Source organism: Nicotiana tomentosiformis, chromosome 1 (genome assembly GCF_000390325.3).
Source record: "Nicotiana tomentosiformis chromosome 1, ASM39032v3, whole genome shotgun sequence".
NCBI classification, from domain to species: Eukaryota; Viridiplantae; Streptophyta; class Magnoliopsida; order Solanales; family Solanaceae; genus Nicotiana; species Nicotiana tomentosiformis.
This window is the reverse complement of record NC_090812.1, coordinates 36776569-36920747: the sequence shown is the minus strand read 5'-3', so window position 1 is coordinate 36920747 and position 144179 is coordinate 36776569. Positions and strand designations below refer to the sequence as shown.

The window sequence follows — 144179 nt, the reverse complement described above, 5'->3', positions numbered from 1 at the left end:
ATAACTTACGAAATCGGAATCCGACCCTGATATCAAAAAGTCCACTCCCGGTCAAATTTCTCAAAAACCTTCAAATTTCTAACTTTCGCCAAATGACCCGAAAATGACCTACGGACCTCCAAATCCACATCCGGACGCGCTCCCAATACCATAATCACCTTACAGATCTATTCCCAGACTCGAGTCTCCAAATTGACACCGATAACATTGAAATACACTTCAACCCAAATTTAGAAAATTTTTCCAAAAAATATCAGCTTTCCACAATAGGCGACGAAACGCTCCTGAGTCATCCAAAACCCGATCCGGACATACGCCCAAGTCCAAAATCATCATACAAACCTGTTGGAACCTTCAAATCCCAATTTCGAGGTCGTTTACTCAAAATTAACCCGTAGTTAATTCTTCCAACTTAAAGCTTCCGAAATGAGAGTTTCTTTTTCAAATCAACTCTGAATTTTTCGAAATTCAATTCCGACCATGCGCGCAAGTCATAATACCTGAAGTGAAACTACTCAAGGCTTCAAACCGCCAAATGACGCGCTAAAGCTCAAAACAATCGGTCGGGTCGTTACAATAATTATGAGCAATGTTGAGCAGAACTCAATAAAAGGCACAAAATTAACGAGATAATTTATAAAATTCTTTAGTTTTTTATCCATGATACATTAAGCTAAATATGAGTGGGTTTATTAGTAAGCTTTCAATTGTAGATTTTCTTACTAGCTTGCTTTATTTCTTCTTCTTTTTTAATTTCTTTTTTTTATTTCTTATTCCTCTTTGATTTTATATTTATTTAAAGTTCGTAGATTATTAGTTGCATGATTATATGTTGTAAGATGTATCCTTTAAGATTATTTAGATTTCCAAGGTTGTTGCCTGTAAAACTGAAATTTTGAAATTACAAACTTGGAACAAATTTTAAGTTGAATTATTGATGATTGAGGACTTTTGAGATAGTTTCTTTAATTATAGAGTTAGTTATACACAACCAATATTCATGATCATCTTTAAGAACTTACACTTTTATTTTATAATTCAATATTATTTTTTAAATTAATTTATACTCATTGAGACATGATTCACATGCATCACGTGTACCCTAAGACTAGAGTTTATACTAGACAAAGTAGTCATTTAATTTTTTGCTTAATATTTAGTTCTTTGAAGTCAACTAAAACATTAGTTATTAAAGTTTTTCTTATTTGAATAACTACACATGAAATCCTAATAATTAGGATATCAAAATCAATTAAGTACTTTATACAATTCAAACAGTTTGTTTGTAAATTTTTTTCCTTATCTGCATAACAGAAATTAGCAATGTATATTTAATAAAGCATTTTAAAGCTCCATTCAATGTGGTATACATTTCTACAAATAAAGCATTTAAACTATTATATATACATCAATGTATATAATTATTTACTAAAAAATATACTTATGTAAAGTGTAGTTCATGTTTTTGACTACCTACAATATTAACCCATTCTAATCATTTTAAAATCATGATTACTATGAAAAATATAAAAACCAAGTTTTAAATAATAAGGGACAACTATATAGAAAAATAATAAAAAAATATCAATATACAGCTCACTCAAGATAAAATTGTCACCACCCAAAATCCTTTAAAGGTCGTGATGGCGCCTAACACTGCTGTCAGGCAAGCCAACGATAATTAATTAACTTAATTACTCATTTTAGTATTTTTAAATCGTAATTTCTTTCAATTAAATATAGTAAAATATAGGACTTACGGAGTAAATGATAATATTTCCGCAACTAAAATACTGGACAACCCATAACCACTCCCAAAACCTGGTGTCACAAGTGCACGAGCATTAACTAGGGAGTAAAATAAAATACAACATCTGTCCGGAATACAAATTAGACATGAAAGATATAAATAACTCTGAAGGAGACTCTGCTAGCTGCGGATCGTAGTATAGAATGCAGCTCACATAAGTTCCTGCAATAACCGTGCCTCTGCGCCCACAAGGCCACTAGACATATATGTACCTGCACAAAAATGTACAACAAATATAGTATGAGTACGTAAATCAATGCGTACCCAGTAAGTATTCCGCCTAACCTCGAAGAAGTAGTGACGAGGGGTCGACTCCGACACTTACTATGGGCTAACAAATAAAAAACAATGCCGATATTATATTTAAGCATGGAGTACATAACATAGCTGAAAATTCAATAACCGGAAATAATCAACAATCCTTTTTATTTTTTTACTAATAGAAATTCCCAAATTCCTTTTTCATCATTTAACATTTTATATCTCAAGCCAATAGAGCAAATGTCAGTAATTATTAGTTCCAAAGAGTTATCATGCGCAAGTCATGTCGAGGTCGTACGGCCCGATCCAACATATAAATATAAAATGTGCACTGCCGAGGGTCGAACTGCATGAACCATAGATGCATCTATCTGCTACCGAGGTGTTCGACCCGCTCCACAAAAGAGAAAATACATTTAAAATAACCAATTCAAGATTTATTTAAGGGGCAATTATTCAAGGAAATACCAATTCTCATTGAGGGTCAAGAAAATGAAGTTTAACCTTTTACAGTTCCTTTACCAAGTTTCAATATGATTCAAGCAATTAAATTAACAATTAGGTTGCAAACATCGCAAGTATAACATGATTTGGGTCCTAGACTACCCGGACATGAGCATAATAGTAGCTACGCACGGACTCTCGTCACCTGGTGCGTACGTAGCCCCCACAAATAGAAGCACACATTAAATCGATTCACCTATGGGGTTAATTCCCTTTTACAAGATTAGAAAAGAAACTTAGCTCACTCCGAAATTCCATAACCAGCTCCAAAGCCTTCCCAACAACTCAAACCGATGCCCATTACTCCAAAACTAGTCAATAAATGTACAAATCCATAAACATATACTCTAATGCTCATTATAATTCAATTTACAATAATTTCCAACTCCGCTCGAAGAATCGACAAAATTACCCTCGGGCCCACGTGCTCGGATTGCAAAATTTTTTGAAGATAACTGTTACCCATAATACTACAAACTCAAATATATGATTTATTCCCAATTCCATGCCTAAATTCATTGTCAAAATCCAAGAATACAAATTTCTAGGTTTTTCTTTAAAATTCCAATTTCTACTAATTTTCATGTTTAAATCCATAGATAAACCAAGTATTTAACTTGAAATAGGTGGGAATCACTTACCTTGACATGGATGATAAAAATCTCCCCTTGAAGCTCTCCAAATATCGCCCAACCAAGTGAAAAATGAAGGAAAATCGCCAAACCCACGTACTTAAAGAGGTCTTTTGCCCAGCGATCGTCGCATCTGCGGACATTTTTTTGCACCTGCGAAAAACTCACTCCTGCGGAATCTCCCTAGCCAGCAGTCCATCTCACCTATGGAAGTTCTTCCGCTCCTGCGCAATCGCATGTGCGACACATCCTAGCGCATCTTTCGCACCTGCGGCAGTGGCGTCGCTTCTGCGCACACGCAGGTGCGCTGCTCGAGTCCGCTCCTGCGACCTTACACCAAGGCTGCCCATGTCTCTTATGTGAGCTTCTTCTAGCTTCTGCGAGGCTGCTTCTGCGGTCAAGCCTCCGCAGAAGCGATTACACCAGCAATCAAATTTTTCTAGTATTTGCCCGTTTCAAAATCCGATCCGTTGATCATCCGAAATCTACCCGAGGCCCCCGGGACCTCAACCAAACCTACCAACAAGTCCCGTAACATAACACGGACCTGCTCGAGGCCTCAAATCACATCAAACATCACCAAAATCATGAATCGCACCCCAATTCAAGCTTAATGAACTTTAGAAATTCAAACTTCTACATTCGATGCCGAAACCTATCAAATCACGTCCGATTGACCTCAAATTTTGCACACAAGTTGCATTTGACATTGCGGACCTACTCCAACGTCAAGAATCAGAATCCGACCCCAAAATCAAAAGTTCCACTCCCGGTGAAGTTTCTCAAAAACCTTCAAATTTCTAACTTTCGCCAAATGACCCCAAAATGACCTACGGACCTCCAAATCCACATCCGGACGTACTCCCAATACCAGAATTACCTTATGGAGCTATTCCCAAACTCAGAATCCCAAATAGACATCGATAACATTGAAATGCACTTCAACCCAAATTTATGAAATTCTTCCAAAAATGCCAGCTTTCCACAATAGGCGTTGAAACGTTCCCGAGTCATCCAAAACCCGATCCGAACATACGCCCAAGTCTAAAATCATCATACAAACATGTTGGAACCTTCAAATCCTGATTCCGAGGTCATTTATTCAAAAATCACACCTTAGTCAATTCCTCCAACTTAAAGCTTCCGAAATTAGAATTTTCTTTCTAAATTAACTCCGAACTTTCCCGAAACTCAATTCCGACCACACGTATAAGTCATAATACCTGAAGTGAAGCTGCTCATGGCCTTAAATCGCCGAATGTCGCGCTAGAGCTCAAAATGACCAGTCGGGTCGTTACATTCTCTCCCACTTAAACATACATTCGTCCTCGAACGTGCTAGGAACTGCTCTGAAGTTGTCCGAAATCACTGTTTAACGCCTCGTGCACCTACCCGTGCTACCACAACCCAGTTGAGCACATTGGCTCGAGCAAATCTGAAGATTTTCCCTTTTATTTAGTCAAGTTAGCCTTAGAGCCAAACTCCAACATCTGAAATTCTCTACCAGGTTTGTTCCCAACATTCGAATACTGTATCAATCACTACACACTACACCAAACACGATTGTATACTCTTACTGAATTCTTACCATGCACCGCGTAACTTATTTGCCTAAGGCAATCTTTCCAAAGCACAACAACCAAAATTTCCATTGACCCGAAGCCAGTGGTGTACCTCATGACCAATTAAGCCTTGATTTAACTCTCGCAATATAGCCACGATAGTGAAGATGTGTAGAACTCATAATTACCTACCGAATCACAATTTATGGAGTCTCTCCTCCCGACAAGAACCACTACCTCATTCTGGACTGAATAACAATATTTCCTCTTTAATATGCCTTATATAAATCCGATTGCACTGATCCCATGTCCAATAATCTTGTTTCAGCCAGTACAAGCTGCTCAGGCAATAAGCCACCTCAGATACTGCAAAAGCCTCATATGATGCCACATTGTGCTAATAAGCTACAAACTCAAATGTGATACATAAGGAAAATGAACTCTGGAATGAACTACTCAACCCACGTAACTAATTTAATAACCGAAAAGATGTTATGAACCTTCCTCAGAAATGAGACGCAAAACACACAAGAATAGCTATGGGAAACTGTACTCAACGCCACACTGTTGCGGTGTGCAACCCGACCCACACATGATACTGTTGCGGCGTGCAACCCGATCCAACCATGATACCCGTGGCGGCAAGCCACCCGATCCAAATAACATACTCGTGGTGGCGTGCCACCACATAATAATCTAAAGAAGACACGCATCGAGCCGTAATGCTTATACTCACGAAATGCCCGAATATCAACCATAAGCACACCAAGTTCATAATACAAATCCTGGGGAGACGGGGTAGCATCAAACACTATAAAACTCAAGCACAACTAAGGTGCGATATATGATCTGCATCTCAAGAGCCATCCTGCTCACATAACACCACCGCTACGCGGGACCTCAACACAATATACAAATAATCAAGCCGTCTCACAAACCACATGGAACAATAGAGTATTACATGAAATAGCTGGCGATGAAATTAACATCCCACGCCTGAATACACTTCCATAAGTAATGCTATGCTGAATGAACACACCCAGGCTCGTGTAGAGTACACATCCACATTTGGACCCATCAACGAACCTCAAACCGATTCTGAACATATGCTTAGGCAAATAACCTCTCAAGGATCCACAATGACCCTTTTCCCATGACACGCAAGAACAACCGTCAAATTCAGAACAAACTTCCATAATTCACAACCAATTGACTAGAGCGCCTCTTTCACGCCTAGACTCTCACATTAGCGATAATACCAAAATCTCCATACTTGATTTCAATATTTAATCAATCAGTGACTATATGTCACACTTATACAATATTCCCATGGGATACGCTCCCACGACCTTCCGCACCAGGTAACAAGTTTGCACATCCATACCGCTGGCCACATTAATGTTGTAAAGCAAATCAAGAATCCGCAAATCAGTACACAAAGCCTCTTACACAGGACACTGATCTTAGGTGTCGCTAAAGAAAATACTAGCTGATTCTAACCATCTGAATTATTTCCTGCTCGTCTGAGCTCATGACATTCTTGTCAACACCGAACCGCAACCTTGATCCTCAACTTCCGATTTCCATGCCGCTCACTGCATCTAACATGACAATATGTGAGAGTACAATAATTCCATAATAACCCCTGATCCACTAATAGAATAAACACTCCGTCATATAGCGACCCTCCACTTAACTCATTTCAGGAGAACCATAACAACACGCAACCGAATTCTCATAACCGCAGAAAATATAAAAACCACCATGACCCTTCCGGGATCCATCTACATATAACAGGCCATAATAACTCGAATGCCTCCAGGTAAAATCAATTACTGTGGCAGTCAAGCCTCGCACGTACCGCCACAACCCCTGTAAAACTTAACACATTGAAGGAACTGATCATTGCCACATCATACCGATTCAACCATTGCTAACCGATCCGACTTCTTCTAATTTACTGTAGACTTACCTTAGGAATAATAATAGCTCCATTCAAAACATGACGAACCCAATTCGCACTCATCCAGAAGGACCCGATTTCACGAGATCACGTTGTCTCAAAACCCACAAACAATCTCATACCCTTCTTGTGCGCACATTCACATCTTCAACTGGTACACCAATTCTGATATTTCCTTTATGAATCTGAAGTTATTATCTCCCATTCCTCCAGTGCTACACAGCAGGCCGATGATAACATAGAACACTCAAAGCCCCTTTTCATAATCCGTTGCAACACTCGATACTTAACCATACTACGGACTCGAAATTCGTAGGCACCACACTTTAAATTTTTGAATCCACTAGGACCGTTGTTGCGAGTAACCCACTCCGACTTGTTCCCAAATATGATCAAACTCTAAGGCCCTGCTTGCTCAAGAACACCTCCTCAAAGAAGCACCCGGCTGACTCACTTCCTTGTACATCACCTATACACGAAGCATAAACTCTGAGTCTTCCCAAAGCCTGAACATGAATCGATAAGGCCAATTGCGGCACACATTCCTCAAATCCTTTTCTCAAATCACAACTGATTTTTTTCTTTCCTTAGTCGTAATAACTCACCAATATGCCGATAACCAGAAATCTCATAAGTAGACAACCATGCAATCTAATCGTGGACGGTAGGGCTCTCCCACTTAGCTTGAAGCTATAATTTCACAACCCTGGAACCTACCAAGATTCCTTCTTCTTCATTGACTTGACCTCGCACAATCGACCCGCCAAATTCCTCGAAATCTTCCTGTTAACCATTTCATGAACACTCTGAATCACTAGCCACATTTACATATTCGACCTCTTACCGGATAGCCAGTAAAATTCTTCATAGAAGCTTCATTAACACCACGCAACCGCTATCCTACTCATAGGAGATATTCCACATGTGGAAATTCCATGCCGACCTCTTTCAACGACATTGCACCGAGTACAATTACTACGAAACCAATAAACCCTCCTGATCCCGTGCTCATTCACCAACTGTACAAATCCGTTCACTCCCCATTAACATCAACTAAAGGTGCGACGATACATTCCAATCCAAGTCATGTTGCCTCCCTCTTTATATAAAGCAACTCCCTCCTGTCGTATCCAACCTTCCTCAGTAGTATCCAATATTCCAAATTAGTCCGTAGTCCAAGTCACTGTCCACCATGAATCCTAAATCACTCTAAACTTTCCCCAAGGCGTGTAGCTATTCTACCACAGAACCCATATGCTACTCTGTCACTCTCCCACTTTGGTCAAACCCTCTCCTTTAAGCAACTACTCGACTTCTGCTTCTCACACTTGGCCTCCTAGACACTTAACTATGAAAAGACACCTCCCACATGTCTTTCCTCATCCTCCGCTGCCCAGCTGTTGCCTTAAATCAAAATTCATCTCTGTAGCACCCGAACTAACAGATCGCCGCCAAATCTAAACCTCCCCGAAGATCATCTTCCTTGAGCCATCAACATTAGGATTATCGATTCGATTCTGAACCACTGCACACCGCGATCTCTGACAGCCGCTTCTCCGACACCATTTCAAAATACCCTGGCCCGAAGGAGAATTGAAGAAGGCCATAACACCGGCGAACTTAATGCATTCAACAAGGACGACGACACCACATCACAGATGAAAATTCCACCACGCTCGAGAATACCAAGTCTCGTTACCCTATCGGCCCAATCCTGAGCATTCATAGCCCGATTTCCTTTCTTCCGCCTGAAATAAAATGCCGAATCTCTGAATCACGCACTGAGTAAAACCTCCTTTCAAGTCATTCACTGCCTCGACACATAAACAAGCATCCTACCATTACACAAACACTGTGCAATAGCAACGCACGAATCGTCATAACAATCAGTGCCAAATCTCAAAAACTTAGGTAATACTGATACTGAGCTAAAACGGTAGAACGACCTTTCGCAAGGCGACGACAATAGCCCAATCAAATCGCATGATGAGGAATCAAGAAGGAAAGTGCTCCTAACAGTCTTGTAGCCTCTCGAAAATAAGTACAGACATCTCTGTTCCGATTCACAAGACTTTACTAGACTCGCTCATGACTCGTGAGACCTAAGTGAACCTAGTGCTCTGATACCATGTTGTCACGACCCAAAATCCTTTAAAGGTCGTGATGGCGCCTAACACCTCTGTCAGGCAAGCCAACGATAATTAATTAACTTAATTACTCATTTTAGTATTTTCAAATCGTAATTTCTTTCAATTAAATAGTAAAATATAGGACTTACGGAGTAAATGATAATATTTCCGCAACTAAAATACTGGACAACCTATAACCACTCCCAAAACCCGGTGTCACAAGTGCACGAGCATTAACTAGGGAGTAAAATAAAATACAGCATCTGTCCGGAATACAAATTAGACATGACAGATATAAATAACTCTGAAGGAGACTCTGCTGGCTGCGAATCGTAGTATAGAATGCAGCTCACCTAAGTCCACGCAATAACCGCACCTCTGCGCCCACAAGGCCACTAGACATATATGTACCTGCACAAAAATTTGCAGCAAGTGTAGTATGAGTACGTAAATCAACGCGTACCCAGTAAGTATCTCGCCTAAACTCGAAGAAGTAGTGACGAGGGGTTGAATCCGCCACTTACTATGGGCTAACAAATAAAACAAATGCCGATATTATATTTAATCATGGAGTACATAACATAGCTGAAAATTCAATAACCGGAAATAATCAACAATCCTTTTTTTTACTAATAGAAATTCCTAAATTCCTTTTTTATCATTTAACAACTTATATCTCAAGCCAATAGAGAAAATGTCAATTATTATTAGTTCCAAAGAGTTATCATGCGCAAGTCATGCCGAGGTCGTACGGACCGATCCAACATATAAATATAAAGTGTGCACTGCTGAGGGTCGAACGACACGAACCATAGATGCATCTATCTGCTACCGAGGCGTTCGGCCCACTCCACAAAAGAGAAAATACATTTTAAACAACCAATTCAAGATTTATTTAAGGGGAAATTATTCAAGGAAATACCAATTCTCATTGAGGGTCAAGAAAATGAAGTTTAACCTTTTACAGTTCCTTTACCAAGTTTCAATATGATTCAAGCAATTAAATTAACAAGTAGGTTGCAAACATCGCAAGTATAACATGATTTGGGTCCTAGATGAACCGGACATGAGCATAATAGTAGCTACGCATAGACTCTCGTCACCTCGTACGTACGTAGCCCCCACAAATAGAAGCACACATTAAATCAATTCACCTATAGGGTTAATTCCCTCTTACAAGGTTAGAAAAGAGACTTACCTCGCTCCGAAATTCCATAACCAGCTCCAAAGCCTTCCCAACAACTCAAACCGAGGCCCATTGCACCAAAACTAGTCAATAAATGTGCAAATCCATAAACATATACTCTAATACTCATTATAATTCAATTTACAAAAATTTCCAACTCCGCTCGAAGAATCGACAAAATCACCCTCGGGCCCACGTGCCCGGATTCCAAATATTTCTGAAGATAACCGTTACCCATAACACTAAGAACTCAAATATATGATTTATTCCCAATTCCATGCCCAAATTCGTGGTCAAAATCCAAGAATATAAATTTCTAGGTTTTTCTTTAAAATTCCAATTTCTACTAATTTTCATGTTTAAATCCATATATAAACCAAGTATTTAACTTGAAATAGGTGGGAATCACTTACCTTGACATAGATGATGAAAATCTCCCCTTGAATCTCTCCAAAAATCGCCCAACCAAGTGAAAAATGAAGGAAAATGGCTAAACCCACGTACTTAAAGAAGCCTTCTGCCCAACTATCGTCACATATGCGGACATATTTTTTGCACGTGTGGTCTCGCTTTTGCGAGACAAAACTCGCTGCTACGGAATCTCCGTGGCCATCAGTCCATCGCACCTGCGGAAGTTCTTCCGCTCCTGCGCAATCGCATGTGCGACACATCCTAGCGCATCTGCGCATCTTTCGCACCTGTGGCAGTGGCGTCGCTTCTGCGCACACGCAGGTGCGCTGCTCGAGTCCGCTCCTATGAACTTATACCCAGGCTGACCATGTTGCTTTTGCGAGGCTAGTTCTGCGGTCAAGCTTCCGCAGAAGCGATTACACCGGCAACCAGATTTTTCTGGTATTTGCTCATTTCAAAATCCGATCTGTTGATCATCCGGAATCCACTCGAGGCCCCCGTGACCTCAACCAAACCTACCAACAAGTTCCATAACATAACACGGACCTGCTCGAGGCCTCAAATCACATCAAACATCACCAAAATCATGAATCGCACCCCAATTCAAGCTTAATGAACTTTAGAACTTCAAACTTCTACATTCGAAGCCGAAACCTACAAATCACGTCTGATTGACCTCAAATTTTGCACATAAGTCAAATTTGACATTGCATACCTACTCCAACTTTCGGAATCAAAATCTGACCCCGATATCAAAAGGTCCACTCCCGGTCAAGCTTCTCAAAAACCTTCAAATTTCTAACTTTCGCCAAATGAACCCAAAATGACCTACGAACCTCCAAATCCATATCCGGATGCGCTCCCAATACCAGAAACTCCTCACCGAGCTATTCCCAGACTCAGAATCCCAAACGGACATCGATAACATTTAAATGCACTTCAACCCAAATTTTTGAAATTCATCCAAAAATGCCAGCTTTCCACAATAGGCGCCGAAATGCTCCTGAGTAATCCAAAACCCGATCCGAACATACGCCCAAGTCCAAAAGCATCATACAAACCTGTTGGAACCTTCAAATCATGATTCCGAGGTCGTTTACTCAAAAATCATACCTTAGTCAATTCCTCCAACTTAAAGCTTCCGAAATTAGAATTTTCTTTCCAAATTAACTCTGAACTTACCCGAAAATCAATTCCGACCACACGTACAAGTCATAATACCTTAAGTGAAGCTGCTCATGGCCTCAAACCACCGAACGATGCGCTAGAGCTCAAAACGACCGGTCGGGTCGTTACAAAAATAGTCTTCACTTAATTATTGGGCAAAATTATAATTTAATTATGTCTTTAATATTTAAAACTTCTAAATTAACTAATATTTTAATTATTAAATGAATTTTATTTGAATAATTAAATTACATATGAAATCTTAATATTTTAAATTTTAAATCAATTAACATTTTACCTAACACAAATTATTTACTTATTTGAATTTATACCATAAATATAATACCATTTGTGTTAATTCTTTTTAACAAACTTTGAAATCGACTAAAATTATATTTATTAAATTTTGTATAATATTTGAAACCACTCTCAATAATTATTTCAACCGGCAAACATTATCTATTCTAAATGTGTAGAATTTACTCAATAATTATACAACATCAAAAAGATAATAATTTTTTTTTAATCTATGCAAACTTGAAACAATAAGATGAAGCAGTAGAAGATAAAATATATTCTAAATGAGTTATTATTAAGTACTTTTGTTTCTTTTCGAAAATATTCTAACAAATTACAGCTCCCTATATTCTTTATATATTATTTCATTATTATAAATTATTGACTCAACATTAGTCATTTTTAAGATTTATAATTTCACTTATTCGTAGGAGCTACATGCCAACCTTATCGTGATGTAACAAGGCTATAACAACCCGGCCGATAGTTTTGAGAGTTATAGCCCTGATCCCCTATTTACTACTTTCTCTGTATCTCTTTCTACTTATGTGACTTGCCGGGAGGTTGTTGTTGTGGTTTCGGAGTGAATTGGGACACTTAGTCCCTAAACGGAAGCTTACGTCTTAGGATTTAGACCGTAGTTGGGACTGTGTGAAGAAGACTCCGGAATGGAGTTTTGCCGGTTCCGTTAGCTCTATTGGGTGATTTTGGACTTAGGAGCGTGTCCGAATTGTATTTTGGAGGTCTGTAGCTGATTTTGGCTTGAATTGGCGGAAGTCGAATTTTTAAAGATTTTGACCGGTAGTGGACTTTTTGATATCGGGGTCGGATTCCAATTTCGAAAGTTGGAGTAGGTCCATAATGTCAATTATAACTTGCGTGCAAAATTTGAGGTCAATCGGACGTGGTTTGATAGGTTTCGGCATCGGTTGTACAAGTTTGAAGTTTCAAAGTTCATTAAGTTCGAATTGGAGCGTGATTCGTATTTTTAGCGTTGTTTGATGTGATTTGAGGGATCGACTAAGTTCATATGGTGTTTTAGGACTTGTTGTTATGTTTGGTTAAGGTCCCGGGGGCCTCGGGTTGATTTCGGGTGGTTAACGGATCATTTTGGACTTGTGAAAGATTGCAGATTTTCTGGTTCTCCAGTTGCTGGTTTTCTTCTTAGCATTCGCAAGGGGATAAATGCGTTCGCGAAGAGGAACTGGTGGCAGGTGGAATTTGTGCTTCGCGTTCACGATGGAGGTCCCGCGTTCGCAGAGCTCTAAGGTAGTTGGTCTACGCGTTCGCGATGATGTCTCGCATTCGCGTTGAGGAAGTTGGTCGACTGAGTCTCCATAACATTTTGCCTACGCGTTTGCGATACTGGTTCCGCGTTCGCGTAGGGTCGAGCTGAGTAACCTTTTCATTCGCGAGTAGACCATCGCGTTCGCGATGAAGGATTTTGAACTGAAGCAATTTTGTGCTTCGCGAATGCGAGGGTGTGGTCGCGTTCGTGAGTAGACCATCGCGTTCGCGATGAAGGATTTTGAACTGAGGCAATTTTGTGCTTCACGAACGCGAGGGTGTGGCCGCGTTCGCGAAGAAGGGATGCCTGAGCAGTATTAAAGTTTCCAAAAAATGAGGGTTGGCCATTTTAATCAAAACTTGATATAGGGAGCTCGGATTTGAACGAGATTTTGAGGGATTTTCAAAGACATCGATTGGGTAATGATTCTTCACTTTTTTTTGGTTATATCCCACTAATCTATCATTATTTCCATCCTTTAATTTCAGATTTGGGTTGAAAAATTTGAAAACAATGGGAGAAGTTCTTCAACTAAGTTTTTGAGTTTTGATTGGGATTTTGATATCAGATTTGAATAATTTTGGTACGAATGAACTCGTGAGTGAATGGGTGTTCATATTTTGTGAATTTTACCTGATTCCGAGATGTGGGCCCGGGGAGGCTTTTGGGGCGATTTTCTAATTTCTTGCTTTAGCTTTGATTTTATTAATTTGATTAGTTTCTTATAGTTGTATTTTATGATATGTAATTGATTTTGGCTAGATTTGGGCCATTCGGAGTCGGATATTCATGGAAAAAAGCATTGTTACCGATTGATTGAGCTTAGTTCGAGGTAAGTGGCTTGCCTAACCTTGTGTGGGGAAAATCCCCTTAGGACTTGGTACTGTTGTGATATGTGAGCGCCGTGTACGTAAGGTGACGAGTACGTACACGTCCTATTTGTTATAAAACCCGATTTACTGAGTAGCAACTTATTTTTTTCTTTATTTGAGTTATACCGTTTAAATGAGTATTAGTCTGTTTTCATTCTTAATTGAGCTATTCTAATATGTGTAGTTATCCTGTTTAGTCTAATATCACATGTCAACATGCTTTAACTACTTATTTGAACTCTATGAAGCATGCCTAGTTAATTTTCCTACTTTTCCTTGTTCTTCATCAGTATAACTGTAGAAATCTTGCTGTTAACTATTGTATTTATCGGTTTGAGCTGTTTGTTTACTTTTGAGACTACGAGGCGGTTCGTCGGGAGTTCTCCCTGCATATTTACTTTTGAGACTACGAGGCGGTACCTTGGGAGTTCTCCCTGCACATTTATTTTTGAGACTACGAGGCAGTACCTCGGGAGATCTCTTTGCTTATTTACTTTGGGACTACGAGATGGTATCTCGGGAGATCCCCTACTGTTTACCCCTTTGTTGTACTACTATTTTTGCTGTGTTTTCCTTTTGTTAAATTTCAGTCTCTTAATATACTGTTATATTCCCCTGCCTTATTTATTATATACCAGTGGGCCTGACCTGACCTCGTCACTACTCGACCGAGGTTAGGCTTGGCACTTACTGGGGTACCGTTGTGGTGTACTCATGCTACTCTTCTGCACATGTTTTTGTGTACAGATCCAGGTACTTCTTATCAGCCCTGCTATTAGGTGAGAGTGCTTGTTGTTGTACGGAGACTTCAAGGTACATCTTCCGCGTCTGCAGACCTCGGAGTGGTTTTCTATTCTCCCCTATGTCAATTACCTTCTGTACTTCTTTTATTAGACTCTGGTGTATAGAGATACTAGTTTCCTCCTGTAGCTTGTGACTTACGATATTCCGGGTTTTGGGAATATTGTGTATTTATAGAGTATTGGTTATTGTACATGCCGAGCGGTATTGTTACTAGTTATTCAGTTATCCATTGCTGTTAGTTGCCAAGTTTTACTTTCGTTTTGTTATTTTTTGCTATTTGTTAGGCTTACCTAGTCGTAGAGACTAGGTGCCATCACGACATTAGACGAAGGGAGTTTGGGTCGTGACAAATTGGTATCAGAGCTCTAGGTTCATAGGTGTTATGAGTCACAAACCGATTTATTAGAGTCTTGCGGATCGGTACGGAGACGTCTGTATTTATCTTCGGGAGGCAATGGAACTGTTAGGAAAAATTATACTTCTTTGATTCCTTGTCATGCAAAATTTGTTGACATCAAAAATTCTAAACTTCTGTATTCTATTCTTTTTCACAGATGGTGAGGATCCATATCGGAGGAACTGATGACTAGGTACCCGTGCCCCCTGCTAGAGCCGCGAGAGGCAGGGGACGGGGTAGAGGTCGAGGACGTCCATGCGGTGCAGCTAGAGCATCCGCACAAGCAGCTACAGAGGAGCCCCCAGTAGCTCCAACTGGAGGGCAGACAACTGAGATACATGTTGCTGCACCAACCCTCCTAGAGACTCTAGCCCAATTTCTGAGCATGTTCAGCACCTTAGCTCAGGCTGAATTGATTCCACTTGCTCCTACCACATCTCAGGCCGGGGGAGGAGCACAGACTCCCGTTGCTGGTACTCCAGAGCAGCGGGTTCAGGCCGACCAGGTTCCAGAGATTATACCGATGCAGCCGGTAGCTCTAGCTCAGCCCGAGATTAGGGCAGCAATTTCTGAGGTAGAGCAGCTCAGACTTGAGAGGTACAAGAAGTACCACCCTCCTACCTTCAATGGATTGGCGTCAGAGGATGCCCAAGGTTTTCTGGAGGAGTGTCACCTTTTTCTCCGTACTATGGGCGTAGCGGAGTCGAGTGTAGTTTCTTTTACTACATTCCAGCTTAGAGGAGCAGCCTATCAGTGGTGGTGTGCTTATGAGTTGAGTAGTCCGACTGAGGCAGCTTCACTTACATGGACTCAGTTCTCGGATATGTTCTTGAGGGAGTATGTTCCCTAGAGTCTCAGAGACGCATGGCGTGCCGAGTTTGAGCAGCTACGTCAGGGTGCTATGACTGTGTCAGAGTATGCAGTTCATTTCAGTAATTTGGCCCGACATGCACCAGCCTTGGTTGCCACAGTTCGAGAGAGGGTTCGTCGGTTTATCGAGGGACTCCACCCCAGTATCAGGCTTAGCATGGCCCGGGAGTTGGAGATGGATATTTCTTACCAGCAAGTTATGAGTATTGCTAGAGATTGAGGGCATGCTCACTTGGGATAGAGAGGAAAGGGAGGCCAAGAGGTCTCGAGAGTCTGGAACTTACAGTAGTACTCGTGCCCCAGCTGCAGTTCACCGTGGCAGGGGTTATGTGTGTCGCCCCCTTCATTCAGCTCTTCCAGCCGCCAGTGGTATTCCGGTCCTTTATAGGCCCCAAGAGCCTTATTATGTACTGCTAGTGTCTAGTGTGCCTCCTGCACGGGGGGCTTTTAGCTGTCAGTCTAGCAGACCTGGCCCGATTCAGTCACAACAGCCACGCTCTCCGAAAGCTTGTTTTGAGTGTGGCGACACCCGCCATATGGTGAGGGATTGCCCCAGACTTAGGAGGGGTGCACCTCCACATACTTCTCAGCCACCGCGTGCTCCATCGGGTCCTCAGGCTATGATTCCATCACCAGCTACCGCCCCACCTGCTCAGCCAGCTCGAGGTGGAGGTCGGGGAGGTCGAGGTCGCCCTAGAGGTGGAGGCCATGCCAAATATTATGCTCTTCCGGCTCGTACAGAGGTAGTTGCTTCTGACTCTGTCATTACAGGTATTGTTCCGGTCTGTCATAGAGATGCGTCGGGTTTATTTGATCCAGGCTCCACTTATTCCTATGTGTCCTCTTACTTTGCCCCGTATTTGGGGGTATCTCGGGACTCCTTGAGTTCCTCTGTTTATGTGTCTACTCCTGTGGGAGATTCTAAATGTCTCTATATATCAGAGTCTAGAGAGAATAAGGAAAACAACATAATAAGGATAGAAGGGGACTCCGAGGTCTGCGGACGCTGGCAGATATACCTTGAAGTCTCCGCGTACGGGTAGTTCACGAATGCATGGTCTGATAGGAAGTACCTGGATCTGCACAAAAAGATGTGCAGAAGAGTAGTATGAGTACACCACAGGGGTACCCAGTAAGTGTCAAGCCTAACCTCGGTAGAGTAGTGACGAGGTCAGGTCAGGCCCTACTAGAATAATAAAAGACAGGGAGAAAAGTTTAACAATATAATAATAATAATAATAATAATAATAATAATAACAATGGAAATAAATCAAGTAAGTAGTATGTCACAATTTAACTACACAGAATAAGGGCAAATAACACCTCGCGGAAGGAAAACAAAAACTTACAACTTTAAAGAAAACATCAAAATAATCAAAGACAAATGAAGCCATAAAGAAATATCAACAAGGGCACTCCCGAGGTACCGCCTCGTAGTCCCAAATCATAAATAAATTCACAATATCTCATTTCCTTATATCTCTGCGGGAGCCTTCACATTTAATTTTAAAGAAAATATTTTTTCCAAAATAACATCCCGCGTTTTAGCCACCCTTATCATATCGCATGACTTCTAGTAGTTCCCCTACTAGCCACGCGTATCAAGCCACCCTTATCTCACCGCATGTGTTTCAACACCCAGACCTTATACCACCGCATGCGTATCAATATCATAATATATCATAATTTGCTCATCAAGTGCCCAAATATTTCGACTTGCCAAAATAAATCAATAACAACAATATTTTCCATAATAAGGAGCTCACGGCTCAATCACAATGAGTATAAAAATCTCACAAAATATTCGGGAATGAATAACTCAGCAAAAATAATATTTAACAATTTTTTAGCACGTTGCCTCAATACCAAATTTAAAAATGTCAAATACTTCATATTAATAATAATTCAATTAAGAAATTCAACTTTCAAATATTGAGCACAGAATAAAAGAAACACAGTTTCAACTAAACATGTAAAGCAATTAGCAGGAAAAATGTCAGACAAATTTAAAATATACAAATAGATCAATGATGATGAATATAATCGGATAAAATAATTTAATTAATGTGTAACAGAGATCTACACAATTTAAAACCCAAATTTTTTCACATTTAGCCCGTGTACACACTCGTCACCTTGCGTACACGACTTTCCACACATCACAATTATCATATAAATACCAATCCTAAGGGGAATTTCCCCCACACAAGGTTAGACAAGTCACTTAACTCAAACTACGCTCAATCAGTCAAGTAGTAGCCTTTTTCTCGATTTTCCAACTCCGATCGGCTCGAGTCTAGTCATAATTAATTCGATTCAATCAATACAAATTATAGGAATAATTTCCATATAAAAATATAAATTTTCTAACAAAATCCGAAATTTAACCCAAAAATTGCTCTTGGGGCCCATATCTAGGAATCCGACAAAAGTTACAAAATATGAACGCCCATTCAACCACGAGTCCAACCATATAATTTTTACTAAAATTTGATATCAACTCGACCCTCAAATCTTCAATTTAAACTAAGAGGGTTTTCTAAATCTTCCAACTTAAATCCTCAATTAAATATTAAAAATAATAATGGATTCGGGTAATTTGACTAATATGGAGGTAAAAACACTTACCCCGTTGTTTTTCTTGAACATCTCCCGAAAATTGCCTCTTCCCGAGCTCCAATTTGTCATAAATGGAGTCCCATTTTCAGAACTTAAAGTTTCTGCCCTGGGATTTCTTCTTCGCAAACGAGACCCTTGCCTCGCGTTCGCGAAGCACAAAATGTGCTGCCCAAAATTTCCTCTTCACGAACGCGAGGGTCCTCTAGAGAATGCGATGACCAGGTGTCCCATGCCTTCACGAACGCGATGCCTCACTCGCGAATGCGTAGGCTAACGCGTGAAGTCCACCCCAGCCCTCACTCGTTTTCGCGAACGCGTGGCCTCTCTCGCGTTCGCGATGCACACTGGTCATCACCCTTCGCGAACGCGTCACTTTCTTCGAGAACGCAAAGAACAAACTCGCGCCTGCCCCAGTTCCCGTTCGCGAATGCGAGACCTCTTTCGCAAATGTGAAGAAGGAAACTAGAGTTGGACACCAAAAATTCTTCAGCTGTTCTCCAAGTCCCAAAATTGACCCGTTAACCTTCCGAAACTCTTCTGAGGCCCTCGGGACCTCAATCAAATACACCAATAAGTCCTACAACAGCATACGAACTTAGTCAAAACCTCAAATCACATCAAACAACGCTAAAACCACGAATCATACCACCATTCAAGCTTAAGGAACCTAAGAATTTACAACTTCTACATTCGATGCCGAAAACTATCAAATCAATTTCGATTGACCTCAAATTTTGCACACAAGTCATAAATGATATAACGGAGCTATGAGATTTTTTAGAACTGGATTCTGATCTAAAAAGGTCAACTCCCCGGTCAAACTTCCAAACTTAAATTTCTATTTTAGCCATTTCAAGCCTAATTTAACTACGGACTTCCAAATAATTTTCCGGACACGCTCCTAAGTCCATAATCACCATACGGAGCTATTGGAATCATCAAAACTCTATTCTGGTGTTGCTTACACATAAGTCGACATCCGGTCGACCTTTTTAACTTAATTTTTTCAACCTTGAGACTAAGTGTCTCAATTCATTCCAATATCTCTTCAAACTCGAACTGACTACCTCAGCAAGTCACAATACAGCTATAAAGTACAAAATGAGCAGTAAATGGGGGAATGGGGCTACAACTTTCAAAATGACCGGCCAGAGCGTTACATCCTCCCCTTCTTAAACAAACGTTCGTCTTCGAACGGGTATAGAGACATACCTGGAGTGGTGAAAAGATAAGGATAACAGCTGTGCATATCATGCCTGGTCTCCCAAGTCGACTCCTCGACCGGATGACCCCTCCACTGTACTTTTACTCATGCAATGCTCTTTGATCTTAACTTTCTAACATGTCATCTAAAATTGCCACTGGTTCCTCAATATAAGATAGATCCTTGTCCAGCTGGACTGAGCTGAAGTCTAACACATGAGACGGATCGTCGTGATACTTTCGGAGCCTGGAAACATGGAACACTGGATGAGCTGCAGAGAGACTAGGTAGTAGTGAAAGTCTGTACGCTACCTTTCCAAGTCTCTCGAGAATCTCAAAAGGTCCGATATACCTCGGGATTAACTTGCCCTTCTTTCTGAACCTCATAACACCCTTCATAGGAGAAAACCGGAGTAAGACTCGCTCACCAACCATGAATGCAACATCATGAACCTTCCGATCCGCATAACTCTTCTATCTAGATTGGGCTGTACGGAGTCGATCCTGAATCAACTTAACCTTTTCCAAAGCATCCTGAACCAGGTTTGTACCCAATAGTCTAGCCTCACCTGGTTCGAACCAACCCACTGGAGGCCGGCACCACCTACCATACAAGGCCTCATACGGAGCCATCTGAATGCTCGACTGGTAGCTGGTGTTGTAATCAAACTTAGCAAGTGGTAAGAATTGTATCACATACACCCCCAAAATCTATCACATACGCACTAAGCATATCCTCTAATATCTGGATAGTGCGCTCGGACTGTCTGTCCGTCTGAGGGTAAAATGTTGTACTCAATTCCACCCGAGTAACCAACTCTAGCTGTACGACTCTCCAGAACCGCGATATAAACTGTGTACCCCGGTCAGAGATGTTAGATACCGGTACGCCATGAAACCTGACAATCTCGCGAATGTAAACCTGAGCCAGCTACTCCGAAGAGCAAGTAGTAACCACAAGAATGAAATGAGCTGACTTGGTCAATCTATCCACAATCACCCAAACTACATCGAACCTTCTCTGAGTCCGTGGGAGCCCAACAACAAAATCCGTAGTGATCCGCTCCCATTTTCATTCTGGAATCTCTAACTTCAAAAGCAATCCACCCGGTCGCTGATGCTCATACGTCACATGCTGACAATTTAGGCACCGAGCTACATACTCTACTATGTCTTTCTTCATTCGCCTCTACCAATAGTGCTGTCTCAAGTCCTGATACATCTTTGTAGCACCCGGATGAATGGAGTACCGTGAACTGTGCACCTCCTAGAGAATCAACTCATGCAAGCCATCTACATTGGGTACACATAACCTACCATGCATCCGTAATACACTGTCATCTCCAATAGTGACTTCCTCGGCATCATTGTGCTGAACCGTGTCCTTAAGGACAAGCAGATGGGGGTCATCATACTGACGCTCTCTGATACGAACATAAAGAGAAGACCAAGAAACCACACAAGCCGAAACTCGGCTCGGCTCGGAAACATCCAATCTAACAAACTAGTTGGCCAAGGCCTGAACATCCAAGGCTAATGGCTTTTCTGCTACCGGTAAATATGCTAAGCTACCCAAACTCTACGCCTTACAAATCAAGGCATCAGCCACTACATTGGCCTTCCCGGGATGATAAAGAATGGTGATGTCATAATCCTTAAGCATCCCTAACCACCTCCGCTGTCGCAAATTAAGATCCTTCTGTTTAAACAGATGTTGTAGACTCTGGTGATCAGTATAAACCTCACAATGGACACCGTACAAATAATGCATGAACTGGATAATTCTTCTCATGTACCTTTAATTGTCTGGACGCATAGGCAATTGCCCTACCATCTTACATCAACACTACATCAAGACCAATACGTGATGTGTCACAATACATAGTATGAGACCCTGAACCTGTAGGCAACAGCAATACTGGGGCTGTATTCAAAGCTATCTTGTGCTTTTGAAAGCTCTCCTCACATTCCTCGGTTCACCTGAATGGAGCACCCTTATGAGTCAATTTGGTCATATGTGCAGCAATAGAAGAGAAACACTCCACAAATCAGCGATAATACCCCGCCAAGCCAAGAAAACTCTCGATCTCAGTAGCTGATGATGGTCTGGGCCAACTCTGCACTACTTCAATTTTCTTCGGATCTACCTGGATCCGCTTGTTCGTTACCACATGACCCAAAACTCCTACTGAATCAACCTAGAATTCACACTTTCAAAATCTTGCTTATAACTTCTTTTCTCTCAAAGTCTGAAGCACAGTCCTCAGGTACTGCTCATGATCTTCCCGGCTCCGGGAGTACACCAAAATGTCGTCAATAAACACAATGATGAAAGAATCGAGATAGGGCTGGAATACACTGTTCATCAAATGCATAAATGATGCTGGGACATTGGTCAGCCCAAATGACATTACAAGGAACTCATAATGACCATACCGAGTCCTGATAGTAGTCTTCGGGATATCTGGCTCCCAAATCTTCAACTGGTGATAGCCTGAACATAAGTCGATCTTAGAGAACACTATGGCACCCTGAAGCTGATCAAATAGGTCATCAATACGTGGCTATGGATACCTGTTCTTCACGGTAACCTTGTGAAACTGGCGGTAATCAATACACATCCGCATAGAACCATCCTTCTTCTTCACAAATAAGACAGGAGCACCCCAAGGCGATACACTAGGCTGAACAAAACCCTTATTAAGTAGTTCTTGTAACTGCTCTTTTAATTCTTTCAATTCTGCTGGGGCCATATGATATGGTGGAATATAAATGAGATGAGTGCCCGGTAACATCAATGCCAAAGTCAATATCCTGTCGTATGGCATACCTGAAAGATCCGCTAGAAATACATTAGGAAAATACCTTACTACCGGAACTGACTCGACGGTAGGAGTATCAACACTAGCATCTCTCACATAGGCCAGATACGCATCACACCCCTTCTCAACCATTCGTTAAGCCTTAAGAAATGAAACAACCCTGCTAGGAACATAATTCAAGGTACCTCTCCTCTCTAGCCGCGGTAGACCTGGCATAGCTAACGTCACCTTCTTGGCGTGACAATCAAGGAAAGCGTGATAGGGCGACAATAGTCCATGCCCAAAATAATATCGAAATCTACAATACTAAGCAACAATAAATTAGCTCTGGTCTCCAAACCACTGATAACAATCAAGCACGGCTGATACATGCGTTCGACAATAATAAATTCTCCCACGAGTGTAGATACATAAACAGAAGAACTCAAAGAGTCGCGTAGTACGCCCAAATATGGGGCAAATAAGATGACACATAAGAATAAATCGAGCCTGGATCAAATAAAACTGATGTATCTCTATGAAAGACCGGAATAATACCTGTGATAATAGAATCGGATGAAATTGCCTCCATCCTAGCAGAAAGGGCATAATATCTGGCCTGCCCCCCCTCTAGGGCGACCTCTACCTATCCGACCTCCACCTCTAGCTGGTTGTGCGGGTGGAGTAGCTACTGGTGCAGTAATCATGGCCTGAGAAGCCCGAGGGCCCTGTGGAATAGGTGGGGCCTGAGAAATCTGTGGAGGTGCACCCCTCCTAAGTTTGGGGAAATCCCTCATTATATGATGAGTGTCACCACACTCAAAATAAGCCCTCGGAGGACGTGGCTGCTGGGACTGGCTTTAGCTTGATCGGCTGGACTGACCGCTGAAAGCACCCCGTGCAGGAGGTACAGTAGACACTGGCGGTGCATAATATGGAACCTGAGGTCTGGGAGTAGCCGGAATACCGCTAGAAGCTAGAAGTACTAAATGAATAGGACATATCACATAGCCTCTACCATGACAGGCTGCATCTAGGGCACGAGAACTGTTATATGTGCCAGAATCTTGGTGTCTCTTAGCTTCCCTCTCTTCTCTCTCCCGAATTCGCATACCCTCCAATCTCCTAGCAATTGACACCACCTGCTGGTATGTGATGTCCATCTCCAGCTCTAGGGTCATACTAAATATGATACGAGGGTGGAGCCCCTCAATAAATCTGTGAACCCGCTCTCGAACAGTAGCAACTAAGGCTAGTGCATGCCTAGCCAAATTTAGGCTTGCGTGGTTTCTCAGTCTTTTCTTTATGATCGTATCAGAGAACGTCAGTATGATGACCCCCATCTTATTGTCCTTAAGGACACGGTTCAGCACAGTGATGCCAAGGAAGTCACTATTGGGGATGATAGTGTATTACAGATATAGGGTAGGCTATGTGTGCCTAATGTAGTTGGTTTTCGTGAATTGATTCTCCCGGAGGCTCACAGTTCGCGGTATTCCATTCATCCAGGTGCCGCGATGATGTATCAGGATTTGAGGCAGCACTATTGGTGGAGGCGAATGAAGAAAGATATAGTTGGGTTTGTAGCTCGGTGTTTAAATTGTTAACAGATGAAGTACGAGCATCAGAGACCGGGCAGATTGCTTCAGACACTTGAAATTCTGGAGTGGAAGTGGGAGCGTATTACCATGGACTTCGTAGATGGGCTCCCACGAACCTTGAGAAAGTTTGATGTTGTATGGGTGATTGTAGATGGGTTGACCAAGTCCGCACATTTTATTCCAGTTGGTACTACTTATTCTTCGGAGCGGTTGGCTGAGATTTATATTCACTAGGTTGTTCGGCTACACGGGGTGCCAGTGTCCATCATTTCAGCTCAGGACACGTAGTTTACATCACAGTTTTGGAGAGTAGTACAACGAGAATTAGGTACACAGGTTCAACTGAGTACAACATTTCACCCTCAAATGGACGAACAGTCCGAGCGCACTATTCAGATATTGGAAGATATGCTACACACTTGTGTTATAGATTTTGAGGGGTTCTTGGGATCAGTTTCTGCCACTGGCACAGTTTGCCTATAATAACAGCTACCAATCGAGTATTCAGGTGGCCCTGTATGAGGCTTTATATGGGAGATGGTGTCGGTCTCTGGTGGGTTAGTTTGAGCCAGGTGAGGCGAGGCTATTGGGTACTGATTTAGTTCAGGATGCTTTGGAAAAGGTTAAATTGATACAGGAACAACTTCGCACAGCGCAGTCTAGACATAAGAGTTATGCCGACCGAAAGGTTCGCGATGTTGCTTACATGGTAGGAGAGAAGGTACTACTCTGAGTTTTGCCTATGAAGGGTGTTATGAGATTTGGGAAGAAGGGAAAGTTGAGTCCTAGGTACATTGGACCTTTTGAAATACTTAAGAAGATAGGAGAGGTGGCTTATGAAGTTGCACTGCCGCCTAATCTATCGGGTGTTCATCCAATGTTTCATATATCTATGCTCCGGAAGTATGTTGGGGATCCGTCTCATGTTTTGGATTTATGCACAGTGCGATTGGATAGTAATTTGACTTATGATGTGGAGCCAATGGCTATTTTAGATCGGAAAGCTCGAAAGTTGAGGTCAAAGGACATAGCTCCAGTGAAAGTGCAGTGGAGAGGCCAGCCAATTAGAGAAGCTACTTGGGAGACCGAGCGGGAGATACGGAGCAAATATCCACACCTATTTGAGACCCCATGTATAATTCTAAACCCATTCGAGGATGAATATTTGTTTAAGAGGGAGAGAATGTAACAACCCGGCTGGTAGTTTTGAGCATTATAGCCTCGTTTCCCTATTTACTGCTTATTATGTGTTCAAGTATAATTATGAGACTTATCGGGGAGGTTTCAGAATGAATTGGCACACTTAGTTCCAAGATTTAAAGCTTAAGTTAAAAATATTGACCGGATGTTGACTTATGTGTAAATGATCCCGAAATAGAATTTTGATGATTCCAATAGCTCTGTATGGTGATTTTGGACTTAGGAGCGTATTCGGAAAATTTTTTGGAAGTCCGTAGTTAAATTAGGCTTGAAATGGCTAAAACAGATATTTAAGTTTGAAAGTTTGACAGGGGAGTTGACTTTTTGATATCGTAATCGAAATCCAATTCTGGAAATTGGAATAGCTTCGTTATGTCATTTATGACTTGTGTGCAAAATTTGAGGTCAATCGAACTTGATTTGATAGGTTTCGGCATTGATCGTAGAAGTTGAAATTTCCTTAGTTTTAATAGGCATGAATTGGAGTGCAATTCGTGTTTTTTATGATGTTTGATGTGATTTGAGGGCCCGACTAAGTTCGTATCGTGTTTTAGGACTTGTTGGTACATTCGGACAGAGTTCCGAGTGGCTCGGGTGTGTTTCAGGGTGAGTTTTGAGCGAGTCTAGGCATTTCGACACTCTGATGTTGTTCTGGAACTTTTGGAAGTGCGGGGGCACATTTTGGAGTGCTGAGGCAAAGCCTCATGTATGGACCGCAGAGAAAAAGTACGGACCGCAGAATTCTTCCCGAGGCCGCAGAAAAGGGATTCTGCAAGTTCGATGGTCCGACTTCGGAAGCTTATATCTTTTAATCTACAAGGAATTTGGAGATGATTTAAAAATGAAAGTTGTAGCCCTTTGATTTAGTTTCCAGAAAAGTATGCCATAAATCATTTGGATATTTGTAGAGTAAGTTATGGTCAATCTAATGAAGCCTGGAAGTGCAAAGGCTGCTGAAGTGCGGCCGCAGAACTTGGAATGTGCGGACCGCACAAAATATTTGCGGTCAGCAAAATGAGGGATCAGATTTTTGTACTTTATAAATAAGGGTTAGAGTATTATTTCATATTTAGACTTTGGGCTCAGTTTGTGGCGATATTTTGTGGTCTTTTCAAGAAATTCATCGAGGTAAGCGATTCTAACTCGGATTTGGTTAATATACATGAATATATCATTGTTTTCATCATTTAATCAGTATTTTGAGAAGAAAATTTGGGGCAAATTGTAGAAATTTCATAAAAATGAATTTTTGGGATTTGAATGTCGATTCGAAGTCGGATTTGAGTAAAACTAGTATGATTTGACTCATAATTAAATGGGTTGTCTGATTTTGTGAGTTTCGTCGGATTCCCAGACGTGGGCCCCACAGGCAACCTTTGGGTGCAATTTCGAATTTTGTTGGAAAAATTAGTATTTTCATATGGAATTAATTCCTATAAATTATATTGACTTAATCAAATTATTTGTGACTAGATTCGAGGCGTTTGGAGGCCGATTCGTGAGGCAAAGGCATTGCTGAATAAAGAATTTCACGGTTTGAGGTAAGTAACAGTTCTAAATTTAGTCCTGAGGGTATGAAACCCCAGATTATGTGTTATGTCATCGGTTTTAAGGTGACGCACATGCTAGGTGATGGGTGTGTGGGTGTGTACCGTAGGAATTGTGACTCGATCAAATTCCATGGAATTGTGTAGTTGAAAAATCTGTTGTTATATGTACATTCTCCATGAGTGGAGAAATTGTACCACAAATCATGTTTAGATTATGTTTTGGCACGGTAGGGACCCACAGAGGTCGTGTACATGTTGAATCATCTGCTAAATTATTGTTTTGTACTCGGTCACAGTATACTTGTTTATTTTATCTCAGTCTCTATTGTTCATTATTGATGCAACATATCATTGTTGTTTGGGCTGATTTTCATGATTATTGAGAGCCCGAGAGACTGGAGAGATTTATGACTGAGTGAGGCCGGGGGCTTGATTGTGAGATACTATACTATAGCACGTGAGTTGTCCGTGTATCACGTTAGTTGTCCTTGAGGATCCATATATTATACTATAGCACGTGAGTTGTCCGTCCAACACGTGAGTTGTCTGTGCGGATCCAGATATTATACTATAGCACGTGAGTTATCCGTGCAGCACATGAGTTTTCTGTGAGGATCCAGATATTGATACTATAGCACGTGAGTTTTCCATGCAGCATGTGAGTTGTCCGTGCGGATTATAGCACTTGGGCTGTAGGAGCCCCTCTAGAGTCTGTACACACCCCCAGTGAGCGCAGGTAACTACTGAGTACGAGTGCTGAGTGCTGAGCTAGTGGAAGGGCTGAGTGACTGTGGTCCTGAGAGGATGCATTTGATTTCATTATTGTTGCACTTCAGGTGTCATATATCACTGTGCTGAAAATTTCTGAGAGATTATCTTATGTTTCAGTTGAACATGATATGAAATTATTGTTTTGGCCTTAAATGTTGAACTTGAAAGCATGCCTACCTTGTTATATTGGAAATTACTGTAATTGGACTCAGCTGTGAAGCTCGTCACTACTTTCAGTTCTTTATTTAGTATTGTTACTTGATGAGTTGGTTGTACTCATACCACACCCTGCATTTCGTGTGCAGATCCAGGTGTTCCCGGACACAGTGGTTGTTGATTTTCTTCTCACAGTTGATTATCCGGAGATTTCAAGGTAGCTGTCGGTGTATCGTAGACCTTGTCTCTCCTTCCCTATCTTCTCAATTACTGTATTTGGTCTCAGACTGTTATAAATCGTGTTTTCCAGACTTGTGATGTATAGATGCTCATGTACTCTCTGACACCCCGATAGTTGGGAATTCCGCATTATGTTTTGGGTTTTCTATCCCGGTTATGAGAACTTTTACTATTAAAATTGCTTTAAATTCATCTTTGTTAAAAGTGTTGGAAATAATTGTGAGAAATCGGCTTGCCTAGTACCATGTTAGGCGCCATCACGACAGGTTAGGATTTTGGGTCGTGACACCAGCATTGCAAGAAGTAGTAAAAAAGGAGATCGTAAAGCTTTTGGCGGCAGGTATTATTTATCCCATTTCAGACAGCCCTTGGGTAACCCCTGTTCAGGTAGTACCAAAGAAAGGAGGTATGACAGTTATAAAAAATGAAAGTAATAAACTCTTACCTACAAGGACTGTCACAGGATGGAGAGTCTGCATTGATTACAGACGTCTCAATTATGCCACTAGAAAGATCATTTTCCTTTACCATTTATTGATCAAACGTTAGAAAGAATTGCAGGATGTGGTTTTTACTTTTTTTCTTGATGGCTATTCAGGGTATAACCAAATACCAATTGCACCTGAAGATCAAGATAAGACAACTTTCACATGTCCTCATGGAACATATGCCTATAGGAGAATGCCATTTGGTCTATGCAACGCCCCTGCTACATTTCAATGTTGCATGCCAGCAATGTTTTCTGACATGACAGAAAAATTTCTTGAAATTTTTATGGATGATTTTACACTCTTTGGCAAAACATTTGAGGATTGTCTTCACCACTTGACCTTAGGCCTTAAGAGATGTGAAAAGACAAACTTAATTCTTAATTGGAATAAATGTCATTTTATGTTATTGAGGGAATTGTTTTAGGACATAAAATCACTGCTAAAGGGATAGAAGTTGATAAGGCTAAAATTGATCTTATAGCAGGATTACCTCCTCCCACAATTGTTAAAGCCATTAGAAGCTTTCTAGGTCATGCAAGTTTTTACAAACGGTTCATAAAAGACTTTTCAAAGATTGCAAAACCGTTGACTAACCTCTTGATGAAAGATATTAAATTTGATTTTTCAGGTGATTGTTTGAAAGCATTTGAGACCCTTAAGGAAAAGTTATCAACCGCCCCTGTTGTTGTGTCCCCGGGCTGGAATCAACCTTTTGAGGTCATGTGTGATGCTAGTGATACAGCAGTTGGAGCTGTTTTAGGCCAGAGAAAGGATAAGATCTTTTGTCCCATTTACTATGCTAGTAGAACAATGAATGAGGCTCGACTAAATTATGCCACAACAGAAAAAGAGTTACTAGAAGTAGTATTTTCTTTTGATAAGATTCGATCTTATTTGATAGGAACCAAGGTAACTGTTTTTACTGATCATGTAGCTTTAAAATACCTCTTAGCAAAGAAAGATGCTCGACCTAGATTGTTAAGATGGATTTTACTTCTACAAGAATTTGATCTTGAGATAAAGGACAAAAAAAGAATAGAGAATCAAGTGGCTGACCATTTGTCTAGATTAGAAAATTTCCCCCTTGAGTTTAGTGAGATAAAGGAAGAATTTTCTGATGAACATATTTTCTCAGTTAACTCAATTATGACTCAACCACCCTGGTTTGCAGATATTGCAAACTACTTGGTTGGAAAGTGGACACCCCAAGATCTATCTTACCAGCAAAGTAAAAAAACTTATATCTGATGCATAGTATTATTTGTGGAATGAACCTTACTTGTTTAAAAATTGTGCAGATAATATCATTATAAGATGTGTGCCTGAAGAAGAGATGAACAAAATTTTATATCACTGTCATGATGGAGCAATTGGAGGTCATTATGCAGCAAATCGAACAGCCTTTAAAATTTTGGAAGCTAGATTTTTCTGGCTGACTCTCTTTAAAGATGCCCGAGCATATGTTGCACAATGTGACAAGCGTCAGAGAACATGTAACATCACTAAAAGAGATGAGATCCCATTGCAATCAATACAGGTATGTGAAATATTTGATGTTTGGGGAATAGATTTTATGGGTCCTTTTCCTTCTTCTCATTCTTTTGAATATATCCTTGTAGTTGTGGATTGTGTCGATATGGGTTGAAGCCATCCCCACAAGGAAAAATGATGCTCGAACTGTGTGTAATTTTCTTAAAACAAATATTTTTACCAGAATTGGCACACCACGAGCAATCATTAGTGACCAAGGAACTCATTTTATGAATTAACAATTTTCTGCTTTGCTGACAAAATATGGTGCGACTCATGAAACAGGAACACCATATCATGCTCAAACTCAAGGGCAAGTTGAAGTTTCCAACCGTAAGTTAAAAAAACTCTTGAAAAAATGGTTGGAATCTCAAGAAAAAACTGGGCTTTAAAATTAGATGATGCATTATGGGCGTACCGAACGTCGTTCAAAATGCCAATTGGAACATCCCCATATAGATTAGTCTTTGGGAAATCCTGCCATTTGCCCGTTGAATTAGAACACAAAGCCTTTTGGGCAATAAAAGCATTAAACTTTGAATTAGCCTCTGCTGGTAAAAATAGATTTTTTCAGGTTAATGAGTTGGAAGAAATGAGGTTGGAAGCCTATGAAAATTCAAAACATTTTAAAGAAAAAACAAAATAATGGCATGACAATTTGATCCGACAAAAAAGTTTTAAAATTGGAGATCAATTGCTTCTTTACAATAGTCAACTCAGGCTATTCCCAGGAAAATTAAAATCAAGGTGGACTGTAACAACCCGATCAGTCGTTTTGAGCCCTAGCACTTCGTTATGTGGTTTAAGGCTATGAGTTGCTTCACTTCGGGTATTATGACTCGCACGTATGGTCGGAATTGAATTTCAAGAAGTTCAGAGTTAGTTTGAGAAAACAATTCTAATTTTGGAAGTTTTAAGTTTGAGGGATTGACTGAGATTTGAATTCTGAGTAAACGACCTAGGAATCAAGATTTTAAGGTTCCAACAGGTTTGTATGATAATTTTGGACTTGGGCGTATGTCCGGATCGGGTTTTGGATGAATCGGGAGCGTTTCGGCGTCAATTGTGGGAAGTTGGCATTTTGGAAGGATTTCATAAATTTGGGTTGAAGTGTATTTTAATGCTATCGGCGTCCGTTTGGAATTCCGAGCCTCAGAATAGCTCCGTATGGTCATTCTAGTCTAAGGAGCATGCCCGGATGTGGATTTGGAGGTCTGTAGGTCATTTCGGAGTCATTTGGTAAAAGTTGAAAAGTTGAAGGTTTTTGGAAAGTTTGACCAGGAGTGGACTTTTTGATATTGGGTTCGGATTCCTATTCCAGAAGTTGGAGTAGGTCCGTAATGTCAAATATGACTTGCGTGCAAAATTTGAGGTCAATCAGACTTGATTTGATAGGTCTCGGCGCCGAATGTAGAAGTTTGAAGTTCTAAAGTTCATTAAGCTTGAATTGGGATGTGATTCATGATTTTGGCGTTGTTTGATGTTATTTGAAGGTTCTACTAAGTTCATATTGTATTTTAAGACTTGTTGGTAGGTTTGGTTGAGGTCCCAGAGGCCTCGGGGTGGTTTCGGATGGTCAACGGATCAATTTGGAGCTTTGTTGTATTGCTGAAGGGCTTGAGTTCTGGTACAATCGCACCTGCAGAAAAAGGGCCGCAGGTGCGACGCCGCAAAAGCTGCAAGGCAAGCGTAGGAGCGGACCCTGCTTGGGCAGTGCTGGGACCACAGATGCGGTCGTTTTGCCGCAGAAGCAGGACCGCACCTGCCGAATGGGGCAACGCAGAAGCAGAGGTTTGCCAAAATTCCTGGGCCGCAGAAGCGGGCATAAACGCGTAGGTGTGCGAGCGCAGAAGCGCTTGAGGACCGCAGAAGCGGAAGCGTAGATGCTCTACATGGGGCATAGATGCAGGGACTATTGGTCCGAGCTGGAGCCACACCTGCGATGGAATTTCCGTAGGTGCGGAGCCGCAGAAGCGGCTATTTGACCGCAGGTACGAAGATTGGGCTGGGCAGTGTGCTTCTTTAAAATGAGGGTTTGACTCAATTTCACTTCATTTCGTCCATGGGAGCCGATTTTGGAGCACTTTTGGAGTGCCATCTTCATCAACTATAATGGGGTAAGTGCTTTCTTCATATTGTGAGTTAAATACATGATTTATATACGGATTTAAGCATGGAAATTAGTAGAAATTTGGGATTTTGGTAGAAAACCTAGAAATTAGTACTTTTGTATTTTGACAACAAAATTGGGCATGGAATTGAGAATAAATTATATATTTGAGTTCTTGATGTTACGGGTGATGATTATCTTCGAATATTTTCGAAATCCGGGCACGTGGGCCCGAGGGTTGCTTTATCGACTTTTCGAGCGGAGTTGGGAATTTGTTTAAATTGATTCGTTATGAGTATTAGAGTATATTTTTATGGATTTGTACACTGTTTGACTAGTTTTGGAGCGACGGGCATCGGTTTTGGGTGTTAGAGTGGCGTTGGGGCCGGATTATGGAACTTCGGAGCGAGGTAAGTCTCCTGTCTAACTCTGTGAGGGGGAAACTACCCCTAGGTGTTGTAATTGATATTTTCTACTTGTTGCAGGGGCTACATACGCACGAAGTGATGAGAGTCCGTACGTAGCTATATTCATGTTATTGTCCAGGTAGATTCAGGTTCATGCCATGCTATAACTATACTATTTGAGTTGTCTCTTGTCTATTAGATTCCTTTATTACATGTTAAAATTTGAGACAAGACTTGTCTAGAGCGGTATACTCTTTATTGTAGAGATCGGATGAACTTTATGACTTGCCATGGAATAATTATACTCCTCTTACGAATTTCCCCCGCGTTACGCGTTCTCATCGAAGGGCTTTCCCCAAAGCTTTCCTAAAACTCACTTGTCCCTTCGTGAGTGGGGTCAACGACCCGTCAAAGCTCTCTTATTCTAATGAGAGCGGGCCGTTCGCCTCGGCAGGATAGATACATCTATGGTTCGTGTCGTTCGACCCTTGGCAGTGCGCACACTTTATGGGATCGGGTCGTTCACCTCGGCAGGATTATGTACCACACTCTCATGGGATCAGGTCGTATGCCTCGGCATTTCTGTAAAATACTTCTATGGAATCATTCATATTATTTGTCAAAAGTCCATTGTATATGGAAATATTCCTTATTTGAATTATGACGACCACTCTGGTAATGTCCATTATATATATATACACTCCGGTGAAGGAGGTGACTGCTAATCGAGAGTTGAGCTTATTGTTGAGAGAAGGATTGTACCACATATTTATGCATGTTTAATTCGTTTACTTATTCTGCCCATATCTGTTTACTTCTCATTGTATCTGTCTTATCAGACCACTAGTAAGTGTCGATGTCGACCCCTCGTCACTACTTCTCTGAGGTTAGGCTAGATACTTACTGGGTACGCGTTGATATATGTACTCATACTACACTTGCTGCACATTTTTGTGCAGGTATATATATATCTGGTGATCTTTTGGGCACATAGGCGCTGCTATTGCGGGGACTTACCGTGAGCTGCATTCCATGTTATGACCCGCAACCTGCAGAGTCTCCATCAGAGTTATTTGTATTTCTCCTGTCTACTTTGCATCTCAGACAGATGTTGCATTTTATTTTATTTTCTAATTGACGCTCATGGACTTGTGATACCGGGTTTTGGGGGTACTTATGGGTTGTCCTTTATTGCAGTTGTAAAAATATTATCAGTTACCCTATAAAATTCCATTTATTACTACTTATATGATGAAAATTATGATTTCAAAAATACTAAAATGGGTAATTAAGTTAAACATTCACCGTTGGCTTGCTTGATGGCGATGTTAGGCGCTATCACGACCTCTAGTGGATTTTGGATTGTGATAGCTTGGTATCAGAGCATTAGGTTCACTTGGGTCTCACGAGTCATGAGCAAGTCTAGTAGATTCTTGCGGATCGGTACGGAGACGTCTGTACTTATCTTCAAAAGGCTACAGGGCTGTTAGGAGTACTTCCCTTCTTGATTCCTCATCGTGCGATTTGTTTCCTTTGAGGCTTATGCCTTTATTTCCTTCCTACTCAATCTTATGCAACGTGAAGAGCTTGTTATCGATTGGGAATTGAGGAATTATAATGGTACTACAGATGTGGTGCAGGATGTTTCTCCCTACGTATTTGGTCGGGCTATTGTCGTCGCCTTACAGAAGGATGTTCTGTCATTTCAGTTCAGTAATCAGTATTGCTTATGGTTTAGAGGTGGGGCACTGATTGTTATGATGATTTGTGCATTGCAATCACACAGTGTTGGGGTAATGGTAGGGTTCTCATGTATGGGTCGCGGCAGTGAGTGACTTGAAAGGAGGATTTCTCAATTCACGGCTTAGAGGTTCAGCATTTAAATAGCAGCGGAGGGAAGGCAATCAGACTATGGATGTTCAGGCCTTAGTTGATGAAATGACAAGACTTGGTATTTTCTAGCGAGGTGAAATTCTCAATTGTGATGTAGCATTGTCGTCCTTGTTGAACACATTAAGGTTATCCGGTGTTATGGTCTTTTTTGATTGTTGGCCTTCGAGGCAGGGTGTTGCGAAATGGTGCCTGAGGAGCAGTTGTCATAGATAGCGATGTGTCACAGTTCGGAATCGAATTGGTGATTCTAATCTTGATGGATCGAGAAAGATGATCTTCTAGGAGCTTTAGAGTTGGTAGCGACTCATTTGTTCAGGTGCTATAGGTATGGATTTGATTTGGGGCAATATTCGGGCAGCGAAGTATGAGGAAGGGCATGGCGGGAGGTGTTTTGCGGTGGTTGAATTGCTATAAGGTCAAGAATGAAAAGCAGAAGTCAAGGATTTTCTTAAAGGAGAGGGTTTAACCAAAGTGGGAGAGTGGCAGAGTAGCATATGGGTTCTGTGGTAGGATAGCCACACGCCTTAAGGAAAGTTTACAACAATTTGGAGATTCATGATGGGCAATAACTAGGTCCACGAATTTTATTTGGATACAACATGACATCGAGTTTGGGATGTATTATTGCACTTTCAGCTGATGTCAATGGGGGAGAAGGAATCTCGGTGGGTCCCAGGGTTATGTAATTGTAGCTTCAAGCTAAGTGGGATAGCCCCACATTTTATGATTGGATTGCGTGGTTGTCTACTCGTGCGGTTTCTGGTTATCGGGGTATTGGTGGGTTAATACGACTAAGAAAAGAAAACATCAGTGGTAATTTGAGCAAAGGATTTGAGGAATGTGTGCTAAATTGGGCCTTATCAGTTCATGTCCAGGTTTTGGTAAGACTCAGAGTATATGCTTCGTGTAGATGTGATGTACAAGGAAAGTAATTCAGCCGGGTGCTTCTTTGAGGGTGATGTTCATGTGCTAGCAGGGCCTTGGAGTTTGATTATTATTCGGGAACAAGTCAAAGTGGGTGACTCCCAACAATGGTCCTAGTGGGTTCCAAAATTAAAGTGCGGTGCCTGAGGGTTTCGAGTATGTGGTATAGTTAAGTATCGAGCTTTTGTAGTGGATTATAAAAAGGACTTGGAGTATTCTATGGTATCATCTGTCTGCGGTGTAGCATTTGAGGAGTGGGAGAAAATAACTTCGGATTCGTAGAGGAATTCTCAGATTTGGTGTACCAGTTGAAGATGTGCATGTGCGCACAAAGAGGGGTATGAGCTAATTCGTGGGTTTTGAGACAGCGTGGTATGGGGTCACTCAGGATGAGTGCGGATTGAGTTCATTATATTCTGAATGGAGATATTATTATTTCTAAGGCAAGTCCAAAGTAAATTAGAAGAGGTCGGATCAGTTAGCTATGGTTGAATTGGCATGATGGTGGCAGTAATCAGTTCCTTCAGCGTGTTAAGTTATACATGTGATTTTTGGCGGTACGTGCGAGGCTTGACGGCCGCCCTAATTTGATTGGTTTGGGAAGTATTTGATTCTAATGTCTTTGTTGTGTAAATGGATCCCAGAAGAGTTATGGCACCGTAGATCACGACTTGAGGTTTGTATTTTCTGCGGTTTGAGAATTCAGTTGCGTGTTGTAGTGGTTCTTCCGAAATGAGCTAAGTTAATGGTTTCTAGCCAATGAAGTGGTTATTCCACTAGTAGCTCTAGGGTTATTGTGAATACGTGTATTATCACGTAGTGACATGATAGGTGCAGTGAGCGGCATGGGCAGTGGAAGTTGAGGGTCGAGGTCGCTGTTCGGTGTAGACAAGAATATTACGAGCTTGGATGTGCAGGAAAGAATTCAGATGTTTAGAGTAAGATGGTATTGTCTTTAGCATCACCTGAGATCGGTGTCTTGTGTAAGAGGCTTTGTGTACTGATTTGCGGATTCTCGATTCGTTTTACAGCATTGTATGGCCGGTGGTATAGATGTGCAGACTTTGTTACCTGGTGTGGAAGGGTCGTGGAAGCGTATCCCACGGGAAGATTGTATAAATGTGACATGTAGTCACTTGATTGATTAAAGATTGAAACCAAGTATGGAGATTATGGTACTATCGTTAATGTGAGAGTTAAGGCCTGGAAGGCGCCCTAACCATTTGGTTGTGAACTGTGGAAGTTTGTTCCAGAATTGATGGTTGTTCTTGTGTGTCATGGAAAAGGGGGTTATTGTGGATCCTTGAAAGGTTATTAGCCCAGTGCGGTACGATCAGAATCGGCTTTAGGTCCTTGGATGGACCTAAATGTGAATGTGTGCTCTATATAAGGCCGGATATCTTCATTTCAGCATAGCATTGCTTGCGAAGGAGTCTTCGGGCTTTGGATGTTATTTCTGTCGTCAACTATTCCATGTAATACTTTATTCTGCCAAGTGGGTTGTGAGACGGCTTGATTTTTCGCACATGTGTTGTGGCCCCGTGTAGCTTGCAGTGCTATATGAGCAGGATGGCTCTCGAGATGCAGGTCATTTATTGCACCTTAGTCGTGCTTGAGTTTCGTAGCGTATGGCGCTATCTGTCTCCCCAGGGATGGTATTTTGCACTTGGCGTACTTGTGGTCGACATTCCGGCATTTTATAGGTATGAGCATTGTAGCTCGGTAAGTATCTCCTTATAGATTATTATGTGCGTATCGGGTGGCACGCCGCCACGGGTACATTGGTTGGATCGGGTGGCACGCTGCCACGGGTATGTTGTTTGTGTCGGGTGGCATGCCTCCACGAGTATCATGGTTGGATCGGGTTGCATGCCACAACGGTATCATGTGTGGATCGGGTTGCACACCGCAATAGTGTGATGTTGAGTACAGTTTCCCGATACCTATTCTTATGTGTTTTGTTTCTCATTTTCTGAGGAAGGATCATAACATGTTTATGGTTGTTTTATTAGTTACGTGGGTTGAGTTTCCAGAGTTGATTTTTCCTCATGTATCACATTTGAGTTGTAGCTTGTTGGCACATTTTGGCATCATATGAGACTTTTGGCAGTGTCTGAGGTGGCTTATTGCCGAAGCAACTTGTACTGGGTGAGACGAGATTGTTGGACCTGGGATTAGTGCAATCAGATTTATATAAGGCATATTAAAGGGTAAATATTGGTATTCAGTCCAAAATGGGATAATGGCTCTTGTCGAGAGGAGAGACTCCATAAATTGTGATTCGGCGGGTGGTTATAAGTTTCTACACATCTTTTCCGTAGTGGCAGTATTGCAAGAGTTGAAACAGGACTTATATGCGTCATGAGGTGTGTTGTGGGCATCGAATTCGTGGGATTTCAGGTATTATGTCCAGAGGGTGTTATTATGGTCATGTGAACTATGCGGTGCATGGTGTGAATTCAGTAAGGGTATACAATCATGTTTGGTACAGTATGTAGTGAGTGATACGGTGTTCGTATGTTGAAAACAGGCTTGGTAGAGAATTTCGGATGTTGGAATTTGACTCTAAGGCTTGCTTGTTTAAATAAAAAGGGAGGATCTTCAGATTGGCTCAAGCTAATGTGCTCAATTGGGTTGTGGTAGCACGGGTAGGTGCACGAGGTGTTAAATAGTGATTTCAGACAACTTCGGAGCAATTCTTAGCACGTTCGAGGACGAACATATGTTTAAATGCACGTCATTCGTTGGTTTGAGCCCATGAGTAGCTTCACTTCGGGTATTATGACTTGCACGTATGGTCGGAATTGAATGTCGTGAAGTTTGGAGTTAGTTTGGGAAGAAAATTCTAATTTCGGAAGCTTTAAGTTGGAGGGATTGACTGAGATTTGAATTCTGAGTAAACGACCTCGGAATCGGAATTTGAAGGTTCTGACAGGTTCGTATGCTAATTTTGGACTTGGGCGTATGTCTGAATCAGGTTTTGGATGACCCGGGAGCGTTTCGCCGTCAATTGTGGGAAGTTGGCATTTTGGAAGGATTTCATAAATTTGAGTTGAAGTATATTTTTAATGCTATTGATGTCCGTTTGGAATTCCGAGCCTGGGAATAGCTCTGTATGGTGATTCTAGTCTTAGGAGCGCGTACGGATGTGGATTTGGAGGTCCGTAGGTCATTTCGGAGTCATTTGGCGAAAGTTGGAAAGTTGAAGGTTTTTGGAAAGTTTGACCCGGAGTGGACTATTTTATATTGGGTTTAGATTCCGATTCCAGAAGTTGGAGTAGGTCCGTAATGTCAAATATGACTTGCGTGCAAAATTTTAGGTCAGTCGGACTTGATTTGATAGGTCTCGGCATCGAATGTAGAAGTTTGAAGTTCTAAAGTTCATTAAGCTTGAATTGGGATGCGATTCATGGTTTTGGCGTTGTTTGATGTGATTTGAAGGTACGGCTAAGTTCATATTGTGTTTTAAGACTTGTTGGTAGGTTTGGTTGTGGTCCGGGGGGCCTCGGGGTGGTTTCGGATGGTCAACGGAACAATTTGGAGCTTTGTTATATTGCTGAAGTGCCTGAGTTCAGGTGCAATCGCACCTGCGGAAAAAGGGCCTTTGGTGCGACGCCACAAAAGCGGCAAGGCAAGCGCATGAGCAGACCCTGGCTGGGCAGTGCTAGGACCACAGAAGCGGGACAGCACCTGCAGAATGGGGCAACGCAGAGGCGGAGGTTGGCCAAAAGGCCTGGGCCGCAGAAGCAGGCATAAACACGCAGGTACGCGAGCGCAGAAGCTCTTGAGGACTGTAGAAGCGGAAGCGCAGATGCGCTACATGGGGTGCAGATACGGGGATTGTTAGGCAGAGCTGGATCTGCACCTGCGATGGAATTTCCGCAGGTGCGGAGCCGCAGAAGCGGCTATTGGACCGCAGGTGCGAAAATTGGGATGGGCAGCGTGCTTCTTTAAAACGAGGGTTTGACTCAATTTCACTTCATTTCGTCCATGGGAGCCAATTTTGGAACACTTTTGGAGTGTCATCTTCATCAACTATAATGAGGTAAATGCTTTCTTCACATTGTGAGTTAAATACATGATTTATATACGGATTTAAGCATGGAAATTAGTAGAAATTTGGGATTTTGGTAGAAAACCTAGAAATTAGCATTTTTGGATTTTTGACCACGAAATAGGGCGTGGAATTGAGAATAAATTATATATTTGAGTTCGTAATATTACGGGTGATGGTTATCTTCGAATATTTTCGGAATCCGGGCACGTGGGCTCGAGGGTTTCTTTATCGACTTTTCTAGCGGAGTTGGGAATTTGTTTAAATTTATTCGTTATGAGTATTATAGTATAATTTTATGGGTTTGTACATTATTTGACTAGTTTTGAAGAGACGGGCATCGGTTTGGGGTGTTAGAGTAGCGTTGGAGCCGGATTATGGAACTTCGGAGAGAGGTAAGTCTCATGTCTAACTCTGTGAGAGGGAAACTACCCCCTAGGTGTTGTAATTGATATTTGCTACTTGTTGTGGGGGCTACGTACGTATGAGGTTACGAGAGTCCGTACATAGCTATATTCATGTTATTGTCCGGGTAGACTCAGGTTCATGCCATGCTATAACTGTACTATTTGACTAGTCTCTTGCCTATTAGATTCCTTTATTACATGTTAAAATTTGAGACTAGACTTGTGTGAGAGGTAGACTCGTTATTGTAGAGATCGGATGAACTTTATGACTTGCCACAGAATAATTGTACTCCTCTTATGAATTTCCCCCGCGTTACGCGTTCTCATCGAAGGGCTTTACCCCAATCTTTCTAAAACTCACATGTCCCTTCGTGAGTGGGGTCAAGGACCCGTCAAAGCTTTCTTATTCGAATGGGAGCGGGCCGTTCGCCTCGGCAGGATAGATACATCTATGGTTCGTGTCGTTCGACCCTCGGCAGTGCGCACACTTTATGGGATCGGGTCGTTCGCCTCGGCACGATTATGTACCACACTCTCATGGGAGCGGGTCGTTCTCCTCGGCAATGTATACAATAGATGTATCTATGGTTATATACCAGATTATGATGGGATCGGGCCGTACGCCTCGTCATTTCTGTAAAATACTTCTATGGAATAGTGCGTATTATTTGTCAAAAGGCTAGTATATCTGGAAATATTCCTTATTTGAATTATGACGACCCCTCTGGTGAGGTCCATTATATATATACACACTCTGGTGGAGGAGGTGACTGCTAATCGAGAGTTTAGCTTATTGTTGAGAGAAGGATTGTACCACATATTTATACTTGTTTAATTCGTTTACTTACTTTGCCCCATATCTGTTTACTTCTTATTGTATTTATCTTATCGGACCACTAGTAAGTGTCGATGTCGACCCCTCGTCACTACTTCTCTGAGGTTAGGCTAGATACTTACTGGGTACGCGTTGATTTACGTACTCATACTACATTTGCTGCACATTTTTGTGGAGGTATATATATTTCTGGTGATTTTTTGGGCGCAGAAGCACGGCTATTGTGGGGACTTACCGTGAGCTACATTCCATGTTATGACCCGCAACCTGCAGAGTCACCATCAGAGTTATTTGTATTTCTCCTGTCTACTTTGCATCACAGACAAATGTTGCATTTTATTTTATTTCCTAGTTGATGCTTATGCACTTGTGACACCGGGTTTTGGGGTACTTATGGGTTGTCCTTTATTGCAGTTGTAAACATATTATCAGTTACCCTGTAAAATTCCATTTCTTACTACTTATATGATGAAAATTATGATTTCAAAAATACTAAAATGGGTAATTAAGTTAAACATTCACCGTTGGCTTGCCTGACGGCGATGTTAGGTGCCATCACGACCTCTAGTGGATTTTGGGTCGTGACATGGACAAGTCCTTATAATGTAACAAATGTTACTCCATATGGAGAAATTGAAATCCAACAGAACAATGGAGGTGACAAGTTTAAGGTAAATGGTCAAAGACAAATTGTACTTTGGAGGACATTTTGAGCAACATTCATCGGTCACTTTGATAGACTGATGAATTTCACAAGTAATAAGTCGAGTTGACGATGTTAAACTCAGAACTATAGTGACATACCCGTAGCCTTTGAGGGTGAAGCAATGGAGTCTTATAAGTCCAACATAGATTTGGTAATTAAATGCTTAACCAATTAATCTGGTCAATATCCAGGTTATTGTACAACCAGAGCATCTCATGAAGGCCTCTACAAAAACAGAGTCACCTACACAGGAGCAACTCCATGGTGATCGGTATGCCTAAGTAACTGGTTGTTAACCATTTAATGATTCAAGTCGAATGCTAGCTCACGTAATTTTTGGTTTATATTTAAACTAGGACCAAATGACTGATAAGGTCTTAAATTAGCTAGTCTATTATCACATAGAATGTGTGGTCACAGTTGCTTTCAAGCGTTCTTCTGTGATTGTAAATTTGAAAGCCAAAAAGATTTTTTTTTATATACATTAGTATTAATTTTTTCTTTTCCTTAAATTAATACTTATATATGTATATCTCTCATCACACGTTTTATTAGGAGGATGAAACGGTTCACGTGGGGAGGGGTAAATTCTTATGCATTTCTAATATATGTTATATATGTATCTAATTAATGGATATATATATATTTATGTAAATTTCTATTTTCTTATATCTTTATATATAATTATTTTTCTCTCCTCTATCCTATTTGTAGGTTTTTAATTAACAAAATTGTGATGACCCAAAAGGTCATCTTATATTTTAGAACTCGAATATGCGCTCTTAAGTCTTAAAAATCTCATTTTTACCCTCCTCGATTTGCGTGCGCAGTCCGGGCAGGTTTTCGGAAAGCTTTTATGTTAAAAATTGATGAAAATAAGAATTTATGCCTTAAAAGTTGATTTTAGTTGACTTCGATCAACATTTTTGGTAAACATGCCCGAATCCGTGTTTTGACGGTCCCGGTGGGTCCGTATCGAATTATGGGACCTGGGCGTATGCCCGGAATAAAATTCGGAGGTCCCTAACTCATGTTATGAACTTTTGATGCAAATTAAAAGTCTGAAAATTAATTATTTTTAAGAATTGATTGATGTTTGGCATTGTTAGTGTCGAGTCCATATTCTAGTTTCGGAACCCGGTACATGTTCATTATCATATTTAAGACTTGTCTGTGAAATTTGGTGAGAAACGGAGTTGATTTGATGTGATTCGGACGTCTAGTTGAGAAAATAGAAATTCTAAAGTGTTCTTGAGAATTTCATTTGATTTGGTGCTAAATTCGTAGTTCTAGGTGTTATTTTGGCGATTTGATCACGCGACCAAGTTCGTATGATATTTTTAGACTTGTGTGCATGTTTGGTTTGGAGCCCCGAGGGCTCGGATGAGTTTCGGATAGGCCATGGGATATTTTGGACTTTGAGAATCTGGTATTTTGCTGCAGCAGGTGTTCTAACATGTCCTTCTTCGCGTTCGCGAAGGTACTCTCGCGAACGCAAAGAGTAAACTGGGCAGCTGAAGATTTTTTCTTCGCGAACACGAACACTTGGTCGCGAACGCGAAGCGATGGGGGAGTTACCCTTTGCGAACGCGACAAGCCCATCGTAAACGCGTAATGTTAGGTATTAGGGAAGAGGAGTCAGTCATTCCTTCATCGCGAACGCGAGCAATGCCTCGTGAACATGAAGGCTAGGGGGGAGTAACCATCGTGAACGCGAGCTGGGTCTCGCGAACGCGTAGGCTTGGCAGCCAGTACCCTTCGCGAACGTGATAGTGCTCTCGCGAACGCGATGAACACTGTCGCCCAGCACTTAACAGAATCCAAAAATGGGATTTTAGCCAAAAATTCATTTTTCTCAAAAATCAAACGGTGAGAGGCGATTTTTCAAGAGCCATTTCTTCCCCAAATTGCTGGTAAGTGATTCTAAACCATTTTCTTTCAATTACCCATTACAGTTCTTGAATTTTCAACATAAAATCTAGAGTTTTCATGATAGAATTAGGGGTTAGGATAGAATCTAGGGATTTCGGGAATTTGGGGATTTAGACCTCAATTTGAGGTCGGATTCCAAAACTAATTACATATTCGGGCTCAGGGGTGAATGGGTAAAAGGATTTTGGTCCTAACCTCGGGTTTTGACCAAGAAGGCCCGGGGTCGATTTTTTGACTTTTTGGAGGAAAATTTGAGAAATTTAATTTATGAAAAATAATTGATTCCTTTAGTAATATTTGATATTATTGAGTCATTTTTGAATAGATACGAGTGGTTTGGAGGTGAATTCCAAAGGAAAAGCTATGATTGAGAATTAAGTGGCCTTCGGAGCGAGGTAAGTGTCGTGTCTAACTTTGGCTTGAGGGAATAGGTATTATGTGTTCATTTGCTACGTGTTTGGTTGTTAAATACGATGTATAGGTGAGGTTACGAGCATCTATGCGTCGTTGTCGAGTCATAGCATGCGAGTAAAATTCTATTCTTATCTATTTTGTAGCCTTAAATTCTACTATCCATGCTTATCGGGTTATTTGAAATGATGGGTGACTCATATCTGGTTTCACTTAGATTTGGTAACTTTCGAATATTGATTCAAGGTTGAGATTACTTTGTGCTATGGAATATGGGTAAAATACTGGTTTCCTTGTGATACTCTAATCTATCCATTGTTATTGATTTTGTGATTGGTGAGAAGGAGTGTAAAGCACGAAGGGTGATGCCGTGCATACATTATTTATATTGTGAGGAAGAGTGTAAAGCACGAAGGGTGATGCTGTGCATGCATTATTTATATTGTGAGGAAGAGTGAAAAGCACGAAGGGTGATGCCGTGCCGTTCTATTTATTTATTTAGTGAGGTTGAGAGTAAAAGCACGAAGGGTGATGCTGTGCCGTTCAATTTATTTATTTGGTGAGGTTGAGAGTAAAAGCACGAAGGGTGATGCCATGCAGTTTTCCTTCGTTGTTTTAATTGCTCAATTCGTTTAAGGATTTTCTGTTTAATTCTGTCTTTTCATTATTCTCACTCTTTATGTCGTATTCCCCCACTGTATGTCCCCTTCCCATTATTTCTGCGTTATTGCTTTATTTACTGTTGTTGCCTCTAGCATGATTATACTGTTCAGGTTATATGTGGGTGTCTTGTCCTAGCCTCGTCACTACTTCGCCGAGGTTAGGCTCAACACTTACCAGTACATAGGGTCAGTTGTACTGATGTTGCACTCTGCACTTTCTGTGCAGATTTTGATACCGGCTCAGGTTGATCAAGATTTGTTACTGGTTCGCTGTCCGGAGACTCAAGGTAGATCTGTCGGCGTTCACAGACCTTGAAGTCCCCGTCTATCTTTTATGTCCTACTGTTTTCTTTCATTCAGACAGTTGTATTTCTTTCAGACTAATACTTGTAGTAAATTCTAGAATGCTCGTGAATTGTGACTCCAGATCCAGGTGGTAGTAATTAATACAGTTTTATGATATTCCCCACTTATTATATTTCATCTTAGTTAATTATTGTTATTTAATGAATGGAAATAAGGAATTGGTTTAACGATTTTTCTAACGTTGGCTTGCCTAGCAAGTGAAATGTTAGGCGCCATCACGGTCCCGTCGGTGGAAAATTTTGGGTCGTGATAATTGGTATCAGAGCCCTAGGTTGCTTAGGTCTCACGAATCACGAGCAAGCTTAGTAGAGTATGGAGGATCGGCACGGAGACGTCTGTGCTTATCTTCCAGAGGCTATGAAGTTTAGGAACAAGTTTCACTTCTATTCTTCTCTGTCGTGCGATTTTGCTTTCTCAATACTGATTGAACTCTTCTACTCTTATTCTCTCGCAGATGGAGAGAAAATGTACCGCTTCCTCAGTTGAGCATCAGCCATAGCCTCCAGTGGTAGCTCCTACACGAGGCAGAGGTCGAGGCCGAGGCCGTGCCAGAGGCCGAGGAAGGGCTCAGCCTAGAGCCCGAGCAGCAGCCCCAGCAGTGGAGCCTCAGATAGAGCTTGACGACGAGGTTCCAACCCAGACTGTTCTTGCTGGACTAGCTCAGGTTCCGGAGGGGTTCATTGCTACCCCAGTACTTCAGGACGCTTTGGTCCGTTTGGTGGGCCTTATGGAGAGTGTGGCCCAGACTGGCACATTTCCCATGGCACCAGCAGTTGCTCAGGCTGGAGGAGGGGCCCAGACTCCCACCACTACTGCTCTGGAGCAGATAGCTCCCCAGTATCAGGCTCCAGCAGCTCATCTATTCAGATTAGTTCAGCCGGTTATTGCAGCACAGGTCGGAGATGGGCCAACTATGTCTTTCGAGACTTTATGGATATTGGACAGGTTTATCAAGCTCTTTCCTGTTCACTTCAGTGGTGCTCATTCAGAGGATCCCCATGAGTATCTTGACATATTGAGAGAGGTCTCTGCCTATCACATTAAGAGAGGAGCGTCACCGTCAGTTTGAGCGTCTCCAGCAGGGCAGTATGACTGTTACTTAGTATGAGACCCGTTTTGTGGATTTGGCCCGTCATGCTATTCTTCTGCTTCCCACTGAGAGAGAGAGAGGGTGAGAAGGTTTATTGATGGAATTGCTCAGCCTATCAGATTGCAGATGGCTAAGGAGACTGGGAGTTAGATTTCTTTTCAGGCGGCTGCTAATGTCGCCAGACGAGTCGAATTGGTTCTTACTCAGGGAGGTCAGGACTGTGATAAGAGACCTTGTCATTCCGGTGAGTTCAGCGGTGCCTCACCTAGAGGCAGGATTACTTTTGGTAGAGGCCATCCTCCTAGGCCGTTTCATTCAGCACTCCAGGCATCCCACGGTGCCTCAGGTGGTCGTGGCCCTCAGATGCATTATTCCGACCAGCTAGCCTACAGTATACCACCAGCTCCTATTAGTGCACCTCTACTCCAGAGTCATCGGGGTGGTTATTCAGGTTGACAGGGTCAGTTTCAGGGTCAGCAGTCACAGCAGCCGAAGTTATGTTATACTTGTGGTGATCTGAGACACATTACTAGATTTTGCCCTTGGGCAACGGGCAGCTCACAGCATTAGAGTTCTCGTGCCATGGTTCCGGCACCAGTTGCTGCACCACCTGCTCAGCTAGCCAGAGGCAAGGGTCAGGTAGCCAGAGGTAGAGGCCAGACTGTTAGAGGTAGAGGTCAGGCCGTTAGAGGTGGAGACCAGCCAGTTAGAGGCCATCCCAGGGACATAGTTCAGGGTGGTGGGGCCCAGTCTAGGTGTTATGCTTTCCCAGCCAGGCCTGAGGCTGAGTCATCTTACGTTGTTATCACAGGTATTGTTTCATTTTGCAGTAGAGATGCTTCAGTTCTATTTGATCCGGGATCTACTTACTCCTATGTGTCATCCTATTTTGCTTCCTATTTGGTTGTGCCCCGTGATTTTTTGTGTGCTCCGGAGTATGTGTCCACATCAGTGGGAGATTCTATTGTTGTAGATCATGGTTATCGTTAGTGTGTGGTCACCCTTGGGAGTCTTGAGACTCGTGTAGATCTTCTACTTCTCGACATGGTTGATTTTGATGTCATACTGGGTATGGATTGGCTGTCACCTTATCATGCTATACTAGATTATCACGCCAAGACGGTAACCTTAGCCTTATGAGGGTTGCCTCGATTAGAGTGAAGAGGGAATCTTGGCCATTCTGCCAGCAGGGTTATCTCTTATGTGAAGGCTCGGCATATGGTCGAGAAGGGGTATCTAGCTTATTTGGCTTATGTCCGTGATTCTAGTGCGGAGGTTCCTTCCATAGATTCGGTGCCGGTTGTTTGTGAGTTTCCGAAGGTGTTTCCTGCAGACCTACCAGGGATGCCACCCGACAGGGATATTGATTTCTGCATTGATTTGGCTCCGGGCACTCAGCCTATTTCCATTCCTCCATATCGCATGGCCCTGCCAGAGTTGAAAGAACTAAAGGAGCAGTTGCAAGATTTGCTTGATAAGGGCTTCATTAGACCTAGTGTCTCGCCCTAGGTTGCACCTGTGTTGTTTGTGAAGAAGAAAGATGGATCGATGAGGATGTGTATAGATTATCGGCAGTTGAACAAAGTCACCATCAAGAACAAGTATCCATTGCCGAGGATTGATTATTTATTTGATCAGCTTTAGGGTGCCAAGGTGTTTTCAAAGATTGATTTGAGATATGGCTACCATCAGTTGAGGATTAGGGCATCTGATGTTCCTAAGACAGCTTTTCAGACTCGGTATGGGCATTATGAGTTTCTAGTGATGTCATTTGGGCTGACAAATGCCCCAGCAACATTCATGGATTTGATGAACCGGGTGTTCAAACCCTACTTGGATTCCTTTGTGGTTGTGTTTATTGATGATATCTTGATCTACTCCCATAGTCGAGAGGAGCATGAGCAGCACCTTCGGATCATTCTTCAGACTCTGAAAGACTGCCAGTTATATGCTAAGTTCTCAAAATGCGAGTTTTGGTTGAGTTCAGTTGCTTTCTTGGGTCACGTTGTATCAGCAGAGGGATTTAGGTGGATCCTAAGAAGATTGAGGCAGTCCAGAACTGGCCTAGACCCACATCAGCTACAGAGATCCGTAGTTTCCTGGGTTTGGCGGGCTATTACTGTCGATTTGTGGAGGGGTTTTCATCCATAGCAGCCCCGTTGACCAGATTGACCCAGAAAGGTGCCCCATTCAGGTGGTCAGACGAGTGTGAAATGAGCTTTCAGAAGCTCAAGACTGCTTTGACTATGACACAGGTACTGGTGTTACCCACAGGTTCAGGATCTTATACAGTATACTATGACGCATCATGTATTGGTCTGGGTGCGGTATTGATGCGGGGTGGCAAGGTTATTGCATATGCTTCATGGCAGCTGAAGGTTCACGAGAAGAATTACCATGTTCTTGATCTAGAACTGTAGCCATTGTTCATGCGCTGAAGATTTGGAGGCACTATCTTTACGGCGTGCCATGTGAGGTATTCACTGATCATCAGAGCTTGCAGTATTTGTTCAAGCAGAAGGAACTCAATTTGAGGCAGAGGAGGTGGCTGGAGCTATTGAAAGACTATGATATCACTATATTGTATCATCCCGGGAAGGCCAATGTGGTGGCCGACGCTTTGAGTAGAAAGTCAGTCATTATGGGTAGCCTTGCATATATTCCAATTGGTGAGAGACCGCTTGCATTGGATGTTCAGGCCTTGGCCAACCAGTTCATGAGGTTAGATGTTTCTGAACCCAGCCGTGTTCTAGCTTGTACGGTCGCTTGGTCTTCATTGTTTGAGTGCATCAGATATCGGCAAGATGACGATCCGCATTTACTTGTCCTTGGAGACACAGTGTGGCATGGTGGTGCCAAGCAGGTTACTGTTGAAGATGACGGAGTTTTGAGGATGCAGGGTCATATTTTTGTGCCTAATGTGGATGGACTTCGTGAGTTGATCCTTGAAGAATCCCACAGTTCCCGGTATTCTATTCATCCGGGCGCCGCCAAGATGTATCAGGACTTGAGGGAGCATTATTGGTGGAGGCGAATGAAGAAGGACATAGTTTCCTAAGTAGCTCGATGCCTAAATTTCCAGCAGGTAAAGTGTGAGCATCAGAGACCTGGTGGTTTACTTCAGAGGTTAGAAATTCCTGAGTGGAAGTGGGAGCGTATCACTATGGATTTTGTTGTTGGACTCCCATGGACTCAGAGGAAGTTCGATGCAGTTTGGGTCATTGTAGATAGGCTGACTAAGTCATCGCATTTCATTCCTGTGGCAGTTACATATTCCTCAGAGCGGTTGGCAGAGATTTACATTTGTGAGGTCGTCCGTCTTCACAATGTGCCCGTGTCTATCATTTCTGATCGAGGTGCGTAGTTTACCTCGCACTTTTGGAGGGAAGTTCAGTGTGAGTTGGGTACACGGGTTGAGTTGAGCACAACATTTCATCCTCAAACGGACGGACAATCCGAGCGTACCATTAAGATCTTGGAGGATATGCTCCACGCTTGTGTTATAGACTTCGGAGGATCGTGGGATCAGTTCTTTCCCCTTGCAGAGTTTGCCTACAATAACAACTACCAGTCGAGCATTCAGATGGCTCCATAGGAGGCATTATATGGTAGGCGGTGTCGGTCGCCAGTTGGGTGGTTCGAGCCGGGAGAGGCTCGGTTGTTGGGCACAGACTTAGTACAGGATGCCTTGGATAAGGTCAAGATTATTCAGGATCGACTTCGCACAACTCAGTCCAAGCAGAATATTTATGCCAACCGTAGAGTTCGTGATATTGCATTCATGGTCGGAGAGAGAGTGCTACTTCATGTATCACCCATGAAAGGTGTAATGAGATTCGGAAAGAAGGGCAAGTTGAGCCTTAGGTATATCGGACCTTTTGAGATTCTGGAGAGAGTGGGAGAGGTGGCTTACAGGCTTGCGTTGCCACCTAGTTTAACAGCTGTTCATCCGGTATTTCATGTGTCCATGCTTCAAAAGTATCACGGCGCTCCATCCCATGTGTTAGATTTCAGCTCTGTCTAGTTGGACAAGGATTTGACTTACGAGGAGGAGCCGATGGCAATTCAAGCCCGGCAAGTTCGTCAGTTGAGATCAAAGAGTTACCTTTCAGCTAGAGTGCAGTGGAGAGGTCAGCCTATTGAGGCAGCTACTTGGGAGTCCGATTCCGATATGAGGAGTAGATATCCCCACCTTTTCACCAGCCCAGATACTTTTCTATGTCCGTTCGAGGACGAACGGTTGTTTTAGAGGTGGAGAATGTGCTGACCTAAAAGGTCATCTTATGTTTAAGAACTCGAATTTACGCTCTTAAGCCTTAAAAATATCATTTTTACCCTCCTCGATTTGTGTGCGTAGTCCGGACAGGTTTCCGGAGAGCTTTTATGTTGAAAATTGATGAAAATAAGAATTTATGCCTTAAAAGTTGATTTTAGTTGATTTCGGTCAACATTTTTGATAAACAGCCCCGGATCCATATTTTGACGGTCTCGGTGGGTCCGTATCGAATTATGGGACCTGGGCGTATGCCCGGAATCGAATTCGGAGGTCCCTAACTCAAGTTATGAATTTTTGATGAAAATTAAAAGTCTGAAAATTAATTATTTTTAAGAATTGATTATGTTTGGCATTATTAGTGTCGGGTCCGTATTCTGGTTCCGGAGCACGGTATAGGTTTATTATGATATTTAAAACTTGTCTGTGAAATTTGGTGAGAAATGGAGTTGATTTGACGTGATTCGGACGTCCAGTTGAGAAAATAGAAATTTTAAAGTGTTCTTGAGAATTTCATTTGATTTGGTGCTAAATTCGTAGTTCTAAGTGTTATTTTGGCGATTTGATCGCGCGAGAAAGTTCGTATGATGTTTTTAGACTTGTGTGCATGTTTGGTTTGGAGCCCCGAGAGCTCGGGTGAGTTTCGGATAGGCCACGGGATGTTTTGGACTTTGGGAATCTGGTATTTTGCTGCAGCAGGTGTTCTGGCATGTCCTTCTTCGCGTTCGCGAAGGTACTCTCGCGAACGCGAAGAGTAAACTAGGCAGCTGAAGATTTCTTCTTCGCAAACGCGAACACTTGGTCGCGAACGCGAAGCGATGGGGGCGTTACCCTTCGCGAAAGCGACAAGCCCATCGCGAACGTGTAGTGTTAGGTATTGGGGAGGGGGAGTCAGCCATTCCTTCATCACGAACGCGAGCAATGCCTCGCGAACGCGAAGGCCAGGGGGGAGTAACTATCGCGAATGCGAGCTGGGTCTCGTGAACGCGTAGGCTTGGCAGCCAGTACCCGTCGCGAACACGACAGTGCTCTCGCGAACGCGATGAACACTGTCGCCCAGCACTTAACAGAATCCAAAAACGGGATTTTAGCCAAAAATTCATTTTTCTCAAAAACCAAACGGTGAGAGGCAATTTTTCAAGAACCATTTCTTCCCCAAATTGTTGGTAAGTGATTCCAAACCATTTTCTTTCAATTACCCATTACATTTCTTGAATTTTCAACGTAAAATCTAGATTTTTTATGGTAGAATTAGGGGTTAGGGTAGAAACTAAGGATTTCAGGAATTTGGGGATTTAGACCTCAATTTGAGGTCGGATTCCAAAACTAATTAAATATTCGGGCTCGGGGGTGAATGGGTAAAACGATTTTGGTCCGAACCTCGGATTTTGACCAAGTGGGCCCGGGGTCGATTTTTTGACTTTTTGGTGGAAAATTTGGGAAATTTAATTTATGAAAAATAATTGACTCCTTTAGCAATATTTGATATTATTGAGTCATTTTTTAATAGATACGAGCGGTTTGGAGGTGAATTCCAAAGGAAAAGCTATGATTGAGAATTAAGTGGCCTTCTGAGCGAGGTAAGTGTCGTGTCTAACTTTGGCTTGAGGGAATAGGTATTATGTGTTCATTTTCTACGTGTTTGGTTGTTAAATACGATGTATAGGTGAGGTGACGAGCATCTATGTGTCGTTGTCGAGTCATAGCATGCAAGTGAAATTCTATTATTGTCTATTTTGTAGCCTTAAATTCTACTATCCATGCTTATCGGGTTATTTGAAATGATGGGTGACTCATATCTGGTTTCACTGAGATTTGGTAACTTTCGAATATTGATTCAAGGTTGAGATTACATTGTGCTATGGAATATGGGTAAAATACTGGTTTCCTTGTGATTCTCTTATCTATCCATTGTTATTGATTTTGTGATTGGTGAGAAGGAGTGTAAAGCACGAAGGGTGATGCCGTACATACATTATTTATATGGTGAGAAAGAGTGTAAAGCATGAAGGGTGATGCCGGGCATGCATTATTTATATTGTGAGGAAGAGTGAAAAGCACGAAGGGTGATGCCGTGCCGTTCTATTTATTTATTTGGTGAGGTTGAGAGTAAAACCACGAAGGGTGATGTTGTGCCGTTCTATTTATTTATTTGGTGAGGTTGAGAGTAAAAGCACGAAGGGTGATGTCGTGCAGTTTTCTTTCGCTGTTTTGATTGCTCAATTCATTTAAGGATTTTCTGTTTAATTCTGTCTTTTCATTATTCTCACTCTTTATATTGTATTCCCCCACTGTATGTCCCCTTCCCATTATTTCTGCGTTATTGCTTTATTTACTGTTGTTGCCACTAGCATGATTATACTGTTCAGGTTATATGTGGGTGTCTTGTCCTAGCCTCGTCACTACTTCGCCGAGGTTAGGCTCGACACTTACCAGTATATGGGGTCGGTTGTCATGATGTTGCACTCTACACTTTCTGTGCAGATTTTGATATCGGCTCAGGTTGATCGAGATTTGCTACTTGTCTGCTGTCCGGAGACTAAAGGTAGATCTGTCGGCGTTCACAGACCTTGAAGTCCCCGTCTATCTTTTATGTCCTACTATTTTCTTTCATTCAGACAGTTGTATTTCTTTCAGACTAATACTTGTAGTAAATTCTAGAATGCTCGTGAATTGTGACTCCAGATCCGGGTGGTAGTAATTAAGATAGTTTTATGATATTCCGCACTTAATATATTTCATCTTAGTTAATTATTGTTATTTAATGAATGGAAATAAGGAATTGGTTTAACGATTTTTCTAACATTGTCTTGCCTAGCAAGTAAAATATTAGGCGCCATCACGATCCCGTCAGTGGAAAATTTCGGGTCGTGACAAAAATAAATTCTTTACTATATGTCCAATGATTAATTCTTTTCATCTTCACCATATAAATACAATATCTATGATTTTGATTTTGTGAAGGCAGGAGCAAGCGTCTGTATCTCAGGAAATCATTGGAATTGATAATAATTATGATCACAAAACAGGTAGAATCAGTAAACTTGGCTAGAACTTGCTCTAAATGTTTCTCAAGGCGAAATAATGGGTGATACTGATTTTTGAAAAATGAAATTAGGCCTTCTTTGATTCACCATTTTTTAGCATTCTTATTTCTAACCTAATACATACATATATATATATATATATATATATATATATATATATATATATATATATATATGTGTGTGTGTGTGTGTATGTGTGTGTGTGTGTGTGTGTGTGAATATATATATATATATATATATATATGTGTGTGTGTGTGTGTGTGTGTGTGTGTGTGTGTGTGTGTGTGTGTGTGTGAGTGTGTGTGAATATAAGGTGTTTGAAATTACAAAAAAAAGTGTTATCAAAGGGAGGAAATATCAAGCACTAAGAAATGTTTGCTCCAAGCTAGAAAAACAATAGTCACTCTAAAAATATCCTTATCCTACTAGCCTGAAGCCTGACATTACAAGCCAAGAAAATTCCTAGAAAGATTCTAAAAATCAGCGTTGAATCTATATTAGTGGAGAAAAACATAAGGAGCAAGCATATGGACAAGAGTATGATACTAACTGAATAAGTGATCATAAATCTATCAATTCTGAAAGATTTAAGGGAAGAAGATTGCAAGTTCTTGTTGATCAAAGCACAATTCAGAAATAAGGTAAAAGATTCGGTGAATTTAAAAAGGTTAATTGAATTGACCATATTGGAGGATTTTTATTTTGTATAAATTTTCTATCCTACAATAGTCATGGATATATATTTTAAAGTATTCTTTTTCCTCGAGGATGAGCAAACGTTCAAGTATGGGGGTATTTGATGGATATAAACTATTCATGTAATTTCATATGTAAAAAAATAAGTTTTTAAAATAAAATATGAATAATGATATCTTATCCTCGCATATTTTCTAACAAATCTTGTAGGAAGAAGAAATTATGAAAAAGAAGAAAAAAGGCTAAAAGACAAGAGAATGAAGCAAAGCACAGTTGCACACATCATCTTCATATTCACAAATGTGGAATATACATATGGGCTTATGGAAAGAGATAAATAGAGATGAAAAGGAGCATAGTTGCATATGTGAAATCTATATACGCAAGGTCACATTCGCATACATGGAACCTACATTTGCAAGTCTAACCCATGAAGTCAAGAATGGAAGCAAAAGAGCTATAGATGCATATGTGGAATCTATATACGCAAAGGTCACGTTTGCATACATAGAACCTACATTTGCAAGTCTAACTCATGAAGTCAAGAAGGGAAGCAAAAGAGTCATAGATGCATGTGTGGAATCTATATTTGCAAAGGTCATATTCGCATAAATGGAACATACATTTGCAAGACTAACTCATGAAGTCAAGAGTGAAGCCCATAGTTGCATATATGGAATCTACGTACACAAAGGTCACTTCGCATACATGGATTTCACATTCGCAAAAGTGGAACATGACAAAACTACTCATCTTTTCCTATAAATAACAATCTCTCTTTGTATAAGGATATGAAATATTTTGCAAGACAAAAACTAGTCTTGGTCTTCTTTCTTTATAGTAAAAATATTTTCTTAGTCTTTTAAATATTTTTAGTCTTTTAAATAGCTTTTTTAGCTTTTCTTACTCTATAATGGAGTAATCTCTTTTCGTTGGGATAGTTGATGAAGCTTGATATATTTTATAATACTATCTCAATTTTTATATATTCTTGGCTTGAAACTTTTTATTTACATTTCATACTGTGATTAAATGATGGTTTTTAATTACTCTATTATCACTTCTATATATTTTATCTCTAAGTTATTCATATATTAATTTTATAATTCTCGCGGAGCAAAATTAATATATAATAACTGATGAATAAAATAGTAGAGTGAAATTAATTTTTCAGTAAACTATTATTTTAAGTCAGTAATCTTGCTTGCCTCAGTTTTAATTCTCATGGAGGAATTGTTATAGGCAAGATTATTGATCCTTAGTAAAACTATTCTCATGAAGTTTTTACTTTCATTTAGCACAATTCAAGCAAGAAATATATTTCGATTTAAACGTCACTAGTCTTAAGTTGATTAATTAACATAATTCTCATGGTGTGTTATTAATTGGTTATTTCTTAGTAAGCAAAATATAATTGTATTAGAAATAAGCAATTATTCTTTAAAGAAATAAATGTAGAAATTGACATTTTTTATAGTAATATTATCAAGTGAATTCAATGATTCCCAACTCTTTTTTTAAAATTATATATCTTTCAAAAGTTATTTGTTTTGTTTAAGTAATTAACAAGTTTTAAACCTCACTCACTTTTCATCAATTTGATTCTCTCAAATAGTAGTTAAAATATTACAAGTCTGTAGAATAGATTATCCAGTCTCTCTGGGACGATATCTTAAACTATACTAGAATTTGACAGAGTACGAGCAGGAAATTCCAATACACATTGGCCTCGTCATTTTATAAGATAACTACTTGTGTGATTTTTTAAAAATTATTTACTTATTGACACGGGAAACAAGCGCAAAGCGCGTACCCTAATATATATATATATATATATATATATATATATATATATATATATATATATATATATATAAGTTGGATAGTTTTCAATGTGGTTAAACCAAGGGGCAAGCTAAAAAGAAGCCACTTGGCACTTTTGTAGAATCAATTTGTTGGATTCTATTTATATAACATTAATAAATATATATATATATATGTATAAGTTGGATAGTTTTCAATGTGGTTAAACCAAGGGGCAAGCTAAAAAGAAGCCACTTGGCACTTTTGTAGAATCAATTTGTTGGATTCTATTTATATAACATTAATAAAAGTTATTAATTGATATTCTTTTGTATGTAATTAATAATTGGCAGCAGTGGACGAGGCCAAAGGTGGATTGTTCTTTTTATATGATTATGGAGGAACTGGCAAGACATTTATTTGGAAGACTCCATTTTCAGGTATACTGTAACACTCCGCAAATTCGGACTAGGTGTGAACATGTAAAATGGGTATTAATATGATATCTTAGACATATGAAGTCCTATCGGGATGAGTATGGGTGGAAATAGTTGTTTTGGAATCAAGACGGGGAGTGGGGCGTATAAGATTCGATAAAATCGACTAAATTTACGGAAAGCCTGTATTCTAGCAGGATTTTGTGAAGAATCTGTTGGGAATTTGGGAAAGCATAAAACATAAAAGTTGTAGCCCATTTAATTATCTTTCCAACGACATATTGTGTAGCCCGAACGTATTTCTGAGTAAATAGTTAGGTGCATTTAAATGGACAATGCACAGTATGCGTGCCCAGGTGCATGCCCAGATGGTCCCGTGCGCGGCTGTGCACTTGTGGAAGTGCTACTGCCCTGCTGTGCATCCAGGTGCATGGGAGCACACCCGGGGGTTATTTTTAAAGCCCTACTTCATCCCCCACACCCAATACACAAAAACTTGCTCTAGAAAGGGAAGCTCTCAAGAACCTAACTCCTCAAAGGTCCCTCCACCATCCAAGGTGAGTTCTAATGATGATTTTAAGTTGATTTCAATTCCTCAACACCTTATTATCATGGGTAAACCCTTCAAATCATTAGATATTCGATTGGCGCATCATTATTGAAAGAAGAAACCCTAGAACTCGAATTCAAGAGGATTGAACTTCAAAACATTAATATCTTCACCCTCTACTTGATTATAGTATTGGATTAATGATTATAGACCCTAGTTCATGAGATATGAGTTGATGGGTTTGACAGAAAAGCATGAACGGTTATAGGTTTGGGTTGTTGATTATTGATTATTGGTTAAGGGTATTTTTTATCTTATGGGTGATGAAGAATGATGTTGATTATAACCATTTGAGATTTTAGAATTTATCTAGGAGTAAGAGAATGGGTTGTTAGGTGTAGAAACACCATTAATAAGGGTTATGAATCTTTATACCCACCAAGCGTTTGATAAAATACCTAAGTGACCAAAACATGAGTATTATTGCTAATGTGGAATCCCTTTGACTTGTATTACTATAGATTAAAGTTGAAAGGGTTGGCAAATGTTGTATTACGCTCAAGAGCAGGAAGTCAAGGTGTGTGAGGCTAACTCTGTATGTTTGGGAATGTTAATGATTCCCCCTACACTACTATATTTGACGACGTTACTAATTGCCACAGAAATATAGTTAAGCTTAGTTCCTTGAATAGTTGCAGAACTTCTATTCTTTAGCTTCGTAATCCGTTCATGACTTTCATTTTGAACGTTGTGAACTCAGTGCGTTATCAATATAGACTTGGGTTTGATGCCCATGTGTCTCAGTCCAGATTTCTCAGCATGTCATAAACAATTGAAGTTTTAGTTTTCGTAATCAATTCAAGAATACATGTCTTAGTCTAGTCCTATTCAGTATTCTAGTATCATGTAACTCAATATGATTCAGTATTTCAGCATCACATATTGCAGTATGATTCTCAGTTCCTGAATATAAATTCCTGAATGTTGAACACTTGTATTGGGCCTGAGGCCATAGTTTATATGCTTTATGCATACTTGGGCCTGAGGCCGTAGTTTATGCTTTATGCATGTTTGGGCATGAGGCCATAGTTTATGCTTTATGACTTTTTGGGCCTAAGGCCATAGTTATGCAAACGTATACTTGGGTCTGAGGCCGTAGCTTGTGCACATATATATTGGGCCCGAGGCCGTAGTTTTCAGATAAACAGGTTGTTCATCATTCAGAAGAGGGAGTATCCATATCCTTACTTCCTTTGTTTCAGTTATCAGTTATAAGTTATCATTTCAATTATTAGTTATTAGTTATCAGTTATCAATGCAATTTCAGTTTCAGGAGTTATCATTTCAGTTATCAGTTCTCTATTATCAGGTCAGTTTCAGCATTTTCACTTCTTTCTTTCAGTTACTTTACATACCAGTGCAATACAAATGTACTAACGTCTCTTTTGCCTGCGGCCTGCATCTCACGATGTAGGTAATGATTTACAGGTTGACGATTCAGAGCGCTAGGATTCTCGTACTAGCTATTTGGTGATCCCTAGTTCTTATTACTTTAAAGTCTTTCAGTATTTACAGATAGTCGGTATTTCAGTACTTCATTAGAGGCTTCATAGACTAGAGTAATAGTTCGTAGGCTTTTCATGTTAAGCTATGTTGGCTACAAATATGTTTCAGAATTGTATTAGTATTTTTGCACTTTGATTTATATCATCCATACTTTCAGTATATCATCATGTGTTAGTTTATCTTCCACATTCAGTATGTTATGATATCACGTGTTAATTCAGCTAGCCAGTTGGTTCGCTCGGTCGCATGTAGTCAGGTACCGGGTGCTGTGTTACGTCCAGACCCAGGTTCGGGGCGTGACAAAGCTTAGTATCAGAGCACTAGGTTCAAGAATCCTAGGGAGTCTATAAAGCCGTGTCTAGTGGAGTTTCCTTTATATGTGTGCGTCGGCCACTCATATAAATGGTTAACTACCAAGACATTCAGGAATGTCTCATTTCTTTCTACTCTAGATTGTGCCATGAAGCTTCGAAAAATAGGTAACCTTCTCTTCCTATCGAATTCCAGACGTATCGAATGCCTAAGCGACGGGCAGGAAAAACTCAAGGTCCTAGAGAGGATGATTGCCTATTGGAGTATAATTATGGAGTACATGTTGATAACAAATGAGACTTGAGAGGATGTTAAAAATGGAATGCAATGGGTAGTAGTACATATTAGAGCATAACTTTATCAAAGAGTACAAAAGCAATTATTATGTTCTATGGTTATCAGTTTACCTCAGTTACCAGTTATACAGTCCTTCAGTTAGCAGGTTTATGATTATTCAGTACGCCAGTATTCAGTTTTTTAGTTACCAAATCTCCAATTTTTAGTGTGTCCAAATTCTGGTGACTTGTGAGTATATAGTGATGCATATGGGTTCTAAAAGAAATTGCAAGTAACAGTGATTATGGCGAAATATTCGCATATTTTAGGTCTTGATTGAGACCCAAGACTCACCGGATGATGCAGGAAGTGATTTATCAGATGATAGTATACTCTGAAAGACAAGTTTGTGTTTGGCAGTGTATCCGTATGTCATACCCCATGGTGTAACAGGTTAATAATTCAACCGTAACAGGCATAGAATTGATCACTATTGTTTTGGACAGAAAAGAGCCTAAGGGAAATATAGCTAAGAAGATATGATGTACGAAATGAGAACCAAGAGCAACCGGTATTGAATTTTAGGGGTTGATTGTAAGTTGTTCGAATTTATTCAAATCAGAACTAGAAAGTACCACGTTAGTAAGTTACTATAAAAAGTAGCTAATATTATGAGATAAAATATATGACAGTTCCCTCTTAGGTTATGTGACTAAGTAACTACCACAGATGTTTTTAGTCTGGTATGATTTTGAAGTGTATAGAAAATTTGGGGGTTAGATATTCCAATTTTGTTTAATCCAAATAAAATTTTCCTAAGTGTGATTCATGTACACAGTTCAAAAAAAAAGATAGTATGCGGCCGTAGAATATGGTCAGACGGTGATGGAAGTTAGGAATAACCTTATGCTTAACTTTAGTTATTCAAAGCAGAACAAGAAAACATGATGCTAGTAGGTGGTTAGTAAAAGAATAGTAAAGTAAGTTTTGAGTAGATTTAGTGAATTAGAAATTTCAGCAGAGCTAGTAGAGGTAAGATTTGATTCACTTAGCCAGGTTAACACTAGTGAGTAGGTGACAGTTTGAAACACCGAATGCGTGTTATAACCCAAAGATTTTAAGTTAAGCCCGAAGTACAATGACAATGGAAGAAAAAAAAAGGGGCAGCTAGGCAGTAAGAGAGCAAACTACAGAAGAATAGCCTTTAAGAGTTATCAATAAGGGGTTTTCCCAAGATTGACAGCGTGAGTAGAGTTAAATCATTAAGATTGTATATGATAGTTATGAATACATTAGCTTTCCGTTTGTGTAAGTAATTTAGTTTTTTCTAGTAAGAAAGATTTCTCAGAAGAAAGTCGGAAGATGAGTCATCATTGATATAAAGTGCAAGAATTGCAGAACATAAGGCAAGTTGTTCGTATCCCAACAAAAGAGAAGAATCCGCAAGTACAAGACCTTAACCTTTGGTCTAAGGGGGAGATGCGAAAATCGTCAGTAAGTCCAGTTGGAGATTTGAAACCCGCATAGTTAGCATGGGATATAAAAACTATAAAATCATGTACAGTTATGTGTCATGAGTGTAGTGCCATTGCACGAGACTTTAATCTTTGGATTACTGGTCAAAGACTTAGATCACAACAATTCTATAAGTGTTTTCACGAAGTATCTTAAAAAGATAACCAAGTATGGGAAGTACAGCTCATGATTGAGATAAACAATAGATCTATAGTGAAAGAAATTCACTGCTTAGCCAAGCTAGGAGTTCGGCTTTCAGACACCGAAAATAGTGGAGTTGTTTTCCAGAAAGGGACTTGTTCCTTCTTAGTAGCTAAAGTGAAGAAGAAACAGTTTGATGACCCTACTTGTTGTAGCTAAAATAAGGGATACACAAGCATAAGATGGTGGCTTTTGAACAAGGGGGAGATGATGGTACTTTAAGGTACCAAGACAGACTGTGTGTTCCAGACGTAGATGGGCTCAAAGAGCGAATTATGTCAGGATCCCACAATTTCAGATATTCTATTTATTTAGGTTCCACAAAGATGTATCATGCCCTTAAGGAGATTTATTGGTGGAACGACATGAAAAAGAACATCACATACTTTGTGTCCAAGTGTCCAAATTATCATCAAGTGAAATCCAAGCAATAGAAAGCCCAGTGATTTACCATAGAATACACATATTTTTGAGTGGAAATGGTAAATATGGAATTTATAACAGGATTATCTTGCTCATTTTGAAAGAATGATTTGATTGGGTGATTGTAAATCAACTTACCAAGTCAGCACACTTCTTGCCAGTAAAGACTACAGATTCAACAAAAGATTATGCCAAGTTGTACATCCAGGAAATCGTCTGATTGCATGGGACTCTGTTGTCCATCATTTCGGACCGTGGTGCTCAGTTTAAAATGAACTTTTTGAAGTTCATTCAAAAAGGATTAGGCACAAGTTTTTCATCCTCAGAAAGATGGCCAGGCAGAGCGTATTATTCAGACACTTGAGGATATGTCACTTGATGTTAAAATTAATTGGGATGATCACATACCTCTCATTGAGTTTGCTAATAATAACACCTACCATTCTAGTATCAAGATGGCACCGTGCGAGACTCTATATGGGCGAAGGTGTAGATCGCCAATTGGTTGGTTCAAAGTTGGTGAAGTAAAGTTGTTGGGACCAAATTTGGCCTATCAGACTATGGATAAAGTCAAGTTGATTCTAGAGCGTCTGAAGATGTTAGAGTTCCAACTTGATGATTGGTGTTTCAAAAGGTTTCGTGTGACGACCCGGCCGGTTGTCTCAAGAATTGTTGCCCCGATCCCCTATTTACTGCTTCCCCCGTATCTTTTTCTGCTTATGAGACTTTCCGGGAGGTTTTGTTGTGGTTTCAGAGTGATTTGGGACACTTAGTCCCTAAAACGGAAGCTTAAGTCTTAGGATTTTGACCGTAGCCAGAACTGTGTGACTCCAGAATGGATTTTTGTCGGTTCTGTTAGCTCAGTTAGGTGGTTTTGGACTTAGGAGCACGTCCGGAATGTGTGTTGGAGGTCCGTAGTAGAATTAAGCTTGAAATGGCGAAAGTCAAATTTTTGGAGATTTTGACCGGAAATGGACTTTTTGATATCGGGGTCGGATTCCGATTCCGGAAGTTGGAGTAGGTCTGTAATGTTGAATATGACTTGTGTGCAAAATTTTAGGTCAATCGGACGTGGTTTGATATGTTTCGGCATCGGTTGTAGAAGTTTGAAGTTTCAAAGTTCATTAAGTTTGAATTGGAGGGTGATTCATGTATTTAGCGTTGTTTGATATGATTTGAAGACTCGACTAAGTTCGATGGTGTTTTGAGACTTATAGGTATGTTTGGTTGAGGTTTCCGGGGCCTCGGGTTGATTTCACGTGGTTAACGGATCATTTCGGACTTAGGAGAGATAGCAGATTTTCTAGTATTTTTGTTGTAGACTTTTATTCATCACATTCGCGAGAGAGGTCTCGCGATCGTGTAATTAATTTGAGAGGCCAGCTGGAGCTTTTCTAAATGTTCACGAAGATGGGGACACGTTCGCGAAGGTTTGAGGATCAGTGCATTGCGAACGCGAGAAGGACATCGCGTTCGCGTAAAGGAAGTGGAGCAGCTGGGAACCCCAAGGATTTGTTCTATGCGTTCGCGTAGCGGGTGTCACATTCGCGAAGCATCAGTAAGTGAAAGGTACACGTTCGCGAGAGGTCCATCGCGTTCGCTAAAGAGGAATTTTGGTCATTGGGATTTTGTTATACGCGAACGCAAGGTTGTGGCCGCGTTCGCGAAGAAGGTTTTGCCTGGGCAGAATATAAGATTTCAAAAATGAGGGTTTGGCCATTTTTATCAAAACATGAGTTTGAAAGCTCGGATTTGGGAGAGATTTTGAGAGATTGTCAGACACATCAATTGGGTAACGATTATTCACTTGATTTTGGTTATATCCCAGTAATCTATCACTAATTTCATCTTTTAATTTCGCATTTGGGTGGAAAATTTGGAAAAATGGGAAGAAGTTCTTCAACTAAGATTTTGGGTTTTTATTGAGATTTTGATATCGGATTTGGATTTGGATAATTTTGGTACGAGTGAACTCGTGAGTGAATGGGCTTTCGGGTTTTGTGACTTTCGTCGGATTTCGAGACATGGGCCCAGGGCCAGCTTTTGACCAATTTCGGATTTTAGCTTGTAATTTCGTATTTTTCTTGTGGAATTTATTCCTTTAGTCTGTATTGATTGTATTGTACTATTTGTGGCTAAATTCGAGACGTTCGGAGGGCGATTCGTGAGGAAAAGGCATATTGGAGTAGAGTTTTGCTCTGATTGAGGTAAGTAACAGTCTTAAATCTGGTCATGAGGGTATGAAACCCCGAATTTTGGTATGATGTGATTATTTTGGAGGTGACGAACATACTAGGTGACAGGCGTGTGGGCGTGCACCATGGGGGATTGTGACTTGGTATGTCCCGTGAGACTGTAAAGTCGAATACCTTATTGTTAATTACATGTTCCCTCTGTCTTCTAGAAATTTGACTTTCATGTTAGAAACCAAGCTTAGGCCATATGATATCACTGTTGGGACCCGTATCGGTCGGGTACTTGTTGAATTAGCTGCTATTTGTTGTCTTGTACTCAGTCACAGTTTTACTTGTGTATCAAATCTCTGTTTCCTCTTATTTTCTTGTTGATACTTGTTATCATCTATTTTGGGTTGATTTGTATGATTTCTGAGAGCCCGAGAGGCTGGAGAGGTTAGTGAGTGAGATAGGGCCTGAGTGCCGAGCAGTGAGCTATGTGAGGTATATGGATCGGGTTGCATGCCGCAACGAGCCTAAGGGCTGAATGTATATATATTGGGTTGCACGCCGCAACGAGCCTTATGGTTATTTATGGATTGTGGATCGGGTTGCACGCTGCAATGAGCCTTATGGCTACTTATATGATTGGATCGGGCTGCATGCCGCAGCGATATAGCGCTTGGCCTGAAGGAGCCCCTCCGAAGTCTGTACACCCCCAGTGAGTGCATGTACCTATTGAGTGTGATTATTGAGGGCCGAGAGCCGAGTGTTGAGCTATTAAGAGCTTGAATGATTGTTATCCTGAGAGGTTGCATTTGTTTTCCTTGTTGCTGCACTTAGTTGAATTATGTCATTGTTCTGAACTTCTGGAAAATATTGTATCCGGTTTATCTGAACTTAGTAAATGTACAACTGACTGAACTTATATTTGCCGGAATTGAATCATGTCTACTTTCATTGCTGAAATTTCTGAAGTGACTGGTAATTGTATAGCTCGTCACTACTTCTCAGCTCCTTATATATTTTTGTTACTTACTGAGTTGGTTGTACTCACGCTACACCCTGCACTTCATGTGCAGATCTAGGTGTATCCGGTTACGGAGGACGTTGATCTCGTGCGTGGTTGAGTATCGGAGATTCGCAGTCCTTGTCTCTCCTTTCTTGTTATCCTTCTTTTATGTATTGGCATTTAGACACAGACTCTTGTGGACACTATTTCTTAGACTGGTTGTTTAGATGCTCATGACTTGATGACACCCTGATGTTTGGGGCTATTTTTCCACGTTGTGTTTTGAGTTTAACTCCTGTCTTTATGAAAACTCTGTCATTTCAAGCTTTTGGTTTATTTTTGTGAAAAAATTAAAGTATTTTGAAAACTCATCTTGCCTAGTACCATCGATAAATGCCATCACGACAGGTTAGGGTTTGGGTCGTGACAAGTTGGTATCAGAGCCTATGTTACATAGGTCTCACGAGTCATGAGCAAGTTTAGTAGAGTCTTGCAGATCGGTACGGAGACGTTTGTACTTATCTTCGAGAGGCTTCCAAACCCTTAGGATATTTCACATTCTTGAATTATTGTCGTGCGAATCGTTTGATTCTGGTAACTAAATTTTTGTTGTTCTATTCTCTCAGAGATGGTGAGGACGCGTGCTATGGGGTAGGATGGACAGCCACCAGTACCACCAGTCAAGGTCGCGAGAGGCCGAGGTTGCGGTAGAGGCTGCAGTAGGGGTAGAGGTGTAGCTCGCACCACAGCTAGGGCAGCACCTGTAGATCCACCAGTTGCCCCAATTCAAAAGCAGGCTCCAGTTGTGGATGAGCCTATGGGACCAGCTCAGGCACCACCTGTGCCCATTGTGATTCCAGGCCTTCAGGAAGCCTTAGCTCAGATTCTGACCATGTGCACTAGTCTTGCTCAGGCGGTCTTTGTTCCGGCCGCAGCAACCACTTCTAAGGCCGGAGAAGGTGCTCAAACTCCTGCCACCCGCACACCAAAGCAGGTGGTACAGGGACTCCAGACACCGGGGGCACCACCAGCCCAGCCGATTGCTGCTGCTCAGGACTATGTGGTTCCTGTCATGCCCGATGATGAGCAGCGTCGATTGGAGAGGTTTGGGAGACTCCAGCCTCCATCTTTCAGTGGTACCGAGGGAGAGAATGCATAGGGTTTCTTGGAAAGGTGTCAGAGGATACTCCATACAGCAGGTATTCTAGAGACCAGTGGGGTCTCGTTTACTACTTTTCAGTTCTATAGGGCTAGCTTCAATTGGTGGGAGGCTTACGAGATGCATAGGCCGGTCAGTGCAGCACCCCTTACCTGGCAGCAGTTCTCTAGTCTATTCCTGGAGAAGTTTGTGCCTCAGTCCCGCAGAGTTGAGATGCGTAGGCAGTTCGAACATCTTTGTCAAGGTGATATGTCCGTGACGCAGTATGAGATGAGATATTCTGAGTTGGACCGTCATGCTATCTGGTTGGTTCCCACAGACAAGGAGAGGATCAGGAGGTTCATAGATGGCCTCACTTTTCAGCTGCGATTGCTTATGACCAGAGAGAGAGTGTCTGGTGATACTTTTGATGAGGTTATCGACATTTCTCGTCAGATTGAGATGGTTCGCAGCCAGGAGCGGGTTGAGAGGGAGGCCAAGAGGCCTCGTGGACCGGGTGGATTTAGCGGTGTTCCTTCTGGGGGTCAGTTCCACCATGGTAGAGGTTGGTTCATATAGTTATCAGCAGGGCCATTCATCTCTCAGTGCTCTCCCAGCTCAAAGTTTGTCCCACGCTCCATCGAATCAAGGCTCATCTATGCCAAGTCCTTCTACCAGTTATCACAGTGCTCGGGGCTCCCTTCAGTCCCCAGCACCAGTACCGGGGAGTTGCTATGAGTGTGGAGAGTTTGGTCACATGAGGAGGTAGTGTCCCCGCCTAGTGGGATGTCCAGCTCAGCAGAGGAGCCAGTCTATGACATCAGCACCAGTTTCTTCACCACCCGCTCAGCCAGCTCGAAGTGGAGCTCAGTCAGCTAGGGGCCGCTCGAGATGGGGAGGCCGGTCAGGGGGCGGCCAGGCCTGTTTCTATGCCCTCCTTGCCAGACTAGATGCTATTGCTTCGGATGTTATGATTACAAGTATTGCCTCAGTTTGCCATAGAGATGCCTCTGTATTATTTGACCCTGGTTCCACTTATTCATATGTGTCCTCGTATTTCGCTCATATCTGGATATGCCCCGTGAGTCTCTAGTTTCATCTGTTCATGTATCCACTCTAGTGGGTGATACTATTATTGTGGACCATGTATATCGGTCATGTGTGGTGACTATTGGGATTCTGGAGACCAGGGTAGATCTCTTGTTGCTTAGTATGGTCGATTATGATGTGATTTTGGGTATGGATTGGTTGTATCTATGTCATGCTGTTCTAGATTATCACACTAAGACTGTGACTTTGGCGATGCCAGGGTTGCCGAGGGTTGAGTGGAGCGGCTCTATAGACTATGTTCCCAGTAAAGTGACTTCATACTTGAAGGCTCAGCGGATAGTAGAGAAGGGTTGTTTATCTTATCTGGCCTTTGTGAGGGATGTTAGTACAGAGACCCCTGCTATTGATTCTATTCCAGTGGTGCGAGATTTCGCGGATGTGTTTCCTATAGACCTGCCAGGCATGCCGCTTGATAAGGATATTGATTTCGGTATTGATTTGGTGTTGGGCACTTAGCCCATTTCTATTCCACCGTATCGTATGGCACCGGCAGAGTTGAAAGAATTTAAGGAACAGCTTCAGAAACTCCTTGATAAGGGGTTTATCCGGCCTAGTGTGTCACCTTGGGGTGCATCTATTTGTAAAGAAGAAGGATGGTACTAGGAGAATGTGCATTGATTACAGGCAGTTGAACAAGGTAACAATCAAGAACAAGTATCCTTTTCCATGTATTGATGATCTGTTTGACCAGCTTCAGGGAGCGAAGGCGTTCTCCAAGATCGATTTGAGGTCAGGGTATCGACAGCTGAAGATTCGAGACATAGATATTCTTAAGACAGCTTTCAGGACCCGATATGGCCATTATGAGTTCCTTCTGATGTCTTTTGGGCTGACCAACGCCCCAGCAGCATTCATGCATATGATGAATAGTGTGTTTCAGCCTTAACTTGACTCGTTCATTTTTGTATTCATTGATGATATCGTGGTGTACTCTCGTAGCCAGGAGGAGCATGCCCAGCATTTGAGGATCATGTTGCAGCGGTTGAAGGAGGAGAAGCTTTATGCAAAGTTCTCCAAGTGTGAGTTTTTGCTCAGTTCAGTGGCGTTCTTGGGGCATGTGGTGTTCAATGAGTGGATCCGAAGAAGATAGAGGCAGTTCAGAGTTGGCCCAGACCGTCCTCATCCATGGAGATTTGGAGCTTTCTCAGTTTGGCTGGTTATTACCGTCGTTTTGTGAAGGGTTTCTCATCTATTGCATCGCCCTTGACTAAATTGACCCAAAAGGGGTGCTCCTTTTAGGTGGTCGGATGAGTACGAGGAGAGCTTTCAGTAGCTCAAGACTGCTTTGACCACGGCTCCAGTTCTAGTTCTACCATCATCTTCTGGTTCTTACATAGTGTATTGTGATGCCCCGCGGGCCGGTATTGGGAGTGTCCTGATGTAGGAGGTTAGAGTGATTGCTTATGCTTCGCGCCAGTTGAAGCCCCATGAGAAGAACTATACTGTCCATGACCTTGATTTAGCAGTTATTGTTCACGCCTTGAAGATTTGGCAGCACTATTTGTACGGGGTGCATTGTGAGATTTACACTGGTCATCGGAGTTTGCAGAATCTGTTCAAATAGAAGGATCTTAACTTGCATCAGTGGAGGTGGTTGGAGCTTCTTAAGGACTATGATATCACTATTTTGTACCATCCTGGGAAGGCCAATGTGGTGGCTGATGCCTTGAGTCACCGGGTGGAGAGTTTGGGGAGCTTAGAATATCTTCCAGCAATAGAGAGGCCATTGGCATTGGATGTTCAGGCCTTAGCCAGCCAGTTTGTTATATTGGATATTTCTGAGCCGAGTCGAGTTTTGGCTTGTGTGGTCTCTTGGTCTTCTCTTTATGAGCGTATCAGGGAGATCCAGTATGATGACCCTCATCTGCTTGTCCTCAAGGACACGGTCCAGCACGGTGATGCTAAGAATGTCACTATTGGGGATGATGGTGCATTGAGGATGCAGGGAAGGCTATGTGTGCCCAATGTAGATGTTTTATATGAGCTGATTCTCCAGGAGGCTCACAGTTTACGGTATTCTATTCATCCGGGTGCCGCGAAAATATAGTGGAGTATGTGGCTCGGTGTCTAAATTGCCAGCAGGAGAAGTATGAGCATCAGCGGCCAAGTGGGTTGCTTCAGAAGTTAGATATTCCGGAGTGGAAATGAGAGAGGATCACTATGGATTTACTTGTTGGGCTTCCACGGACTCAGCGGAAGTTTGATGCAGTTTGGGTGATTGTGGACAGACTGACCAAGTCAGCTCATTTCATTCATGTGATGACTACCTATTCTTCCAAGCAGCTGGCTGGAGTGTATATCTGTGAGATCGTCATGCTTCATGGCATACTGGTATCTATCATCTCTGACCGGGGTACGCAGTTTACATCACAGTTCTGGAGGGTCGTACATCATGAGTTGGGTACTCGAATGGAGTTGAGCACAGCATTTCATCCTCAGATAGACGGACAATCTGAGCACACTATTCAGATATTAGAGGACATGCTCTGTGCGTGTGTGATGGAGTTTGGGGGATCGTGGGATCAGTTCTTGCCTCTATCGGAGTTTGCTTACAACAACAGTTATCAGTCGAGCATCCAGATGGCACTGTATGAGGCTCTGTACGGTAGGCGATGTAGGTCTCCAGTGGGTTGGTTCGAGCCAGGCGAGGCTAGATTATTGGGTACATACTTGGTTCAGGATGCTCTGGAAAAGGTTAAGGTGATTCAAAATAGACTACGCACAGGCCAGGCCAGACAGAAGAGTTATGCAGATCAGAAGGTTCGCGATGTTGCATTCATGGTTGGAGAGCGGGTACTGCTCCGAGTGTCACCCATGAAGGGTGTTATGAGGTTCAGAAAGAAGGGAAAGCTGATCCCGAGGTTTATCGGCCCATTTGAAGTGTTGCAGCGTGTTGGGAAGGTTGCTTATGAGGTTGCCTTGCCTGCCAGTCTAGTAGGAGTTCATCCAGTATTCCATGTTTCTATGCTCCGGAAGAATCACGGTGATCCGTCTCACATGTTGGATTTCAGCTCAGTCCAGCTGGACAAGGACTTATCTTATGTTGAGGAGTCAGTGGAGATCTTAGATTGGTAGGTTCGAAAGCTGAGGTCGAAGAATATTGCTTCTGTGAAGGTTCAGTGGAGGGGTCAGCCGGTCGAGGAGGCGACTTGGGAGACCGAACTTGATATGTACAGCAGTTATCCTCATCTTTTCACCACTTCAGGTATGTCACTATAATCGTTTGAGGACGAACGTTTGTTTAAGAGGGGGAGGATGTGACAACCTAGACGGTCGTCTCGATAATTGTATCCCCGATCCACAATTTATTGCTTCCCCCGTATCTTTTTCTGCTTATGAGATTTGCTGGGAGGTTTTGTTGTGGTTTCGGAGTGATTTGGGACACTTAGCCCCTAAAACGGAAGCTTAAGTTATAGGATTTTGATCGTAGTCGGAACTATGTGAAGATGACTCTAGAATGGAGTTTCGTCGCTTCTGTTAGCTCCGTTGGGTGATTTTGGACTTAGGAGCGCGTCTGGAATGTGATTTGGAGGTCCGTAGTAGAATTAGGCTTGAAATGACAAAAGTCAAATTTTTGGAGATTTTGACCGAAAGTGGAATTTTTGATATGGGGGTCGGATTCTGATTCCGGAAGTTGGAGTAGGTCCGTAATGTTTAATATGACTTGTGTGCAAAATTTGAGGTCAATCGGACGTGGTTTGATATGTTTCATCATCGGTTGTAGAAGTTTGAAATTTCAAAGTTCAATAAGTTTGAATTGGAGGGCGATTCGTGTATTTAGCATTGTTTGATGTAATTTGGAGGCTCGACTAAGTTAATATGGTGTTTTGGGACTTATAGGTATGTTTGGTTGAGGTTCCGGAGGCCTCGGGTTTATTTTGGGTGGTTAACGGATCATTTCAGACTTAGGAGAGATAGCAGATTTTCTGGTATTTTTGTTGCAGACTTTTCTTCATCGCGTTCGCGAGAGAGGTCTCGTGATCGCGTAAGGCATTTGAGAGGCCAGGTGGAGTTGTTCTTCGCATTCGCGAAGATGAGAACGCGTTCGTGAAGGTTTGAGGATTAGTGCATTGCGAACGCGAGAAGGACACCGCGTTCGCGTAGATGAGGTGGAGCAGCTGGGAACACCAAGGATTTGTTCTACGCGTTCGCGTAGCGGGTGTCGCGTTCGCAAAGCATCAGGAAGTGAAAGGTATGCATTCGTGAGAGGTCCCTCACATTCGCTAAGGAGGAATTTTGGTCGGTGGGATTTTGTTATACGCGAACGCAAGGTTGTGGCCGCGTTCGCGAAGAAGGTTTTGCCTGGGCAGAATATAAGATTTTAAAAACGAGGGTTTAGCAATTTTTATCAAAACTTGAGTTTGAGAGCTCGGATTTGGGTGAGATTTTGAGGGATTTTCAGAGACATCAATTGGGTAATGATTCTTCACTTGATTTTGGTTATATCCCACTAATCTATCACTAATTTCATCTTTTAATTTCATATTTAGGTGGAAAATTTGGGGAAAATGGGAAGAAGTTCTTCAACTAAGATTTTGGGTTTTGATTGAGATTTTGATATCAAATTTGGATAATTTTGGTACGAGTGAACTCGTGATTGAATGGACTTTCGGGTTTTGTGACTTTTGTCGGATTTTGAGACATGGGCCCGGGGCCGGCTTTTGACCAATTTCGGATTTTGGCTTGTAATTTTGTATTTTTCTTGTGGAATTGATTCCTTTAATCCGTATTGATTGTATTGTACTGCTTGTGGCTAGATTCGAGACGTTCGGAGGCCGATTCTCGAGGCAAAGGCATATTGGAGTAGAGTTTTGCTCGGATTGAGGTAAGTAATAGTCTTAAATCTGGTCCTGAGGGTATGAAATCCCGGATTTTGGTATGATGTGATTATTTTGGAGGTGACGCACATGCTAGGTGACAGGCGTGTGGGTGTGCACCGTGGGGGATTGTGACTTGGTCTATCCCGTGAGACTGTAAAGTCGAATAGCTTATTGTTAATTACATGTTCCCTCTGTCTTCTAGAAATTTGACTGCCATTCATGTTAGAAATCATGCTTAGGCCATATGATATCATTGTTGGGACCCGCAGCGGTCGGGTACTTGTTGAATTAGCTGCTATTTGATGTCTTGTACTCAGTCACAGTTTTACTTGCGTGCCATATCTCTGTTTCCTCTTGTTTTCTTGTTGATATTTGTTATTATCTCTTTTGGGTTGATTTGTATGATTTTTGAGAGCCCGAGAGGCTAGAGAGGTTAGTGACTGAGATAGGGCCCGAGTGCCGAGCTGTGAGCTATGTGAGGTATATGGATTGGGTTGCACGCCGAACTGAGCCTGAGGGATGAATGTATATGGATCGGGTTGCACGCTGCAATGAGCCTTATGGCTATTTATGGATTGTGGATCGGGTTGCATGCCGCAACGAGCCTTATGGCTACTTATATGATTGGATCGGGTTGCACGCCGCAGCGATATAGCGCTTGGGCTGAAGGAGCCCCTCCGAATTATTTACACCCCCAGTGAGCGCATGTACCTATTGAGTGTGATTATTGAGGGCCGAGAGCCGAGTGTTGAGCTATTGAGAGTTTGAGTGATTGTTACCCTGAGAGGTTGCATTTGTTTTCCTTGTTGCTGCACTTAGCTGAATTATGTCATTGTTCTGAACTTCTGGAAAATATTGTATCCGGTTTATCTGAACTTAGTAAATGTACAACTGACTGAACTTATATTTGCCGGAATTGAATCATGTCTACTTTCATTACTAAAATTTCTGAAGTGAATGGTAATTGTATAGCTCGTCACTACTTCTCAGCTCCTAATTTATTTTTGTTACTTACTGAGTTGGTTGTACTCACGCTACACCCTGCACTTCATGTGTAGATCCAGGTGTATCCAGTTACGGAGTACGTTAATCTCGTGCGTCGTTGAGTATCGGAGATTCACGAGGTAGATGCCGATGTTCGCAATCATTGTCTCTCCTTTCTTGTTATCCTTCTTTTCTGTATTGGCATTTAGACACAGACTCTTGTGGACACTATTTCTTAGACTGGTTGTTTAGATGCTGACTTGGTGACACCCCGATGTTTGGGGCTATTTTTTCGCGTTGTGTTTTGAGTTTAACTCCTGTCTTTATGAAAACTCTGCCATATCAAGCTTTTGGTTTATTTTTGTGAAACAATTGAAGTATTTTGAAAACTCGGCTTGCCTAGTATCATCGATAAGCGCCATCACGATAGATTTGGGTTTGGGGTCGTGACATTTCGCCTATGAAAGGTGTTATAAGATTTGGGAAGAAAGGAAAGCTCAGTCCCAGAAATATCGGGCCCGTATAGGATCCTACGAAGGGTCGTACAAGTAACTTATGAGTTAGAGTTACCACCAGAATTGGTGGATGTACACCCAGTACTTCATGTGTCATGTTATGACATTCAAGTTTTCAGTACTTAGATACTCATGTCAGTCCAGTACTCAGACATTCAGGCCAGCTTAGTACTCATATATTGATGTCAGTTCAGTTCTCAAATATTCGTGCCAATTCAATATTCATATATCCATGTTAGTTCAGTATTTATGTATCCATAGCAGACCAGTATTCGCATAATTTCCATTACTTAAATAGTATAAAATGGAATATATAGGGGTAAAATGTTAATAAATACGCGATCTACAATGGCAAACAACAGTAGGAACCTCCAAAACCCGGTGTCACAAGTGCATGAGTATCAATTGGGAAATACAATACAATACAACATCTGTCTAGAATACAAATTAGACAGAAAAATATAAATAACTCGGATAGAGATTCTGTAGGTTGCGGAGCGTAACATGGAATGCAGCTCATGGTAAAGTCCCCATAATAGCCGTGCCGTTGTGCCCAAAAGACCATCAGATATATCTGTACCTGCACAAAGAGTGCAGCAAGTGTAGCATGAGTACGTAAATCAACGCGTTCCCAGTAAGTATCTAGCCTAAACCCAGAGATGTAGTGACGAGGGGTCGACATCAGCACTTACTAGTGGTCCAATAAAACACATGCAGTAGAAATAAACAAGTGTGAGTCAGAGTAAATAAGCAAAATAACAAGTATAATACGTGGTACAATCCTCCTCTCAGCAATAACTCAAACTCTCAGCTAGTAGTTATCTCCTCAATCGGAGTGTGTGTATATATATATATATATATATATATATATATATATATATATATATATATATATATATATATATATATATATATATAATGGACCTTACTAGATAGGTCGTCACAGTTCAATCAGGAAAAGCTCACAGATATGCTGCCTTTTTGCCAATTATTACGAACGATTTCATAAAAGTTTTTTATAGAAATGTCGAGGCGTACAACCCGATCCATCGTAACATTTCTGAACCATAGATACATCTATTTTATTGTCGAGGCGAACGGCTTGCTCCAATGAGGTATGGTACATAATCATGTCGTGGCGTACGGCCTGATCCATCATAATGTGCGCACTGCCGAGGGTCGAACGGTACGAACCATAGATGTATCTATCCTGCAGAGGCGAACGGCCTAATCCCATTAGAATAAGAAGCTTTGACGAGTCCTTGACCCCGCTCACAAATAGACGTGTGAGTTTTAAATTTTAAGGGAAACCTTTCGATAAGAACGCATAACGCGAGAGAAATTCATAAGAGAAGTACAATTATTTTGCGGCTAATCATGAGGCCCATCGAATCTCTACAATAGCAAGTCTATCACTCTACACAAGTCTAGTCTCAAGTCGCAACGTAAAATAAAGGAATTTAGTAGGCAAAAGACAACTCAAATAGTACAATTATAGCATGGCGGGAACCTAAGTCTACCCGGACATAACATGAATCTAGCTACATACGGACTCTCGTCACCTTGTGTGTACGTAGCCCCCGCAACAAGTAGCATATGCATCACCTAGGGGTAGTTTCCCTCTCACAGAGTTTGACAAGAGACTTACTTCACTCTGAAGTTCCAAACCGGCTCCAAAGCCTCTCCAAACACCTCAAACAGATGCCCGTCGATCCAAAGCTAGTCAAACTAGGTGCAAACCAATCAAAATATACTCTAACGCCCGTAATTAATCAATTTAAACAATTCCCAACTCCACTTGAAATGTCGATAAAGTCGTCCCTCGGGCCCACGTGCCCGGATTCCAAAAAATTTCGAAGATAAACCTTAACCATAACATTACTAACTCAAATGTATAATTTATTCTTAATTCTATTTGCAAAATCGCGGTCAAAATCCAAAATTATCAATTCTAGGTTTTCCACCAAAATCCTACAATTTTCCTAAATTTTCCTCCTTAAATCCACATATAAACCTTACATTAAGCTCACAACAAGTGGGAAATTACTTACCTTGTGTTACATGATGAAAACTCCTCAAAATCGCCCAAGAACCGAGCTCCAAAAATCCAAAACGAAATGAGGAAAAAGACCAAGTTCGATCCCTTCATAATCTGCCCAGTTTCGCTTATGCGGGCAAGTTGGCGCATTTGCGACGTCGCTTCTGCGACACCATCATCGCTTCTGCGAAGCCCCCTGCTTAGTCACACTCTCGCACCTACGGAAATAATTTCGCTTCTGCGCCATCACAGGTGTGAGTCTCATTTGCGCATCTACGAAGCCAACCGCTTCTACGCTGGAGATTCCGCTTCTGCGAGTCCGCTTCTGCGGACCTTTCTCCACTTCTGCGCGTCTTCGTCCCAGGCCCCATTCCTCTTTTGCGCTCCTGCGCCCGCATCTACGCACTTGCAGGTGCGGTAAACTCCTCGCACCTGCGTCTCCATCCAACTTTAAGAACAACTGCTTTTGCGACACCAGGGCCGCTTCTGCGGTCTCGCACCTACGGCCCTTTCCACGCAGATCTGATTGCACCAGATCCCAGCTGCCTCAGCATTTCTCCCAAGTCCAAATTTGATCCGTTTCCAATCCGATTCGCACCCGAGACCCCCGGTACCCCGTCCAAACATACCAACACATCCCACAATACGATACGGACTTAGTCGAAGCCTTAAATCATACCAAACAATATCGAAACTATGAATCGACAATCAAAACACATCTTTAAACTTTCAAACTTCAATGAACGTGTCCGATCCATACCAAAACATTCCGGAATGACGCCAAACTTTGCATACAAGTCATAAATCACAATATGAACCTATTCCAAGGCTCGAAAATTCAAACGGACATCGATAACACCAAAGTCCACTTCAAGCCTAACTTATGAAATTCTTAAACCTTCGAAAATGTTAACTTTCCATAATAAACTCCGAAATGCTCCTGGGTGATCCGATACTCAACCCGAACATTCGTCCAAGTCCGAAATAATCATACAAACCTATTGGAACCTTCAAATCCCGATTCCGAGGTCGTTTACTCAAAAGTCAAACCTTAGCTAATTCTTCCAAAATCAACTCCGAACTTCCCGAAGTTCAATTTCGACCACACGTACAAGTCATAATACCTGAAGTAAAGCTACTCAAGGCATCAAACCGCCGAACGATGCGCTAGAGCTCGAAATAACCGATCGGTTCGTTACATTCTCCCCTACTTAAGCATAGATTCATCCTCGAATGTGCTAGGGACTATTCTGGAGTTGTCCAGAATAACTGTTTAACACCTCGAGCACCTACCTGTGCCACCACAATTCAGTCGAACACATTAGCTCGATCCAGATTAGAGATCCTCCGGTTTATTTAGTCAATAAGCCTTAGAACTAAATTCCAACCTCCGAATTTTTCTACAAGGCATGATTCTAACCTACGAACATCGTACCAATCACCACACGCTGTACCAAAACGTGATCATACATCTATGCTGAAATCACACCATGCACCATATAAGTCAGTTGCCCATAATAATATCCTCCGATCAAAATAGCTGGAATTTCATGAATTTGATGCCCACAACACACCTCATAAAACATATAAGTCCTGTTCCAAATCTTGAAATACGGTCACGATGAAAGAGACGTGTAGAAGCAAAAAACCGCTTGTCGAATCAACAATTCATGGAGTCTCCCCTCCTGACAAGGACCCTTACCTCATTCTAAACTAAATAACGATATTTGCAAGAATATACCCTTCATAACTCCGATCGCACTGATCACAGATCCAATAACCTCGTCTCACCCAGTACCAGCTGCTCAGGTAATAAGCCATCTCAAACACTACAAAAAATCTCATATGACGCCAATAATGCGCCAGCAAGCTACAAACTCAAATGCGCTGCATAAGGAAAAACGAACTCTGGAAAAAAAGGAACTATCTGGCCCGCGTAATGAGTAAGACGGTCAAACAGACGCTATGAACCCTCCTTAGAGAATGAGAAATAAAATACGCAGGAATAGATATAGGGAACCGTACTCAACATATCATTGTTGCAGCGTATAACCCGATCCAAACATGATACCATTGCGGCGTGCAACCCGATCCAGATAGCGTACCCGTGGCGGCAAGCCACCCGATCCAAATTCGCACTTATCCCGAGTGACCCGCATTACAAGACCACATCGTCTCAATACTCTTGAACCATCTCATACTCTCATTATGCGTATAGTAGCATCTCCGACTGGTACACCTATTATGAAAGACCTTCCGCGAATCCAAAGTTGTTTCTTCCTTTCCTCCAATGCTGCACTGCATACCCGATGATAACACAGAACATTCCAAGTCACATTCTTAATCCACTGTAAAAAATCGATCCCTAACCACACAATGGACCCGAATTCCCTAGGCACTACACTTAGATTCTTGAACCCACTAGGACCTACGAACCAAATTCGCACTTATCCCGAGTGACCCGCATTACAAGACCACATCGTCTCAATACTCTTGAACCATCTCATACTCTCATTATGCGTACAGTAGCATCTCCGACTGGTACACCTATTATGAAAGACCTTCCGCGAATCCAAAGTTGTTTCTTCTTTTCCTCCAATGTTGCACTGCATACCCGATGATAACACAGAACATTCCAAGTCACATTCTTAATCCACTGTAAAAAATCGATCCCTAACCACACAATGGACCCGAATTCCCTAGGCACTACACTTAGATTCTTGAACCCACTAGGACCGTTGTTGAAAGTCACCCACTCTGACCTGATCCCGAATATCACCAACTTCAATGCTCTGCTAGCACATGAACACACTCTCAAAGAAGCAACCAGTTGGATTCTTTTCCTTGTACATTACATCCACAAGAAGCATAAACACGGAGTCTTCCTAAATTCTGCACCTCAATCAATAAGGCAGAATATAGCACATATTTATCAATTTCTCTACTTGAATTACCCCTGATGTTTCCTTTTTTTAGTCACAAATAATCCACCAATGCACCGATAACCAGAAGTTACACAAGCTGACAACCACAATGATTCCTCCTTCTCATTTTTTCATGACCCCGTACCGTTAACCCGCCAAATTTCTCGAAGTCTTTTGGTAAGATTTTCATGAATATTCTGAATCATCAATCACAATCACATATTTGACCTCTTACCGGGTAGCAAGTAGTATTTTTCGTAGAAGTTTCGTCAATATCACGCAACTGCTAACCTGCTCACAGGAGATAACCCACTTGTGGAAGTCCTTACCGATATCTTCCAACGACGTTGCATTGGTTACAACTACCACATAATCAATAAATTCTCCTGAGCACATGCTCACCCACTAGCTATATAAGTCTTTTACTTCCCTATTGACATCAACTGAAAGTTCAACAATACCTTCCAAACTCAAATCATACTGCATCAGAAACGCTCTTCATTTCAAGCAACCCCTTTCTACCATATTCAATCTTTCCTCATACAGTAACCATCATTCCAAATAAAATCCGTAGACCAAACCACCTTCCATCACGACTCCCAAACCGTTCTACACTTTCTCAAGGTACGTGGCTGTCCTACCATAGAATCCATATGCTACTCTAACACTCCTACTTCGGACAAACCATCTCTTTTAAGCAACTTACCGGTCTCTGTTGTTCATACTTGACCTGCTAGAAATTCAACTACTGCGAGGCACTTCCCGCCATGTCCTCCCTCATACTTTTCTGCCCAATTGTTGTCTTACACCAGAAGCGAATCCAGGAATTCGAGAAGATGAGTGCACCACTACTTCAAAGACAAACATGCTTCAAAGATAAACATTCAGTTTCACGATATAAAATTTTATAAAAATAACAACTTGGCTAGCAAAAATTATCCAATTTCATTATCTCAAAAATACATCATCAATTTACATTTGTACTCGACGTGCTTTCATATTTTGAAAGTGATCCATAATAGCATCATTACTTACAGTTGCAAATACCTTACGCTCTATATTGCAAACTAAACAACTATTCAAAAATTCATCACCAATGCTATTACGTAGATCATTCTTTATGAGCTTCATTGAGGAGAATGCTCTTTCCACGCTTGCCGTAGCAACAAATAAAATCAACGTTAGCTTCACAAGTAAATAAACAAGACATCAAGTTTGATTCAATTTTTTTTGGCCATCACTATAGCAAGATCCTTAATTCCTTTCAAATTGAGAAACGCGCTATCACACTTTCAAGCATAGACGATGAAACTATCAAGCTGGTAACTGAGATCCCGAAGCTCCCTATCACCAAACTCACTTGGATAATACTCGGCCAACTTCATTATTCTATCTTTGTCAAAATTAGCAAATGAATCAAGCGGATTCAAACTATCCATACCAAGGAGTAAGTCACTAGTCACTATATCAAAACGATAATTGAGCTCTAGAAGTTGGAAATCAATAATAGCATAAAGTACTTCCACACGAAAGTGACGTGAATATGAAACATCTGACCTCTTACGCTTTGACCTTGGATAGTTTTCATCCATTTTGGGAATTAAAATACCGTGTTTACCACAAAATGAGAAAACCTCATCCATCAAAGACTCCAATTCACTTTCTCTCATTGTTTGCAATCTTGTCTTTGCAAGGTCAAGTAACCTCATAGCATTGACAATATCTTGATCTTTTTTTGTAGAGCTTTATTCTATTCATTTATAAGAAGCAACATCTTGAATATCAAGTGCAACATAAACACAAATTCAATTTCTTGAATATTATTCAGTGCTGCAAATCTACCAAGAGAAAGTAGACAACCATGTTGCATATCTTTCAGCACATTAATAATTGAAGCAAATATAATCACCAAATTTTCCAAGGTCTTAAAATGAGACCCCCAACGAGTATCACCCAGTCGTTGGAGGTCACGTTCTTGATTCAATCCTTGCCCAGTATAAACTTCTCCATTTTTAAGTAATTCTTCCAACTTATCTACTTGGTATTGTCAAAGTAATTCCCTGCGTTTAAAAGATGCTCCAATAGTATTCAACAACTTAGTGAAAACATCAAAGAAATTATTCGTATCCGAATACTTTTTAGACAAAGCTACAAGTGTCAATTGCAATTGATGAGCAAAGTAGTGAATATAATGTGTAGATGGAGCATCTTGCAAAATTAAAGTCTTTAGGCCATTTATTTTTCCCTGCATATTACTTGCTCCATCATAACCTTGTCCATGTATCTTGGATGAACTTAATGAGTTATCCAAAAGTAAAGAATAAATTGTATCCTTCAGTGATTGTGCATATGTATCTTTCACATGGACAATGCCCAAAAATCTCTCTATCACCTCCCCATTTTTGTTAACATATCGTAGAACTAGGGTCATTTTCTCCTTATGTGAGATTTCCTTTGATTCATCAATCAATATTCAAAAATAATCATCATCTAAATCTTTGATAATAGCTTTAGTAGTTTCTTTAGCACAAGCATCCACAATCTCCTTTTGAATGGTCGGACAAATCATCATATCATTTTTTGGAGCATGACGTAATATCACTTTTCCCACATCCGGATGCTTATCTCCATGAAATTCCAAAAGTTCAAGAAAAATACCTTTGTATTCGGAATCTTCACTCTCATCATGACCACGAAATGGCAATCCATTTCTTAAGAGAAACCTCACTATATCAATTGAGGCATTTAAGCGCATTCGATGTTCACTTTTTAGTTTCTCGCTTTGTCTGTCAAAATACGATTGAATTGATTGGCGTTGATTCGCCAAATCTTGCATTCTATTGAAACATTTATGATGAATACTATTTACTTCACCGATATGTGCTCTATATCTTTTTGAACTCTTGTTCCAACCCCTAAAACCATCTTTTGTAAAAGCATCCCGATATGTCCACGACTTTCAAGTTCATTCTTGAATAAATAACAACACAAAAAAATGTAGCATCTTCTTTTATGCTATACTCCAACCATTGAGAATATGAACCTTTAAACCAATCGGGATTGAATTGACGCATTTTTTCCCAAACTTAGTTTTAGGGAAGTCATGACCAATCGGTTGACAAGCCCTCTTTGAATAAGATATCTTCTCACTTCATCTCGAATGTTAGGACTATACTAAGAAATGGGTACTCTTTCTTGAGGATCGGTTTCAAGAGATCCCAACCTAAGATCACTATTAACATTTGAAGGAGGGGAAGAAATTGCTTCTCTTTGAACTTCTGGAACTATTTATGAATTAGCAAATGGTTGACACGAACTAGAACTTGGTTGGCCATTGTTTAACTTGATCAAGTATCTATCGATTTTTATGTTCGGAAAAATTATTCCTACAAAATCAAATACTCTCATTTATTCAATCTTAGACCATATCCATTTTATAAATTCAAATCAATCTTAATCATCATAAAGAATTCACAAAAGGGGGAATCACACCCCTTTAGAATTCATTATTCAATAAGGGAATCACACATATATACCCCTTTCGGCCTTTCACATTCAAATATAAGAGAATCACGAATCACGAACACTTGCAAATTCATAATATAGTAGGGGAATCACACCCCTTCCAACTTAATAAAATAAAATACAAATATACCAATTCATCCGCAAAATATGTAATAGTTTATCTTAATCAACTGAATGTCTCTGTGACTCTGCACAAGTTTCGGACTTTGGAAGCGAGTTTCACAATGTAATATGCCAAATGACACAAAAAAAAAAAGGATTACACTGGTTAATAGGATTCCAAAAATTAAATAAATAATGAACCAAACAAATGAGGAAAATAGAAAAAGAATTATAAAGATGAAAGCAAACAAAATAACTGAAATTAACAATGAAATAAGAAATAAAAAATATACATGCTTAAGGAGTACAAAAAACTTGGAAGATCCTTGAGAAAGTGAGCAAATAAGGATTGAAGAATCGCTGGTAATAGAGGTTCTAAAATACCATTCTGGAATTGCAAGATTATAGCGATGTGAATCGAGAGAAGACAGAGGGATACACTGATTTCGAGTTTAGAACAAGAGAGAGAGAGAGAGAGAGAGGGGGGGGAGGGGAGACGCAATTGACATTTGGGTTTTGGCGTGAATTGGGATTGGGATTTGGGAGGAATATTGGATATTTGGGATTAAAAAACTAAAAAGAAATAATACACTACTGCCAACGTGTAAAACAAATAAAAAAGAGGAGAAAAAATAACCGAGTATACAAATTGAGACTCATGACCAGTTGACCGCAAGGAAACAAAGAAAAGGCCCAACTAATGCACCTTTGACCCATTTTTTACCATGGGGACTAGCAAGTACTTTTATAGATATTAAGTGAATTATCTATATAATAAATCAAATTTTGTGGGATTAGCATGGGGTCACCAGCATCACCATTTGTTAGGCAGATTCGCTTCTGCCTTACACCAACTCCCTATCTGTAGCACTGGAGCTAATGAACCACCAACTCTAAACCTCCTAGAAGATCGTCTTTCTCGAGCCATCAACATTAGAAATACCAATTCAATTCTAAACCGCTGCACACCACTATCTCTGACAACCACCCCTCAGGAACCATTTCACAACACCCTGCCCCGAAGGCAAAAATCAAGAAGACCATACCACCGGCGAACCTTAATGCGTTCAGACAAGGACGACGACACTGCATCACAATGAAAATTCCACCACGCTCGAAAATACCAAGTCTCGTTACTCCATCAACCAAAACCTGAACATCCATAGTCTGATTGCCTTTTTTCTGCTGGAATTAAATGTTGAACCCCTTAATCATGCACTGAAAAATCCTTTCTCCAAGTCATTCACTACCTCAACACATAAACGAGCACCCTACCATTACACCAACACTGTGCGATAACAACGCATGAATATCATAGCAATCGGTGCACAGTTTTGAAATCATAGAAAATATAGATACTAAGCTGGAACAAAAGAACATCCTTCCGCAAGGCGACGATGCCCGAACACGCAAGAAAAATATCCTACACAACGTCTGCAGTAACGCTACAACTCCTCGATGCCCAATTGATAACAAGCGCTTCACGTCGTATAATATTGAGTAGGAAGGAAATAAAGGGACAAGCCTCAAGGGAATCAAACCGCACGATGAGGAAATCAAGAAGGGGAGTGCTCCTAACAGCCCTGTAGCCTCACGAAGATAAGTACATACGTCTCTGTACCGATCCGCAAGACTCTGCTAGACTTGCACATGACTTGTAAGACCTAAGTGAACCTAACGCTCTGATACCAAATTGTCACGACCCAAAATCCACGATAGGTCGTGATGGCGCCTAACACCGCCGTCAAGCAAGCCAATAGTGATTGATCAATTTAATTACTCATTTTATTACTTTGAAATCATAATTTCCACTACTTAAATAGTATAAAATGGAATATACAGGGGTACAATATTAATAACTACGCGATCTACAATGATAAACAAAAGTAGGAACCCCAAAACCCAGTGTCACAAGTGCATGAGCATCAACTGGGAAATATAATAAAATACAACATCTGTCTAGAATACAAATTAGATAGGAAAATATAAATAACTTTGATGGAGTCTCTGTAGGCTGCGGAGCATAATATGGAATGCAGCTCACGGTAAAGTCCCCGCAATAGTCGTGTCGTTGCGCCCAAAACACCATCAAACATATCTGTACCTGCACAAAAAGAGCAGCAAGTGTAGCATGAGTACGTAAATCAACGCGTACCCAGTAAGTATCTAGCCTAACCTCAGAGAAGTAGTGACGAGGTATCAACATCAACACTTACTAGTGGTCCAATAAAACAGATACAGTAGAAGTAAACAGGTGTGAGCCAGAGTAAATAAGCGAAATAACAAGTATAATACGTGGTACAATCCTCCTCTCAGCAATAACTCAAACTCTCAACTAGTTATTATCTCCTCAATCGGAGAGTATATATATATAATGGACCTTACCATATAGGTCTTCACAGTTCAATCAGGAAAAGCTCATAGATATGATGGCTTCTTGCCAATTATTACGCACGATTTCATAAGAGTAATTTATAGAAATGTCGAGGCGTACGGCCTGATCCATCGTAACATTTTCGAACCATAGATATATCTATTTTATTGTCGAGGCAAATGGCCCGCTCCCATGAGAGTGTGGTACATAATCCTGTCATGGCGTACGGTCCAATCCATCATAATGTACGCACTGCCGAGGGTCGAACGGCACGAACCATAGAAGTATCTATCCTGCCGAGGTGAACGGCCTGATCCCATTAAAATAAGAAGCTTTGACGGGTCCTTGACCCCACTCACGAATAGACGTGTGAGTTATAAATTTTAAGGGAAACCTTTCTATAAGAATGAAAAATTCGTAAGAGAAGTACAATTATTTCACGGCTAATCATGAAGCCCGTCGAATCTCTACAATAGCAAGTCTATCACTCTACACAAGTCTAGTCTCAAGTCGCAACGTAAAATAAAGGAATTTAATAGGCAAAAGACAACTCAAATAGTACAATTATAGCATGGCGGGAACCTAAGTCTACCCGGACATAACATGAATCTAGCTACGTACGGACTCTCGTCACATTGTGCGTATGTAGCCCCCGCAACAAGTAGCACATAACAAACACATCACCTAGAGGTAGTTTCCCTCTCACAGAGTTAGACAGGAGACTTACCTCGCTTTGAAGTTCCATAACTGGCTCCAAAGCCTCTCAACACCTCAAACCGATGCTCGTCGATCCAAAGCTAGTCAAACAAGGTGCAAGACAATCAAAATATACTCTAACGCCCATAATTAATTAACTTAAACAATTTCCAACTCCGCTCGAAAAGTCGATAAAGTTACCCCTCGGGCCCACGTGCCCGGATTCCGAAAATTTTCGAAGATAAACCTTACCCATAAAATTACTAACTCAAATATATAATTTATTCTAAATTCCATTTCCAAAATCGCAGTCAAAATTCAAAATTATGTATTCTAGGTTTTTGACCAAAATCCCACAATTTTCCTAACATTTCCTCCTTAAATCCACATATAAACTTTACATTAAGATCACGACAAGTGGGAAATTACTTACCTTGTGTTACATGATGAAAACTCCTCAAAATCGTCCAAGAACCGAGCTCCAAAAATCCAAAATGAAAAGAGGAAAAAGACCAAGTTTGATCCCTTAATAATCTGCCCAGTTTTGCTTCTGCAGGCAAGTTGGCACATCTGCAACGTCACATCTGCGAAGCCCCCTGCCCTGTCGCACTCTCGCACCTATGGAAATAAGTTCGCTTCTGCGCCATCACATGTGCGAGTCTTCTTTTGTGCATCTGCGAAGCCAGCCGCTTCTGCGGCGGAGATTTTCGTTCTGCGAGTCCGCTTTTGTGGACCTTTCTCCGCTTCTGTGCGTCTTCATCCCAGGCCCCATTCTTCTTCTGCGCTCCTGCCCCCACATATCCGCTTTTATGCTCCTCCCCACCCCCCATCTGCGTACCCGTAAGTGCGGTAAACTCCTCACACCTGCATCTCCAGCCAACCTTAAGCCCAACCACTTCTGCGACACCAGGGCCGCTTCTGCGGTCTCGCACCTGCGGCCCTTTCCACACAGGTGCGATTGTACCAGATCCCAACTGCCTCAGCATTTCTGCCAAGTCCAAACTCGATCTGTTTCCAATTCGATTCGCACCCGAGGCCCCCGGGACCCCGTCCAAACATACCAACACATCCCACAACATGATACGGACTTAATCGAAGCCTCAAATCATGCCAAACAACATCAAAACTATTAATCGACGATCAAAACCCATCTTTATACTTTTAAACTTTCAAACTTTGACGAACTCATCCGATCCATACCAAAACAATATGGAATGACGCTGTCACGACCCAAAACTAACCCCTGTCGTGATGGCGCATATCGTGGAACTAGGTAAGCTGACTCATTTCCAAAACAAAATGATATTTTTATTTCAAAGATAATTTCAAGGTTATTTAACATAAAACCTCCATTTAAAGAGTTCAAATCAAAGAAAAATAGAAGTGCGGAAAAGAAAAGCCCGACATCGGGGTGTCACTAGTCATGAGCATATACTACAATCTGTCTAACAATATCAAGGCTAACTCAGCCCGAAAAATAGCTAAATACAACTAGAGGAAGATAAGAGGGAGAAGAGCAGGGGCTGCGATCGCCAAACAGCTACCTTGCTATCTCCACGAAAATCTGCAACCAGAACACTCAATAACCGCTACCGTGTCCAGCTACACCTGGATCTGCACACAAGGTGCAGGGAGTAACATGAGTATGCCAACTCAGTAAGTAACAACAATAAATAAAGACTGAGCAGTAGTGACTAGAAATAAAGCATATAACGTTCATATCAGGAAATCTCAGTAAAATACCACATGCTCTTAAAAAAATCAGGATTTGAATCAAACATCTCGTTTAAACCCAGTTCCAGTAAAAATCAATTATAGACATTTTTTTCCAACAGTTTTTCAAACAAACGCTCAATGCAAAGGTGAGAAAAAATGATGAAATCATAAACAGCCCCTCGGGCAAAACATCACTCATATACATCCCCTCAGGCAAACCTCACAGTCACTCGTGCCACTCTGGCATACCTCACAATCACTCTTGCCACTCGGGCATACCTCACAATCACTCTTGCCACTCGGGCATACCTCACAATCACTCTTGTGATCCGCTCCCACTTCCACTCTAGGATCTCTAACCTCTGAAGCAAGCCACCCGGTCTCTGATACTCATACTTAACCTGCTGACAGTTTAGACACCGAGCCACAAACCCAACTATATCCTTCTTCATCCGCCTCCACCAATAGTGCTGCCTCAAATCCTGGTACATCTTCGCGGCACCCGCATGGATGGAATACCACGAGCTGTGGGCCTCCTCAAGAATCATCTCTCGAAGTCCATCTATATTAGGCACACATATCCGGCCTTGTATTCTCAGCACCCCGTCATCACCAATAGTCACATCCCTAACATCACCTCTTCGAACCCTGTCCTGAAGAACGAGCAAGTGAGGGTCATCATACTGACGCATCCTGATACGGTCATAAAAAGAAGACCTGGAGACCATACAAGCCAATACCCGACTCAGCTCCGAAATATCCAATCTGACAAGCTGGCCTGCCAAGGTCTGAACATCTAATGCCAAAGGTCTCTCTGCTGCTAGAAGATATGCTAAACTCCCCAAACTCTCTGCCCGGCGACACAAAGCATCGGCCACCACATTGGCCTTCCCCAGATGGTACAAAATAGTTATATCATAGTTCTTAAGAAGCTCCAACCATATCCGCTGACGCAAATTAAGATCCTTCTGATTTAACAGATACTGCAAACTCCGGTGATCAGTATAGATCTCACAATGAACCCCATACAAATAATGACGCCAAATCTTCAAGGCATGAACAATGGCTGCTAACTCAAGATCATGGATAGGATAGTTCTTCTCATGGGTCTTCAACTGGCACAAGGCATAGGCAATCATCCTACCCTCCTACATCAAAACACAACCAATGCCTATCCTCGAGGCATCACAATACACGGTGTAAGAACCTGAAGCTGATAGCAAAACTAACACTGGAGTTGTGGTCAAAGCAGTATTGAGCTTCTGAAAGCTCTCCTCACATTCATCCGACCACCTGAATGGAGCACCCTTTTGGGTCAATTTGGTCAAGGGCGATGCAACATATGAAAATCCCTCCACAAAGCGACAGTAGTAACCTGCCAAACCAAGAAAGCTCCTAATCTCCGTGGCTGAGGACGGTCTGGGCCAACTCTGCACCGCCTCTATCTTCTTCGGATCCACCTGGATACCCTCACTGGACACCATATGTCCCAAGAATGCTACTGAACTGAGCCAAAACTCACATTTAGAGAACTTTGCATAAAGCTTCTCCTCCCTCAATCTCTGCAATACAACCCTCAAATGCTGAGCGTGCTCTTCCTAGCTACGAGAGTACACCAGGATGTCATCAATGAATACAACGACGAATGAGTCCAAATAGGGTTGGAATACACTGTTCATCAGATGCATGAACGTTGTTGGGGCATTGGTCAGCCCAAAAGACATCACCAAGAACTCATAATGGCCATATCGGGTTCTGAAAGCTGTCTTGAGAATATCTGAATCCCGAATCTTCAGCTGGTGATAACCGGACCTCAAATCAATATTGGAGAACACCCTCGCTCCCTGAAGCTGGTCGAATAAATCATCAATACGAGGCAAAGGATACTTGTTCTTTACTGTGACCTTGTTCAACTAACTGTAATCAATACACATTCTCATGGAACCATCCTTCTTTTTCACAAATAGAACTGGTGCACCCCAAGGTGACACACTAGGCCGAATAAACCCCTTATCAAGGAGTTCCTGAAGCTATTATTTCAATTCCTTCAACTCCGCCGGTGCCATACGATACGGTGGAATAGAAATGGGTTGAGTGCCCGGCAACAAATCAATACCAAAGTCAATATCCCTGTCAGGTAGCATGACCGGTAGGTCTGCAGGAAACACATCCGGAAAATTACGTACCATCGGAACAGAATAAATGACAGGAGTCTCTGCACTAACATCCCTCACAAAAGCCAAATAAGATAGGCAACCCTTCTCAACTATGCGCTGAGCCTTCAAATATGAAATCACCCTACTTGGTATATAATCTACAGAACCGCTCCACTCAACCCTAGGAATTCTCGGCATAGCCAACGTCACCGTCTTAGCATGATAATCTATAACAGCATGACATGGACATAACCAATCCATACCCAATATCACATCAAAGTCAACCATACTGAGCAACAATAGATCACCTCGAGTCTCCAGACCCCCAATTATCACTGCACATGACCGATATACACGGTCCACAATAATAGTATCGCCCACAGGAGTAGATACATGTACAGATGAAACTAAGGACTCACAGGGCATATCCAGAAAATGAGCGAAATACGAGGAAACATATGAATACGTGGAACCAGGGTCAAATAATACCAAGGCATCTCTGTGACAAACTGAGACAATACCTATAATCACAGCATCTGAAGCAATAGCATCTGGTCTGGCAGGGAAAGCATAGAAACGGGTCTGACCACCCCCTGATCTGCCTCCCCCTCTAGGGCAACCCCTGGCTGACTGACCTCCACCCCGAGCTGACTGGGCGGATGGTGAGGTAGCTGGTGCTCTAGTCGGAGGCTGACTCCTCTGCTGAGATAGACCTCTATGACGACGAGGACACTACCTCCACATATGCCCAATCTCCCCACACTCAAAATAACACCCTGGTGCTGGCGGCGGAAACTGAAGGGAACCCCTAGCACCGGGATGACTGGTAGAAGAACCTGGCATGGAAGAGCCCTGAACCGGTGGAGCACGGGACAAACTCTGAACTGGAAGGGCACTAAGTGATGAGTGGCCCTGATGAGAACTGTGAGAACCATGGCCAGATGATGCACCCCAATGAAATGGCCGAGCTGACTGAGCCTGTCTGAAATGACGACCTCTACCGTGCTGGAACTGACCCCCAAAAGGAGCACCGCTGAATCCACCCTGACCACGAGGCCTCTTGGCCTCCCGCTCAACCTTCTCCTAACCGCGAACCATCTCAATCTGCCAAGCAATGTCAACAACCTCATCAAAGGTAGCACCCGAAACCCGCTCCCTGGTCATGAGCAACTGTAGCTGATAAGTGAGGCCATCAATTATCACGACCCAAACTAACCTCTGTCGTGATGGTGCCTATCATGGAACTAGGCAAGCCGACTTATTTCCAAAACAAACTGATATTTTCAATTCAAAGATAATCCCAAGGTTATTTAACATAAAACCTCCATTTAAAGGGTTCAAATCAAAGAAAAATAGAAGTGCGGAAAAGAAAAGCCTGACATCGGGGTGTCACTAGTCATGAGCATATACTACAATCTGTCTAACAATATCAAGGCTAACTCAGCCCGAAAAATAGCTAAATACAACTAGAGGAAGATAAGAGGGAGAAGAACAGGGGTTGCGATCGCCAAATAGCAACCTTGCTATCTCCAAGAAAATCTGCAACCAGAACACTCAATAACCGCTACCGTGTCCACCTACACCTGGATCTGCACATAAGGTGCAGGGAGTAATGTGAGTATGCCAACTCAGTAAGTAACAACAATAAATAAAGACTGAGTAGTAGTGACGAGCAATAAAGCATATAACATTCATATTAGGAAATCTCAGTAAAATACCACATGCTCTTAAAAAATCAGGATTTGAATCAAACATTGCATTTAAACTCAGTTCCAGTAAAAATCATTTAAAGACATTTTTTTCCAACAGTTTTTCAAACAAAGGCTCAATGCAAAGGTGAGCAAAAATGATGAAATCATAAACAGCCCCTCGGGCAAAACACCACTCATATACAGCTCCTCGGGCAAACCTCACAGCCACTCGTGCCACTCGGGCATACCTCACAATAACTCTTGCCACTCTGGCATACCTCACAATCACTCTTGCCACTCGAGCATACCTCACAATCACTCTTGCCTTCCAGTCATTCAGCACTCGGCACTCGACACTCGCACTCAGTAGGTACCTGCGCTCACTAGGGTGTGTACAGACTCCGGAGGGGCTCCTTCAGCCCAAGCACTATAATCTACACGGACAACTCACGTGCGATAATAATAAAGTATGCTACAGGCGGGCAGCCCCGATCCACACTCATCCTCACAAATCAGGCCCTCGGCCTCACTCATTCATAAAGTATGCTGCAGGCGGGCAGCCCAGATCCACACTCATCCTCACAAATCAGGCCACTCGAGCATTTCAGTAAAACAGGGCATTCGGCCCAAAATATTTATATACATCAAAATAGAGTCATAAAACTGATTTATGCGGTAAACAAGTATAAACATGACTGAGTATAGATTTCCAATCGAAAACAGTGAGATGATGGTAAGAAACATCTCCTAAGGGTCCAAACAGCATTGGCGCAAGGCCCAAACATGGCATTCAGCCCAATTTACAGAAAATCTTTCTAAAACATATAAGTATCAATGGTTTCAACAAAGTATGCAACTTTACAATTGCTACGGGGCAGACCAAGTCACAAATCCCCAATAGTGTACGCCCACACGCCCGTCACCTAGCATGTGTGTCACTAAAAATAGTAGAATGATACAAAATCCAGGGTTTCATACCCTCAGGACTAGATTTACAATCGTTACTTACCTCAAAATGTGAAACTTTTTACTGTGCTATGCCTTTGCCTCGCAAATCGGCCTCTGAATGCCTCGAATCTAGTCACAAATAATTCATTTCAGTCAATAAAATTCATTGGAATTAATTCCACATGATAATAATGATTTTTTCATAAAAGTCTGAAAATTAGCTCAAATATCGCCCGTGGAGCCCACGTCTCGGAACCAGACAAAAGTTACAAAATCCGAAAGCACATTCAACCACGAGTCTACCTATACCAATTTTACCAAAATCTGACTTCAACTCGACCCTCAAATCTACAAATCTTATTTCCAAATTTCTAAGTTCCAATCTCCGATTTACACCTCGAAATCATGTAATCTAGTCGGATTATTCGATGATAATTCAATATTATGGAGTAGAAATGATCACAAGGGACTTACCTCAAGTTTTCCTTGAAAATATATCAAAATTTGCCTCTCCTCAAGCTCCAATTTGTCAAAAATGGCAAATGGGATGAAGTCCCTATTTTTATAATTCTGCCCATACAACCTCGGTTCTGCCTCGATCTTGGCCTTCGATCGAGGTCCTCGATCCTGGTCCTCGATCCTGGCTCTCGATCCTGGCCTTCGATCATGTCTTTGACCCGGCCTTCGACCGTGACCCTCGACCTTGGGCTCGATCATGGCTTCGATCGTGGCCCTCGACTCTGGGCTCGATTCTGAGAGATTTCTGGGCTCGAATCTGGCAGAAGAAATTTCCAACATAAGGAAATTGCAGCATCTGTTGTAGTTTAATTTTTGATCTGTTAACCATCCGAAACTCACCCGAGGCCCGCGGGACGTCAACCAAATATACCTACAAGTCCTAAAGCATCATACGAACTTAGTAGAATCCTCAAATCACCTCAAACAACGCTAAAACCATGAATTACACCCCAATTCAAGCCTAATGTACTTTGAAATTTCTAATTTCTACAAATGCCTCCGGAACCTATCAAATCACGTCCGATTGACCTCAAATTTTGCACACAAGTCATAAATGACATAACAGAGGTATTCCAATTTTCAGAATCGGATTCCGACCCTGATCTCAAAAAGTCAACCCCCCGGTCAAACTTCTCAAAAATTAAGCTTTCGGCATTTCAAGCCTAATTCCTCTACGGACCTCCAAATAAATTCCGGACACGCTCCTAAGCCCAAAATCACCATACGAAGCTATTGGAATTATCAGAATTCGAATCCGAGATCGAATGCTAAAGAGTCAAATTTGGGTCAACTCTCCCAATTTAAAGCTTCAACAATGAAATTCCTTCTTCCAATTCGATTCTGAAATACCTGCGACCCGAAACCAACGATTCACACAAGTCAAAGTACATCATATGGAGCTACTCATGCCTTCAACAACCGAGCGAAGTGCAAATGTACAAAACGACCGGTCGGGTCGTTACATCCTCCCCCACTTAAACATACGTTCGTCCTCGAACGTGCCCAGAGTTGTTCCACAAACCATCAAATCGCTGTGTAGCTTTCACATGCACATACTCGGGGGTGATCCCACGTCACCCTATCCCATACAGGTCCGATAGCACAACATAACTGAAATTTCTCAATTCAACCTAGCCCACAAGCCTTCGAATCAAATTTCCAATATCCAAAATTTCCTATAAGAAGAGAAGTTTGCATCTACATACCGTATAAGTCTGAACAATCTGTACCAAAAGCTGTAACCATAACTCAAATACTCAAATTCAAATACCGCATAGCTCGAATGCTCGAAGCAATGATTTCAAATCACAGTATCGACTCAAATTAATCCAGTGCCAGTAATAAACCTCATATCAAACAAACCCTCATTCTAAAACCTTCGTACAATGCCGATGATGAAAGAAACATACCGAATTCATAACCATTCATCAGACCATCAGGCCATGGAACTCTCGTTCCTTCTATAAGAACTATAGCCAATTTCAAAGCCAACTTCCGATATTATCCTCCTAATTATACCACAATCAAATCTGATAGCATCCATTCTAGGCCCAATGACCTCGTCTCCTCCAACACGACCACTCTAGTGACATGACACATCAATAAAATTTAAAGCCACAACTCGTGCAATTCGTGCACCAGATAGCAACATTCCAAATGTACCCAATCGTAATAATGACCCAAACAGGAGAACCGTTACGCAAGCTCGACGAGTACCACCCCGACGCAATGCTAAGAACCCATCACACACCACAGAACCATAACATACGAATCTTACACAAGGGATCATATTTCCACATAACTCTGTTGCAATACGCGACCCCATCCAAATACTGGTCCATATGAAACACCTCAAGTCACCCTGCTAAAATCAATAACCATGCGCAATTCGACATCAAGTACCTAAAGAGCATTACCATAACCAAAGAGAAGCAAACGACACCATGCCACATAAAACCCGAAAGAACACGACCAATACGTCATCAACCAAGCAATATCCAATACTATTCTCGCTCAAATTCCGCTATAAGGCCATAATAGAACCGCACCATATGTGCATATAACCATGAATCATAACTCCTCGTAGCATAGAAGAGTAACTCACCGGTCATTTCAGAGCACGAATAAGCTTCACATCAACTGAATGGCACATCCTTCAACAATAGCAGTATGGAGCGAATCAATCCGGCTCGGTGTAGAATACACATCCTAATTGGGCCTACCAATGGGCCCCGAATCAACTATGGTCAGCCACCAATAGATAAACAACCTCCGAAAGTCCACAATGATGGAATCATAAAACCTTTTATCATCTGGCTAGCTCCGGCCACAACTTCACAGTCCACCACCATGAAACAATCTACTCATGAGAACTCCCAATCTTCAATTCTATAGAACACATGAATCACCCTATTTGATTCCACCTCCACCGCCCGAATACCTAACACCTCTCTCATACACAATCCTCCCACGAGAAATACTTTGAAACTTCTTCCGTGCCACCTGGCAAATATTTGAATAACAACAGTCGATCAACCAGGAGAGTGCCGCAATACCAGCGAAGTACCCATAAATCAAAACACATTGCCCCTTCTGAAATGTACACTCTCATCAAGCTATACCAGTTAGTAATATCATTTACCTAGTCATTGGAAGCCGTTCATGCTACGTAAGAATTTATGTCCTTCCTTTCAAAACTGAATTGTGACCTGGTACATGTAAATCCTATTCCCGCACAACACACCACATCTATTATGCCATCATGTGACAAGCATAAGAATTCCATTATCATCTCTGAGTCACTAGCAATTACATACCTTATTAGTCAGAAACCTCTTTCTTGCTTCTTTCTAGGAGAAAATCATAACACACAACACGCTCCGTACATCGGTGGAAATTATCCAGTTTAAATCATGGTAGAACCCACCATGAACACTTTGAAATCCATTTGCACATAATCAAGCTATCTGAACCAAATTCCTCTAACTTTACCAAGCCACACAGGTTGCAAAATCCGGGAGCATTGCCACGAAATACCTGTAGATACTAGCCACGTCATAAGTACATAATAACCGATCATACCCATTACTGTGCTACCCCAACCTACTTCCAAACCGTCCTATTTCCCCAAGTACTTTCCAAATTGCCTTCAAATTGCTATTTTATTTCCTTATTAGAACACTTCTATCCTTAACTAAAACTTGCCCCACAAACTCTAGCATAGAATCACACCGCCCTAAGGCTTATAAGCCGTCGAATACCCTTTTTATGTATTCCAAAGATTCCACAACCAAACATGCTTACTCCGAAGAGACTTTATAGGAACCTAAAACTGTTTCCTTCACCTTCTTGATACTGAAATGCATAATTCACAATGATATGAGATGCAACGAGTCTCAACACCGTTCAATGCAACTCCCAGTTTTCTAGCCATATTTATAAATCTTGAATCCATTGTAACCATTCTCGAATTAACCGACCAAACGGACCGAAACGACATGTGCCCCATTAGCACATCAACACCCAAGGGAATAAAGAGTAACCCTCACTCCTACGCAACCGAGCAAATTCCCGCTCCATGTACACTACATTCTCCATGAATAAACAATCAATTATTTTTATGGTCCTCCTATAACCATAGAGTGTAATACAAGTTGTGTCCAGAAATTCCTTTACCCGAGTCATCCTCGATCTCGACCTCTGCAAGTCATAACTGATTCACCGACATACCCCTAACTGAAACTAATACGACCCATAACCGTATAATCAACTCGTCGATAGCAGACTCCCCCACTTAGCCTTAAGCTGTAATTATATAAAATTAGAACCCGTAAGGATTTCTCCTTCTCAATTACCAAGGTCTCGCACCGTTAACCTGCCAAACTTCTCGAAGTCTGTTATTAAGCCTTTCATGAACATTCTGAATCTCCAGTCAAAATTACACATGCGACCTCCTACCGGGTAGCTAGTAATATTCCTCGCAAAAGCTTCATCAACATCATGCCACCGCTAGCTGCACACATGAGATAACCTACATTCCTTACCGACATCTCCCAATGGCATTGCACTGAGTGCAACGACCACGAAATTCGTAAATTCTCCTGAGATCATGCTCGCCCACCATTTATATAAGTCTGCACTTTCCCTATTGACATCGACTACATGCCAACAATACCTTTCGAGCTCAAGTCATATTGTACACTAACCATCACTCCAAATAGAGTATGCAGGCTGATTCACATATTAACACGATTCCAAACCATTCTACACTTTCTCAAGGCACACGACTACCCTACTAGTGAATTCATATGCTAATCTGCCACTCTTACTTCGGTTAAATCATCTCCTTTAAGAAACTTCTAAACCTCTACTTCTCCTACTTGACCTGCTAGTACTTCAACCACCGCGAAACACTTCCCGCCATGTCTTCCCTCATACTTTGCTACCCAACTGCTGCATCAAATCGAAATGTATTTATGTCGCACCTGAACCAATAAAATGTTACCGACTCTAAGTCTCTTCAAAGATTATCTTTCCCGAGCCATCAACATCGAAATACCCATTCGCAACCACCACTACTACACAACCACTTACTCTTCTTGAGTTCAAACTCATTGACAGACATGAGAATTTAATTTGCCCCAAAATTTAACAACGTGAAAGATCCTTCAAAACATTCACACTCGAGACGGTACGTCGCATCAAAACGAAAATCAAGCACCCAATGGCCTTCCTTTACATTTCAAGAAAACACTTCTCGTCACATTCACATAGTCTTAACACTTCTCGTAGTTACGCCATACTCACCACAAAGCCATTCCACTGCTCATCGATCCACAATTATACTCGAAGGGACATTATCAGGCATATGAGTCCAAATGTATAGGTTACGACTAAAGCTACCGAGCCAAAACTACGATTTAAACCTGGCCTCAAGTCCTCCAGACTAGCCCATCACCAAAACACATAATACACATCTCGAACCTCGTTCATAAAATCACAAACCGGCGATGCACAACAGATATCGAGCGCTCATGTGCGCATACGAGATGCGTGGAAGGAATTCAAAGAGTTATGTCTCAAGCTGAATCATTTTCGCACGATAGAATACAAGAAAGTGAAATTTTCCTAAGGGTTCTGCAGCCTCCTGAAGACAAGTACAGATGTCTCCATACCGATCCGCAAGACTCTACTAAACCCGCTCATGACTCGTGAGACCTATGTAACCTAGGCTCTGATACCAAACTGTCACGACCCAAACTAACCTCTGTCGTGATGGCGCCTATCGTGGAACTAGGCAAGCCGACTCATTTTCAAAACAAATCGATATTTTCATTTTAAATATAATTCCAAGGTTATTTAACATAAAACCTCCATTTAAATGGTTCAAATCAAAAAAAACCAGAAGTGCGGAAAAGAAAAGTCCGACATCGGGGTGTCACTAGTCATGAGCATATACTACAATCAGTCTAACAATATCAAGGCTAACTCAGCCCGGAAAATAGCTAAATACTGCAAACTCCGGTGATCAGTATAGATCTCACAATGAACCCCATACAAATAATGACGCCAAATCTTCAAGGCATGAACAATGGCTGCTAACTCAAGATCATGGATAGGATAGTTCTTCTCATGGGTCTTCAACTGGCACAAGGCATAGGCAATCACCCTACCCTCCTACATCAAAACACAACCAATGCCTATCCTCGAGGCATCACAATACATGGTGTAAGAACCTGAAGCTGATAGCAAAACTAACACTGGAGTTGTGGTCAAAGCAGTATTGAGCTTCTGAAAGCTCTCCTCACATTCATCCGACCACCTGAATGGAGCACCCTTTTTGGTCAATTTGGTCAAGGGCAATGCAAAATATGAAAATCCCTCCACAAAGCGACAGTAGTAACCTGCCAAACCAAGAAAGCTCCTAATCTCCGTGGCTGAGGACGGTCTGGGCCAACTCTGCACCGCCTCTATCTTCTTCGGATCTACCTGAATACCCTCACTGGACACCATATGTCCCAAGAATGCTACTGAACTGAGCCAAAACTCACATTTAGAGAACTTTGCATAAAGCTTCTCCTCCCTCAATCTCTGCAATACAACCCTCAAATGCTGAGCGTGCTCTTCCTGGCTACGAGAGTACACCAGGATGTCGTCAATGAATACAACGATGAATGAGTCCAAATAGGGTTGGAATACACTGTTCATCAGATGCATGAACGTTGTTGGGGCATTGGTCAGCCCAAAAGACATCACCAAGAACTCATAATGGCCATATCGGGTTCTGAAAGCTGTCTTGAGAATATCTGAATCCCGAATCTTCAGCTGGTGATAACCGGACCTCAAATCAATCTTGGAGAACACCCTCGCTCCCTGAAGCTGGTCGAATAAATCATCAATACGAGGCAAAGGATACTTGTTCTTTACTGTGACCTTGTTCAACTGACTGTAATCAATACACATTCTCATGGAACCATCGTTCTTTTTCACAAATAGAACTGGTGCACCCCAAGGTGACACACTAGGCTGAATAAACCCCTTATCAAGGAGTTCCTGAAGCTATTATTTCAATTCCTTCAACTCCGCCGGTGCCATACGATACGGTGGAATAGAAATGGGCTGAGTGCCCGGCAACAAATCAATACCAAAGTCAATATCCCTGTCAGGTAACATGACTAGTAGGTCTGCAGGAAACACATCCGGAAAATTACGTACCACCGGAACAGTATAAATGACAGGAGTCTCTGCACTAACATCCCTCACAAAAGCCAAATAAGATAGGCAACCCTTCTCAACTATGCGCTGAGCCTTCAAATATGAAATCACCCTACTTGGTACATAATCTACAAAACCGCTCCACTCAACCCTAGGAATTCCCGACATTGCCAGCGTCACCGTCTTAGCATGATAATCTAGAACAGCATGACATGGAGATAACCAATCCATACCCAATATCACATCAAAGTCAACCATACTGAGCAACAATAGATCTACTCAGGTCTCTAGACCCCCAATTATCACTGCACATGACCGATATACACGGTCCACAATAATAGTATCGCCCACAGGAGTAGATACATGTACAGATGAAACTAAGGACTCACGGGGCATATCCAAAAAATGAGCGAAATACGAGGAAACATATGAATACGTGGAACCAGGGTCAAATAATACCGAGGCATCTCTATGACAAACTGAGACAATATCTATAATCACAGCATCTGAAGCAATAGCATCTGGTCTGGCAGGGAAAGCATAGAAACGGGTCTGACCACCCCCTGATCTGCCTCCCCTTCTAGGGCAACCCCTGGCTGACTGACCTCCACCCCGAGCTGACTGGGCGGATGGTGAGGTAGCTGGTGCTGTAGTCGGAGGCTGACTCCTCTGCTGAGATAGAACTCTATGATGACGAGGACACTGCCTCCACATATGCCAAATCTCCCCACACTCAAAATAACACCCTGGTGCTGGCGGCGGAAATTGAAGGGAACCCCTAGCACCGGGATGACTGGTAGAAGAACCTGGCATGGAAGAGCCCTGAACCGGTGGAGCACGGGACGAACTCTGAACTGGAAGGGCACTAAGTGATGAGTGGCCCTGATGAGAACTGTGAGAGCCATGGCCAGATGATGCACCCCAATGAATTGGCCGAGCTGACTGAGCATGTCTGAAATTACGACCTCTACCGTGCTGGAACGGACCCCCAAAAGGAGCACCGCTGAATCCACCCTGACCACGAGGCCTCTTGGCCTCCCGCTCAACCCTCTCCTAACCGCGAACCGTCTCAATCTGTCGAGCAATGTCAACAACCTCATCAAAGGTAGCACCCGAAACCCACTCCCTGGTCATGAGCAACTGTAGCTGATAAGTGAGGCCATTAATTGTCACGACCCAAACTAACCTCTATCGTGATGGCGCCTATCATGGAACTAGGCAAGCCGACTCATTTCCAAAACAAACCGATATTTTCATTTCAAAGATAATCCCAAGGTTATTTAACATAAAACCTCCATTTAAAAGGTTCAAATCAAAGAAAAATAGAAGTGCAGAAAAGAAAAGCCCGACATCGGGGTGTCACTAGTCATGAGCATATACTACAATCTGTCTAACAATATCAAGGCTAACTCAGCCCGAAAAATAGCTAAATACAACTAGAGGAAGATAAGAGGGAGAAGAATAGGGGTTGCGATCGCCAAATAGCAACCTTGCTATCTCCAAGAAAATCTGCAACCAGAACACTCAATAACCGCTACCGTGTACACCTACACCTGGATCTGCACACAAGGTGCAGGGAGTAATATGAGTACGCCAACTCAGTAAGTAACAACAATAAATAAAGACTGAGTAGCAGTGACGAGCAATAAAGCATATAACGTTCATATTAGGAAATCTCAGTAAAATACCACATGCTCTTAAAAAAATCAGGATTTGAATCAAACATTGCATTTAAACCCAGTTCCAGTAAAAATCATTTAAAGACATTTTTTTCCAACAGTTTTTCAAACAAAGGCTCAATGCAAAGGTGAGCAAAAATGATGAAATCATAAACAGCCCCTCGGGCAAAACACCACTCATATACAGCCCCTCGGGCAAACCTCATAGCCACTCGTGCCACTCGGGCATACCTCACAATCACTCTTGCCACTCGGTCATACCTCACAATCACTCTTGCCACTCGAGCATACCTCACAATCACTCTTGCCTCCCAGTCACTCAGCAATCGGCACTCGACACTCGCACTCAGTAGGTACCTGCACTCACTAGGGTATGTACAGACTCCGAAGGGGCTCCTTCAGCCCAAGCACTATAATCTACACGGACAACTCACGTGCGATAATAATAAAGTATGCTACAGGCGGGCAGCCCCGATCCACACTCATCCTCACAAATCAGGCCCTCGGCCTCACTCATTCATAAAGTATGCTGCAGGCGGGCAGCCCCGATCCACACTCATCCTCACAAATCAGGCCACTCGGGCATTTCAGTAAAACAGGGTATTCGGCCCAAAATATTTATATACATCAAAATAGAGTCATAAAACTGACTTATGCGGTAAACAAGTATAAACATGACTGAGTATAGATTTCCAATCGAAAACAGTGAGATGATGGTAAGAAACATCTCCTAAGGGTCTAAACAGCATTAGCGCAAGGCCCAAACATGGCATTCAGCCCAATTTACAGAAAAGCTTTCTAAAACATATAAGTATCAATGGTTTCAACAAAGTATGCAACTTTACAATTGCTACGGGGCAGACCAAGTCACAAATCCCCAACAGTGCTCGCCCACACGCCCGTCACCTAGCATGTGCGTCACTAAAAATAGTAGAATGATACAAAATCCAGGGTTTCATACCCTCAGGACTAGATTTACAATCGTTACTTACCTCAAAACGTGAAACTTTTTACTGTGCTATGCCTTTGCCTCGCAAATCGGCCTCCGAATGCCTCGAATCTAGTCACAAATAATTCATTTCAGTCAATAAAATTCATTGGAATTAATTCCACATGATAATAATGATTTTTTCATAAAAGTCTGAAAATTAGCTCAAATATCGCCCGTGGGGCCCACGTCTCGGAACCAGACAAAAGTTACAAAATCCGAAAGCACATTCAACCACGAGTCTACCCATACCAATTTTACCAAAATCTGACTTCAACTCGACCCTCAAATCTACAAATCTTATTTCCAAATTTCTAAGTTCCAATCTCCGATTTACACCTCGAAATCATGTAATCTAGTCGGATTATTCGATGATAATTCAATATTATGGAGTAGAAATGATCACAAGAGACTTACCTCAAGTTTTCCTTGAAAATATATCAAAAATTGCCTCTTCTCAAGCTCCAATTTGTCAAAAATGGAAAATGGGATGAAGTCCCTATTTTTATAATTCTGCCCATACAACCTCGGTTCTGCCTCGATCTTGGCCTTCGATCGAGGTCCTCGATCCTGGTCCTCGATCCTGGCTCTCGATCCTGGCCTTCGATCATGTCTTTGACCCGGCCTTCGACCGTGACCCTCGACCTTGGGCTCGATCATGGCTTCGATCGTGGCCCTCGACTCTGGGCTCGATTCTGAGAGATTTCTGGGCTCGAATCTGGCAGAAGAAATTTCCAACAAAAGGAAATTGCAGCATCTGTTGTAGTTCAATTTTTGATCTGTTAACCATCCGAAACTCACCCGAGGCCCTCGGGACGTCAACCAAATATACCTACAAGTCCTAAAACATCATACGAACTTAGTAGAATCCTCAAATCACCTCAAACAACGCTAAAACCATGAATTACACCCCAATTCAAGCCTAATATACTTTGAAATTTCTAATTTCTACAAACGCCTCCGGAACCTATCAAATCACGTCCGATTGACCTCAAATGACATAACAGAGGTATTCCAATTTTTAGAATCGAATTCCGACCCTGATCTCAAAAAGTCAACCCCCCGGTCAAACTTCTCAAAAATTAAGCTTTCGGCATTTCAAGCCTAATTCCTCTACGGACCTCCAAATAAATTCCGGACACGCTCCTAAGCCCAAAATCACCATACGAAGCTATTGGAATTATCAGAATTCGAATCCGAGATCGAATGCTAAAGAGTCAAATTTGGGTCAACTCTCCCAATTTAAAGCTTCAACAATGAAATTCCTTCTTCCAATTCGATTCCGAAATACCTGCGACCCGAAACCAACGATTCACACAAGTCAAAGTACATCATATGGTGCTACTCATGCCTTCAACAACCGAGCAAAGTGCAAATGTTCAAAACGACCGGTCGGGTCGTTACATCCTCCCCCACTTAAACATACGTTCGTCCTCGAACGTGCCCAGAGTTGTTCCACAAACCATCAAATCGCTGTGTAGCTTTCACATGCACATACTCGGGGGTGATCCCACGTCACCCTATCCCATTCAGGTCCGATAGCACAGCATAACTGAAATTTCTCAATTCAACCTAGCCCACAAGCCTTCGAATCAAATTTCCAATATCCGAAATTTCCTATAAGATGAGAAGTTTGCATCTACATACCGTATAAGTCTGAACAATCTGTACCAAAAGCTGTAACCATAACTCAAATACTCAAATTCAAATACCGCATAGCTCGAATGCTCGAAGCAATGATTTCAAATCACAGTATGGACTCAAATTAATCCAGTGCCAGTAATAAACCTCATATCAAACAAACCCTCATTCTAAAACCTTCGTACAATGTCGATGATGAAAGAAACATACCGAATTCATAACCATTCATCAGACCATCAGGCCATGGAGCTCTCGTTCCTTCTATAAGAACTATAGCCAATTTCAAAGCCAACTTCCGATATTATCCTCCTAATTATACCACAATCAAATCTGATAGCATCCATTCTAGGCCCAATGACCTCGTCTCCTCCAACACGACCACTCTAGTGACATGATACATCAATACAATTTAAAGCCACATCTCGTGCAATTCGTGCACCAGATAGCAACATTCCAAATGTACCCAATCGTAATAATGACCCAAACAAGAGAACCATTATGCAAGCTCGACGAGTACCACCCCGACGCAATTCTAAGAACCCATCACACACCACAGAACCATAACATATGAATCTTACACAATGGATCATATTTCCACATAACTCTGTTGCAATACGCGACCCTATCCAAATACTGGTCCATATGAAACACCTCAAGTCACCCTGCTAAAATCAATAACCATGCGCAATTCAACATCAAGTACCTAAAGAGCATTACCATAACCACAGAGAAGCAAACGACACCATGCCACATAAAACCCGAAAGAACACGACCAATACGTCATCAACCAAGCAATATCCAATACTATTCTCGCTCAAATTCCGCTATAAGGCCACAATAGAACCGCACCATATGTGCATATAACCATGAATCATAACTCCTCGTAGCATAGAAGAGTAACTCACCGGTCATTTCATAGCACGAATAAGCTTCACATCAACTGAATGGCACATCCTTCAACAATAGCAGTATGGAGCCAATCAATCCGGCTCGGTGTAGAATACACATCCTAATTGGGCCTACCAATGGGCCCCGAATCAACTATGGTCAGCCACCAATAGATAAACAACCTCCGAAAGTCCACGATGATGGAATCATAACACCTTCTATCATTTGGCTAGCTCCGGCCACAACTTCACAGTCCACCACCATGAAACAATCTACTCATGAGAACTCCCAATCTTCAATTCCATAGAACACATGAATCACCCTATTTGATTCCACCTCCACCGCCCGAATACCTAACACCTCTCTCATACACAATCCTCCCACGAGAAATACTTTGAAACTTCTTCCGTTCCACCTGGCAAAAATTTGAATAACAACAGTCGATCAACCAGGAGAGTGCCGCAATACCAGCGAAGTACCCATAAATCAAAACGCATTGCCCCTTCTGAAATGTACACTCTCATCAAGCTATACCAGTTAGTAATATCATTTACCGAGTCATTGGAAACCGTTCATGCTACCTAAGAATTTATGTCCTTCCCTTCAAAACTAAACTGTGACCTGGTACATGTAAATCCTATTCCCGCACAACACACCACATCTATTATGCCATCATGTGACAAGCATAAGAATTCCATTATCAACTCTGAGTCACTAGCAATTACATACCTTATTAGTCAGAAACCTCTTTCTTGCTTCTTTCTAGGAGAAAATGATAACACACAACACGCTCCATACATCGGTGAAAATTATTCAGTTTAAATCATGGTAGAACCCATCATGAACACTTTGAAATCCATTTGCACATAATCAAGCTATCTGAACCGAATTTCTCTAACTTTACCAAGCCACACAGGTTGCCAAATCTGGGAGCATTGCCACAAAACACCTGTAGATACTAGCCACGTCATAAGTACATAAATAACCGATCATACCCATTACTGTGCTACCCCAACCTACTTCCAAACCGTCCTATTTCCCCAAGTACTTTCCAAATTGCCTTCAAATTGCTATTTTATTTCCTTATTAGAACACTACTATCCTTAACTAAAACTTGCCCCACAAACTCTAGCATAGAATCACACCGCCCTAAGGCTTATAAGCCGTTGAATACCCTTTTTATGTATTCCAAAGATTCCACAACCAAACATGCTTACTCCGAAGAGACTTTATAGGAACCTAAAACTGTTTCCTTCACCTTCTTAATACTGAAATGCATAATTCACAATGATATGATATGCAACGAGTCTCAATACCGTTCAATGCAACTCCCAATTTTCTAGCCATATTTATAAATCTTGAATCCATTGTAACCATTCTCGAATTAACCGACCAAACGTACCGAAACGACATGTGCCTCATTAGCACATCAACACCCAAGGGAATAAAGAGTAACCCTCACTCCTACGCAACCGAGCAAATTCCCGCTCCATGTACACTACATTCTCTGTGAATAAACAATCAATTATTTTTATGGTCCTCCTATAACCATAGAGTGTAATACAAGTTGTATCCAGAAATTCCTTTACCCGAGTCATCCTCGATCTCGACCTCTGCAAGTCATAACTGATTCACCGGCATACCCCTAACTGAAACTAATACGACCCATAACCGTACAATCAACTCGTCGATAGCAGACTCCCCCACTTAGCCTTAAGCTGTAATTATATAAAATTAGAACCCCTAAGGATTTCTCCTTCTCAATTACCAAGGTCTAGCACCGTTAACCTGCCAAACTTCTCGAAGTCTGTTATTAAGCCTTTCATGAACATTCTGAATCTCCAGTAAAAATTACACATGCGACCTCCTAACGGGTAGCTAGTAATATTCCTCGCAAAAGCTTCATCAACATCACGCCACCGCTAGCTGCACACATGAGATAACCTACCTGTGGAATTCCTTACCGACATCTCCCAATGGCATTGCACTGAGTGCAACGACCACGAAATTCGTAAATTCTCCTGAGATCATGCTCGCCCACCATTTATATAAGTCTGCACTTTCCCTATTGACATCGACTATACACCAACAATACCTTCCGAACTCAAGTCATATTGTACACTAACCATCACTCCAAATAGAGTATGCAGGTTGATTCACATATTAACACGATTCCAAACCATTCTACACTTTCTCAAGGCACACGACTACCCTACTAGTGAATTCATATGCTAATCTGCCACTCTTACTTCGGTTAAATCATCTCCTTTAAGAAACTTCTAAACCTCTACTTCTCCTGCTTGACCTGCTAGTACTTCAACCACCGCGAAACACTTCCCGCCATGTCTTCCCTCATACTTTGCTACCCAACTGCTGCATCAAATCGAAATGTATTTCTGTCGCACCTGAACCAATAAAATGTTACCGACTCTAAGTCTCTTCAAAGATTATCTTTCCCGAGCCATCAACATCAAAATACCCATTCGCAACCACCACTACTACACAACCACTTACTCTTCTTGAGTTCAAACTCATTGACAGACATGAGAATTTAATTTGCCCCAAAATTTAACAACGTGAAAGATCCTTCAAAACATTCACACTCGAGACGGTACGTCGCATCAAAACGAAAATCAAGCACCCAATGGCCTTCCTTTACATTTCAAGAAAACACTTCTCGTCACATTCACATAGTCTTAACACTTCTCGCAGTTACGCCATACTCACCACAAAGCCATTCCACTGCTCATCGATCCACAATTATACTCGAAGGGACATTATCGGGCATATGAGTCCAAATGTATAGGTTACGACTGAAGCTACCGAGCCAAAACAACGATTTAAACCTGGCCTCAAGTCCTCCAGACTAGCCCATCACCAAAACACATAATACACATCTCGAACCTCGTTCATAAAATCACAAACTGGCGATGCACAACAGATACCGAGCGCTCATGTGCGCATACGAGATGCGTGAAAGGAATTCAAAGAGTTATGTCTCAAGCTGAATCATTTTCGCACGATAGAATACAAGAAAGTGAAATTTTCCTAAGGGTTATGCAGCCTCCTGAAGATAAGTACAGACGTCTCCATACTGATCCGCAAGACTCTACTAAACCCGCTCATGACTCGTGAGACCTATGTAACCTAGGCTCTGATACCAAACTGTCACGACCCAAACTAACCTCTGTCGTGATGGCGCCTATCGTGGAACTAGGCAAGCCGACTCATTTCCAAAACAAATCGATATTTTCATTTTAAAGATAATTCCAAGGTTATTTAACATAAAACCTCCATTTAAATGGTTCAAATCAAAAAAAAAATAGAAGTGCGGAAAAGAAAATTTTGACATCGGGGTGTCACTAGTCATGAGCATATACTACAATCTGTCTAACAATATCAAGGCTAACTCAGCCCGAAAAATAGCTAAATACAACTAGAGGAAGATAAGAGGGAGAAGAGCAGGGGCTGCGATCGCCAAACAGCTACCTTGCTATCTCCAAGCAAATCTGCAACCAGAACACTCAATAACCGCTACCGTGTCCAGCTACACCTGGATCTGCACACAAGGTGCAGGGAGTAACGTGAGTACGCCAACTCAGTAAGTAACAACAATAAATAAAGACTGAGCAGTAGTGACGAGCAATAAAGCATATAACATTTATATCAAGAAATCTCAGTAAAATACCACATGCTCTTAAAAAATCAGGATTTGAATCAAACATCTCGTTTAAACCCATATCCAGTAAAAATCATTTAAAGACATTTTTTTCCAACAGTTTTTCAAATAAAGGCTCAATGCAAAGGTGAGCAAAAATGATAAAATCATAAACAGCCCCTCGGGCAAAACATCACTCATAAATAGCCCATCGGGCAAACCTCACAGTCACTTGTGCCACTCAAGCATACGTCACAATCACTCTTGCCACCCGGGCATACCTCACAATCACTCTTGCCTCCCAGTCACTCAGCACTCGGCACTCGGCACTCGACACTCGCACTCAGTAGTACCTGCGCTCACTGGGGATGTGTACAGACTCCGGAGGGACTCCTTCAGCCCAAGCACTATAATCTACACGGACAACTCACGTGCGATAATAATAAAGTATGTTGCAGGCGGGTAGCCCCGATCCACACTCATCCTCACAAATCAGGCCATCGGCCTCACTCAGTCATAGAGTATGCTGCAGGCGGGCAGCCCCGATCCACACTCATCCTCACAAATCAGGCCACTCGGGCATTTCAGTAAAACAGGGCATTCGGCCCAAAACATTTATACGCATCAAAATAGAGTCATAAAACTGAGTTATGCAGTAAACAAGTATAAACATAACTGAGTATAGATTTTCAATTGAAAATAGTGAGAGGATGGTAAGAAATATCCCCTAAGGGTCCAAACAGCATTGGAGCAAGGCCCAAACATGGCATTCAGCCCAATTTACAGAAAATCTTTCTAAAACATATAAGTATCAATGGTTTCAACAAAGTATGCAACTTTACAATTGCTACGGGGCGGACCAAGTCACAAATCCCCAATAGTGCATGCCCACACTCCCTTCACCTAGCATGTGCATCACTAAAAATAGTACAATGATACAAAATCCGGGGTTACATACCCTCAGGACTAGATTTACAATCGTTACTTACCTCAAAACGTGAAACTTTTTACTCTTCTATGCCTTTGCCTCGCAAATCGGCCTCTGAATGCCTCGAATCTAGTCACAAATAATTCGTTTCAGTCAATAAAATTCATTGGAATTAATTCCACAAGATAATAATGATTTTTCCATAAAAATCCAAAAATTAGCTCAAAAATTGCCCATGGGGCCCACGGCTCGGAATAGACAAAAGTTACAAAATCCAAAAGCCCATTCAACCACGAGTCTACCCATACCAATTTTACCAAAATCCGACCTCAACTCGACCCTCAAATCTACAAATCTTATTTCCAAATTTCTATGTTCCAATCTCCGACTTACACCTCAAAATAATGTAATCTAGTCGGATTATTCGATGATAATTCAATATTATGGTGTAGAAATGATCACAAGGGACTTACCTCAAGTTTTCCTTGAAAATATATCAAAAATTGCCTTTCCTCAAGCTCCAATTTGTCAAAAATAGCAAATGGGACGAAGTCCCTGTTTTTATAATTCTGCCTAGACAACCTCGGTTCTGCCTCGATCTTGGCCTTCGATCGAGGTCCTCGATCCTGGCTCTCGATCCTGGCCTTCGATCATGTCTTCGACCCGGCCTTCGACCGTGACCCTCGATCCTGGGCTCGATCATGGCTTCGATCGTGGCCCTCGACTCTAGGCTCGATCATGGCTTCGATCGTGGCCCTAGACTCTGGGCTCGATTCTGAGAGATTTCTGGGCTCGAATCTGGCAGAAGAAATTTCCAACAGAAGGAAATTGCAGTAGTTGTTGGATCAGCACAGTAATGGATAGGTTGGATTAACACAGTAATGGATATAATCGGTTCTTTGGGTACTTATGATGTGGCTAGTCTCCACAGGTGTTTCGTGGCAATGCTCTTGGGTTTTCGCGACCTGCGTGGCTGGGTTGAGTTAGAGAGATTCGGTTCTGATAGCTTGGTTATGTGCAAATGGACTTCGAAGAGTTCTCAATGATTTCTACCACGATTCGAGGAGTATATTTCCTACTGGCATGAGGACCATGTGGTGTATAGTGATCTTCTCCTGGATGAAATCAAATGGAAGGTCCTTGGCTAAATGAGTATGTAGTTGCTTGTGACTCGGAGTGGACTATGAAGTTCTCGTATTTTTCATATGATGGCATGGTATATGCGATGTGTTGTGTGGTATTGAGATTTACATGAGCAAGATCATAGTTCAGTTTTGAAGGGAAGGTCATAAAATTCTTAGGCAGCATGGACGGTTTTAGATGACTAGGTAAATGATATTACTAATTGGTATGGCTTGATGAGAGTATACATTTCAGAAGGGGGAATGTGCTTTGATTTATGGATACTTCACTAGTACTGCGGCACTCTCCTGGTTGATCTACTGCTAATGTTCAATTTTGCTAGGTGGCACGGAAGAATTTTAGAAATATTCCTCGTAGGAAGATCTTGTATGAGAGATGTGTTAGAAATTTGGGAGGTGGAGATGGAATCAGATATGGTGATTCGTGTTTTCTATATATTTGGATACTGGGAGTTCTCAAGAGCAGATTGTTTCATGGTTGTGGACTGTGAAGTCGTGGCCGAAGCTAGCCAAATGATAGTATGTGTTATTGTCACGACCCAAATACCTAACATGTCATGATGGCGTCTATCGTGATACTAGGTAAGCCGACTCATTCCAAAACCAACTGATATTTTTATTTCAAATATAATTTCAAGGCTATTTAGCATAAAAACCTTCGTAAAGGAGTTCAAATCAAAACAAAAGTGCGGAAAAGAAAAGCCCGACATCGGGGTGTCACTAGTCATGAGCATTTACTACCATTTGTCTGACAATATCAAGACTAACATAGTCTAAAAAAATAGCTAAATACAACTAAAGGAAGATAATAGGGAGAAGAGCATGGGTTGCAATCGCCAACAGCTACCTTGCTATCCCCGAGAAAAAAAATCTGCAACCAGAATAATCAAAAATCGCTACCGTGCCCAGCTACACCTGGATCTGTACACAAGGTGCAGGGAGTAACGTGAGTGCGCCAACTCAGTAAGTAACAACAATAAATAAAGACTGAGCAGTAGTGACGAGCAATAAAGCATATCAAGTTCATATCACAAAACTTCAGTAAAGTACAGCATGCTTTAAAAATCAGTATTTGAAACAAATCATTTCGTTTAAACCCGGTTCCAGTAAAATTCATTTAAAGATATTTTCCAACAGTTTTTCAAACAAAGGCTCAATGCAAATGTGAGCAAAAATGATGAAATCATAAACAGCCCCTCGAGCAAAACATCACTCATATACAGCCTCTCGGGCAAACCTTACAGTCACTCATGCCTCTCGGGCAAACCTTACAGTCACTCATGCCACTCGGGCATACCTCACAATCACTCATGCCACTCGGGCATACCTCAATATCATTCATGCCTCCCAGTCACTCAGCACTCGGCACTCACACTTAGTAGGTACCTGTGCACACTGGGGGTGTGTACAGACTCCGAAGGGGCTCCTTCAGCCCAAGCGCTATATCAAGCCAAATCATGGCATAAATCACTCAGGACCTCAGCCTATATCGAACATGCTGCGGCGTGCAGCTCGATCCCATAAATATCCTCACAAATCAGGCCCTCGGCCTCACTCAGTCACAAACCTCTCAAGCCACTCGGGCATTTCAATAACAACAGGGCATTCAGCCCAAAACAACATTTATATGCATCAAAATAGAGTCATAAAACTGAGTTATGCAGTAAACAAGTATAACCATGACTGAGTATAGATTTTCAATCGAAAACAGTGAGAGGATAGTAAAAAAAGTCCCTAAGGGTCCAAACAACACTGGCATAAGGCCCAAACATGGCATTCAGCCCAATTTACAGAAACTCTTTCTAAAACATATAAGTATAATATAATTTCAAAAAAATATGCAACTTTATCGTTGCTACGGGAAGGACCAAGTCACAATCCTCAACAGTGCACGCCCACACGTCTGTCGCCTAGCATATGTGTCACCTCAAAATAGTAGAATGATACGAAAAATCCGGGGTTTCATACCCTCAGGACTAGATTTACAATCGTTACTTACCTCAAACCGTGTAATTCTTTATTTCGCTATACCCCTGCCACGAGAGTTTGACTCCGAAAGCCTCGTATCTAGCCACAATTAATTCGATTCAGTTAATACCAATTATTGTAATTAATTCCAAAAGGAAATACTAATTTTTCCAATAAAATCCAAAATTAACTCAAAAATTGCCTGTGGGGCCCACGCCTTGGAACCCGATAAAAGTTACAAAGTATGAACGCTCATCCAACCACGAGTCCAACCGTATAAATTTTACCAAATTCTGATATCAACTCGACCCTCAAATCTTTAATTAAAGTCTATGAAAATTTCTATTATTTTCAACCCAATCTTTACCCATTTGAACTTAACAATCTTTCCACAACCTTATTGGTATGTATACATAATACTCTTACACCCAAGAATCATACTGTTATTCACCCATCTTTACTCCAAACCCGAAATTGAAGAATTAGAGAAAGAAATTCTTACCTCTTTGAAGCCCTAGCAAGATCCTTGTGAAATCTTCAAACCTTGAATAAGAAATGATGGATAAATGACTAAGTCTTCATTTTCTCTCTCTAAAATGCTCTCACCTCTCTCTAAAATGTCAGATTTTGGCTCAAAATGAGCTTCAAGGGCTATAAATCGAAGTTGGGTTGGGTCGAAATTTAGAAAGAATGGAAGCTCCGACGTAGTTATGCGATCGCATATGAGATCGCATAACAGGTATGCGGTCCGCATACCGGTCGCATAATTTGGCGTCCAAAGTTGGGCGTTACTGACTCGGTCTGCGGTCATTATGCGGCCCGCATACTTGTTTTGCGGTCGCATAACGCACCGCAAAACAGGTCTGCAGTCGCATAGTGCACCGTAGATTTTCCTCAAATCTTGACCCTCTCCTGATCCACTTTGCGACCATTATGCGGTCCGCAGAGTGATTCTGCGACCACATAGTGGTCGCAGGAATGACCCTTTTTTTCCGACAAAATTTTCCTTTATACATCGGTACATTGTTCAACCCAAAAAGTCCGAGCCGCGGCGATCTTTATACTAATTGATCTATCTCGGCACCACCAAACCTTAATTTCCTTAGCAACAATTTCTCCGGGGTCGTTACACATAAGCCAATATCCAGTCAACCTTTTCAACTTAGATTCTAAACCTTGGAACTAAGTGCTCCAAATTATTTCAAAACCTCACCGGACCCAAAACAATTACCCCGGCAAGCCAAATAACAATTATAATTCACAATTTGAGCAGTAAATGGGGAAACGGGATTGCAATAGTCAAAATAACCGGCCGGGTCATTACAGTTATGATTCAGTCATTATGGGCTTTCGGAGGGTTATTTGTGAGTGCCTGGATTTGATTTGGGGGCCCATTAGTAGGCCCAATTAGGATGTGTATTCTACACTGAGCCGGATTGGTTGGCTCTATACTGCTATTGTTGAGGGATGTGCCATTCGGTTGTTGTTGAGCTTATTCGTGTTCTGAAAGGATCTGTGAGTTACTCTTCTATGCTACGAGGAGTTGCGATTCGTTGGCTATAAGCACACCTGGTGCGGTTTTATTTGGGCTTTATTGCGGAATTTGAGCGAGATGAGTAATTGGGTATGGCATGGTTGATGGCATATGGGTTATGTTCTTTCAAGTTTTGTGTGGAATTGTGTCATCTGCTTCTCCATGGTTATGGTAATGCACTTTGGGTACTTGATGTCGAATTGTACGTGGTTATTGATTTTTAGCATAGTGGCTCGAGGTGTCTCATATGGGACAGTGTTTAGATGGGGTCGCACATTGCGGCAGAGTTATGTTGAGATATGATCCTTTGTGTTAGATTCATGTGTTATGGTTTTAAGGTGTGTGATGGGTTCTTAGCATTGCATTGTGGTGGTACCCGTTGAGCTTGAGGGACAGTTCTCTTGTTTGAGTCATTTTCGTGATTGAGTACATTTGGGTTATTGCTTATTGGTGCATGGATTGCACGGTTTGTGGCTTTGGGTAGTATTGGTGTTGCGTGTCAGTAGAGTAGTTAGTATTTGATAAGACGAAGTCGTCGGATCTAGGATGGGTGCTATCGGATTTGATTGCGGTATATTTGGAAGGATAATATCGGAAGCCGGCTTAGGAATTGGCTATAGTTCTTATTGAAGTAGAGGGAGCTCTATGATTGGTGGATCGGATGAATGGTTACGAGTTTCTGTGTGTTTCTTTCATCATCGGTAATGTACAAAGGTTTTAGAATGGAGTCTTGTTTGATATGAGGTTTATTACCAGTATTGGGTTGTTTTGAGCAGCTAGTATGATTAGAAATCATTGCTACGAGTATCTGTGTTATGTGATATATCATGCAATTGTATCTTGGGTTATGGTTGCGGCTTGGTACAACTTGTTCATACTTATACGGTGTGTAGGTTACGAGATTCAGATCTTATAAGAAATTCTGGATGTTGGAAATTGGATTCTAAGGCTTGTGGGCTAGGTTGAATTGAGAAATTTTAGTTATGTTGTGTTATCGGACCTGTATGGGATAGGGTGACATGGGATCACCCCCGGGTATATGTATGGAAAGGTTACACGGCGGCTTGATGACTTTGAGAACAACTCTGGACACGTTCGAGGATGAATGTAGGTTTAAGAGGGGGAGAATGTAACGACCCAACCGGTCGTTTTGAGCATTTGCACTTCACTCGGTAGTTTACGAGCATGAGTAGCTCCGTATGATGTATTATGACTTATGTGAATCGTCGGTTTAGATTTTCAGGTTATTCGGAATCGGATTGGAAGAATGGATTTCATTATTGAAGCTTTAAATTGGGAGAGTTGACCAAGTTTGACTTTTAGTGCATTTGAACCCAGAACAAAGTTTTGACGGTTTCGGTAGGTCCATTGGGTGATTTTAGACTTAGGAACGCGTCCGGATTGTGATTTGGAGGTCTGTAGTGGAATTTGGCTTGAAATGGCGGAAGTTGGATTTTTGGAAAGTTTGACCGGGAATGGACTTTTTGATATCGGATTGTGATTTCGGGAATTGGAATAGCTTCGTTTTGTCAAATTTGACCTGTGTGTAAAATTTGAGTTCAATCGGACGTGATTTGATAGGTTTCGGCATCAGTTGTGGAAGTTTGAAGTTTCAAAGTTCATTGATTTCGAGTGGAGGTGTGATTCGTCGTTTCGATATTGTTATGTGTGTTTTGAGGCCTCGAGTAGGTCTATGTTATGTTATGGGACTTGTTGGTATGTTAGGACAGGGTCCCGAGGGGCTCAGGCATGTTTCGGATTGATTTCGGATCATTTTTCCTTTATGTTTTCACTGTTGTGTTCTGCTGGTTTTTGGTGTCTCAGTCCTTCATCGCGTTCGTGTGGCAATTGTCGCGAATGCGTAGTGTATTCCGATGGCAGCAGCAAATTGTTCTTCGCGATCGTGAAGTATGTCCCGCGTTCGCGTAGAGTTAGGGCAAGTCTTCTTCGCGTTCGCGTATGGAAGATCGCGTCCGTGTAGTAATGAGGTTGGCAGCTAGGAGTTGGAGCATTCTTCTATGCGATCGCGGAAGGTGAGTCGCGTTTGCGAAACCTTGGCAGCAGTGGTCATCGCGTTCGCGTAGAGTGTATCGCGAACGCGTAGAGTCTTTTGTGGCAGTGTAAGTTTTATTCATCACGAACGCGATGAATTTCCCGTGTTCGCGAAAGAGGGGGGCCTGGGCAGATTATAAAGTACTCTATTTCGAGGGTTTCAACCATTTTTACATTTTGGGAGCTATGGAGCTCGGATTGAGGCGATTCTTGAAGCAATTTTCACCATATGAATTGGGATAAGTGTTCTTTACTCGGTTTTGGTTATATTTCATGAATCTATCTTCATTTTTGGTAATTGGATTGTGAATTTTAAAGAGAAAATTGGGGGTTTTGGCCTAAAATTTCATAATGTGAATTTTTGAGTTTTGAACATCAATTCGAAGTCGAATTTGAGTGAAACTAGTATGGTTGGACTCGTAATTGAATGGGTTGTCGGATTTTGTGAGTTTTGTCGGGTTCTGAGGTGCAGGCCCGGGTGTGATTTTTGACCAGTTTTGGATTTTGATTAAGGATTCGAACTTTATCATTTAGAATTGTTTCCTTGGGCTTTATTTGATGTATTTGAGTTGCTTTGGCTAGTTTTGAGCCGTTAGGAGGTCGCTACGCCCGTGATGGCATCTTTAGAGCATCGCTTGGCTTGCTCGGCATTGGTATTGGCTTGTTCGAGGTAAGTAACTCTTCTAAATTTAGTATTGAGGGTATAAAACCTCGTAATACGTGTTATGTGATCGGTATTGAGGTGACGAACATGCTAGGTGACGGGCGTGTGGGCGTGCACCATGTGAATTAGGACACTGTTGCTTCTATGGCACTGTATAGTGGTCCTACTTTGTTTATATCCGTATTTCCACCATGTGATAAAGTAGTTAAGATGTCAATCATGCTAGATATCATGTTTAGGCATTATGCTGACACTGTTTGGACCCATAGTGGTCGTTTCTTACTGTCATCTCACTGATTTCATTGATATTTCGTACTCAGTCATATCTATACATTTATATCATATCTCACTCTTAATTATTATTTATTGATACGTCATATCATTGTTGTCGGGCTAGTTTCATGACATTGTGAGCCCGTGAGTGAGATTGGATAGATTGATGACTGAGTGAGGCCGAGGGCCTGAGTGAGAGTGATATTTTGGGATCGGGCTGCACGCCGTAGTATTTTATATTGATTATATTTTATGGGATCGGGTTGCACGCCACAGCGATATATTGATTACATTTTATGGGATCAGGTTGCACGCCGCAGCGATATATTAATTATATTTTATGGGATTGGGCTGCACGCCGTAGCGATATATTAATTACATTTTATGGAATCGGGTTGCACGCCGCAACGATATAGCACTTGGGCTGAAGGAGCCCCTCCGGAGTCTGCACACCCCCAGTGAGCGCAGTCGACTATATATATGTGGATCGGGTTGCACGTCGCAGCAGGTATTATACAGCGCTGAGTGATTGAGTGTGCTGAGCATAGTGAGAGAGAATGCGAGACAATGAGATTGAGTACTCTGAGAGTGTGAGTACATGAGCTCATCATCGAGATGCATTGCATTTGACATGCGTACCTGAGATACATGCATAGAGGTGCATTTCCTTCTCCTACCTAGTTTTGGGGACATTTATGATTTTACCTGTATCTTGACATGTAGGCATAGAGAAGTACTTTCCTCATGCTATATGAAAATGAAACATCTTACTATTTGTTGAAAGGATTTTTGAAAAAAATTACAGTTTTCAAATTTACTCGTATTTTGGTATTTTCGGTAAAAAAAACTTGGGTTTTTACTGAGATGCTTAAAAAGAAATGCCTATTTTTCTGGAACTGTGACCGAACTGAGCATTTTATTTCTGAGATACCTCTTCCATTACTTGCTTTATGTTATTATGAACTGTTGTTGGTTATTAGAGCTGGACTCTGACCTTGGTACAAGCTCGTCACTACTTTCAACCTAAGGTTAGGTTTGTGAATTATTGAATACATGGGGTCGGTTGTACTCATACTACACTTCTGTACCTTGCGTGCAGATGTTGGTTGTTGATATTGTTGTGTTTGTTGGGAGTTGGATCTGAAGATGTACCTGCGTTCCAGTTGTAGCTGCTTCTTGTTCATGGTAGCCTTAGATTCATAAAACTCCGTTTATGTACTTTCAAACAGATGATGTATTTACTTCATACCAACTTTATAAACTCTATTCTTAGAAGCTCATGATTTGTACTACCAGTTCTTGGAAAAATGTATTAGTTTCATATATTTTCTTTTAATTAATTGCCTTATTAATTTCATTGGAATTGGATAGATGATAATTGGCTTACCTAGCGGGTTGGGTTAGGTGTCATCACGACTAATTAAATTTTGGGTCGTGACAGAAAGCTTCAATGAATATGAAATATATTTAAATATGTTTATTTTGTCAATAATCTTTTTTGTCATATGCTACCATTATTAAGGATAATAAAATGGTAATGGATGCCTTTTGTCACAATTCTATGATTTTAAAAGGCCACAATTTCTATTTTTTACAAATGATTGGTTCCCTATATGCAATGCTTCTATCATTTAGTTTGATTCTGCTGTAATTTCAGGCTACATACTGAGTTATGTGGGAACTACAATCTTTCCCCTTTTAGGCACTTTTCTCTTCGATGTACTACACCAATAGTAAAAATTAGTAAGTTGGGGAATACCCTTTTCGATGAAAGACTGGCTCCACACTTGAGGATATATGATATTGGATACTCAAAGTTTGATGTTGTTCTGTTGATATGTATATATTTATATTTCTACACTAGGAAAGAATAAGATAGTCATAGTTTTTCTCCTGCATTACAGTCGACCCTGTTGCATTTAAGGCCAAAATCAATTGTTCACACTCCGCCTTATAGTGCTCCAGATGTACAATCTAGAAACCATCCATATAACAACAGTATCTCTTTTATGGTTCTATTTCTTTTCCTCTTATGAGTAGTTAAGAAGCTACTGTTATTGGTAGCTTTATAATTTGTTGAAATTACTGGTCATAATTCTAGAGTTGCATAAATAAATACATCTTAGTATACCATCCCCCTTAACCAGGTTTAAGAAGAGCTAGAGAAAGCTTACCAATATCACTCCTTTGTATAATTATAAGGCAGACTGGATTAAAAGGAACCATAGATATTTCAGGATAAAACTCTATCCTTACTGAAAACATTCAGATGCTTATAGAATATGTACTACAATTATAATAGAAATCAGATAAATAATCCTATTAATGCAATGGAATTCATTGACTATCCTGCACTCTTACGGAAAATGATTGCGCACTAACTTTTGTAAGATATAGCATCTTCTTGATGCTGCTTACTGACTATAAAACTTAACTTACCTATAAAATTATATTTATGTGCATGTAGTGGGTATGGGGGCTATTACTACTCTCTTCATCTTTTCTTGCACATGAAATAAGTCTATTTTTTTATTTGCAGCTGAAAATTACTTAGGGTCAAGACAAATCATATAAATACCATGAGGGTTGGTAGTTGATTGAGCCTACATGAGTTAGATGCATGAACGAGAGAAGGTTAGTAATTTGATGCGAGGTGGAATTGAGTAATATTTTTTGTCTTACTTTGTTGATTGGAATTTCCAGACCTTAACTTCTATCTTTTGGGTTTTAAAAGCTGGCAATGACTCTAATGATGGTAAAAGAAAGGAGTAAAAAACATAACTAGGCAATATTTAAAGAAATTTTGCAAAATTATAGCAACATAAGTTATTATCATCCACGGCACCTAAATATTTACATATCCTAATAGCTTTCAAAAAAATGATCCTAAAATTCTGCTGGACAAGAATCAACCCCATAGGAAACTATTCCTATTTTTTCGCTCAAATTTTTTATTTTCCATAACTGATACAATCCTTTCAATTTTTTTTTGTCTTCCCTTTTCTAATGTCTTTCTTTCTTATTTTCTTTTTGTATATGCAAAATTCTTTTTTACGTTTCCTTCTTTGGAGTTTAAATTTGGAAAATAAAATATTATTTTAATATGTTACAACTTTGATTGGTGGTGTTATATATTTTCTATTTAAATGGTATATGTGATAAATTATATAATAGCGGTATATATAAAGTATAATATAATACACATCTATAAAGAATATTTATGGTATATTTTGTTTATTTACATATTATGATGTGTGTGTGTGTGTGTGTATATGTGTGTGTGGTATAAAATACATATAATATACATGACATATTGATGGAATATTTATATTATAAATTATCACAATATAATATCCTTGAAATATAATAAAGGTATATTATGAGTAAAAATAAAATTCTACAACAAAAATTTTAAAACTTAAAGAAAAAAAATACTAAAATTCCCATTTTGCAACCTCGTTAAAGAGGGGATTATTTTTTAGATATTTTTTTTTCAGAATCTTTGATATATTTGGGTAAGTGTTATTTATGGAAGAGAAGAAAAAATTATGGAAGAGAGAGGAAAAAGGAAATGTAATAAAAGTGTATTGACGTAGAGGGTCCCTTAGTTAATGAGTTACCAATGTGAAAGTGCTAAAGAAGTAAAACAATATGCTAATTTTGAAATAAATAAAGATTACTATTATTTATGAGAATAGTTTTTAAAAAAGGAGCAAGCATGTAAAAATCTCAAAAGAAAGTGTGAAGCATTCTGACCCATATTCACGATTGCACATCAGAGGAGCAAATATGTTTATGATCTTTACTATGGAAGGAATGAAATATCTAAACAGCTATATGAGTTTTGTTTGGAACAAGATTATGCAGATCGCAACCTGATTGAAAGGTTGAGTATTTGAAGCCAACATCCTCCACAACTTACAAAATATGTCTGTTTCTTATATTTAATTCTCCTATTTCCTGTGTTTTGACATGCAGCTTGGATATCATGAGCATCTCTGTTGCTTGCACTGCAAACAACCTCGGGATCACAACCTTGCAACTACTTATGCATGTCGTGTCCCCAAGCACCTTAGAGAAGTTGTTGTAATAGAGTGTGTACATTGTGGATGTCAAGGTTGTGCAAGTGGGAAATAATTGTTTTCCTGTAACTATATGTTATGAGGTCTGATTTTACTATCTCGAAAGACTATGGCTTTGTCATTTTTCTAAATTTTTAGGGTATTAGAAGCATTTGTTCGTGGCACTCTAGCTGGTATACATTGCTTGCTTTATTTAAAAAATATTATTGGGCTTCAGGAAATAACTGAATGTTTCTTTATTGAGTTTTCTTATGACTTCATTGTACGAATATTACATATACATGTTTCAAAAATAATAGCGTTTTCATGCTCCTTTGTATCTATCGTATTTTTCAAGATATATTTTTTTATGAAAAAATATAATTATTATTCTACGCGCGAGTACGGATACTAGTATATATTAATCATAATTAAGTAAAAAAAATTATATGCAAACACATGCATCTATTAGTGAGGATTAGAAAACACTTGTCTACCAATAGTTGAATATTTCTCCAAAAATAGTGACTAATGTCAAATTAATTATTTTATAATCACTTAATAATTCAAATATCACGTGAGGTACGTAAAAACGTAGATCATTAATTTTGTCTAAATAATGAACCATAAGAAATTAGGATTATAGGGAAACAATTAAAGGAAATAGGTTCACTTAGCACAAGAAAATACTACTTTCTCAGAAACTAAAATACTGAGTTCTGCAAACTCTAAAACAAACTCACCTAAGCATTTAAAGAGATTTGGAACGAATATAATGCCTTCTAAACATGAGAGTTGAAGTTTCAAGTGGTAGTGGACTAATAGTTGATGTATAATGCCTTCAAATTTCAATGATTCATTTCTAAAATTCAACACATATGGTAATACATTCTGAACTGCAGTAACAATTGTACAATATGAACTGAAAAAATCTTTTTTCATGCACTTTCTTCACAATGTCTCAACAAGATGACATTTGCAGTAAACTCACACTCCTAAGGAAACCACTCTTTTTTGCAGAGTATATACTATATAGTGCTAACAAATTATAAAATTATTCCAACCCCAAGAAAAATCACATCTATAACACAAAAAACCCTGAATGAATTTCTCTCGTAATCTTGAAGCACTTCCAGACCAAAAAGAAAAGAGAAAATAGCAGTAGCAGCAACAACAAACAAAAGCCGAAACACTAAAAAGCGAAAAAAGTTAAAGCACCTGCTAAGGACTAGAAGATCAGCTCTTGTAATAGTTAGAGCAGATCAGACATCCTTCTTCTGTGGTGAGGTACTGTTCCTCTAGGCTTTGGATCCGAGGAAGCGATAGTCTTGCTTTGTGGTAACACAGATGGCTTAATATCTGAATCTTCACACTTAATATCCCCTGCAATGGTATTAGTCTCACTATATCGTGATCTTTTATTTGAAGTTCGTAGCTGTGCTTTGAAACGACGATCTGAAAAGCTGTTTGATTGTGAACCAGACAATTGGGTAGAGCTCCTAGCCCATGATCTCAAACTCTTTGGTCTGCTACGAATTTCCCTTTCTGCCGTAGTCTCCCTTTGTCGACTGGCAACTGTGGCACTCATGAATCGAGGCACTGAGCTAGTGACCTTTGTTTTTACTCCTTTCTCAGAATTTCTTGGAGTTACTGTGATGATTTCAGCAACGTTTTCCTTTGGGGTTATAGGAAAGGTTTCTTCATCTTCAAGCGGCTGATATTTCTTCATGAAAAGTCTTTTGTTCTCATTCAATAAAAACTCAGCCTTCTGTATTTGAGTCCTAATTTCTTGACATCCTTCTTCAGCTTCCTTCATTTGCTCCTCAAGCTCAGAAATTCTCTTTTCTCTTAGCTTCTTTGATTCCTGAATGGATGCAAACAATAAATAAGGATAAGCGACAAGGTCATCAGAAACAATAGAAACTATTAAAGAAAACCAGAGATGATTACTTGTGAGAGTTCTCTGTTGCATTCCGCTGCTCTTGCTCTCTTCGCAAAGGTAAAGGAACATGTCGTCTCTCCAACATCCTCTTCATACGGGCTAACATGGACTAGCATCAAAACTTTTGATCTATCACCTAAAGCAGTAGGTTCAAAGAAATAAGGCATGAACATTCCACATTTAGACGTCTAAGAATGAAGATGAACAAGAGATTTTTATATCAACTGCTACGATGTCAAATTTCAACATTCCTTAACACGACTGAGTTATCATTTTCCAAAATGTGAAAAATGTAAAAGTTCTGACATGCATGTCTATGGAAATTGTTGCTTCAGGAAATCGGAGTATTTACCAAGAGAATCCTTGAGAACTTGTGTCAATTTGCTATTTCTGCAACCAAAATTGGTAACTTCATTAGTTAAATCACACTACCAAATATTTCAACTCAAACCTCCTCAAGCTTTGGGCTGTATGTAATAGTAGAATACAGTCTAACTCAAGCAAGAAGAACATTGAGAAACTATTATTCTAATGCAGAAACGAAAACAAGAATTCTTTTTTATAAGTCAGAAGCTCGTAAATATTCACCAACCTATAAGGAACATGGCCTCTCTTTCTTCTAAGAGCTGCGATAACATCACCTAGTGCAGAAAGAGAGAGATTTATTGCCCTCCCCTCGTCAAGGGTTTGTCCAATGGCTCCCGTTTTAAGTAGGCGCTCACTTCCTCCAAGGTCAACCATCCACAGTTTGCTTACTTCTGCTTTACCTCCCAAAGCATCCCCATAACGATATATACTGATCCTCGTCAAACTAAATACAAATAAGTAAACAGGTTACTGAATTGCCAAAACCAAAGTAATCCAAATGAAGATGGGAAAGGCTTTTAAAAACCTACCAATGTGATCTGCTGGATGTTTCATTTACATTTGTCCATGATGTGGATCTAACTCGTCTCCCCTTATTATACCACCAAGTTGCTTTAGTAAAATTAGAGATTTCCACCTCAGTTAGACCATCGATTTCAACTGATCCTTTTGAATCTGTTTGAATATTTAGATTACTGTAGTAGAGTTAGCCAAACTATACAAGGCAATTCTTAGCGGGTCATCAAATTACATCCTCTTTTTATTATATATATTATATGGTGAGGACAAGATATTGGAAATTACCATCTCGACGCTGTGTATGTCCGACTGGAAGGTCTTGGAGCAAGCAAATCCCTTAGGCTGCCCAAATAGACTTCGAGCATGCTAATCGAAAAAGTAAATGAAGTCGAGCTATCTAAAGAGGAAAGGTGAAAAAGCTCCTGAAGAACACGAGGAATGATCCCTGGAGACTCAGTCGTTCCCTCCTAAAGAACACAAATAAAAGCACCTAATTCATTCTCCATAAACATTCTTCATGATAATGTGAATCATACAATAGGAAAACCAACCATAGTATATGTCTTGCCAGTTCCCGTTTGTCCATAAGCTAATATACATACATTGTGCCCATCGATTGCAGATCTGAGAATTGGCTCAACCTCAGCAAAAACATCTTCTACAGAATGTTCAAGCATAACAAATGCCTTTACTGAAATTTCTTTGGAAATAAGAAGAGTCAAATTTTAGCACATGAATCTGTTACTAACCTTGGATTGCTTCCTGAGTGAAAACCTTGTCAAACTCAAATTCTTTCCTGCTTCCACCAGATCTTACCACGATCTTCTCTGATTCAACTGAAATCGGTTGATGAGTTCTCCGTTTATCTGTTGGTAAAAATGGTCTAACCCGGGAAAACACCCGAATGCAACCTATACTTGGAAATATCAATGTCATGATTCAAAATACATAAATGAAGAAGGAAACAGTGAGCTCAATTTAGAAGATCTTAAATAAGGTAAACATCGAAACTAAAAATCACCTTTAATGTCTAGTATCTTATTCAATGCTTCTCTTCTTCTCTCATCCAGAGATCTCTCTTTATTCCTCAAACTCCCAATTTCTCCTGCAACACATAAAGAAAGTTCAGATCAAGAAATTCTTAAAAACTAAATCAAACTACAAATAAATCCCCAAAAAAGCCACCTTCTAAATTCAAAATCCTCTGCTCAAGCTGAAACTTTTCATCCTCTTGAACCACATTGACATCCATGAAATTTGAAGGAATCTCTTGAGAAACCTCATCTTCATTGGAATCTGGATTTGATCCTATTGGAGATGAATTCTCCAATACTTTCCCATTTGCCAAAGGCAATGAGATATGTTCTTCTTCAGTTGAAACAAACATTGCTCAAGCCTCAAAAGTAGACATAAAAGAATGGCCCTTTTCCAAGAAATTCACAAATTTGAGATAAAAATCCAATCTTTCTCAAGAAAAAGGCCAAATCTTTGGAATTAAAAGAACCCCAAGTAATCAAAATCCTTCAATTCTTGCTCAAATGACACTACAGCAGAAACTGAGCAGGCCCACAAAAAGAAGCTGCTAGATCAACCAACCAAAGAACCCCCTTTGACAATAAAATATTACCCTAATATGATTCAGATCCTATTTATAGTAAAATATACAAAGAAGTAAGATTGAAGCTACATCTGTTAAATAAAAAAATAAGGAATCCAAGAAAAAATGCAGGAAAAAAACAAGAAAATGGGGCCTGACATCCTTGAAGTTGAAACCATTAAAGGAAACAAGTCCAAGAATAATACTAATCTGGCTCTCTCTCTATATCCTTAAAAGGTTGACATAATTATGTGCAAAATAGCATGAAGAGTAAAGATTTTTAGTTTTTCTATTAAAAGTGTTTTTTTCTTCCTTGATCAATGGGTTGTCAAATGTTTTCTTTTTAATTATTTTATTTTCTGTTTTCATTTTATTTCAATGATTGATCACTCCATGAGACCCCTGATAAAGGTAGAAAAAAGCTTTTCGGACAGTTGGACGGTTAATATGACAATATAGTATTAACTTCTAGATCTTTGCCCGGGGGGGCGGGGGGGGAGAAATCTTTACAAGAGGTTCCTTACTTCCTATACAAATTATAAATATATGAGATGTGAGATAATAACCTTAAGAACAGACTACAGAGAGAGAGGAGCGGTCTATTGTATATTTCTATTTTTACATTTTTATATGTCGTCAACTATGTCAACATTATCCTAACTTGAATTATGGAACTTTTGACAAAACCAAAGTGGTGAAGTGTTCTCCACCTACAAATATTGGAACTCCACTACTACCCCAAAATTAGGAAAAGATAAATAGTTTAAGAAAGATTAGGAACCCATTTCCCAAAATTTTCTCCTCAAAGAGATAAAAATAAAATTTGACCAAAATTTAACTGCTAGTAGATGGTATTGAGACTTCAAGAATTTACATGTCTTTCTATTGAATCTCTTGAGTAGACCTTTTTTTCTCGTGTTACTAGTAATATTTATTTCTTCAAAATACTATGTCATTCTTTTTTTAATAAGGAAATACATAAGTTATTGCTATTTAGTAGATTTAAATGGATTTTTCAAGCAACTTGACAAATGTACTTGGTAAAAAATAGATTAATCTCGTATGGTTACGAAACTTTATCCACGGTAATTGTAAAGTATATACGTACCTTTTATATTAAATTACTTACACTTAACCTACAAGAAAAATAAATCATTAAAATTTTACCTACTATAATAGTAAAGGGATGGCCCATCCTTTCCCGTTGAATTTCATAACCCGTGAAGGCTAGACTGTGTTGGGTAGGTTAAACCATTTTGGAAGCTCTAAGTATAAGGATCTCCTAAGCATTATGTTAGATGTCAGCCTTAAGCAATTGATTCTTACTTTTATCTGAGTTATGTTTAAGGACAATATTGAATAATAAGGTTTTATAACTCTCCATTAATAATAGACAGTCCCATGAATTCTAATGGGTGGAAAAATTAAATTTGATGGTCTTCTTTCTAGATTGTAGACGAAATTGCTTGGGTGAATCAATTGGAGTCGAGCCACTTGGAATTGAAGCTCGAGGCTAGTGAATATAACCAATTATTGATTTTTGCAAATAACATAATTTTATACGAATTAGGCATGTTTTGAGAAATAGCGGATAGACTTGTGAAATTTGTTATATGTATTGTAGGCATATAAATTTTATAACAATTAAATTCATAAAATAATTTGGACAATACTTTAAATTAAATATATTTTGGTCCAAATAAATATTATGGGCTAATATAATTGAATTAATTATACATGTCCAATACATATGAATTAAATAAATAAGTTCAAATTCATTGGGTTAGCCCATTTAATCGGGCTACAAGCGATGAGCCCACTTCATTAGGCTCAAGATGGCATCTTCCTAGAGGTCCAATGTCACGTGTCAAATGACATGGCATGCCAAGTCAAACGAAGAGCCAATAGGATCGTGCCACGTGTTAAAATGACCTTGCATGCCAAGTCACATTAAAAGGCTAATGAAATCGTGCCACGTGTGCAAGTGACATGTTCTGGCCAATCAAATGCGGTCATGTCACACTTCAATTTGATTGGTCGGAAAGAGTTTGTTCTTATCACAACTCCTCCCTTCCACAACTATAAATAGGGGTCTTCATAACCGAGAAAAGACACCATAAGTGATAACAAGAAGTAAGAAAGAGCTCGTGGATCAAACGCTGCAAATTCCTTCACAAGTTTCAAGCTTCAAGCAATCAAGTCCAAGTTTAAGCTCAAGAACGAAGAACCAATCAAGTTCAAGCTCAAGAACAAAGAACAAATCAAGATCAAGCTCAAGGGCCCTTGAATTTATATTGAAAAAGTAGAATCAAAGGAACGATAAAGATTGTAACACTCAAATATTTAAAATAAAATATTACGATTGTTGCAATATTTTTCGATCTTGACTTTATTTTTTCGACGCAATTTATTGTCTACAAATTCTAGCACGCCCAGTGGGACATTTAAGATGGGCAAAGAGCCATAGATGCGATCTTAAGGTGGACATTTAAGTTAGAATTTGTAGACAATAAATTTGCGTCGAAAAAATAAAATCAAGACCGAAAAATATTGCAACAATCGTAGTATTTTATTTCAAATGATATGAGTGTACAATTTCTATGAATCCTCTGATTCTACTTTTCAACAGTTAATAAAAGAGTCTTCGAGCTTAATCTTGAATTATATTTTTTTTAATCCAAGTGCTTGAGACTTGATCTCGATCTTGACGTATTTTTAATCCAAGGGCTTGCAACTTGTTCTTGAATCTTCGTCTTGATATTTTAATCCTTAGAACACTTGAATGCTTGTAGCTTTTAGAGAAATCTGCGCGTTTGATCCACGAGCTCTCTCTTGCTTTTTGTTATAACTTCTGATATCTTTCCTAGGTTATGAAGACCCCTATTTATAATTGTGGGAGGGAAGAGTTATGATAAGAACAAACTCTTTCCGACCAATTAAATTGAAGTGTGACAAGGCAGCGTTTGATTGGCCAGAACATGTCACTTGCACCCGTGACGCGGTTTCATTGACCTTTTAATGTGACTTGGCATGCCTTGTCATTTTGACACGTAGCATGATCCTATTGGCTCTTCCGTTTGACTTGACGTGCTACGTCATTTGACACGTGGCACCAAATTGGACCTCTAGGAAGATGACATCTTGGGCCTAATGAATTGGGCTCATTACTTGTAGCCCAATGGATTAAGACTTATTTATTTAACCCATATAAATTAGACATATATAATTGATCCAATTATATTAACCCATAATATTTATTTGGACCAAAATGTATTTAATTTACAGTATAGTTCAAATTATTTTATTAAATTTAAATCTAATAAATTTTGTATGCCTACAAATGGTCCCTACTTCAAAATTTATCAAAGTATATATTTTGTCCATTGAAGACAAGACTTGAAGTATCAACTCATATAAAGAATCACGTCGCATATATATATATATATATATATATATATATATATATATATATATATATATATATATGTTGGCTTGAACTGTAGGCACTTAAATTTAACAATTGCCATGATTAACTTTGAATTTATACAAAGCCTTAGTTTTCACGTGGCATTCTGTTAGCCATAAAGTTACTAGCCAACTTTTACTTCTTTATTATGAATCTATTTTACTATCAAATTCCAATGGTCAAATTTAATATCCAGTACCAATTCTTAATTGGTTTAGACTTTCAAATTAGCCACACCCCAATTCGTCGATGGTAGAATGCATCTCCATTTCTCACTAGGAAACTAATTCCCTCCTTATTGTAATGATTAGATAACTTCACGTGTATATTTCAATTCCAAATAGCAATTTGAGTTGCCTTTGGATTCCTGCAGTAGCCGAATCCCATCCGGATTGCAAAATATGTAATCCCACATCGATAATTCACTTTCAAAATCTGCCTTATGACTTCTATAAATACAATACTCTTTATTCTATTAGTTTTATTTTCAGCGTTTGCAAACCACTTTGAGTCTATTTTTGACGACTTGAAAACATTGACGTGAAGGTAATTTCTTCTTCTTTTCTTGTGCTTTTTTTATTCTATTGTCCTTTTTGTAGGTAAAACAAAAAGAATATGTTCTTGCTTAATGAGATGATCCATACATGAAGAATATGTTCTTGCTTACGGTGTGAAAGAATTTGTATTCATCCCCGCCCGAATATCGGAGAGATTACTCTCAAGGTGGCCCGACTATCGGAGAAATTACTCTCAATATGGCCTGACTATCAGAGAGATTACTCTCAATGTGGCCCGATTATCGGAGAGATTACTCTCAATTTGGCCCGACTATCGGAGAGATTACTCTCAATGTGGCTCGACTATTGGAGAGATTACTCTCAATGTGGCTCGACTATCGGAGAGATTACTCTCGATGTGGCTCGACTATCGGAGAGATTACTCTCGATGTGGCTCGACTATCGGAGAAATTACTCTCAAAATGATCCGACTATCTGAGAGATTACTCTCGAGGTGTGAAGGGATGGATACTCATCTCTGCCCAAAAAATCGGAGGCCATTTCAGGACGCAAAGGTTCATATGGCATATTGAAGTACAAGTCCATGCCAACAAATAGATGGACAAATCCTCAAATATCATATGGGAGGACAAATCCAAGGGACTTAAGGTGCAAAAGGGGCTTACATGTCCACCTTAAGATTGGAAAGTTATAGTTTCTTTTAAGGACAACCCCACGAAGAGGACAACTTAAGGTGCAAAGGGGCTTACTGTCACGCCCCAAACTCGAGGAGCACAACCGGCGCTCAACCGAGTGAACCCAGTCGAGCAAGCCTACGTTACATCAACCTCTCATCATAACTCATGCATAATTTATCAAAACATAATTAGATCATGACTTTCATATTGAATACATTTGGCTCAATGGCCCATATTTTTTTTTTTCTTTTTCACTCATGATGGGTACATAGCTTCATAAATATCTGTGAACATAAATACATAATGAAACTCAAAACTTAAGTACATGACCCACAGTGTACATGGAGCTTCTATGACAATAGATACCTAAGTACATAATACCAACTAGACTCGAGTGCCCACTGGAATTGTAGCAGGCTCACCATAATCCGATGCACAGAAGATCCCTACCAAAGATTCATATCATCATGTAGAAGTATACCTGCATCTATTAAAAGATGCAGCGCCCCCGGCAAAAGGGACGTTAGTACTGTCGAATAGTACTAGTATGTATAACTAAACACCCTCTCAATAGAACAATTAATATTACAAGGAGGAATAATCACAAAATCAATGAAAGTCTCGAACAATACCAAAACATCAAGTGTCATGTAAATTCCCATAATTTTAGATTAGTGAGTCTTAGCACCAATATACTATTGTTCATAATACCATTGTCATAATACCATTATTCACGATACCAATACCACTGTCCTCTCAGCACGAAGTACGATCACGACCCGATCAGCTAGGTTGTCTTATTCGAGACATCAAACCCTTTGTTTTTATATCAATCACAGCATTTCATATTTCTTTTATTAAAGTACATCAAAAGACTACAAAACATCGTGTAGGTTGAAATATCGAGCCTTATTATACTTGCATTATTCTAAACTTCTTTTAGGGTCAACTGAGCCATATGATCTATACGCAGAACACATAATATAAAGTAATTGAAACAACATGTACAAACAAGGCCAATGAAAATGGCTCATAATGTCTGCGTTGACAATGCGTCTTACTTGACCGTCCATATCCCTCTCTTATCTTACCCCTATGCATTGCATAGACCGTCCCTAGTATTCACATATCATATTATACACTTATGTGTTTCATAGACCGTTCATAGGATTCACATATACCATACGATACACCTGTGCATTTCATAGACCGTTCACAGTGTTTACTTACACAATACACTTGTGCGTTTCATAGACCGTTCACAGTGTTTACTTACACAATACACTTGTGCGTTTCATAAACCGTTCACAATGTTTACTTACACAATACACATGTGCGTTTCATAGACCGTTCACAGTGTTTGCTTACACAATACACCTGTACATTTCATAGACCGTTCACAGTGTTTACTTACATAATACACATGTGTATTTCATAGACCGTTCATAGTGTTTACTTACACAATATACATGTGCGTTTCATAGACCGTTCACAGTATTTACTTACACAATACACATGTGCGTTTCATAGACCGTTCACAGTGTTTACTTACACAATACACATGTGCGTTTCATAGATCGTTCACAGTGTTTACTTACACAATACACATGTGCGTTTCATAACACATCATTATGCATATAACCATCTATAAACTCAAAGCGACATGATTAACATTACATTAAGGTCGTAAGTTCCTGGATCATTGGAACACTTCTTGTTCATGCTCATCATGGAGAAACATAGCACATTACATTCGCACATGCACGGTGAATCAATAAGTCAATTTTAATGGCACATAAGCTCAATTTCCTTTCTTAAGGTTCATCATCATTTAGCATAGGACATCTCTCTTCCATCTCGTTATTCACTCACTTGACATCTTGAGGTCATTAGTTAAGTTCATGATTCTTGAGGACTTAACATCGAAGTCATTTACATATATTATTTCAGAAGCATAGAATAACAGTTGAAACCATTGGGACATACAACACCTCATAATTCTCATTTAGACGAACAACCACATTTCATCTTCATACTATCACTTCATTAGTACTTTCAATTACATACAACATCATTATTTCATTGGTTCCCTTCTTGCCATACATATTATTCTTCATTTATGGCACGGTGGCCGTATCTTATATTCCATACTTTTATTTCATTACTTTCAATACTCATCATCATATTTCACACATCGTTTCATTTCATTGGCTCTATTGGCCACAATCATAACTTTTATTATTGGCACGGTGTCTACACTTTATATCTCCAACTCACTACTTTCACTTTCAAGCATCTTTATAAATTATCAACAATAAAGAATCTCAAATCACGACTTTTAATACACCTATGAGCAAATAAGTGTCTTATGTACATTGAGACTTCTTACACAATTTGGCATAATAGCAATCACTTCAAATGCTACTTGGAATCATAATATTTTTATACCCAACTCATGCTTTGAACACATTCCCGAATGATAACATCATATGATAAGAGTATCCGAAATACATTTTGAATATATACCTTTCAACACAAAGCTTATTTGGAATAATTGATTTATAAAGAATAACTCGGGACTTACAAGAGCATCATGGAATTCAATTCTATGAAAGAAGTTTAGCCAACGTATCACGCTTTGAGCTTTCCTTAAATTACTATAATGTTCCGAAAATTCTAGCAATTCCAATCTATTTTGAGACATAATACAATTGAACCATAAGTAGGAAGATATTCATGGTCTCAGCTCGTTTGAGCATTTTATCAAACACTAGGTGTGCAAATTTAACTACAAGGTTCTTCTACAAGATTTCCTTCACTCCATAACTTAATCTTTACTTATTTGAGCTCAACAATCTTCCCACAAACACCAATTGTGCGGTCCATTATGCGACCGCATAGCTGAGTTCGGAGGGTCAATTTTTTTATTTTCATAACCCGACCCCATTTTGATAAATATGCTTTGAGGCTTATTTTGGGATGTGTTTCTGAGGGTTTTAGAGAGAGGTAAGAGCATTTTAGAGAGAGAAGGAGGGAACCTAATATTTTAATCATCCAATCTTGTACCAATCTTCAAGAATCAAGGAAGCTAATCACAAGATCTTCATCTAAGAGGTAAGATTCAAACCCTTAATCTTCAATTTCGAGTTTGGGGTAAAAGATTGGTGATTGGGAGTATGATTCTTGGGTGTAAGAGTATTATGTATATATACTTGTACCAATAATGTGCGGGTCGCATAATGGTCGCACAATTTGGGGCCTTTGGTATAATGGTCGCATAATGGTCGCACATGCGATCGTATAATGGTCGCATAATTTGTCACAGAATTGCATTATGTCAGCCTTTGTTAATTTGGTCATAACTTCTTGTAGGAATGTCCAAATGACGAACGGTTTAAAGCGTTGGAAACTAAACTTAAAGAGATTTAATTTTATAGGTAATACACCATATAATTCTTCATATCAAGAGAGGTATGGTCGTTTGAAGTTAGGTCTTGTGCGAACTCATTTGAAACTTTATTCTATCATGAAATTTTCAACTTGCCTTAGCCTTGGGGCTCTTCTTAGACCATAAACCATTCTTAATGCACCTCATACATATATTATCATGATCAATTGATATCATACATATAATAGTCTCTTTTCTACACACAAAATAATATAATTAGCGCATATCAACTTTCTTACTAGCACTCAAGTACTTCAAAATTTTCCGGGGTGTTACACTTACATGTCCACCTTAAGATTGGAAAGTTATAGTTCCTTTTAAGGACAAACCCACGAAGAGGCTAACTTAAGGTGCAAAGGGACTTAAATGTCCACCTTAAGATTGAAAAATTAGAAAGTTTCAACTCGAACACTTGGTGAACTTTGAAGATTTGGCGGACTTCGCATACTTTAACTTGAAGAGTGGTGGACTTTTAAACTTCAACTTGAAAAATTAGAAGGCTTGAAGACTTCAACTTGAAGATTTGGAGGAATTAAATAGTTCAACTTGAAGACCGGCAGACTTGAAGACTTCAACTTGGAGACTTGGAAGGGTTAAATATTTCAACTTGAAGAGCGATGAACTTGAATACCGGTGGACTTGAAGACTTCAACTTGGAGACTTGGAGGATTTAAATGATTCAACTTGAAGAGCGGCGAACTTGAAGACCGAATGACTTAAAGATTTGGTGAACATGAAGACATAGTGAATCTCCGGGCTTCAATGCATATACTTAGTAACCTTCTAAAAGACTAAAATCATTTCATTGAAGATACCAATTTACCACAAAGGCTTGCAAATGGGATCCAAAATTTAACAGAAGAATGGTATCTCAGCTCGATTTTCAAGTGCTGATTGAATGAATTAAATTCCATCGTACTTCATTTGGACAACGATTGGGGGATTATGTATCTTTTGAACTTATGCGACTGAACTCAGATTGAAACTCTAAGCTGCCTACGTACCTCGGTGAAGAGGATCAAGTCATACCGTAGTTCAGAATGGGTGATTTTTTATTTATTTTTTATTTTATTTTTTTATGTCCTAACTTTTGCCTAAGCTGCCTCTTTTGAGGTTTTCAACATAGCGAACTTTTTTTTAGGGTCGTACACAGTTTAGACTCATGCGGGCTAGGATTGTAGGAACATGCAGTTTAGACTCATGCGTCAAGGAGCGTTGCAACTTCAAGGATAATACTTCTTCAAAAACTTGCCATTGATAGGGCCGATTCTCATACTGTCTACATCAACCAGCTTGTAAGCCCCACTTGAGTAAGCTTCTTGTATGACATATGGCCCATCTCATTTTGAAGTGAAATTTCCTACAGGTTTATGGGAGGTAATAATGGGTCTTCGTACGGCAAGGACTTGATCTCTTACTTGAAAGGTTATCGGGGGAACTCTTTTATTGAAGGCGCGAGACAATCGAGCTTGATAACATTCAAGACTCTGTTGAGCTTGCAACCTCTTCTCATCAAGAGCCTCCAACTCTACTAATCGAAGTCAAGCATTTTCTTCATCAGTGATCCCTTCTTGAATAGCTAATCGCAATGAAGGTATTTGACGCTCGAGTGGCAAGATGGCTTCGACTCCATAAATGAGTGCATAAGGGGTCGCTTGTGTTGGCGTGCGGTGAGTTGTCCTATATGCCCACAGAACTTCTTCCATACGGTCATGTCAATCTCGTTTGGATTTGGAGATAACTTTCTTTAATAAGTTGCATAGAGTCTTGTTGAATGCCTCAACTAGACCATTGGCGGCAGCATTGTACATAGAAGAGTTGCGATTCTTGAAGCCAAAGAGATCACAAATCTTGTTCATCAATCTATTGTCAAATGGTTTGCCATTATCCGTTATTATGTAACGAGGAATGCCAAAGTGATAGATTATGTTTACTCGGATGAAACTTGCAACATTTTCCTTCTTTACTTCCTTAAGAGCCACAACTTCAGCCCATTTTGAGAATTAGTGAGTTGCAGTCAAGATGTATAGGTGCCCACCAGAGGAATTTGGCAGTGGTCCAACAACATCCAATCCCCAAGCGTCAAACGGCCAGGATGCAACAGTCGGGTGCAACACTTTAGGAGGCTGATGAATAAAATTCGCATGGAATTGGCAAGCCTTGCATATTTGAGCGTAGTCCAAGCAATCTTTTACCATCGTTGGCCAATAATATCTCATCCTTTTTATATAAAAGTGGAGCTTTGGTCCAGACTAGTGTGACCCACATACCCCAGAATGTGCTTCTTGCAAAGCTTGGAGTGCTTCATCTTCCCCTAAGCATCGCAAGAGTACTCCCTCGAATGACCTTCTGTATAGAGTATCTTTATAGTAAAGGAAGCGAGGTGCACGACGGCGGATTTCAGTCCTTCTCCTCGGATTTCTGGAAGTATCCCATAGCTTAAGTAGTCGATGATAGGCTGTCTCTATTCTTCCTTCTCAGCTTCAGAAACGGCCACAAGATGCTCGAGTTCATTTTCTTCACTTTCACCCTCATTTGGCGGCGGTACTACCCATTTTTGGCAGATAGTAACTTGCGCTTGACTAGGCAGGGTTAGCAATGAAGCTAGGGCAGCTAAAGCATAAGGCTTCTTATTTTATTTCCTAGGCACATGTTGAATAATCACATCACTAATCCATCCCATCAATTTCTTAGCATAATTATGATAAGGCGTAGTTCAGGTTTCTTGACCTCGTAACTACCTAAAAGCTGATTGACCACTAACTGGGAGTCACCAAAGACTTGTAATTGCAATTGCTTCGTATCAAAGCCATTTCAAGCCCAAGTATTAATGCTTGATACTCAGCAACATTGTTGGAACAAAGTTGTGTCAACGTAAAAGAGTAGGGCAGAACTTCGCCTTGAGAGGTGACAAATATTACGCCAGCACCAGCTCCTCCACGATGCGTAGCACCATCAAAGTACATCTTCCATGGAGGTTGAACTTCAACGTACATTGCGTCCTCATCAGGTAGTTCGCCAGTTAGCTCCCAGTCATCAAGTATCGGATGATCTGTCAATGCTTGTCCTTTTACAGCCTTTTGAGGGATGTACAAAATCTCGAATTGTTGAAATTGGAGGTACCATCTCGCTAGTCGATAACTAAGAATAGGTTTTGACATCACGAACTTGATGGAATTTGTAGCAACCCCTTTGGGAGGGTGCTACTTACGAAATAAATCTAATTTACTACTTATAACATCAAGAAGATATTGATTTTAAAAAAGCATTTAGAATAATTTAGTAGCGAAAAGTGCAATATTTTTATTTTTGAAAAATACTCTTTTATAATTAATTAAAAAAAATGAAATACAATGTCAAAATATCAACATAAGGTGATATAACCCTTTTTGAATAATCAATACGTTAAAGCAACTTCCTAACAAAATTATACGTTCATTCAATATCACTGCAAGTTTGTATTGTACATAAATTTCAAACTATCGGGTATAAAAAGGAAAACTAGTTTTCTCCTTTGTACATATTTTCAAGACAAAGGGTAAATTCAGCATATTACAAGACTTGAGTTATTAACACACCCTAAAATAGCAAAATAAGTTACCAAATTTAAGTTACAAGATTTTGGTCTTAAGATCCAACAAGCCTCCAAATAACATACATAAGTGTGACATATATATCATGTACATGTCCCAAAACTATACAAAACCATGGTGCATATGTAAATGTGATCTCCATAAGTGCTCCCAAAAAGACTACTTCATAAGGTCGTCTTCAAATTTCATCACATACATTACCTACGATAGAAAACAACTATCACTAAGCATAAAGCTTAGTGGCGTATAAACTTTAGGCTTGGAGCCATTAACTTCTCCAATTCCCATTTTTATTCATAGGTAGCTCAAATAAAATATAATTTAAAACAAGTGAACAAATATATCAAAAGTATCAAATATCAACCCTTGAAGTATTTTCAAATATCAATAATAATGTTCAAGATTCAAGAGTTGAGAAAGCATATACTATCAATCCAAGAGAGTTTGTCAAATATCCATTTTTTGCCCAATGTGTACGTCATGCCATCACACTAAGAAAAATCAGATATCAAGATGGACCGAAACCCCAAATCAAGTAGGGTCAAAACCCAATAGTCAAAAGAATCAAGAACCATATTAAAAATGGCTTCCTAGTTCGTACTTAACACGGACAAGTTCCATAATTTAAGACGAACTACAAATCCAAAGTCAAGATGGCAAAAGATCCAAATCAAGAGGCATGCCAAGATGAGTGACAAAGTCACTTCCACAAGAAGGACAAAGTCCCAACAAGAATACAAAATGATCAAACAATCTGTACGAGTGGACGATTTAGTAAATATCTTGCAATACTTGATATAACACGAATACAATGCTATTAATTAAAGACAAAAAAAACAAAATATCAGGTTATTTCAAAATATTCCAGCAAGTAAAAAGAGTACAAAGTTTATACACAAACTTTGATGTTTTACCATAAAACAGTTCAACCACAACTTGAGGATGTTCGAATCGTCTGCGCCATAGATAAACCAAATCCGTTCACTTCCTCAAATACTTCCCCTTAGAATTTACAAGGGTATATATACCTTAAATACATAATCAAATATCTATATAAGCTTAGTGATTTAACATGTCAAACTAAACAAAATTATTGGTAAAAATTACCCAAAATGTTTGAAACAGAAATTCTGGACAGTATCACTGTCTCGTGTTATGACTCAGATTTGAAGATGAAAAAAGACAAACTAGACTATGTGGTCCTTTTTACGGTTGTAGATATATGTCTTAGAATTTCAGAACATCTTGAATCACCCCCATATCAATTTTGTACAAAACGTTATGCTAAAATTACTAACAGTAGTACAGTGAGGGTTTGTAAAATAGAAAATCTGGGCAGCATTTGTCCTGTACTTCATCACCTATTTTTGGATAAATAAAAGACAAAGTAGGTTTTTATTCCTTAATAAGAGTTATAGATCTATGAAATAGCTTTTCAGAAAGTATTAGATCACTTAAAACGGAGCTCTATATAAAAAGATATGAAGAAAACACTAATAGTTATCTAGTGTAAAAACGGGTTTAGTAACTTACCACAAAAGAGAGGAGCAACTTGAGCTTCACCGAGAACGAGTTTTGCTGGTTGGTTTAGTGGAAATTTATTATGGTTTTCATGGAGTTTTTCAGGTAATAAGAAGGATAGAGATATGGGGTTTTCTTTGGCATTAAGGACTGAAAATGAGACGATGTTATGAAAAAGTATGTCACAAAAGTAATATAAAAACTTTGGATAAATATGAAAAATGTGGCTGCCCAACCTACTAAATATCTTTAGATAAATACAAATGGGTGGCAGCCCAAAACCTTAATTATAATGTATTTAACAATAATTCATCAAAATAATATTAAGTGTTACACATAGCAACACCATGGAACTTCTTTATCAATATTAACACAACCTAAAGTAAGGAATTTTCATGTATTGTTAATTTCACGTTTAGGGAGTGCGAAGTAAAAATATCTCCTCATTATAAAGATGCTCAATCGAAAATACAAAATTAGTAAAAATTTGGGGTGTTACAGGATTTGCTTTAGAAACAAGACGAATAACATGAGCTTGAAAGTAGTGCTTCAACTTTTGAATTGAGAAGACTAGCGCCAAACACAACTTTTCAATTGGCGAATAATTCAGCTCGTTTGGTGTCATCATCCTGCTCAAGTAGTAAAGAGAGTTTTCTTTCCCCTCACTATTTTTTTGGGCCAACAGTTCTCCAACGGACCTTTCTTGTGCTGAAATATATAGTATCAACAGCTTTGCAGGTATATGGGATGCCAAAACCGGAGGCTTCATCAAGTAAGTTTTAATGCTTTCAAAGGCATTGCTACAAGCTTAGTCCCACTTAAAAGGAACGCCTTTCTTTATGAGGAGACTGAATGGTTGGCACCTACTAGCTAGGTTTGAGATAAATCTCCTAAGGTATGCTAGCTTTCCTTGCAGACTTTTCAATTCATGAATATCGCGAGGCTCGGGCATCTTCAAAATGGCATCCACTTTGGCTTGATCAATTTCGATCCCTCGATGTCGGACAATGAAATCAAGGAACTTTCCAGAAGTAACTCCAAAGTCACATTTCAATGGATTCATCCTAAGTCGGTACCTCCGAAGCAACTCAAACACCATTCTCAAGTCTTTCAAGTGGTCGCTCTTCTCTCTTGATTTTACCACCAAGTCTCCAACATAGCATTCGACATTCTTGTGGAGAAGATCATCAAAAATATTCTGCATAGCCCTTTGATAAGTAGCACCAGCATTCTTCAAGCCAAAAGGCATTACCTTATAGCAATAAATACCCTTTGGGGTACGGAATGCAGTAAGCTCTTCATCTTTTGGTGCCATTCGAATTTGGTTATAGCCCGATGAACCGTCCATAAATGACATTGCCTCGTACCCAGTAGTAGCATCGATCATCAGCTCTGGAATAGGAAGCAGGAATTTATTTTTGGGACACGCATTGTTGAGATCTCTAAAGTCAACACACACCCAAATCTGGACATTCTTCTTCCTTACAGGGATAATACTTGAGACTCATGTTGGGTATTTAACTTCGCAAATAAATCCATCTTCAATGAGTTTGTTAACTTCACTTTCGATCAAGGGAACCAAGTCCGGCCTAAAGCGCCTTTGGGCTTGCTTAACAGGACGAGCGCCATTCTTGACTGCAAGGTGATGAACTGCTACTTTAGGGTCCAAGCCATGAATCTCTGTAACTCCAAGCAAAGACATCCTTGAACTCCTTGAGTAACTCGATATAAGTGCTTTCTTCATTAATTGCTAGTAAAGCACTTAGGTATGTGGGCCTTGATTCTTCATCTGTTCCAAGGTTAACTTCTTTTAAGGCATCAATCGTTGCCTTCACCCCTTCTTTAAGTTCAGGTGGAGCATCTTTCGCATCTTCATCTTCTTGAGGGTCCCCATTGTTGAAGGATATGTGATAACACGGTGAAACATCCTCCAATTTCTCGCCATCCTCCGTTAGAAATAAAATATCGTGCTCGCCTTGTGCAGTAACATGATACGAATAACCCACACTTTCTTCGTCTCCATCACGTTCTTTAGTGTAGACCACAGTGTATGGCTTCACCTTTAGTACCTCATCACACGAAACCATGAATTTTGTTTGTCGCCTCATTCTGGCAGGAACCAGACTTTGGAAATCCTTAGAGATCTTCTGAATTTTAAGTGAAGCGGGTGTTCTTGTATTTTGATAATTTCTCTGAACTTATTACCTTTCTTTAATGGACCCAATCTCTCAAACACGGAAGTCCTCGCAGTTGATTTTCCAAGTCGATCAAAGATAGAAGGCTTGTTAGAAGCGGCAGATTCATCTTCTACAGTGATATAATTGTTGCTCGCCCTTCTTATAGAGATGTGCACTGGTGACAGTTTCTTGTATCCCAAACCTTCACGTGGTTGCCTCGTCGCAGCTTCTGATGGGAGCTTCCCTAACTTTGATGGCTCATTGGGATTGTATCCAGCTTTTGCAAATAGCCTATAAGCGTTAGGATCAAAACCTTCATATGTTAGCTTTGTATGGAGTGCCATATTTTGCAAATGATTTTGGGCCACAAACCCTGCAAATGGCTTTGAGAACAACTTTACTTCCTCAATTGGTTTTACCGGAAGAGTTAATTCATTTAGCATATTAGTTTGGAGATTAGATGATTCACCTTTATCTTTCTTCCTTTTAGGGACATATTGGAGCGCATGAGTTACTTTCTTGCCATAAGACGCAATATCCCCTCTATAAGGTTTATTCGAGTTAGGTTGTACCTCCTCAGTAACAGCTTTGGCTTTACCAGCAGTCACCTCAGCTCTTTTAGTTGTGGGCTCGTTATTCTTGCTTTTCATGACATTATCAGCTTTTAGCTCATTCACAATGCGGCTCTTCAAGTAGAACTTTGCATCGGCGAAGTGTGACTCAGCCTCAGTGAATGGCTCATCATCAGCAACTATCTTCTTCTCGCCTTCACCCTCGTAGTATTTTAAACATTGATGGTAGGTAGATGGAACTACTTTATTCTCATGTATCCAAGGTCTTTCAAGCAAGACATTGTATGAAATCTTAGCATCGATCACATGCATCCATGCATTTGATTGCATATCTTCGATTATGATTCCCAACCTGATCGCACCTATGGCTCTTTGCCTCCCTTGGTGGACATTCCCACCTATTGTTCGAGTTGAAACTTTCTAATTTTCCAATCTTAAGGTAGACATTTAAATCCCTTTGCACCTTAAGTTGGCATCTTCGTGGGTTTGTCCTTAAAAGGAACTATAACTTTTTATTCTTAAGGTGGATATGTAAGCCCCTTTGCACCTTAAGTCCCTTGGATTTGTCCTCCATATGATGTTTGAGGATTTGTCCATCTATTTGTTGCCATGGACTTGTACTTCGATATGCCATATAAACCTTTGCGTCATGAAATGGCCTTCGGGTTTTTTTTGGGCAGGGATGAGTATCCATCCCTTCACACTTCGAGAGTAATCTTTCTGATAGTCGGGTCATTTTGAGAGTAATCTCTCCGATAGTCGGGTCACCTTGAGAGTAATATCTCCGATAGTCGGGTCACCTTGAGAGTAATATCTCCGATAGTCGGGTCACCTTGAGAGTAATATCTCCGATATTCGGACAGGGATGAGTTTTCATCCCCTCATATCCTAAAACTGCCTTCTTCATGCCTGAATCATCTCATTAAACAAAAATATATTTTTCTTGTTTGACTTACAAAAAAAATAATAAAGGAAGAAAAACACAAGAAAATAAAAAGAAATTATCTTCGCATCAATACTTTCAAGTCGTCAAAAATAAATTCAAAATGGTTTGCAAATGAAGAAAATGATGCTAATAGAATAAAGAGGATACTGTATTTATAGATGTCAACAGGTGATGGTTGAAAGTGAAGTACCGATGTGGGAGTTAGATTATACAATTGGACTCCTAGACGGAATCAATCAAGGAATTGGTGTTGGAAAGGGAGTTGGACTTTGCACCTAAACGAGCAGATACTATCGCCTCCTTTATTCGAAGAAGGCTGCTTAAATTGAGTCCAAATATGGTGCAAACTCAATGTCTCTTTGTCGTACGTGGATTTGGTGTCCTACATGATTTTTAATTCTTTGCTTTGATTAAAATATGTCCATTTTCTTTAGTTAAAGTTTGGTTTTAAATGGTTTACATACAGTTTGGATAAGGGCTAATCTAGCACAGAAGCTATTATTAAAAATACAAGGCCAAGAAGATCGGTGCTGGAGGGTTTCTCCAACATGACTACGATACTTTTAGTTATTGTTGGAATCTTGGATTCCTAAGTAAATGGGGATTACAATAGTGAGAGCAACTACATTTTCGACCTTGAAGTAGCTATACTGTTTTGCCGTTTAGAATGTTGTGCTAAAGTCATCTATTAAAGGTTACAGCCTGTCCAAATAGTCGAATATTTACAAAAAAATGTATACTTTTCGCCGGTACTTCAAGCCTCGTCGATAAAGCTCATCATGCTTACACTTCGACAAGTCTTGAAGTAGGGATCATTTGTAGGCATATAAATTTATGAGAATTAAATTCATAAAATAATTTGGACTTTACTTTAAATTAAATATATTTTGGTTCAAATAAATATTATGGGCTAATATAATTGAATTAATTATATAAGTCAAATACATATGAATTAAATAAATAAGTTCAAATTCATTGGGTTAGCCCATTTAATCGGGCTACAAGCGATGAGCCCACTTTATTAGGCTCAAGATGGCATCTTCCTAGAGGCCCAATGCCACGTATCAAATGACGTAGCACGCCAAGTCAAACGAAAGAGCCAATAGGATTGTGTCACGTGTCAAAATGACAAGGCATGCCAAATCACATTAAAAGGCTAATGAAATCGCGTCACGTGTGCAAGTGACATGTTCTGGCCAATCAAATGCGATCATGTCACACTTCAATTTGATTGGTCGAAAAGAGTTTGTTCTTATCACAACTCCTCCCTTCCACAACTATAAATAAGAGTTTTTATAACCCAGAAAAGACACTAGAAGTGATAACAAGAAGCAAGAAAGAGCTCGTGGATCCAACGCTGCAAATTCCTCCATAAGTTTCAAGCTTCAAACTCAAGAACGAAGAACAAATTAAGTTCAAGCTCAAGAACAAAGAACAAATCAAGATCAAGCTCAAAGGCCCTTGAATTTATATTGCAAAAGTAGAATCAGAGGAACCATAGAGATTGTAACACTCAAATTTTTGAAATAAAATACTACGATTGTTACAATATTTTTCGATCTTGACTTTATTTTCTCGACGCAATTTATTGTTTACGTGTACTTTTTGCAAAACTTACATGTACATACAAGTATATGAGCATTTTGATGTGTCCTCGAGTATGCTTACCTTATTTTGAGTGGGTGAAATTGTATCTATATCGATAGATGTTTAAGTGCATAGCAATATCTAATTGATTGGATTTAGATGAGATGGCAATGACATAATTCATTATGTATGACATTGTTCATAATATATAAGGTATTTAATTATTATTTTAAGAGCGGTTATATAATATTATTTTTCCTCCCGGGCCAAAATTTAGTTTTCAACATAAAGTACAATATTTGAGTATCCACATATACATGTTAAACTATGCTTTCATTTTATTCCAGTTAAGTATATATAAATATATAAAAAAAATAAAATAAAAAAACAATCGCATAGCATGATTTCTATCTTGCTTGTCTCATTACAACTATAGATTATATCATCATTCAATGAGTTAGTGGGCTCGCATCTTACGTGTCATGTATTTCAGATATAGGAGCGACAAACTAACTAGAGTTAGCTGCTCTAGAAAATCCGAGTTAAGTGGAGGTATTATCTTTCTTTTGTTTAAGTATTTGATATTAACAATTGTTTAAGGCATTTTAGAGATACTTTGTGGTTATATAACTAATATCATTATTGTTGCATACGTAGGTAATTGAGTTACGGATTTACGCCTATGTATATAAGTGCGTGTGAATATTAGCGTTTGAACATATTGGTTAAGTGGGTGAACCCATTAAATACTTGTTACAATTCTTTATTCTAAATCGTGACAAAAGTAATAATCGAAAAAACTTACAGTAATACATATTTAAGTTTTCTTATCCTTCCTTTTTATATATGTAAGATGGTTTCCAAGTCAAATATTGGGGCAAGTGCACCGATAGTCATTCTCAGGGATGTTATTTAGAGATTAGTCAATCTCTCCGTTTCAAATTAGATGAAGTACTTTCCTTTTTAGTCTTTTCCAAAATAAATGACACATTTCTAAATTTGGAAATAATCCAACTTTAAACTATTTATTTTACCCCTTTTACCCTTCATAAGAAGATTTTATAACCACACAAATGTCATGGCCCCACATAGCTTTTACCCCTTAAGTTTTTAAGACCACAAATTTCAAAAGTCTTTTTTTTTTCTTAAACTCCGTATCGAGTCAAACTACCTAATTTAAATTGAAACGGAGGGAATACTTATTTTATCCTAAAATTTTAAACTAAAATCTTCACTTCAGGACAATTCATGATATTTTTGTCTTGAAAATTTTAACTAAAAACCTATAATTCATGACGCACCGGCTAATTCCTAAATAACAACCCTTTAAAGTGGTTACCTGATGTCATTTCTCGTACAGATTTCACTAAAATGGTTTAGGCTAAGGTGTCAAATGGACGGCTTGGG

The 144179-nt window shown here is 40.4% G+C and overlaps 4 protein-coding genes and 1 pseudogene across 6 annotated transcripts; 2 read left to right on the top strand and 3 right to left on the bottom strand.

Annotated features, from left to right (window-relative positions):
- The first annotated feature begins 29175 nt into the window (after window positions 1-29175).
- Window positions 29176-69720, top strand: LOC138905747 (uncharacterized). The gene is made up of 7 exons (XM_070194269.1): window positions 29176-30013; window positions 30084-30322; window positions 30405-30464; window positions 65053-65391; window positions 68291-68530; window positions 68929-69133; window positions 69371-69720. The coding sequence occupies exons 1-7, from the start codon at window positions 29176-29178 to the stop codon at window positions 69718-69720; spliced, it is 2271 nt and encodes a 756-aa protein (XP_070050370.1).
- A 9498-nt stretch (window positions 69721-79218) lies between these two features.
- On the bottom strand, window positions 79219-79635 carry LOC138905741 (uncharacterized). Its single transcript, XM_070194265.1, has one exon. It carries the CDS (start codon window positions 79633-79635, stop codon window positions 79219-79221), a length of 417 nt encoding a protein of 138 aa, XP_070050366.1.
- Window positions 79636-80399: 764 nt separating this feature from the next.
- Window positions 80400-80762, bottom strand: LOC138905733 (uncharacterized). Its single transcript, XM_070194259.1, has one exon. The coding sequence runs from the start codon at window positions 80760-80762 to the stop codon at window positions 80400-80402; it is 363 nt and encodes a 120-aa protein (XP_070050360.1).
- A 37572-nt stretch (window positions 80763-118334) lies between these two features.
- Window positions 118335-119986, top strand: LOC104103494 (protein BUD31 homolog 1-like; annotated as a pseudogene).
- Window positions 119987-120668: 682 nt separating this feature from the next.
- On the bottom strand, window positions 120669-124708 carry LOC104103488 (kinesin-like protein KIN-14U). Of its 3 annotated transcripts, XR_011409516.1 has the most exons (11): window positions 123856-124708; window positions 123692-123775; window positions 123420-123581; window positions 123222-123328; window positions 122956-123137; window positions 122682-122846; window positions 122378-122596; window positions 122138-122175; window positions 121794-121921; window positions 120799-121707; window positions 120669-120765 (listed from the first exon to the last, which is right to left on the bottom strand). XR_011409516.1 is itself a non-coding variant. In XM_009611400.4 (10 exons), exons 1-10 carry the CDS (start codon window positions 124055-124057, stop codon window positions 121096-121098), a joined length of 1899 nt encoding a protein of 632 aa, XP_009609695.1. In that variant the 5' UTR covers window positions 124058-124708; the 3' UTR covers window positions 120762-121095. The 3 variants fall into 3 exon arrangements, 2 of the variants coding, with proteins under 2 accessions (XP_009609695.1, XP_018628754.1); XM_009611400.4 differs by having other exon boundaries at window positions 120762-121707; XM_018773238.3 differs by lacking the exons at window positions 123692-123775; window positions 123856-124708 and having other exon boundaries at window positions 120762-121707; window positions 123222-123294; window positions 123420-123559.
- Window positions 124709-144179: the final 19471 nt, after the last annotated feature.

What these genes read in the sequence shown, in the direction of transcription:
- LOC138905733 (XM_070194259.1), bottom strand. Translation starts at nt 80,762, where the DNA reads ATGCAAGATTTGGCGAATCAACGCCAATCAATTCAATCGTATTTTGAC.
- LOC138905747 (XM_070194269.1), top strand. Translation starts at nt 29,176, where the DNA reads ATGTCATTTTATGTTATTGAGGGAATTGTTTTAGGACATAAAATCACT. An exon ending in AGATCTATCTTACCAGCAAA is followed by an intron (nt 30,014 to 30,083) that starts GTAAAAAAACTT and finishes AAAATTGTGCAG; the next exon opens with ATAATATCATTATAAGATGT. An exon ending in CCACCCGCACACCAAAGCAG is followed by an intron (nt 65,392 to 68,290) that starts GTGGTACAGGGA and finishes CATCCTGGGAAG; the next exon opens with GCCAATGTGGTGGCTGATGC.
- LOC104103488 (XM_009611400.4), bottom strand. Translation starts at nt 124,057, where the DNA reads ATGTTTGTTTCAACTGAAGAAGAACATATCTCATTGCCTTTGGCAAAT. An exon ending in CTGGCAAGACATATACTATG is followed by an intron (nt 123,138 to 123,221) that starts GTTGGTTTTCCT and finishes TGTGTTCTTTAG; the next exon opens with GAGGGAACGACTGAGTCTCC. An exon ending in GCAACAGAGAACTCTCACAA is followed by an intron (nt 121,708 to 121,793) that starts GTAATCATCTCT and finishes GCATCCATTCAG; the next exon opens with GAATCAAAGAAGCTAAGAGA.
- LOC138905741 (XM_070194265.1), bottom strand. Translation starts at nt 79,635, where the DNA reads ATGAGGTTACTTGACCTTGCAAAGACAAGATTGCAAACAATGAGAGAA.